The sequence below is a fragment of the Muntiacus reevesi genome, chromosome 2 (assembly GCF_963930625.1).
Source record: "Muntiacus reevesi chromosome 2, mMunRee1.1, whole genome shotgun sequence".
Classification (NCBI taxonomy): Eukaryota; Metazoa; Chordata; class Mammalia; order Artiodactyla; family Cervidae; genus Muntiacus; species Muntiacus reevesi.
Genome location: NC_089250.1, coordinates 28,345,189 through 28,489,367, shown reverse-complemented (window position 1 = coordinate 28,489,367; position 144,179 = coordinate 28,345,189).

The window sequence follows — 144,179 nt, the reverse complement described above, 5'->3', positions numbered from 1 at the left end:
AGAGATAAATAAGTAAAATGAATAGTGTCATAGATGATGATAAGTACTTTGGAGGAAGATATGCAGGGGGAGGTAAGGAATCCCAGTGGGAGGGGAATTCATGATGCCCTTTTAAGTAGAACGGTTAGGAAAGCCCACGGGAAGGGAAAGAGGTTATGCAGTTCTGGGGGGTGGGGTGGGAGGTGTTCCAGGTAGAAGGACCAGTAAGGGCAGATGCGGAAAGTGGGGTTCTGATGGTGAATGGGGACCAGCGTGGAGGCCGCGTGGCTGGAGTGGAGGAGGTGGGGAGAGAGGAGGGGATGGGGTTAGAGGCTGAAGGGTATCAGCTCAGGTACGGCCCTGTGCTCTGAAAGCACCAGATGTGGACACCATTGGTGCGGACACCATTGCAGACTTTTGAGCTGGGGAGCTACATGGTCACACACCGGAAAGTATTGCGTTGGGCACTGTGTTCAAGATAGACAAAAGTGTAAACTGTAGATCAGCTGGGAGGCTCTGGCTGTAACCCAAGTGAGATATGACAGTAGGGACCCTGGAAAGGGGGTAGGTCTGTGCAAGGGATGATTCAGGGACCCTGAAGACCGGAGCTATTTTCTCCATAACTTGGTGTATTGTAGATTTTGCTATAAATCTCCCTGGCATACACACTTGCTTCCAGAATCACTGATAAAACCACTGAAGAGGGCCTGTTGTCTCAGGCCCTGGAGCTTAGACCATGTGTCCCTCCCTCCACTCCCCAACCCCCCCACCCCCCGACACCACACATGCCATGGCCAAGCAGCACCTCATCACCTCCTGTACAAGCAGAACGGGTTGAAGGCTCGTTGATGAAAGGGCTGGAGGTACTAACTCTCCTTACCTTTTCCTCATCCTCGACACCTGCTCAGCTCTGGTCTCTGTGACCTTAGACATACTGCTAAATATATACATTCCCTGAAGACCAGCTTTTATGGGGAGGATGTTTGAACTGTGGTTTCTGTGCTTGTTCAGACCAGAGGCAGGAACCTAGTTCATGGAAGGGCATCTGTTGGACGGATGCAGATGGACGTGGCCGTGGCCCGACCCTTGCGCATTTGCTGAGGTCCAGAGGGGCAACTCCTGCCCCTCCCCACCTATGGACAGGAAACCACAGATGGCTGGGCAATTTCATGTTCTGTGATGTTTTCAAAGCTCCCTGTGTGGTGTGTGCAGCCACACTGCTTACTTCCAGGAAACTGCCTCCAGTGTGGGGAATTTGTCATTTGTATCCAGCTCCATTAAAAGCTTTGTAGTAGTACAAACCCCAGGCAGAAATGGCCTTTCTCTAAGTGCCAAGAAAATCACTGAGTTCAAATGTACTGTGTTTATAAAAAAAACTCAGGCGGAGTGATTTTTCACACCTAGTGCTTCCCCTGTTCACTGTGAACGTGACAAAACATTCTGGTGACAATGAGATCATTTGCCCTGACTATCTTCATGGTCTATTTCCTTAGAAAAGATTATTCTTTGTTGCTTTTTAAAAAATTTTATTATGAGTTATTTTGAAAAGATGATGTTTTTTCAAAGCACAAGAGATACCCTTCTTCAGATTTGGCTTTTTTGGGGGTTTAAGTTTAGGAATGCTATGCCTTAATATCTACAAGATGACAAATGCATTTGCCTTTTCATGCAGAATTTCCACTTTGGGGATTTATTTTGTAAGTTTGCGTCCCTGTATATGAAATAACATCTTAAGCATTGTTTGTAGTGACAAAGAGAAACTTGTTAAAAAAAAACCCACAATGCCACACCTTCATAGCGGGACCCTATGCCATGTAAAGAGGGATCAGGGTGTGCTCTTTTTACCAACATAGTACGATTTCTAGGATATGTGATTTAGTGAAAGAACGAAAGAAGACAAACAGTGCTAATTTTTGCATAAAATGGAGGAAAATAAGCATATATTTGTACTTGCTTGCATATCATAAAGAAACACTAGAAGGGAAAAGAAATGGATAAAAATTATTCCTTTGGGGACAAGAGAAATGGAATGGATGAAGATGTGATGCAGTGTATTTATTAAAGTTTTGGTGCTACAGTCATCATATATTTTATCCCCACAATTTTTTTACAAGACAGACACACCCAATCATATCCAGGCTCCAGTGGCTCATCACTTGGCTTCTGACAGTGGTGCAGGGAAGTGCAAAGAGCTTTGATACTTATGTAATTTTTAAACACCAGCCAGTGGAAGGCAGGGGTTGAGAGCAGGCTCTGGGGGAGAAAATAAGACCCAGGACCTACCTGAAGGCATTTGCAGCCTAGCAGAGGGGACAGGTAAGTAAACTGCTGGTGATAACACATTGCACTGAGAATCACGTGAGAGGAAAGTACAGGATGCTGTGGTGCTTGGAGAAGGACTGGAGAGGAACATGGAACTCCCATAGGGGATGGGGCTGGAGACAGAGGTGAGAAGGGAGGAGCTGGAAAGAGAAAGAATGGAGAGGCTCAACGGGGCAAGGAGAAGAGGACATAGTGTGGAGTTTGGTGTGCTTAGGGAAATGCAGGCAGTTCAACACAGCTGAAATGGAGTGGGTGAAATTGACAGGGGAATGATGGGACGTCAAAGACAGGAGAGAAGTGGCCCAATCATAAAGGTCCTTTTTTGTTATCCTATGACAGATGGCGCTTGAGCTACCAATACCCTTCCTCCCTTTATCCAATCTTCTATTTGTGGTTACCATATGGGTTCTTGGATTCAAGACAACATTACCCAGCCTCCTTTGCAAATGTGTACGGCCATGTGACTACATTCTGGCCAGTGGGATGTAAATGGAAGTGATGTGCACCTTCTAGAAAGTGCCTTCAAAGGATGGAATGTGCCTTTCCCCTCCTTTTTCCCTTTCTTCTGGCTGAAATGCAGATGTGATAACTAGAGTTAGAGCAGTCATTTTGGACTTAATGGAAGACACTTAAAGAGATGAGTAGAGCACTGAGACTTAAGGGCCTATATTTATGTAAGAGAGAAGTTATCTGTTCCTAGCAGTTAAATCTAATACTAATTAACCTGGGTTAATTAGTAGTTATTCCTCAGTAGTTTAGGATTATGTTTCCAATATATCCAACTTCACTTTAATAGCTTTATCTCAAGTTAGGAACCCTAAGTTTAACCTGTAAATACTTTTGGTCTGCACAATGTCTTTGAGTGAACATCTCTGTAATCTTTCTATCTGTTAAGTATGTGACTTTTGGATAATTGAAAACCCATCTCCTTCTACCTTGATATCATGTATTTTAATCAAGTATTGAAGAATGGCTAACAGGGTGGACTGTGACACCAAACTCCTAGCATTTGAATCCTGCCTGTGTCTCTTACCAGCTGTGTGACTTCAGATAAATTTTTTGTTCTCAATAAATCTCAGTTTCCCCCTCTTTAAAATGAGGAAACAGATAGTCCTTCCTTCATAGCCTTGTTGAGACAATCAAATGATAAAATTTAGGAAGAGCAATTAGCACAGTGCCTGATATTGTAACCACCTGATACATACTAACTTCTAATACTAGCTAGGGTCTCCCATCCTTGAGAATCTTTAGGTACATTTCAAATAGTCTCATCAACATACCCAAAACTCCCCTCCAAGAGTCATATGAGGCCCCCTTTCCAAGTTGGATAGCTCTTAGAAACTGCTAAATCTCTGCTTCATTTTCTGAGACTGGCATTCCCAGCCAGCTCTCTGCAGCATCCTGGTCTCTACACTAGCAGCCAGGTTATTGACTCCACCTAAAAAGAGAAAGCATGTCTGTCTCCTCATGGAGAAGTTCAGGGACCCATGTCCCCAAATCCCGGAGGCACCACTTTATTTTTTGATATGAATGCACTCCCTTAATTGTGCCTGTGCAACCATATGTGCCAGTGCTTAGGCCCCCAAGCAAAATCTCTCTCTGGTCAATGTGAAGGGTTTCCAACTCTACAGGGGAGCTAGGGCAATATACAGTCAAGAGGGAGGGGGAGAGTTTGAATGGCTACACATTCTCTCATGTTTCCAGAGGGGAGCCATCTCTGACTTATCTTCATTGCCTGTGAATCTGTGAACAAAGCAACTTGTGCCAGAGTATCTCAAGTAAGCTTCCTCCTAACTGTTTCTTGTGAGCATGCGTGCTAAGTTACTTCAGTCGTGTCCGATTCTTTGAGACCCTATGAATTGTGGCTCACCAGGCTCCTCTGTTCATGGGATTCTCCAGGCAAGGATACTGGAGTGGGTTGCTGTGTCCACCTCGAGGGGAATCTCTTGACCGCATCTCTTATGTCTCCTGCCTTGGCAGGCGGGTTCTTTACCCCTAGCGCCACCTGGGAAGCCCAGCTGTTTCTTAGCAGTTCACAAAATACAGTGTTATGTTAATGATACAAGTTAATAGCAAATGGAACACTCTCCAACACAAATCACAGCAGGACCCTCTATGACCCACCTCCCAGAATATTGTAAATAAAAGCAAAAATAAACAAATGGGACCTAATGACACTTAAAAGCTTTTGCATAACAAAGGAAACTATAAGCAAGGTGAAAAGACAGCCTTCAGAATGGGAGAAAATAATAGCAAATGAAAAAAACAGACAAAGGATTAATCTCATAAGTATACAAGCAACTCCTGCAGCTCAATTCCAGAAAAATAAATGACCCAATCAAAAAGTGGGCCAAAGATCTAAACAAACATTTCTCCAAAGAAGACATACAGGTGGCTAACAAACACATGAAAAGATGCTCAATATCACTCATTATCAGAGAAATGCAAATAAAAACCTCAATGAGGTACCATTATACGCCAGTCAGAATGGCTGCTATCCAAAAGGCTACAAGCAGTAAATGCTGGAGAGGGTGTGGAGAAAAGGGAACCCTCTTACATTGTTGATGGGAATGCAAACTAGTACAGCCGCTATGGAGAACAGTGTGGAGATTTCTTAAAAAACTGGAAATAGAATTGCCATATGACCCAGCAATCCCACTCCTGGGCATACACACCAAGGAAACCAGATCTGAAAGAGACACATATACCTCAATGTCTATCACAGCACTGTTTATAATAGCCAGGACATGGAAGCAACCTAGATGCCCATCAGCAGACAAATGGATAAGGAAGCTGTGGTACATCATGGAATATTACTCAGCCATTAAAAAGAATTCATTTGAATCAGTTCTAATGAGATGGATGAAACTGGAGCCCATTATACAGAGTGAAGTAAGCCAGAAAGATAAAGACCAATACAGTATACTAACGCATATAGATGGAATTTAGAAAGATGGTAACGATAACCCTATATGCAAAACAGAAAAAGAGACACAGATGTACAAAACAGACTTTTAGACTCTGTGGGAGAAGGTGAGGGTGGGATGTTCAGAGAGAAGAGCATTGAAACAGGTATACTATCAAGGGTGAAAGAGATCACCAGTCCAGGTTGGATGGATGAGACGGGTGCTCAGGACTGGTGCACTGGGAAGACCCAGAGGGATGGGATGGAGAGGGAGGCAGGAGGGGGCATCGGGATGGGGAACACATGTGAATCTATAGCTGATTCATTTCAATGTATGGCAAAAAGCACTACAATATTGTACAATGTTGTCAAGTAATTAGCCTCCAACGAATAAAAATAAATGGAAAAAAAATTTAAAAAATAGCCAATGGAAAGGGTAACTAGCATTTATATAAGACCTATTAAGTACCAGGCACTTTATATATATGTCATCTCATGTAATCCTCACACCAAAGCTGAGAATGGTTAGCCCAACTTCTGTAGAAGAAGAAACTGGAATTCAGAAAGGATAACTTGCCTGAGGTCATGCAGATGATATACAACAGGGCTGGGATTTGAATTCTGGTCTGCCTGGCACCAAAGCCCTTTCCCTCTGCTGAGCTACAGCAGAACCTGAGTAAGTAGCAAACATCTGTCCATAACACTCTCCCCCCAGTATTCCATTGACAGTCATCTGTTACCCACAGGGAACTGCAGTTGTCTACAGCAAACCTGGTCCAGATTAAGGGCCTCAGCAGGTGACAAGGCACTCTGAATAACATCATGAATGAGGAAATAGTGCAGCTTATTGCCTAGGCTGGAGGGCAGATCATTGACTGACTGCCAACTTTGGGGAAAATCGGCTGTTTACTAGAGATAAATCAAACAAGGAATATTTCAACATTAAGGTATATGAGTTTTGGCAGGGAAAGATTTGATGACTTAATGGTGAGCACTGGAGGCTAATTTGGAAATAGCAGATAACTCCGTCTCTACCTAAAATGGTAGGCTGAGTTATTAAAATGGAGTGATGACGAGCCTGGAGACAGTGTTATTTAAATTGGATGGGATAGAGGCCATTCAGTCCCAGATGATGGCTTTTTTTTTTTTTTTTTTTTTTTTAATTTTATTTTATTAGTTGGAGGCCAATTACTTCACAACATTTCAGTGGGTTTTGTCATACATTGACACGAATCAGCCATTGAGTTACACGTATTCCCCATCCCGATCCCCCCTCCCACCTCCCTCTCCACCCGACTCCTCTGGGTCCAGATGATGGCTTTTATGGCTGCTTAGGATTCCTGATGTGTTGGGCCTGTTCAGGTCAGTGGCCTGGCTGTGTGCATGGCACCTCCTAATGGATCGGTGGGCTGGAGGCAGCTATCAGCCTGCTGGATGGGTCCTCTGCCCTCAGAAGGGGACATTAGAGAAGCTTACAGATGAGTCCCCCATCTGCCTCTGGACTCTACACAGCCAATGCTCAGTTACCTGAATGGAGGACAAAAGCTTGGCCGATCTGCAGTAAACTGCATTTTGACCATCATGGCTGATGTACCTACCTGGGCATGTTACCAAGGTATGAAGGCCGAATAACATTTGCTTCTCCCAGCCCCACCTACAGTATGGTTGCAGGAGGAGGGTAACCAGGCAGCCTCAGTGTGACAAGCTAAGTGATTGGATGGTGCAAGCATGGGCAGCTATGGATGGGGTTATACCAGTCCAAATGGGTATCAACCTGTAAGGCATCCTGAGGAAGCTACAGTTCCCACATTGGACAGAAGAAGGCAGTTCTGAGAGGGTCTCTAGATGCCAGTGTGTGGCTACTTCCCTAGTGGCCATTGGGGCTCCTACCAGGAGGCAAAGGGGCGTTTGCTTACCAGGATGCCAGCATTGTCACCAGACTGGTCATCTCCCTTGCCATAGCTGCCCATGTTTGCACCATCCAGTTCAAGAAGAGAGAGAGAGAATGAATGAATGAATTTTCCCATCCTTCACTTTTTTTGCTCTATTTAGACCCTCAAGAGATTGGGTGATGCCCACCCAACCAGGCTGAGGAGGGTGGTTTGCTCAGTCCACTAATTCAAATGCTTATCTCTTCTTCCCTCAGTCTACTTATTCAAATGCTTCTTCTTCTGAAAACACCCTCACAGGCATAATGACGCAGAAATAATATTTTGACAGCTATCTGACTTTGCTCTTTTTGGCCTTTTGTATTTTCTTAATGAATTTTAGGATCAACTTGCCAATTTCTAAAAAAAGAAAAGAAGTAAAATTTTGGGAATTTGATTGGGGTTGCATTAAACTCATAGATAAATTAGGAGAATATTTGATATTTATAATACCATGTCCTACAGTCCATGTACATGTCATACATCTTGATTCATTTACTTTCTCTTTATTTTCTCTCAGTACTGTATTTTTAGTTTGCATTGTAGAGTTTTTGCATGCCATAGTGGCTATTGAAGGTCTGAGTTGTTTCAAAGGCAACAAAAGGATACATTGAGAAGCTAAACATTCTTTTGAATGAAAGTTGAAATGTTTTTCAATTAGCTCAGCAACCACCAAACTACACAGCCTTTATCACAGCAAGAATCTGGAGTGAACTTCAATCCTCCTTTCCAAACAAAAAAGTGGACTATTGTAGGTTGAATTGTGTTTTCCCCCCAAAAGGTATCTTGAAGCCCACACCCCCTTTTCTTGGATGCAAGATAGTCTGAGAAATATAGTTTTTGACATTTGAGTCTCTGTGATGCAAGAAGGCACACGAGCAGTGAAAGTGGTGTCGAGTGAGCCAGCTCGTAGCCCTGAATAAGAGGTTAGGATGTTTACTGCCTTGGTTTGTGTCTGGAAGAGAAAACTATCCAGATCAGCTCAGAGGGTCTTCCCCATCTCAGAACTTCTCCATTGTGCCTCCTTTTTGCATACTGTTTAGTTCTACCCATCTCTCACTCCCTGGTAGTCTTGGATTTTGAGATTTAACTCTTTCCTGCCCTTTCCTTTGTGAAGGTGACATTAGTACCTGGTTTCAAAAGCTCTGACAATTCGTAGTATCTATTTCCCAGTCCATAGAAACTGTTGGTCAGTCTGCCTTCCCAACATGTTCAAGGCAGAAGCCAATTCTTGAAACCTCTAAGAGCCTCCTCTCTTTGCTATCGCTTTTGTCCTCGGAGTTCTTTTCCTGGGACTGGCTGCAGTTCTGTCTAACAATAGCACCACATGGCATCCTGCCTCTCACTCTACTTCCATCAGCAATACATTCTTCTCTCCCCTGGTACAGCTGACTGCCGGGTGCTTTTGAAATAGGATCAACAACACATGCTGCTACTTGGCATCAGTACACACTCACACATATGTAATGTGTGTGGTCTAGCCACTCTCTTCCACTATGGCAACTGGGGCACAAGCCTTGTGAGATCACCCTGGCACAGTCCACAGCATCCAGTGATGTGTGCATGGACTCTGGAAATGGCACCCACATGATCCAGTGAAGAAGAGTGACATTGTCATGGTGCCCAAATCTGAGTGCCATCTTGCCCCTTCTTTTCAAGTGTGAGAAAGGCAGTTGAGCAGACTGCATTTGTATTGCTTTGGTAGGAGGTAAAAAAGGGCTGGGGAGTTTCATAAGCTTCTGTGACTGTTGGCCCCACATTCTCCTGAAGAGCGAGCTGTACTGAAAGCTGCTCTCTGATCTTTCCTAAGCTCTTTGACAGACATATATTTGCTGCTACAGCTGCTCAGATCATTTTTATTTTTGGGTGAAGGAGAGGCTGGCACTTGTACTTGACAACAGGATGTGATTGGTTGAATCAAGCTGGCTATCATGTCCTTGATTCCTCAACTTGAATTAGTTTTCTACTGTGTATGTCAGTCAGGGTCCAGGCAGGAAACAGATGGACTCCTCCAGTGAAATGATTGCACCGAGTTAATTAAGGCAATTTTTATAAAGTGGAGGGAGTAGTTTAGGGGTACCCGCAAGAGACTGTGAAGCATCCTTTGGTGGGCTGAAAGGGCCAGAGCAGGGAGCAAGTCTGAGAACTCTGGAGAGAAGGGTTGTAAGGAGATGGCTGCCTGCCTGTGGTCTTAGGCTCAGAGAAACAGCCACTCCATGGCATCCAGCAGGGAGGGGCTGGTGGAACACAGCCTCAGCTTCTTCCTGCCCTCCTGTCTCTTACCCCTCATTGAGCCAACCAGCCAGAAGCCAGAGGGCAAGGAGCTCCCCTGCAGCCTACAGAGATCAGCGGGTTCAATGACGGGTACAAAGTGGAAGTGGAGAAATAAGTAGAAAATCACCAACAACTTCACTGGAACATACTAGAATGAATTTCCCCCACTGTGCTTGGGCACAAGAAATGCCTCATTGCTTTAGTTTTCTAAATTGAGGTAAAACTGGCTCAAGATACCATTATTAAAACACCCCTGTATGACACTGGGTTTTAAACTTTCCTGGCTCTTATGTGACTGCGGGAAAAGCTGTAAGGGCCCTTTCTGTAGTAGACGCCTGTGTTTTTGCCAGTTTGTTCCTTTGTTTTAGCTCATAGCCTCTCATGTTCATACAGGAAATGACTTCCCCCTAGTTGTACATATACTGATTGTGGCGGATTATTAACCAAGTGCCCTGCCCTTCTTTGGCCAAGGGGTGGGCAACCAACCCACCAAACCAGTCACACTCAATTTTCTGAAAGTTTGAATTGGAGCTGAGTACTTGATACCTAGACTAGGTGGTGCTAGTGGCAAAAAACTTGCCTGACAATGCAGGAGACATAAGGATGCGGATTCCATCCCTGGGTCAGGAAGATCACCTGGAGGAGGACATGGCAACCCACTCCAGTATTCTTGCCGGAAGAATCCCATGGACAGAGGAGCCTAGCAGGCTATAGTCCATGAGGTTGCAAAGAGTTGAACACAACTGAAGCAACTTACACACTTGCATTTGATACCTGCACAGAAAATAGTCAGAGAAGGCAATGGCACCCCACTCCAGTATTCTTGCCGGAAGAATCCCATGGACAGAGGAGCCTAGCAGGCTATAGTCCATGAGGTTGCAAAGAGTTGAACACAACTGAAGCAACTTACACACTTGCATTTGATACCTGCACAGAAAATAGTCAGAGAAGGCAATGGCACCCCACTCCAGTACTCTTGCCTGGAAAATCCCATGGATGGAGGAGCCTGGTAGGCTGCAGTCTATGGGGTCGCTAGGAGTTGGACACGACTGAGCGACTTCATTTTCACTTTCACTTTCATGCATTGGAGAAGGAAATGGCAACCCACTCCAGTATTCTTCCCTGGAGAATCCCAGGGATGGGGGAGCCTGGTGGGCTGCTGTCTATGGGATCGCACAGAGTTGAACACAACTGAAGCGACTTAGCAGCAGCAGCAACAAGAGAAAATAGTGGAAACCGAAGCATCCCAATCAAGGAACCCTAAGGAGATGGTCATCTCTTATTACATCGATAACCTGAACTTTGCTGGTTTCTGTCCTTTTGGAGACCTGGGTTTTCAGTTTTCTCTCGGATTCTCTGAGATGACCTTTTTAATTACTAGCATTGTTCTTGTTGCTTACAACCCAAGCATCCTTATAGCTACACTATTGTTGGCATGTCAACGTCTGCTACATGGTAACTTTGCTTCCCCTGTTTCTGACCTCCCAGCAGCACTGGGAGAGCTGCAGGGAGCTCTTTGCCAAGGTCTTCCTCCAACCACAGGCTTTACCAGAAGGGACCTTTGTCACACTTATAAACTGCAGGCTTGGTGTCCAGCCTGTCATTAGGTGTCCAGGGAGCATCCTGGGGAAGAGGGAACATCCCCACCACTTGTGCAAAACCCATCCCTTTGTACCCCATGTTCCCATCCTTCACTTCAAGGAGTTAAGACTGGGTTGGGCCAGTTCTCTGGAATCCAAATCTTCAGTGCTCTCATCTTTTGGACTAGTGACCTCTCTTACCTTGGTAGCCCACATTAAAAATAATAAAACTTAACTCCTTGCAAACAAGATAACTCTTGATTTCTAGGGTTCAAAACCTTGGACTGTCTTCTTAAATGGTCAAGTGCTGGGAAAATCCATTATTCTGCTATGAGAAAACTTTAGTATAAGACCAAAACAAAACAATACACAAAAAGTTCGTTTCTCAAATGGTTAATACCGTAACATTACTCTCTATATTTTTGACAGAATGAATCTAAATCTACACTATGTATATCTGGGGTATCTTCTCACTTTCTCTTTCCTCAAATATAATTGTCATGAATATAATTTACTATTAAACTAGAAGGGATTTCTGTATATGCAAATAAATTATATTTATCCATAATTAAGTATATGTCATTATATATAAACAGTATCTCTTTTGAAACTGTTGGAAAAATGAATGAAATAATACGTACAACAAATGAATCTCTACTAATTCACTGACACTGGTCATTAATGACCTTAGTCAACATAACTGAGACAAAACTCATGGTTTTGTCTTTATTAAGACTTCCCTCACTGTACCCAGTTTTCATCACTCATGCGTCATGGCTACTGATCTCAGCACTGTTCCTCCCCAGTCTTTCTGGTAAACCTCCATGTCTAAACTATATCTCACCACCTGTAAGAAAATTTCCAAAATTGATTGATATTTTACCTATACGTAATATGAATGTATAATATAAATCCAAATACATGTTCACTTTCTAGCACTTGTATGTATTTATGTCTGTGTTATATCTATGTCTGTTATTCTAACTCCAGAAAGAATGAAGGGATGGAGCCAAAGCAAAAACAATACCCAGTTGTGGATGTAACTGGTGATAGAAGCAAGGTCCGATGCTGTAGAGAGCAATGGTGCATAGGAACCTTGAATGTTAGGTCCATGAATCAAGGCAAATTGGAAATAGTCAAACAGGAGATGGCAAGAGTGAACATCGACATTCTAGGAATCAATGAACTGAAATGGACTGGAATGGGTGAATTTAACTCAGATGACCATTATATCTACTACTGTGGGCAGGAATCCCTTAAAAGAAATGGAGTAGCCGTCATGGTCAACAAAAGAGTCTGAAATGCAGTACTTGGATGCAATCTCAAAAACAACAGAATGATCTCTGTTCGTTTCCAAGGCAAACCATTCAATATCATGGTAATCCAAGTCTATGCCCTAACCAGTAACGCTAAAAAAGCTGAACAGTTCTATGAAGACCTACAAGACCCTGTAGAACTAACACTCCCCAAAAAATGTCCTTTTCATTATAGGGGACTGGAATGCGAAAGTAGGAAGTCAAGAAACACTTGGAGTAACAGGCAAAATTGGCCTTGGAGTACAGAATGAAGCAGGGCAAAGGCTAATAGAGTTTTGCTAAGAGAACACACTGGTCATCGCAAACACCCTCTTCCAACAACACAAGAGAAGACTCTACACATGGACATCACCAGATGGCCAACACCGAAATCAGATTGATTACATTCTTTGTAGCCAAAGATGGAGAAGCTCTATACAGTCAGCAAAAACAAGACCAGGAGCTGACTGTGGCTCAGATCATTAACTCCTTATTGCCAAATTCAGACTTCAATTGAAGAAAGTAGGGAAAACCACTAGACCATTCAGGTATGACCTAAATCAAATCCCTTATGACTATACAGTGGAAGTGAGAAATAGATTTAAGGGACTAGATCTATAGACAGGGTGCCTGATGAACTATGGACGGAGGTTTGTGATATTGTACAGGAGACAGGTATCAAGACCATCCCCATGGAAAAGAAATGCATAAAAACAAAATGGCTTTCTGAGGAGGCCTTACAAATAGCTGTAAAATGAAGAGAAGATAAAAAAAAGGGGAAAAGGAAAGATATTCCTGTTTGAATGCAGAGTTCCAAAGAATAGCAAGCATAGATAAGAAAGCCTTCCTCAGCAATCAATGCAAAGAAATAGAGGAAAACAACAGATTGGGAAAGACTAGTGATCTCTTCAGAAAATTATGGATACTAAGGGAGAATTTCATGCAAAGATCGGTTCGATAAAGGACAGAAATGGTATGGACCTAACAGAAGCAGAAGATATTAAGAAGAGGTGGCAAGAATACACAGAAGAACTGTACAAAAAAGATCTTCACAACCCAGATAATCACGATGGTGTGATCACTCACCTAGAGCCAGACATCCAGGAATGTGAAGTCAAGTGGGTCTTAGAAAGCATCACTATGAACAAAGCTAGTGGAGGTGATGGAATTCTGGTGGAGACATTTCAAATCCTAAAAGATGATGTTGTGAAAGTGTTGCACTCAATATGCCAGCAAATTTGGAAAACTCAGCAGTGGCCACAGGACTGGAAAAGGTCAGTTTTCATTCCAATTCCAAAGAAAGGCAATGCCAAAGAATGCTCAAACTATTGCACAATTGCACTCATCTCCCATGCTAGTAAAGTAATGCTTAAAATTCTCCAGACCAGGCTTCAGCAACACGTGAACTGTGAACTTCCAGATGTTCAAGCTGGTTTTAGAAAAGGCAGAGGAACCAGAGGTCAAATTGCCAACATCCATTGGATCATCGAAAAAGCAAGAGAGTTCCAGAAAAACATCTATTTCTGCTTTATTGACTATGCCAAAGCCTTCGACTGTGTGGATCACAATAAACTGTGGACAATTCTGAAAGAGATGGGAATACTAGACAACCTGACCTGCCTCTTGAGAAACCTGTATGCAGGTTAGGAAGCAACAATTAGAACTGGACATGGAACAACAGACTGACTCCAAATTGGGAAAGGAATACTTGAAGGCTGTATATTGTCACCCTGCTTATTTAACTTATATGCAGAGTACATCATGAGAAACGCTGGTCTGGAAGAAGCACAAGCTGGAATCGAGATTGTTGGGAGAAAATATCAATAACCTCAGATAGGCAGATCACACCACCCTTATGGCTGAAAGTGAAGAGGAACTAAAAAGCCTCTTGATGCAAGTGAAAGAGGAGAGTGAAAAATTTGGCTTAAAGCTCAACATTCAGAAAACTAAGATCATGGCATCTGGTTCCCCATCTGATGGGGAAACAGTGGAAACAGTGTCAGACTTTATTTTTTGGGCTCCAAAATCACTGCAAATGATAATTGCAGCCATGAAATTAAAAGACATTTACTCCTTGGAAGGAAAGTTGTGACCAACCTAGATAGCATATTAAAAAACAGAAACATTACTTTGCCAACAGAGTTCCGTCTAGTCAAGGCTATGGTTTTTCCAGTGGTCAGGTATGGATGTGAGAGTTGGACTGTAAAGAAAGCTGAGCACCGAAGAAATAATGCTTTTGAACTGTGGTGTTGGGGAAGACTCTTGAGAATCCCTTGGACTGCAAGGAGATCCAACCAGTCCATCCTAAAGGAGATCAGTCCTGGGTGTTCATTGGAAGGACTGATGCTGAAGCTTAAACTCCAATACTTTGCCCACCTCATGCGAAGACTTGACTCATTGGAAAAAGACCCTGATGCAGGGAGGGATTGGGGGCAGGAGGAGACGGGGATGACAGAGTACGAGATGGCTGGATGGCATCACCGACTTGATGGACACGAGTTTGAGTAAACTCCGGGAGTTGGTGATGGACAGGGAGGCCTGGCGTGCTGCAATTCATGGGGTCACAGATTCAGACATGACTGAGCGACTGAACTGAACTGATGTTTGTCTATCTCTAATCTATTTCTCTATCTATCCATCATCCCTGTGTTTACATAAGCAGAGATTTTGCTCATGTGTTAAAACTTAATTACGAATAAGAACTTATATATAAACAGAAGAAACAGGTGGGAGAAAAACTATTCTTTGCCCTGAACATGCCAATTTATTGAACTTCAGACAAATAGAAATAATTCTCTTGTCTTGTTTTTGAAGAGAAGGAATTAAAACCATCTATCATAATTTAATGGTAACAGATTAGAACTCCATACTGACATGGGAATCATAAAAGTTATACAAAAGAGCACCATGCTATAGGCAAGCAAAGTTGATCTAGGGTGAACATATTGTCTTAAAAATGTTAACTGTCTAAGAATAAACAATTAGTGAAAATTTTGGTAGCCTGGAAGACTGAAAAATTTCTTTAATTACTGAAAATTCAAGTTAGTATTGGGAGAAGAGAAAGAATACTGTATTGTGATTTATGATTACGAATCATACAATGCCCAATTTCAGTGCAAAAGAGAATATTTGTTAGGTTTACATTTTATGTTCCAGGAAGCAGAATGATTTCAATTTCTTGGTGATTTATGTCCCTTAAATACCTTTCAAAGAATGCTTATAAATTCATGCATGTCTGCAGAAGTTGATGGGACCTACGGAAAAGACTTCTAGGCACAAAATTTTTTCTTTACTCAGGTGTCTTGCAAATTGGAATTCTATTAGAGACAATACTTTTGTATTATGTTTTATCCATATTTTCATGATTTATTAATGTTGCAAACATAAACCACCATCTTCAGGAAACTGCAGAACATAAAGATGCAGAGGTCTTAGCTCTGCCTAAGGCTTTATAGCTAATAGGGTTCCTTAGGCATGTTAAGTAAGCAACCATATATAGCAAAAAAAGAAAGTATGCTTCAAAAACATATAAATACAGTAGTGAAGGAGAGAGCCTGAGGTGTTACCTTGAAAAGAGGCCTACTGAGGTCCTGAAGCTGATGGTCCATAAGCCTGCATGGGGACTTGAAGAATGATGGATCCAAAATCAATAATGGAATTCAAACTTGTTAGGAACAAATGCCCTGACATTTGAAAGCTGGCCTTTGAGGTGGAATGTGTGGACTCACTGTATACTTTGAGCCTCTGAGTCCAGAAAGAAGGGTGTGAGCAGGGAGTTTGACTTGTTGAGTTGGTAGTGGTTTAGTTACTAAGTTATGTCCAACTCTCGTCACCCCATGGACTGTAGCCCACCAGGCTTCTCTGTCCATGGAATTCTCCAGGCAAGAATACTGGAGTGGGTAGCCATTTCCTTCTCCACGGGATCTTCCTGAGCCGGGGTTTGAACCCAGGTCTCCTGCATTGCAGGCAGGTTCTTTACTCACTGAGGTACGAGGGAAGTTGTTGAGTTGGAGTTTGCTCTAATGCCCCTCTCTGGCTCCAGGTCCCTGCTTCTTCCTTTCAGAACCATTAGAATTCAGTCTGAGAATACTTCTTGCCACCCTCCTCTACTTCATAGACTTGTCCCCATTCTAAAATGTCAATGCACTGACCACCTAAGGACCTGGGAGAGTTGAGCATTGATCCAGATCACTTTCATCTCGTCTCACTGGTCCCAACCCCATTATAGATATTTCAGTGATTTTCACTTTTTGCCCACTGTATATGTCCCTAGAATTTCCCTGTCCCCACATGAATCCATGACAGCAAAAAAGGATGAATCAGAAAGGAAAAATCAATTATATAACTTTTATAATAAGCTTGGTGCCCTAAGCCTCCCAGGTTATCAGTGCAGCTGGTCCTTTGGGCTCTAAACTTCAGGTCAGTGTTTTATATTTGTGTTAAGGAGTTGTATCTGGAATCAGACTAGGAAGGGATCCGAAGCACAGCACTGGTCACTGCAGCAACAAAAAGGATGCTGCCTGAGTTTCCACACTACCAGCCAGTATTGATGACTCAGCAGTACTGATGCCTGCCTTCCATTCAAGGTTGTAGTAATGAAGGATTTGTCCTGGGCAGGGAGCCAGTACACCGCCTGACTGGCAGACACCTTTGCCCAGAGTTCTTTCGTTCTCTCCCTACATAGAGGGGCCCGAGTGGTCCTGGGAAGAAGCAGTCCTATGACCCAGTATGTAAATGAACTTCTTGGAAGGGATTTTGGGGACTTGGCAGTGCTGCCTCTTTGCAGGTTCTAAAAAAGGGCCAATCTTCCATAGAAAACTCTTTTAGAAAGTGTGCCAGCCTGGGAATGGCCTTATAGGGTGCCAATGAGCAGATAATGAGGACATAAGGAGCCCCGTCTGATCACTTTGATGGAAAATGAGAGAGGTGGAGAGATATTACATATAATTAGTCTTTATCTTAATCACATTCTAGCTGCATCCTCAAACATAATCCCAACACTAGCTACATATGAAATGGACAAAACTCTAGTAATTAGGTAGAATTTCCAACATTTATATATTTATATATTTCTCATTATTTTTTCATTTCTAATTTCGACTCTCTTTTTTCCTTGATGAATCTGGCTAAGGGTTTGTCAATTTTGTTTATCTTCTCAAAGAAACAACTTTTAGTTTTATTCATCTTTACTATTGTTTCATTTCTTTTTCATTCATTTCTGCTTGGATCTTTATGATGTCTTTCCTTCTAATAATGTTCGGGTTTTTTTCCTTCTTATCTTTCCAGTCGCTTTAGGCATAAATTTAGGTTGTCTATTTGATGTTTTTCTTGTTTCTTGAGGTAGGATTGTATTGCTATAAACTTCCCTCTTAGAACCCATAGGTTTTGAGTTGTGTTTTCATTGTCATTTGTTTATAGAAATTTTTTTATTTCCCTTTTGATTTTTTCAGTAACCTATTGGTTATTTAGAAACATGTTGTTTAATCTCCATGTGTTTGTGTTTCTTACATTTTTTTTTTTCTTGTAGTTGATATCTAGTCTCATACTGTTGTGGTTGGAGAAGATGCTTGATACAATTTCAATTTTCTTAAATTTACTGAGGTTTGATTTGTGACCCAAGATGTGTTCTATCCTGGAGAATGTTCCATGTGCACTTGAGAAGAAGGTGCATTCTTCTGCATTTGGATGGAATGGCCTGAAGATATCAATGAGATCCATCTCATCTAATGTATCATTTAAGACTTGTGTTTCCATATTAATTTTCTGCTTTGATGATCTGTCCATTGGTGTGAGTGGGGTGTTAAAGTCTCCTACTATTACTGTGTTATGGTCAATTTCTCCTTTTATGTCTGTTAGTATTTGTCTTATGTATTGAGGTGCTCCTATGTTGGGTGCATAGATATTTATAGTTGTTACATCTTCCTCTTGGACTGATCCCTTGATCATTATGTAGTGTCCTTCCTTATCTCTTGTAACTTCTTTATTTTAAAGTCTATTTTGTCTGATACGAGGAATGCTACTCTAGCTTTCTTTTGCTTCCCATTTGCGTGGAATATATTTTTCTATTCTCTCACTTTCAGTCCATATATATCTTGAGGTCTGAAGTGGGTTTCTTGTAGACAGCATATATATGGGTCTTGCTTTTGTATCCATTCAGCCAGTCTGTGTCTTTTAATGGAGCATTCAATCCATTTACATTTAAAGTAATTACTGATATATGTGTTCCTATTGCCACTTTCTAATTGTTTGGGGTTGATTTTGTAGATCTTTTTCTTCTCTTGTATTTCTTGACTACATAAGTCCCTTTAACATTTGTTGTAAAGTTGGTTTGATGGTACTGAATTCTCTTAACTTTTGCTTGTCTGAAAAGCTTTTTATTTCTCCATGAATTTTGAATGAGATCCTTGCTGGGTACAGTAATCTTGGCTGTAGATTTTTTTCCCTTTCAGTATTTTAAATATATCCTGCCATTCCCTTCTGGCCTACAGAGTTTCTGCTGAAAGATCAGCTGTTAAGTGTATGGAGTTTCCCTTGTATGTTACTTGTTGCTTCTCCCTTGCTGCTTTTAATATTCTTTGTGTTTAGAGTTTGTTAGTTTGATTAATATGTGTCTTGGTGTCTTTCTCCTTGGGTTTATCCTGTATAGGACTCTGTGTGTCTTGGACGTGATTGACTATTTCCTTTTCCATGTTGGGGAAATTTTCAACTATAATGTCTTCAAAAATATTCTCATACCCTTTCTTTTTCTCTTCTTCTCCTGGGACCCCTATAATTCGAATGTTGGTGCATTTGATATGGTCCCACAGGTCTCTGAGACTGTCCTAAGTTCCTTTCTTTCTTTTTACTTTATTCTGCTCTTCAAAAGTTATTTTCACCATTTTATCTTCCAGCTCACTGATTCATTCTTCTGCTTCAGTATCCTGCTTTTGATTCCTCCTATAGTATTTTTAATTTCAGTAATTGTGTTGTTTGTCTCTGTATGCTTATTCTTTAATTCTTATAGGTCCTTGGTAATTGATTTCTGCATTTCCCCCATTTTGTTTTCAAGGTTTTTGATCATCTTTACTATCATTATTCTGAATTCTTTTTCAGGTAATTTTCCTATTTCCTTTTCATTTATTTGGATTTCTGTGTTTCTAGTTTGTTCCTTCATTTGTGCAGTATTTCTCTACCTTTTCATTTTTTGAAAAATTATTGTGTTTGAGGTCTTGTTTTCCCAAGCTTCAAGGAAAGTTGAATTCTTTCCTTGAAGAAGGTTGAATTCTTTCTTCCTTTTGGTTTCTGCCCTCCTAAACCATTCCATCCTAAAGGAGATCAGTCCTGGGTGTTCATTGCAAGGACTGATGCTGAAGCTGAAACTCCAATACTTTGGCCACTTCATGCGAAGACTTGACTCACTGGAAAAGACCCTGATGCTGGGAGGGATTGGGGGCAGGAGGAGAAGGGGACGACAGAGGATGAGGTGGCTGGACGGCATCTCCGACTCGATGGACATGAGTTTGAGTAAACTCTGGGAGTTGGTGATGGACAGGGAGGCCTGGAGTGCTGCGATTCATGGATTTGCAAAGAGTCGGACACGACTGAGTGACTGAACTGAGCTGAACTGAAGGTTGGTTCAGTGGTTTGTGTGAGCTTCACATAGGGTGAGATTTGTGCTGAGTTTTTTTGTTTGTTTGTTTTTCCCCTGATGGGCAAGGCTGAGTGAGGTGGTACTCCTGTTTGCTGATGATTGGGTTTGTATTTTCGTTTTGTTTGTTGTTTTGATTAGGCATCCTGCACAGGGTGCTACTGGTGGTTGGGTGATGCCGGGTCTTATATTCAAGTGGTTTTCTTTGTATGAGTTCTCACTATTTGATACTCCCTAGGGTTAATTTTCTGGTAGTCTAGGGTCTTCGAGTCAGTGCTCCCATTCTAAAGGTTCAGGGTTTGATCTCTGGTCAGGAACAAAGATTCCACAAGTGATTTGTTATGGCATTAAGGAAGAGTAAAAGAAATATCCAAAAATGAGAAACCAAAGCTGAACCCCAGACAAATGGCAGTTACAAAATCAGGCAAATAGTAATTAAAATAATGGAATATACACATGAGCAAAGTGAAAACAGTCCAACAAAAATAAAGTACAGTAGATTGATTTGGCAAACAAAGGAAATAAAAAAATTATATTTACCAGTTAAGAACAAAACTAACTTAAGCACAAACTGGAAAACAAAACTAAAGCAAGGTGCCAAGTGGGGAATAAAGTAATGAAAACAAAGCTAACAAATATGTTGAGAGGAAAGGAAAAAGAAAACAAAGAATAGATCTGCAAAGTTAAATAGAGGTAGATGAAAAAGATTTATATACATTAAAGATTAACTGCAAGGGGAAAAGAACAATAGGAAAGGCAAATGCAGGAATAAATGTAGAAAAAAATAATAAGTTTAAAAAATTTAAAATTAAAATTCTGAAAAAGAGAAAAGAGAACAAAATGGAAGAAGAAAGAAAAAGGCAGGGGGGGTGGGGGGGCGACGGGGCAGGGAGGAAAACTCCACAGACCTGCAAAAGCCCAATGTAGAGGCAGAGGTTTATAACAACAATTGAAAGTGTGACTGAATATACACATATATGTATACACCCATAAGCAGAATCAATACAGTTCAACAAAAATTAAGTGCAATAGATTGACCTGGTGAACAAAGGAAATAAAAAATTATATCTACCAGAACAAAATTAATTAAAGCACAAACTGGAAAACAAAAGTAAAGCAAGGTGCCAAGTGGGGAATAAAGCCATGAAAATAAAACTAACAAATATGTTGAGAGGAAAGGAGAGAAAGGAAAGAAAGAAAGAATAGATATGCAAAGTTAAATAGAGGTAGATAAAAAGAAGATTTATATACATTAAAGATTAACTACAAGGGGAAAAGAACAATAGGAAAAGAAAACAAAGGAATAAATGTAGAAAAAACAATAATAGGTTTAAAAAATTAAAATAAAAAAGAGAGAAGAAGAAAAAGAGGAAAACTCCCCCGAACTTCAGAAGCCCAATGTAGAGGCAAAGGTTTATGACAACAATAAAAAATGTGACTGAGGAAAAAGAAAAAAAAGACAACTCAAAAGCTTAATTGGATTTCTTAGTGCCAATAAAATCGACAACTACAACGGGGCGCGGGGGAGGAAAAAAATCCAAAAGAATCTGCAGAACATGTAAAAAAATAATAATAAATGTTTTTCTTGAATCACTGCTGTCGGAGTCCTTCCCCATGCTGGGAATCACACTCCAGTTTACCTACCTAGGATGCCCTCCAACACTGTACTGATTCTCTGTACTGCTGTGGGGGCTGCTCAGATTTTAGTCTGGTCCTACTCCTGTGTGTTCTTGCCTCCAATGTCCACAGCTATTAGAGCTAGTGCATTTTCTTTTGTGGGAGCTCTCAATGGCCTTTTATATATTCCATACACACAGAGTCTGCTTAGTTGATCATGTGAATTTAATCTACAGCTTTTACAGCTGGTGGGAAGGTTTTGAGTCTTCTTCCTTAGCCGCACTGCCGCTGGGTTTCAATTATGGTTTTATTTCCACCTCTACATGTGGGTCGTCCACTGGGGGTTTAGCTCCTGAGGCTGCCCTGGAGGGCTTGGGTTTGCTCCTGTGAGGGCCAGGTGTGGAGGTGGTGCAGGTGCTTCGGTCACAGGGGTTCTGGCAGCACCAGGTACTCAGAGGAGTTGGCAGGTAGGGTAGTAGGAAATACAGTGCTCTAGAAGGGTATGGCCACCAGTATTGGCCAATACGCTCCAGTATTCTTGCCTGGAGAACCCCCTCTCTGACAGAGAAGCCTGGCAGGCCACAGTCTACAGGGTCGCAAAGAGTTGAACAGGACTGAAGCAACGCTGTGCGCATAAACACAAGACTTCCGCCTCCCCCCCCCCCCCCCCCCCCCGCTGTGGCAGCTCTGCCCCAGTGAGAATTGATTGTGAAGGTGGTGCAGCTGCTTGGCTTGCAGGGACCCTGGCAGTGCCAAGTGTGCAGGGGACACAGACTGCCTCCACAGCAGGAGTTATGGCCCTATCAGAGTCCTTTTTTGAGCCTCTTGTAGCTGGCGATCAGAAGGCCTCCTTGGCCAGTCTTTCTCCTTAGCTCCGCCCATTCAGGAACTTAGAGGGCTCCCTTGCCTGGGGTCCTTCTCTGTTGTTTGAGAACACATGTGAATAGAAGCATTAATATTTAATATAACTACATAGTTAAGACCATTTCACAATAAATGACTGGAGGAGTCTGAAATTTACCATCTTATTGACCTTTTGGGCATTTGGTATTAATTATTTTATGTTGAATATTCTCTGTATTTTTTTTTTTCAGGAGCTAATTAGGTTGTATTTCATTTGGGAAACCTCACAAGGGGAGGGCTCTTACCTGTAGACATTTTGAAGTTAACTCTTATTCTAGCAAAAATAGGGAGTGAAGATATTCCCATTGTTTTCTCATTCTCTCCCCAGCTGTCCTTTGTTCTTGTGTTAGGCCCAGCTCAGGAACTCCTTGGTTCTTCTGACAGCAACCAAAAGAAAGAATGAGGAGTTGGCTGCCAACATCTGGTTTGATTCTCAAGTAGAAACAATATTTAAGTTCCATGTTAATGCTGGTCCTGCCCATACACAGCCCTGGGAGAAATCATTACTAAGACAATAGTTAATGTGATGAAATAACAGGGTACAAACATGGAAATAAAGCACTTAATAGCAACTATTTTGTTAAACAATGCAATAGTATTTAAGAGAGACATTCCATTTTCTCTCTTGGATTATTAATATTTTTAGGTTAGTTTCCTTCTGTTTTGTATATTGCATGACTTGAATAATTTTATATTTAGAAATATTTTGGAATGAAAAACTTTCCTATATTGCATATGGTGAAATTTAGCTTCCCTTTTAATATCTTTAGTTGTTTTTTTTTTTTAAGATTTCTTGTGTGGACCATTTTAAAAATCTTTATTAAATTTGTTACAATATTGCTTCTGCTTTATGTTTTGTTTTTTTGACCACAAGGTATCTGAGATCTTAGCTCCCCAATCAGGAATTGAACTTGTACCCCCTGTATTGGGAGGCAAAGTTTTAACCACTGAACTGCCTGGGAAGTCCCATCTTTAGTATTCTTAAACAGACTTCTTCTGGAGAATGCAAATAGAAATATTTAGTACATTCCTATGAAATGCCAATATTGTTCTCTTTTTTAAAAATTAGTAAATATTTATAATATATAAAAAACTCTTTCTTAAAAAAATAATGTGTTAGTGGTGAATTTGGTCATGGTCATAGAAGCTAGACCTTTGAGAATGATTACTGAGATTCATTTTAAAACACCTTTGTGTTCTCTCTTGTATTAAAACACATCACAAGGGAATGTTTAGTCTTCATTCTCCTGTGAGGGAGAAGTTGGAAGTCAACCCTGAAAGGTACATTCACAGAGGATTGCCATGATGGAATTTGTCTACTCAACTTCACAGCAATGCTGAGTTTATAAACTTCAAAGTTTCTTTGCTCCCAGCTCTTTGCTTGACTTTTCCATCTTGACATTTGCTCAAAGAGAGGAGTAAAGGATGATAACTTCAAGTTGTGAGTTCTATGTCTTCAACCTGTTGACCTGATAGGGCTCAATTCTGTTAGTTCCTGTGGGATGGTGATGAATTTGTCATTTCTTGTCTCCTTGCAGAAATTTCCCCTTCTGTCTCATGCTCTGATTTCCAGTGTACAATTAAGGCTAAAACTCTCTCATCTTTGTGGTTGTTGCTTGGCTGGCTGACACCAGTGTTCTTGGGTGATCTTTGGTTTGACACTACTGGATAGCATGGTTTGCTGTTTGCAGATGTATGCATTGCTTTAAGTAAATTTGGACACAAAAATCAAGATTTAGAAAGAGAAGAATCCACTGATAGCATAATTTACAAAGAGATGAGTCGTTTTGAAAAAGTATTCATCATAATACTCAGTTCTTAAATGACTCTTTGTTGTGGTGCGAGGGCTCTGCTGCCCTGCAGCGTGTGGGATCTTAATTTCTCTACCCACGATGAAAGCTGCATCACCTGTACTAGATGATGGATTCTTAACCACTGGACCACCAGGGAAGTCCCCACTGTGCTTGATTTTTAAAAAGTGGGATCTGTCCATCTCTGTTCTTTATCTACTTTATCAATTAGAAGCAGAGTCTCTATCTTATTTATTGGATTTTTGTAAAGATAAAGCTACTTTCACAAGTATAAGCAACAGGGCATATTAAGACAATAGTCTAGATAATCCAAGCCCAGATTACTTTGATATTGCCCAAAAATTGTAGGAAAAGTATACCTGAATCCATATTACCACCTACCTTGAGTTTTCACATATAGTTTTGGGAGTTTTTTCATCATCAATTATAAAAATAAATCACAATAATAAATATTTTTGGCCAGATTTCAGCCCTGTTCACAATTCTATTTTTTTAAATAAACTTGAAAAATTTTTAGAACAGAGTTAGATTTGTAGAAAAATTGAACAGAGTTCTCTTTATAGTCTACACACAGTTTCCTCTACTATTAATGTCTTTATTATAACATAGTGTATATGTATGGTATATTTGCCCAAATTAATGAATCAATATTGATATATAAATTATCATATCAATAATAAGATAAAGTCCATACCTCATTTAGACTTTCTTTGTTACAAAATGTCCCTTTTCTGCTTTAGGTTCCCATCCAGGATACCCCATTTTGCTTACGTGTTATGTCTCTATAGGGTCTCCTTGGCTGTGACAGTTTATATAGACTTTTCCTTGTTTTTGATGACTTGAACACTTTTAAGGTGCACTGGTCAGGTATCTTATAGAATGTCCCTCAACTAGGGTTGGTCTGGTGCTTTTCTCATGGAAGGACTGGAGTTAAGGATTCTGGAAAGAGAGAAATTAGTAGAAACAATCTGCCACTTTCAGGTGGCTCAGACAGTAAAGGATCTGCCTGCAATGCAGGAGACCTGGGTTTGATCCCTGGGTTGGGAAGAATACCTGGAGAAGTGAAAGGGTGGTCACAAAGAGTTGGACACAACTGAGTGACTTTCACTTTCACTTTTCATCACATTGCATCAAGGGTACATACTGTCAGTATAACTCATCACTGTTGATGTTGACCTTGATCACCTGGCCAAGGTATAGTGTATGTCAGTCAGGGACTCTTTCAATAGGCAAATCCCTACTGCATATTAAAAAGACAATAAAGAAATTTCTTTATGTGTCATCTGTTAGGACACAGTTTTACTTGAAAGAAACTGTACCTATAATGTTAATTTTGGGCAGTGAGAGATTGCATGAATATAGAATGAAACAAAACTACCTATAATTGACAAAACAATTGAATTTCTGATTAAGTTAAAGTTCTATTTGATTTTTAAACGTTTGCAAGTATGAAAAAAAACACAAAAATTTCATCTAATTGTTCTGAATCCTATATTGTAGCAAACACTAGACTTTTTACTACTAAAAGACAAATGCTAATGTAATTTATTCATTAAAATATTTGAACATGTTGCTGTGCTGGTGTCACAGAGATATATGTTAGAATTACAAACCAAGGTTTTACTTTTTCTTAACTGTGGGCCTGTTATTTGTAAGAAAAGTAGGGATTAGGGAAACTACCAGACATTGGGAGAAGAGTCAGGTCATTAACAATGTTAAAAGAAATGATAATTCATGGGCTGTGTAATATGACTATGAAACATTGTCTGCATAAAAGTTAGTTGTTGATAACTGGAACTTCCATCAACCAACCCAGATGCAGTCATTAATCAATGTTACATACACAAACAAAGAAGACTTATTCACAGGGGAAATTTGAAATATGTCAGCAAAGCATTTTCTCCCCATCTTGCTTCATTTCATGCTGGCCAAATATTTAGAATATCCTCTTCTTTGCTCTCTAGTGGATCAGCCATTGGCCTGTATCCATGAGAAGGCAATATGCCCAGTTGAACAGTATATCCAGTACTTTTAAGAATATCCCTGGAGATTAATTTCATTTGATCATTTACAGGAGAAATGTTTAGTGAAATAATATTAACACTCTGTAGGATGACATAATATACAAAATTACACTTGCCTGATGAGATGTTTAATAAAATTGAGCACCAGTTCCCAATCAGACCTATGAAAAGAGGGAATAAGAATATTTTTCTTCAAATGAAATAATATTTGTGGCAATGTGGATGGACCTAGAGATTATCATACTAAGTGAAGCAAGTCAGAAATAGGAAGACAAATACCATATGATATCACTTATATGTGGAATCTAAAGTATGGCACAAATAAATTTATCTACAAAACAAAAACAAACTCCCAGATATAGAGAACAGATTTGTGTTTGCCAAGGGGGAGGGGATTGGGGGAGGTGATTGGGGGAGGGATGTGTTGGGAGTTTGGGATTAGCAGATGCAAATTAGTATATATAGGGTGGATAAAAACAAGGTCCTACTGTATAACACAGGTAACTAATAATATTCAATATCCTATGATAAACCACAATGGAAGTGAAAGTCACTCAGTCATGTCCAACTTTTTGCGACCGCATGGACTATACTGTCCATGGAATTCTCCAGGCCAGAAATACAACTTCAAATGCAGTAAATCCATGGTGATAAAGTCTCCTTCATTTAGATCACCTAAATATATTCAAATATGAAGAAATAAGAATCTTTTACTTAGAAATAAGAAGAAATAAGACAGATTCTTTACCAGCTGAGCCACAAGGGAAGCCCAAACCATAATGGAAAAGAATATTAAAAAGTATATATATGTACAACTGAATCATTTTGCTGTACAGTTGGCATTAACACAATATTGTAAATCAACTATATTTCAATAAAATAAAAATTTAAACATTCTTTATATGATAAAACTGTCCATTTAATATCATAGGTAAAAATCATGTTGAACTTACGTATATTCCGAATTATTCACCCTTAACCTGATACAAAAATAATTCAGTACAATTCAGTTCTTTTATTCAATAAAATTATATATTTAGCAAATTTTTCCTAATGCTGAGGACACAGTAAAAAGCAAAATAGACAGAGCCTTGCTTTCTCAGAGCCTAACATATTTTAATCTCAGGTTGTATGGGAAGAAGGTAGAAAGATAAGAAACACATGCATAGATGCAATGTCACATGGTGAAAAGTGCAATGGAGAAAAGTAAAGCAGGAAAGGCTTAGGAAGCACAAGGAGAGGAAGTAATTTTAAATAGGGGAGTCAGAGAAAAAGCATCACTTAGAATCTAACATTTGAACAAACACGTGGAGGTGGTAAAGGGGTGAGCCATCCAAATACCAGGGAAGAGCTTTCCAGGCATCCATAGTAGCAAGTGCAAGGGCCTTGAGGCAGGAATATATCTGATATGTTCAAGTAATAATAGCATCTCCTGTAACTGGAAAGAATTTAATGAGTAATGAAGTCTTAGGTTGCACAGATGGAAGAGGCAGACCACCTAGGGCTTTGCAAAGAAGTATCAAGAATCTGTCTGCAATACAGGAAACATAGGTTTGATCCCTGGGGTTGGGAAGATCCCCTGGAAAAGGGAATGGCAACCCACCCCAGTATTCTTGCCTGGAGAATTCCATGGACAGAGGAGCCTGGTGGGCTACAGTCCATGAGGTCACAAAGAGTTGGACACAACTGAGTGACTAACACTTTCACTTTTCATCAGGATTTTGGAAGATTTTGAGCAGGAATGTGACAAAATCTGACCTAACATCTTGAAAGTCACTCTAATTGCCCTTTTGTACTGTGCTAAGGAGGCTGTTGCAATAATCCCTGTGAGAGGGCCTTGTGGCTGAGATAGAGTGGTGATGCTAGGAAGGACTGGGATTCTGGAAGTGTTTTGAAGGTACAGTCAGCAAGTTTTGCCTGCACATAAATGTGGATGTAAATTTCTTTTCAGCACGAGTAGCAGGATGGAGTGGCTTTCACAATGACTATTTTCCAGAAATTTCTATTTTCTTGTCCACATAATAACATATAAAAAAGAAATGAGCTTTGAAAGGAACTGCATTAGAAAACTATGGCTATATACTTAGAAGAGCTAAAATAATCAACCAAAGCTATTAGAGATAATAGAACAGTGAGAAAAACTGCTGGTCAAAAGACAGAATCATGTAGAGAAGTCCTATACTCTAATGCCTTTATTTTCCAGCTAAAAATATAATAATAAAAGACTTCCAATTTATGATAGCCACAAAATTGAATTATTTGTTGATTAAACTTGTGTGAGAGTATATAAAACATATTAAAAAAAAACTACAAAATTTTCATGCTGGACCAGAAGGCGTGAATGTGTAGAAAAATACATGCTTTTCAGAGAGGAAGGTTGAGTGAAGGTGGCAATTTGTTCTGTTTGTAGTTTTAATACACCTTCTGACTCAGACAGTAAAGGTTTTACCTGAAATGCGGGAGACCAGAGTTTGATCCCTAGGTCGGGAAAATTCCCTGGAGAAGGAAATGGCTACTCACTCCAGTATTCTTGCCTGGAAAATCCCATGGTTGGAGGAGCCTGGCAGGCTACAGTCCATGGGGTTGCAGAGTCAGACACGACTGAGTGACTTCATTTCCCTTCACTTCTTCAGTTGAAATACCAATGATGTCACTGGTGTTTTAAAGAGTTCAAAACTATGAATAAAGCATTATTATTAGTAAAAAAATAAATAAATAAAAATAAAGAGTTCAAAATAACTGATTCTATAGTATTCTTGGAAAGATAGACAAAAATATGAAAGTGTTAATGAAGAACTAATAATGATAAAATATATTTTTAAAAAATAACAATAATTGAGATGGTATTAGAAGGAAAAATACAGATCATTGAAATAGAATAGGGCATCTATAAATAATTTTTAGTACAAATGTAAAGATAATACATGGCAAATAAGTATAATAGAATTATATAGAACAAACATTCTATACATGCTTCTGGAGTAATTTTATTTCAGTGTGGCAAAAGGCAAATTTACCTCAAAAATTAAAATAGAAAACTAAGTCGTATGCAAAGAGATAGTTTATTTAACTAAAGACAGAAATAATTTTAGATTATTAGAGAAGTTATAAAGAAAAAAATGGGCAAAGGTTTTAAAATAAAATTCAAACTTCTGTACAATTAAAATAAAACAAAGATAAAATAGCAGCAAAATAAAGAAAAAAATTTTAAGTTCTTGCAGGAAGTCCAAGTGTCACATGCACAGTTATTGAATGTTTTTCAGGATTTCTGATGTTTTACAAATTTACCTTTACAACAGATAGAAATTTAATAGATAAAATATGTAAACAGCTTATAAAATCCCCCAAACCACCACCAAATCTCCAATAGACAAATATATATGTACATATATATATATATATATATATACACAAATGGAGAATAAACAAGTCTCACAAGAGAAAAATTGCTTAACCTCATTTATCAGAAAATAAATAGAAATCAAACTCATTCCAGAGTAAACTACACACCTACTAAATAAGTCAACATCAGAGGAAGTGCTGATGAATCTTGAAGCTGCCTCTTGCACTAGAGATGATGCTGGAAATTGATTTATTTCAACACGGCAATATTTTAGGCAACATGAAACTAATTTTAGCTTTATTCTAGTAATCTTAGTATGGAGAAGTGTGTGTATGAAAATAATTTAAAAGGAAAACAAATGTTATCTGTACAAAACTGAGTTACAGTGGTATTACCTTCAATATTTACAACAATAACTAGAGAGCAAAAAAAAACAAATGTTCATCACTTGATTATAATGATGAAGTAGCCTATAGTTCAACAATCTGATGTGAACTGTTTACTATGAGCCTAAGGTGAGGAATAAGAAAAGTAGTTATCAGATAAGGATTATAGCAGAAAATAGCAAAATACAAAATTTTGACTATGATTCAAATATCACAGAAGGTGATGTGATGTTATTAAGAGATGTTATTATGAAAGAGAGTTGAGTCTTGGTAAAGGAGTCTTGGTAAAGGACTTTGTGATGTAATTTGTGTAGAATTTTAAAAAATCAGCATTAAAGAATTAACAGGAACATCTGCATATACTAACGGATGAATTGGAGGTATTTGGGTGTTACAAGAAAAGTACTGATTTACCTGTTTCCTATGCTTTGTCTTCTTTACACAGTATTGCTCATTTCATTTTAGAACTGGGGTGGCAAAAATGTCAAGGCTGTTGACACCTGCATTCTATTAGCCCTTTGGGAGGGGAGTCCTGGCTGTAGGTGGACTGGTGGAGTAGGTGGGCTGGTGAAGCTGTCCAGGCCATGGTGCTGCATGGACAACATATGTCCTAGGGTTTGGGGACAGAGTTGGAGTCTTGTGGAATTAGAATGCTGGGCAGAGGACAAAGGCAAAACCAGCCGTGTGGATCCAGCCAGCCCAGCAAGGAAGTGGCATATGAAGGCATATGTATTGGCACAATACAGAATATCATGGACTCCTTTCTCTGGTTTAGAGCTAAGATGGACTGCATTTGCTGGTGAGTGGCATCTGAAACTCCCCTGGGTGGCCCAGGGAGGCCAGGAGTGGGGCTACCATCCACAGTTGTATTTCAGAGGAGTAGGCAGAGAATTTTGTTTGAGTCTGGATCTGAGCAACAGCAGGACAGGATGGGTTCTGGGCTCAGGTCCCTGAAAGACATTAGGGAGAGTGCCCAGGTAAGCTTGCCCTTATGTAGACCTTGTATGGAGTGGTCATCCACTCTGGAACCTTGTGCGTTCATGTTAGGCAACAGCTCCGACTGAGAGGCCTGGCATAGGGGAGGAGGGTGTAGGCATGAACCATCCCTCTGGGACCAGCATCTCCCAGAGCACATTGTCCTGGTTGAAGCAGAAGAAGAAAGAAAGCGAAAACATGGGAACTCTCTACTGAGATCAAGACCTTTGAACAAAGGTGCTTCAAGCCCTCCTTAGCAGATTAACATATCACTGTTTCTATGCCTCCTTCATGTTTTCTCAACATTTCTATGCATTTCCACCTTTCTTTTTATTTCATGGGAAGATACAGCCCTCTGCCCAATGACAGCCCCTCTGTCTGGGAATCCATTCTACTTCGATTCTTTTGGGCTTTGTATGTCCTTTGTTTTTTCATCTTGCTAGCTTCTTTAAAATATACCTGTGACTCTTCTGCTTTCAGCAGCAACAACCAACAAACAATGATGTCTTCTCCTAATCCTATGAGCTCCTCAATCTATACCTTTCTTCTTGTCCATGAGCTGATCATGCCCTCTTTGAACAATTACAATAAAACTTCTATCTTCCTCAAATTGGGACACATGGTTTCGAAGGTATTGGCCTTCTGTGGACTCCTTTGCCTGGCAAAGCAATACAACAATTCTTTTCTACTTCACTCCCCAAAAGACAACTTTATTGAGGTAAAATTGACATGCAATAACTTGCACTTTTTTGGTTGCACTGGGTCTTCATTGCAGCTCACAGGTTTTCTCTAGTTGTGGCAAACAGGCTCTCTAGTTCCAGTGCACGGGCTTATTTGCCCCATGGCATATGGGATCTTAGCTCCTTGAACAAGGATCAAACCCATGTCCTCTGCATTGGAAGGCAGATTCTTAACCATTGGGCCACCTGGGATGTCCCAACCTGCACATATTTGAAGAACACAATTTGAAAGTTCTTACACGTTTACACATCCTTAAGATCACCACCATCGTGAAGATAATGACATAGTCATCACCACCCACGTTTTCCTCATACCTTGTGTTAATCCCTCCCTTCCGTGAACCCTTTGCTATATGTTCACTCCTTCCTACACCAGTCCTATTCCCCAGCAAACAACTGACCTGCTATCATTATGCATTAGTTTAAACAATCCAGAATTTTATATCAATGGAATTACATAATATGTATTTTTTGGTCTAGTTTCTTTCATGCACTGTAATTATTTTGAGATTAATCCACATTGCCTGTATTGATAGTTCATTCCTTGTCTTTGTCAGGTTGAGAAAGTTCCTTTCTATTACTAGTTTGCAGAATTTAAAAAAAATTAGGAATAGATGCCAAAATTTGTCATTTGCTTTTTAAATACATCAATTGAGGTAATTTTATGTTTGTTTTCTTTTTTAGTTTGTTATTATGACAAATTACATAGGTTGCTTTCAGAATGTTAAACCAACTTTGTATTCTTTGGATAAGCTTTGCCTGGTCATGATATATTATCTTTTTATATATTGTTAAGTTCTAGTTTCTATAGTTTAGAATGTTTGGATCCTTGTTCATGAGGGTTACTTAATTTAAAATTTTCCTTTCTTATATTGTCTTTGTCTGATTTTGATATCAAGGTAATGCTGACTTTATAAAATGAGTTCAGAAATATTTCCTCCTCTTCCATGTTCTCAAATAACTTATAAAGAATTGTTATTTCTTCTTTAAATATTTGCTATAATCAGTGAAGCCATTTGGGCCTGATTTTGGAGGGGATAAAGGGTGGGAAGTTTTATTTATTTCAAATCTCTCTTCTTTCTATTCATTTTGTATTTCTGAAAAAGTCTTTATAGCTTTTGCTTTTGAAAGTCACTTTTGTTGGATTAAAGAATCCTAACAGTTTTCCTTTAAATTTATTAAAGGATGTTGCTCTGCTGATTTCTGATAAGAAATCTAATGTTACCTTTAGCTTTGTTCCTCTGTGTGTGACATAGGTTTGTTTCACTCTGGTTGCTTTCAAAATAGTTTCCTTGTCACTGATACTGTGCAATTTGATTACAATGTGACTTGGTGTAGTTTTCTTCATGTTTCTCATGCTTAGAGTTTGTTCATCTGTAATGTTTAATTTGGGGAAGTTTTAGCCATTATTTCTTCAAATATATTTTCTGTATTTGCCTTTCTTCAGGGATATAAATTACATGTACACTAGGCTGATAAAAGGGACCCTACAGTTCACAGATGCTCATTTTGTTTTATTTAGAAAAAAATTTTTTTATCTCTTTCAATTGGCATAGTATCTACATTTTCAAGTTCACTAATTTCTCTTTCTTTAATATATAATCTCCATTAATCAAACCAATTTTTTTTTCTATTTTTGACATTGTAGTTTCTAATCTCTGAAAGTTCAAATTGGTTCTATTTTGTATCTTTCATATCTCTACTTAATTTTTTTAACATATTAAATAAAATTATAATAACTCTTTTGATGTTCTTTTCTGATAACTTTAACAAGTGTGTTAGTTCTGGATGATTTTTATTGATTTGCCTGTTATTTAATGGTCATAGTTCCCTACTGCTTTCCTACCTGGCAATTTTTATTAGGTGTCAGGCATTGTAAATTTTGCCTTCTTGGGTGCTGGATATTTTTGAACTTACATAAATGTTCTTTAGCTTTGTTTTGGAACACAGTTAACTTACATGGAAGTAGTTTGATGCTTTCATGTCTTGCTATTCAGATTTGCTAGGCACTGATCAATCTATGGCGAATTATTCCTTCTTTCCCAGGTGGTGCAGTGGTAAAGAATCCACCTGCCAATGCAGGAGACACAGCTTTGATCCCTGGGTCAGGAAGATCCCCTGGAGGAGGAAATGGCAACCCACTGTTGTATTCTTACCTGGACAATCCCTTGGACAGAAGGACCTGGCAGACTACAGTCTATGGAATCGCGAAGAGTTGGACAAAACTGAGTGAGTGAGCATGAGCATCCCTTGCTACTGAGGCAAGAACTTTTTGAGCATCCTACCTAATGCACCATGAATTAGGCTTTCCTGACTGGATGTATGAACAGGTACAATTCCTGGGCCTGTGTGAGAACTCTGTCCATCTTGGTCCCCCCTGACTCTCAACTTTGTCTCCTAAATTTGGGGAATCTGATTTCACTTGGGATTCCCTCTCTGTTCTGGGGCCCAAAACACCTTTAGCCAATAATCTGAGACAGTTATAAGGCAAATTGTGGATCATTGTCCTTTGTTGCCCTGCTTTCAGTATCTTAAAAAATATTGATTCATATATTTTGTCTGTTTTTTTGTTTGTTTGTTTTCGGTGGGAGGGTAAATTTTGTCCCTGTTACTCCATCTTGGCTAGAAGCAGAAGTTCTTGGAAATATATTTAAATCCTCTTAAAATACAAATATTTACATGGCTGCAATTAGAGTATATGTATCATTTTATGGTCAAATCAACATTATGTCTCAGACAGACAGTTTCTATATTTCTAAATAGCTTTCATAATTGCCCTTTTAGTAGATGCAAAATATTCCACAGTGTGCCAAATTTATTTGAGAGCAATTTATACATTAAAGAATGATTGGTTCCAAAAAAGAATTTCAGATGGCTTACTGACAAAAAGGCCTACTAAATAAGAGTAATACACTATGAATTAAAAAGAAAAACAAGGTTGAGGAAAACCAAGAAAGTAATAATGCCAACTATGATAATATCTGCTCTAATTGAAAGTAAAATTAGGCTTCAAGTATTCTGGCAGCCAAAGGTGCCAACTGTGATGAGTTCTATTATTTTCATTTTATGGATGTAGAGGAGATTTAAGGGAACTGACTGTTATTTAAGGCCTACTGCGTTCTGCTTAACCAAAGGTATAATAACATTTGACTTGATTTTCACCTCATCCTCTTGGCACCTACCCTGTGTCACAGAGCAAATGACAGAGTAACTTTCTGATTTCCAAGAGGAAAACGTCATAGCAAGGATTCTGGGGCTAAAGCCACTGGTCATTCAGACTATCTCAGGAGGGACAGACATTTTCCTTGTACTAAATTCCAAGAGAAATTTGTTGCATGGGGCAATTTACACAGGCAGGAGTGAGTGACTCAAACATCAGAGTCTACCCAACAGCTTCACACTAAGTACAGAAGACGTTTTTATTGGCTTTTTTTTTTTTTTTTTTTTTTTTGCAGTAGATTTTGCTTGGGGTGACATTAAACTGTGCTTTAACTGACGTGCTTTTAGGAGGAGCTACACTGAAAGGAGGGCTTCCCAGGTGGCTCAGTGGTAAAGAATCTTCCTGCCAAGCAGGAGACATGGGTTGGGAAAATCCCCTTGAGAAGAAATGTCAACTCACCCTAGTATTCTTGCCTGGGAGATTCCATGGACAGAATTTTTCCTGGCGGGCTACAGTCCATGGGGTCACAAAGACTTGGATATACTGAGTGACTAAACAGCAGCAGCAACACTGAAAGGAATTACTAAGCAGCTTTCTTGAGATGTTACATTAGCCAAAGATGGAACTTAGTTACTTAGAGAAAAGGATTGCTGTTCTTCAAACTTTCTATTTTGCTGATTTTGATTGCTCTTGGTTAAGGTTTTACAAAGATCTATAGAGCTCATATCTTTGTTTCTTTCTTTGTTTGATAAGGGTTTGTTTTTTACTAATTGATTTTTCTTCTTCAGACTACTCCATTATTCTTCCCAGTTTAATCTCTATATCTGTAACTCTACTAAAAGCTCCAGGCATCTTTGTGGAGGAACCATTATGTTTGGAACTCTGAGGTTCTCTTTCTTCTCCTCTGTCAGACTGCTAGTTTTCTTCACAAAAGCCCCATGTTCTACCCACCCCTTCTAGTGTGCTGTCCTTGACCCTTTCTTCTTGTATTTGACATTTTAGCATCCTTATTGGTGGCCAGTGTAATATTATTGAGCTCCTACTGATCTGTGCTTGATGCTTGGAGCTATGGGATTTCACAGAGAGAAATGGTGCCTGATTCTGATGTCAGGTTGTTCATTCTCTAGTAGGAGGATAATAAAGGAAAGTGAACAATTGTTGCAAAGAAAACAGTGACTTAAACGTTGTACAAACAGCGGAGGCACTCATGGCACCACTGGGTCCAACCGCATTCACTCCACTCCATCTTCCCACCGCATTTGAACTTGGGTGGACACTGATATTAAGCTGCAAACTTTTTGTCTCTTTTCCAACTCTACCCCTTCGTTTCTACATGGTCATCTCCAGAGATCAAGTCCTGAGCCTTTGGAGTGGGAGCACTGACTCCAAGACCCTAGACTACCAGAGAACTAACCCTAGGGAGTATCAAATAGTGAGAACTCATACAAAGAAAACCACTTGAATATAAGACCCGGCATCACCCAACCACCAGTAGCACCCTGTGCAGGACACCTACTCTAAGCAACAAACAAAACAAAAATACAAACCCAATCATCAGCAGACAGAATTACCACCTCACTCAGCCTTGCCCATCGGGGGGAAAACAAACAAAAACTCAGAACAAATCTCACCCTATATGAAGCTTACACAAACTACTAAACCAAGCTTAGGAGGGCAAAAACCAAAGGCTTCAACCTTGAAGCCTGGGAAAAGGAGACTTCAAACACAGTAAGTTAAAAAAAATAATGAAAAGGCAGAGAAATATTACACAAATGGAGGAACAAACTAGAAACACGGAAGTCCAAATAAATGAAGAGGAAATGGTCAAACTACCTGAAACAGAATTCAGAATAATGATAGTAAAGATGATCAAAAACCTTGAAAACAAAGTGGAGAAAATGCAAGAATCAATTAACAAAGACCTAGAAGAGTTAAAGAGTAAACATACAGAGACAAACAACACAATTACTGAAATTAAAAAATAGTCTAGAAAAAAATCAATAGCAGAATATCTGAAGCAGAAGAATGAATCAGTGAGCTGGAAGATAAAAAGGTGGAAATAACTTATGAAGAGCAGAGTAAAGTAAAAAGAAAGAAAGGAACTTAGGACAGTTTCAGAGACTTCTGGGACCATACCAAATGCACCAACATTCAAATTATAGGGGTCCCAGAAGAAGAAGAGGAAAAGAAAGGGTATGAGAAAATTTTTGAAGACATTATAGTTGAAAATTTCCCCAACATGGAAAAGGAAATAGTCAATCATGTCCAAGATACACAAAGAGTCCTATACAGGATAAACCCAAGGAGAAAGACACCAAGACACATATTAATCAAACTAACAAACTCTAAACACAAAGAAAGAATATTAAAAGCAGCAAGGGAGAAGCAACAAGTAACATACAAGGGAAACTGCATACGCTTAACAGCTGATCTTTCAGCAGAAACTCTGTAGGCCAGAAGGGAATGGCAGGATATATTTAAAATACTGAAAGGGAAAAAAATCTACAGCCAAGATTACTGTACCCAGCAAGGATCTCATTCAAATTTATGGAGAAATAAAAAGCTTTTCAGACAAGCAAAAGTTAAGAGAATTCAGTACCATCAAACCAACTTTACAACAAATGTTAAAGGGACTTATGTAGTCAAGAAATACAAGAGAAGAAAAAGATCTACAAAATCAACCCCAAACAATTAGAAAGTGGCAATAGGAACACATATATCAGTAATTACTTTAAATGTAAATGGATTGAATGCTCCATTAAAAGACACAGACTGGCTGAATGGATACAAAAGCAAGACCCATATATATGCTGTCTACAAGAAACCCACTTCAGACCTCAAGATATATATGGACTGAAAGTGAGAGAATAGAAAAATATATTCCACGCAAATGGGAAGCAAAAGAAAGCTAGAGTAGCATTCCTCGTATCAGACAAAATAGACTTTAAAATAAAGAAGTTACAAGAGATAAGGAAGGACACTACATAATGATCAAGGGATCAGTCCAAGAGGAAGATGTAACAACTATAAATATCTATGCACCCAACATAGGAGCACCTCAATACATAAGACAAATACTAACAGACATAAAAGGAGAAATTGACCATAACACAGTAATAGTAGGAGACTTTAACACCCCACTCACACCAATGGACAGATCATCAAAGCAGAAAATTAATATGGAAACACAAGTCTTAAATGATACATTAGATGAGATGGATCTCATTGATATCTTCAGGCCATTCCATCCAAATGCAGAAGAATGCACCTTCTTCTCAAGTGCACATGGAACATTCTCCAGGATAGAACACATCTTGGGTCACAAATCAAACCTCAGTAAATTTAAGAAAATTGAAATTGTATCAAGCATCTTCTCCAACCACAACAGTATGAGACTAGATATCAACTACAAGAAAAAAAAAATGTAAGAAACACAAACACATGGAGATTAAACAACATGTTTCTAAATAACCAATAGGTTACTGAAAAAATCAAAAGGGAAATAAAAAAATTTCTATAAACAAATGACAATGAAAACACAACTCAAAACCTATGGGTTCTAAGAGGGAAGTTTATAGCAATACAATCCTACCTCAAGAAACAAGAAAAACATCAAATAGACAACCTAACTTTACACCTAAAACGACTGGAGAAAGAAGAACAAAAGAAACCCAAAATTATTAGAAGGAAAGAAATCAAAAAGATCCGAGCAGAAATAAATAAAAAAGAAATGAAAGAAACAATAGTAAAGATGAATAAAACTAAAGCTGGTTCTTTGAGAAGATAGACAAAATTGACAAACATTTAGCCAGACTCATAAAGAAAAGAAGAGAAAGAATCAATTCAACAAAATTAGAAATGGAAAAGGAGAGGTTACAACAGACAATGCAGAAACAAAGGGTTATCAGAGAGTATTATGAACAACTATATGGTAATAAAATGGAAAACCTGGAAGAAATGGACAGATTTTTAGAAAAGTTCAATTTTCTAAGACTGAACCAGGAAGAAATAGAAATTATGAACAACCCAATTACAAGCACTGAAATTGAAGCTGTGATCAAAAATCTCCCCAAAAACAAAAGCCCAGGACCAGATGGCTTCACAGTAGAATTCTATCATCCATTTCAGTTCAGTTCAGTTCAGTCGCTCAGTTGTGTCTGACTGTTCATCACCCCATGGACCACAACATGCCAGGCCTCACTGTCCATCACCAACACCCAGAGTCTAGTTAAACTCATCTCCACTGAGTTGGTGATGCCATCCAACCATCTCATCCTCTGTTGACCCCTTCTTCTCCTGCCTTCAATCTTTCCCAGCATCAGGGTCTTTTCAAATGAGTCAGCTCTTCACAATCAGGTGGCCAAAGTATTGGACTTTCAGCTTCAACATCAGTCCTTCCAATGAACACTCAGGTCTGATCTCTTTTATGATGGATTGGTTGGTCCTCCTTGCAGTCCAAGGGACTCTCAAGAGTCTTCTCCAACACCACAGTTCAAAAGCATCAATTCTTTGGCCCTCAGCTTTCTTTAAGGTTCAACTCTCACATCCATACATGACTACTGGAAAAATCATAGCCTTGACTAGACGAAACTTTATTGGCAAAGTAATGTCTCTGCTTTTTAATATGCTGTCTAGGTTGGTCAAAACTTCCCTCCAAGGAGCAAGCATCTTTTAATTTCATGGCTGCAGTCACCATCTGCAGTGATTTTGGAGCCCCCAAAAATAAAGTCAGTCACTGTTTCCACTGTTTCCCCATCTATTTGCCATGAAGTGATGGGACTGGATGCCATGATCAACCATTTAGAGAAGAGCTAATACCTGTCCTTCTGAAAGTGTTTCAAAAACTTGCAGAGGAAGGAACACTTCCAAGCTCATTCTCAGAGGCCACCATCACCCTGATACCAAAACCAGACAAAGACAACACAAAAAAAGAAAACTACAGGCCAATATCACTGATGAATATAGGTGCAAAAATCCTCAACAAAATTTTAGCAAACAGAAATCAGCAGCACATCAAAAAGCTCATACACTATGATCAAGTTGGGTTTATTCCAGGAATGCAAGGATTCTTCAATATACACAAATCAGTCAATGTGATACACTATATTAACAAATTGAATGATAAAAACCATATGATAATCTCAATAGATGCAGAAAAAGCCTTTGACAAAATCCAGCACCCATTTATGATTAAAACTCTTAAAAAAATGGGCATGAGAGGAACCTACATCAACATAGCAAAGGACTTATATGATAAGCCTACAGCAAACATTATTCTCAGTGATCAGAAACTGAAAGCATTCCCCCTAAGATCAGGAACAAGACAGGGTGTCCACTTTCACCACTATTATTCAATATAATTCTGGAAGTCTTAGATACAGCAATCAGAGAAGAAAAAGAAATAAAAGGAATCCAGATTGGAAAAGAAGAAGTAAAGCTCTCACTGTTTGCAGATGACATGATACTGTATATAGAAAACCCTAAAGATAGTATCAGAAAATTACTAGTGCTAATCAGTGAGTTTAGCAAAGCTGCAGGATACAAAATCAATACACAGAAGTCACTTGCATTTTTACATACTAACAATACAAAATCAGAAAGAGAAATTAAGGAATCAGTCCCATTCACTATTGCCACAAAAAGAATTAAATATTTGGGAATAAACTTACCTAAGGAGACAAATGAACTGTATGCAGAAAATTATAAGACACTAATGAAAGAAATAAAAGACAACATAAACAGATGGAGAGATATTCCATGTTCCTGGGTAGGAAGAATCAATATTGTGAAAATGACTGTACTACTAAATGCAGTCTACAGATTCAGTGCAATCCCTATCAAATTACAATGGCATTTTTGACAGAACTAGAACAAGAAACTTTACAATTCATATGGAAACACAAAAGACCCCAAAGAGCCAAAGCAGCCTTGAGAAAGCAGAATGGATCTGGAGGAATCAACCTTCCTGACTTCAGATTATGGTTGAATAGGACTTCCCTGGTGGCTCAGATGGTAAAGTGTCTGCCTACAAAGCAGCAAACCCAGGTTCGATCCTTGGGTTGGGAAGATCCCCTGGAGAAGGAAATGGCAACCAACCTCAGTACTCTTGCCTGGAAAATCCCATGAATGGAGGAGCCTGGTAGGCTACAGTCCATGGGGCCACAGAGTCGGACACGACTGAGTGACTTCACCTCACTTCACAAAGCTACAGTCATCAAGACAGTATGGTACTGGCACAAATACAAAAATATAGACCAATGGAGCAAGATAGAAAGCCTAGAGATAAACCTATGCACCTAAGGGTACCTTCTTTTTGACAAAGGAGGCAAGAATATACAATGGGGTAAAGACAGCCCTTCTCTAAATGATGCTGAGAAAACTGGATGGCTACATGTAAAAGAATGAAATTAGAACACTTCCTAACACCATACACAAAGATAAAATCAAAATGGATTAAAGACCTAAATGTAATTTCAGAAACAATAACTGTACAAAAAAGATCTTCATGACCCAGATAATCACGATGGTGTGATCACTCACACTCAGCTAGAGCCAGACATCCTGGTATGTGAAGTCAAGTGGGCCTTAGAAAACATCACTACGAACAAAGCTACTGGAGGTGATGTAATTCCGGTGGAGATATTTCAAATCCTGAAAGATGATGCTGTGAAAGTGCTGCACTCAATATGTCAACAAATTTGGAAAACTCAGCAGTGGCCACAGGACTGGAAAAGGTCAATTTTCATTCAAATCTCAAAGAAAGGCAATGCCAAAGAATGTTCAAACTACCGTACAATAGCACTCATATCACACACTAGGAAAGTAATGCTTAAAATTCTCCAAGCCAGGCTTCAGCAATACATGAACCGTAAACTTCCAGATATTCAAGCTGGTTTTAGAAAAGGAAGCGGAACCAGCGATCAAATTGCCAACATCCACTGGATAATTGAAAAAGCAAGAGAGTTCCAGAAAAACATCTATTTCTGCTTTATTGACTATGCCAAAGCCTTCAACTGTGTGGATCACAACAAACTGTGGAAAATTCTGAAAGAGATGGGAATACCAGACCCCCTGACCTGCCTCTTGAGGAACCTGTGTCCAGGTCAGGAAGCAACAATTAGAACTGGACATGGAACAACAGACTGGTTCCCAATAGGAAAAGGAGTATGTCAAGGCTGTATATTGTCACCCTGCTTATTTAACTTGTATGCAGAGTACATCATGAGAAATGCTGGGCTGGAGGAAGCACAAGCGGGAATCAAGATTGTTGGGAGAAATATCAATAACCTCAGATAGGCAGATCACACCACCCTTATGGCAGAAAGTGAAGAAGAACTAAAGAGCCTCTTGATGAAAGTGAAAGAGGAGAGTGAAAAAGTTGGCTTAAAGTTCAACATTCAGAAAACTAAGATCATGGCATCTGGTCCCATCACTTCATGGCGAATAGATGGGGAAACAGTGGCTGACTTTATTTTTTTGGGCTCCAAAATCACTGCAGATGATGATTGCAGCCATGAAATTAAAAGACGCTTGTTCCTTGGAAGGAAAGTTATGACCAACCTAGACAGCACATTAAAAAGCAGAGACATTACTTTGCCAACAAAGGTCCATCTAGTCAAGGCTATAGTTTTTCCAGTAGTCATGTATGAATGTGAGAGTTGAACCTTAAAGAAAGCTGAGGGCCAAAGAATTGATGCTTTTGAACTGTGGTGTTGGAGAAGACTCTTGAGTCCCTTGGACTGCAAGGAGAACCAACCAATCCATCATAAAAGAGATCAGACCTGAGTGTTCATTGGAAGGACTGATGTTGAAGTTGAAAGTCCAATACTTTGGCCACCTGATTGCGAAGAGCTGACTCATTTGAAAAGACCCTGATGCTGGGAAAGATTGAAGGCAGGAGAAGAAGGGGTCAACAGAAGATGAGATGGTTTGATGGCATTATCAACTAAATGGACATGAGTTTGAGTAAACTCTGGGAGTTGGTGACGGATAGGGAGGCCTGGCGTGCTGCAGTCCGTGGGGTCTCAAAGAGTTGGACATGACTGAGCGACTGAACTGTACTGAATACATATATACAGAATCTAGAAAAATTGTATTGAAGAATTTATTTACAGGGCATATATGGAGAAGCAGACATAGAGAATAGACTTATGGACATGGGGAGAGAGTAGGACAAGGGTGAGATATATGGAAAGAATAACATGGAAGCTTACATTACCATATATAAAATAGATAGCCAACAGAAATTTGCTGTATGACTCAGGAAACTCAAACAGTGGCTCTGTGTCAATGAAGAGGGATGGAATAGCACAGGAGATGGGAGGGAGTTTCAAATGGGAGGGGATATATGTGTATTTATGGCTGATTCATGTTGAGGTTCGACAGAAAACAACAACATTCTGTAAAGCAATTCTTCTTCAGGAAAAAATAAATTTTAAAAAGATGGTAAAGCAATTAAAATTGCTATTATTGCTCTATTCCAATTAAGTTTTTTTTAAAATAATAAAAAAAGTTGTATGAACAAAGCACATTTGAATGCTCAAATGGAAAAGACAGAAAATGTTGCATCAAGGTTATAATTCTTGGTATTGAAAGTTATGTAAACCTATATATTTTCACCAGAGCCAGTTTTTGCAGCTCCTGGACATGCTTGGCCCCTATCATGGCCTCTGGAATTTAGCTCTTTGCTTGGTGGGGAGCCCAGCTGCTGTCACTGTCATTTCAGTTCCTCGCGCAGCCAGCCATCCCAGCCTCCTCCAGAGTGTTGGCCAGACTTTGAGGCAGCTTCTGTCACATACACTGAGGAAGGACCCTTAGCAGCCCCGGTGCCTACAAAGGTGGGACTGACCCACAGAGGTGAAGGATGTCCTTCATTTCTGTGCTCGCATGTTATGACTTTATGTTATGTGGATGGCTACCTAAAGGTCAGCTAAAACTCTGAAATGTAAGGGAGTTCATGACCTGTAGAGCCCATTTAGCAAACAAAAGTCAGCTGATGGACAGGAGCAGGCTGGTAACCTCCTCACCCATTCTGATGGACCATCCCAGGGAATGAAGTCCTATGCCTGTCTGGTCTCCATTCCTCGCTACTGAGCATCTGTACTGTGACCAGCTGTAAAGGTACCGTGTGGTATCCACTCTCATCCCCTCCCATCTCCTTCACTCTTGCTGCCCTGAGATGACATATGCCAATAATGTCCTCACACTAGAGGCGTGTTGCTGGATGTGTTTTCTAGGTTCTTTCTATGGCAGGGATTCAGGGTGAGGCTTTCCAAGCAAAGTGCAGAGAGAGGGAGGCAGGTGTGCTGAGGTCTGGTGTCAGTGGCTGGCACGCAGCCTCTCGCCCGCAGGTGTCCTGGGCATCTCCATACAGGAACTCCTCCAGCTGGGCCCACTGTGGGATACACAGTTCCTCCGCCCTTGTCCACCAGCTGCAATAGCCACGTAGTTACTTTTTTCCTTATGCTTTCTATAATTTCCAAGATGTAATCCATATGGAATCATAAACCAGAAGTCATAAAAGAGAAGTTCTATGTATTCCCTTAAATTCCAACTCAAAAACAATGACGTTCTTGAAGCTAAAAGTAACCTCTCTCTGCTCTGTGATGCCTGAACTGTTTTTAGGTCACTTTATAGCATTTATCACAGACTGTCTTGTCTCATAAATGATTCTTGGGTATCATTGCATCTACCAGATGAAAAGCCACTTGAGGGGAGAGATTATAATTGAGTTTTGTACCTTCTGCAAAGCCTATCACAGAATACAGCATATAGTAGGTACTCAACATGGATGAGCTGAATACACTTAGCAACCTGTCCACAAGGTTAAGAGAACCCGCAAATATGTTCCTCAAGTCATTACTATTATTATGGTGAATTTAAAATTCTTTTATGGAACCCACCAACAAATCTAAAATGTTCGGCAGCTCAGTACAAAGCCACACTCAGATCATACTGTGAATTTTCAAGCACCTGACAGTGGGGATTGATTCTCAGACGTTCCCAAGGTCAAGGACATTAGAATCCAATCCAACAATATGGAAGAGAGTTTTGACCCATTGGATCACCATAAGAAACTTTTCATTCACTCCAGAAATATCAATGGAGTGAATGAAAAGTTTCTTATGTCCATAGGAACGTTTAAATGTTATTGATTTCTTTTCCCCAATTTTTATTTAGAAAATTGATTTCCATGTTCCTATACTTCATACTGTGTAGTTAATTCCAAAGAATTTTTGTAGTCATTACAGCAGGTGAATAAAGGGAGAAATCAGAAAAGGGCATGAGAAACTTGCCAGTATTAGTAATTGCTATTTTTAGTTGAAAAGGTGGACTCCACAAGAAGATATAAGCTTGGCAGTGCTCATAAAAAAGAAAAAAAAGATGACTTAATTTTCTTAAATCTTTGACTCTGGGAAGCCTTTGTATAATAAGTCTGGGCCGACTTCTTCTTTTTTTCCATTGACATCTTCCCAGGAAAATGCTGCACGATATGATTTTCAAGGCTAATTTGCTTTATTTTGTCTTAAGCACTGTCCCTGGCTACAAATTATCCTTCCAAGCCTCCGTCTTATAGAGAGTCTCCTTCAAAATTCCTAACAGGCAGCCTGGTGGAGAGATGGGAGGGAAAGAAGGGAGGGAGGCAGGGAGGGAGGGAGGGAGAGAGAGGTAGAGGGTGTCTGTCTGCCGTGTACATGTGGTGCAGGCAGGGAGATCAGAACGCTCACAGAACAGGCAGTGTAATTACATGGCCCTCGGAAGTATGCTAGCCCCACGGGGAACTCGGCTTGCCTGTCTACTTGGGGAGGAAAAGTAGATTTGGGGATGGTGGAAGGGGTCAGTTCATAACTGACTTCCTGCTTGGTTCTGGTGAGAGTATCTGCTCATCTCCAGTGACTGCCTGATGCTCGTGGTCAGGCTCTGCTCTCTCGCTCCCAGAGACTTGATTTTGCAAAAGGGAACACACCTTTCTGCAGGAAAGAAGACTCTGACCAGACTGCGAGCGGTAGGTTGACATCCAGCTTGTTTATGCAGCAGAATTGCTGAGAGATGCAGAGAAGGCGGGGAGGGGAGGTTTTTCAGGCTGCCTGATTTATCTGCAATAGGAAATGTTTTATTTTAATTGTCAGTTAAAAGAAGAGTTGCTGCCTAGGCTCAGGTGCCAGTGAAGCATCTCAGCTTTTATAATTGCGTTTGATGTGGTTTCTGTGCTTGCACGGCTTAGGGAAGCTAGGCAGGGCTCACCTTTAAAAAACCTGCAGCTTCCTAATTTTCCTCTTTTTCTCCTCCCTCTCCCTAAGCAGAATTCCCACCCCTTCTTGCCAACATCTCCTTGACCTCCCCTGCCACCCCATGTGAAATGTGGCCACTCAGTGTCTCGAGCCCTTTTGCACCTGAGTCTGGATTTTTTGCTGTTTTGCTGTAGGTTTCTGTGGATACTCTGCAGTTGCCCAGGGCCCAGACGGACTGAGTGTGCAGGAGGTTCGTGTATGGGAATCGGAGACCATGGCAGTGCAGCTGGTGCCAGACTCCGCGCTCAGCCTGCTGATGGTAAGTGCTCGGGAGGAGGTGGGGCCCGGGCAGCGCCCAGCTCCAGCCTCTCCGCATCACACACCACACACCATGGGCTGCTGCTCCTGCTGCTTCAGTAGCTGCAGACATGTTCAAAATCTCTGCTTTATCCCACACGCTGTTCTGAAATGATTTCTTAAGTAAAGAGTCTCAGCCATGACAAAGCACTTCCAGGGAAAAGAAGCCTTAGATGTGCCATTTTAGAAACTTGTTGCTTAATGCTATTTTGAGAGATGAGTTTGCAAACAGGTGCTGAGAGCCTCCGGAAATAGATTCCCACCAACGCCTCCCCCTGGATTTCAGCATCCTCTCCCTGCCCCCCAATGCGCCTTTTTTTTCCCCAATCTAAATCGAGGTAATCAGGTTTGTTTGTTTGTTTATTTACGTCTTCTCATGGCAACCGTGCAATTTTTTGCCCACGCCGTGATGGAACAGGCCTTTCATTCCAGGTGCCCGTGTGTCTACTCAGATTTCCCCATAAAATCAGCCCATGGGGTTGGCTTGTGGCCTTTTGTGGCAGTTGGGCTGCAGAGCTGGAGAAAGCTTATCTCCCAACCACAATTGAGGAGACGGTGGCAAGCTCTGTATGGATCACTGACCTACTTTCAGTTGCTCTGTGATTTCTGTTATGTTAAAAAGGCCTCTGCTCTTAGCATATTTAAACAAACAAGGTCAGTGGCATTGCCTTGTTTTTACTCAATTGACCTTTTGCTGGTCTCTGGGTTCAGGGTTTGCTTCTACTGTCCTGTGGCTCCGCCCTCCTCCTCACCATGTAGCCCACGTGCCCTGGGGATGCTGACGGAAGCAGCCTGCATTAAGCTGGGTATGTGAATGGGTGTCACAGTGACACGGGAGATTTTACGCACAAAGCATAAGTACTTCGGCTGTGTGCACTGGCCTCTCCTTTCCGATGGAGAAGGGGAGATGCTGTTTTTTGGAGACCTTGGGAGTTTATTAAGGTTGCTTGGAAGATGAACAGGCTGGGAGCCTATCTCCTGGTGGTGAGCCAGGTCAAGCTGGGAGACAGATCCCTTGGTTCTGCCTTATCCCAAATGTGGTTTAGGCCACAGAGGTACTTGAAATAATTGAGATCTCATGAGCCTCTGCTGGCTTCTGATGTCACTGGGGCAGAAGGATGGGAAAGAATGAAAGTTGTTTTCTGGAGAAATTACCCTTTGTACATTTTCCTTCCATCATAACTTCTATTGTTTGGTGATGCTTTAACCTCCATCATCTACCCATGGCCACAGAAGTGGATGGTGGGGATTTTGAATGTTTGTGACCGTGGCAGGCACTGAAGTGGCAGTAATTGTGAGGAGCAGGGGACTCCCAGGAAACTGAGAGTCTGGGTTATATGCCAGAAAAGTAGAGGTGTGCACGCTCACATGTAGGTAATACAGACAGAAATAAATTCTGCATTGTGCTAATGCAAAGCAGAAACTTGTTCTTGAGAAATGGCCTGCTTGCTTCCAGATTTCTGCTCTGAAATCTCTCTCGGGCTTCTGAGCACTGGGATATGTGTCTGTTTTCCTAAAAGCCCTAAGGTTGCATCTTTGGTACCCAAACAGCTCAACATCCTGGTCTAGCTGCTTCTGATACAGACACACACAGGTTCTCCTGTTCCCAGATATTCCTGGGGCTCCCAGATGTTACGGTCACCAACCCGGAAGTCTCTGCAGCTCAAACTTTATCCTTTCTTTGTCAGCGGCCTCTGCCCTCAGATCTCTCCCCAGAACTCACCTCCTGCCCAGATTAAAGGACTGTGTGCACTTCTCACTTGGAAGCAGGGGGAAATAGCTCTTGACACTGTGATGGACCTTTAGATTAGAAAACCCTGGAGCATTGTGTGTAATCGGAGTCAATGCATGTTTTCTGGTTCATGTGTTGTTCGTGGGAATTTTCCCCTACGGACTTCACTGCTTTTTTTCATCTTTAAGGGTAAAGCCTTCAAGCAATTATTTCCCTGACCAACTACATGATGAGTCTCAAAAATTATCAGCAAGTCCAGAAGGAAAAAAAGAAGGAAAAGAAGCCGTTTAGCAGAGTTGCTTTGGCTGTGAGTTGAGGAAGGAAGCTATAAACATTATTATTTATTAGCTAATCAATCAGCCAATCAGTTCCCAGTATTTATGGAGTGCTCAATGATTGAGGGAAGAAGCATAGTGTAAGATCGAGAGTGAGAGCCCCCCCACCCTCCCAAACACCCAGTCTGGGGGAAGGTCAATATCAGGATGCCTGATTGCAATTCTGGTTCTGTGCCTTGGAGTCACTGGGCTGCAGGGAATCCCAGGGGTGAGGGGAGGAAGGGGGAGCATAGGTCCACGCCCATTGCTTTTGGATAAGGAGTTGGCCAGAGGTTATATTCAGTGTAGCCTCTAAATGGTTCAGGGCAGATGTTTATTTGGCAGTGTAAATGGCAGCAGAGTCTAGAGGTGGAAAACCCTGTGTTCTGTTCCCGGCTCTACCATTCACTGGGTGATCCTGGGTATGTCGCTTCCCCTCTCTGTGCCTTAATCTGAAGGGGTCATGTTCATCACAAGGATTCTTTACAGCTCTGTTAGACATGATTTCAGACCCCTTGGAATAGTATTAAATATTTAGAAGAGGGCTCCTAATGCTTTATTCAGCATCGTGTCTTATTTGCAGCTTTAGCATGTGAACAATAGTGCTTTTGGAAATGTGTTCCCATCCATGTGGCTTTTACGCCAGGGCAAGTATGTTTCATACTATTTGCTGGAATGGGTGGGCATTAGGATTCATTCACATTCTGCTGTCAGGAGTCCTACCCCATGGAAGTCTGATTTATATTGTTGGACAAGAGCAGATGACTTTTGAGAAGTGCCTAGTTGCCTTTGTAATGTGGGGCTGGGTTTGGGCATCTGGGTGGGGTTCTGGGTTGTACTGTGTGGGTGATGAGATTCCACACAAGATGAAGGCCCTCAACAACCAATGAAGGGTGATCTTGGAGAGGATGGGTGCTAGTGGTGGGGACAGTCTCCCATGCTGTGGAAAAGCCCATCTTTCCAGAAAACTTGGGAAGCAAGAAAAGATATGTGTTTGTCACACTGTTAGGAGCTTTCAGCCTGATGTGAGTAATGGTAGAGCAGGAAGCTCATTTGCTGAAGTCATGTGAGTTTGGAACACACTAAAGCCGGAGATTCATTGATTATTTTGTAGTGACAGGATAGAGATACACAACCAAGGGGCTACCAAGATGACATTATGACATTTTAGCTTTGAGATTCTGAAAGTTCAGACACTGATTAAAATTATTTTTAATGTAAATTAGCCAGCTTGTCAATAATGCACATCATGTTTTTCTGCAAGCAAAGTGTCTTTATATATATTATCTCATATAATCCCTTCAATAATTTTATTTTTAAGACAAAATTGTTAATCAGAATTTGGGAACCTGTCAGTGGTCACACAGCAAAAATTGATGGTGCAAAGTCTCAAAATTGAGGTCCTCTGACTCTTAAGCCAGTGCTCTGATACCATTTTAAAGCTTGAGAAACTGGCCACCAGGATCTTCTGACACTTTGGATCAGGCCCTCAGGGGGGCCTCACCTTGGAGCCCTTTTGTATTTTCCATGTTTCTAGGTGGGTAATCCTGGCTTCCTGGTCATCATTATTCTTTTCCATGTAGACATGTAAAATCAAAAAGTGGCATACCACAAGTATGACTCAAGACATCTGGTTTGACACTAGCCAAATGAAGTATTTTTATATCTGTCAAAGACTTGCTGTGTTTTCAAGGTCCCATTCTCTCAGACTCTGTTTCTAAGAAATTTCTGTTCTAAGAGCCACATTTTACAATAGGAAAATTAAATATGTAAAAACTCTAATTCATAAGTCAGATGAATTAGCAGGTGGTTATTCTCAATGAATGAAGAGTGTGAATTTGATTATCCAGCAGGTTCTTTCCTTTATAAAAATGTGATTTTATATTTCTGAAATTCTATCTAATAGAGTCACTCCTTGGTTTGTTTTAAATAGATTCCAGTTGATAATCTACTGTCTTGTAGCTTTATTTTTCTCATTTCATTTCATTATAGACTCTTCTATCTTCAACCACTTTCTTCATTTGGATATTTTCTTTTTAATTAACCAAAAATTATTTGCTGAGTATATGCTCTGTCCAAAAAGAATAAAAACTGGTCACTGGCTTTAGTGGACTTATAATCTAATTGGAGAGACAAGATAGAGATATGTGGAGACTCTATTACGCATTCACAGGATGACTTCAGAGAATGACATAAAAACTGTAATAATACAGTGCATAACCATTACAAAGTGAGCTCTGGGGTATGCTGAGTTCAAAAGCCCTGGGGTGCCCTGATTGTCAGAATGGAGGAACTGATTAAGTTAGGTATAGTGTTGAGGAATGGATGTGTCAAGAGAGGAGATTTGAGGTGAGGAGAGTGATGGAATTACACTCAAATCTATATTGTGTTTGGGCAATGGAAATCAACTGGTTTGCATAGAGTGGCTATAAGTAACAAAGGGTTACATGATCAGGAGAATAGATTGGGGTGTGATTAAGGTCTAGTTCTGTTTGTTGTTGTTTAGTCACTAAGTTGTGTCTGATTCTTTGTGACCCCATGGGCTGCAGCATGCCAGACTTCCTTGTCCTTCACTATCTCCTGAAGTTTGCTCAGATCCATGTTCAGTGAGTTGGTGATATTATCTAACCATCTCATCCTCTGCTGCCCTCTTCTCCTTTTGCCTTCTGTCTTTCCCAGCATCATGGTCTTTTCCAATGAGTCAGCTCTTCACATCAGGTGGCCAAAGTATTGGAGCTTCAGCTTTAGCATCAGTCCTTCCAATGAATATTCAGGGTTGATTTCCTTTGGATTGACTGGTTTGATCTCCTTACAGTCCAAGGAACTCTCAAGAGTCTTCTCTAGCATCACAATTCGAAAGCATCAGTTCTTTGGTGCTGAGCCTTCTTTATGCTCCAACTCTCACATCTGTACATGACTACTAGAAAAACCATAGCTTTGACTATATAGGCCTAATTTTCACCTAAATTTGACCAGTGACAGGTGTCTATTCAGAATTTCCTATTAAAACCACAGATTTTCACCAGACCCCAGTTGGTAAATGGCATAGACTAAAATTGAACTCTCCCTTGAGGAATCTTGCTCTTGAGTTAACAATAATAATCTTTATGTTTTTCAAAGTGCTTTTGCATTTGTTGTCTTATCAGATGTTCTCTGCAATTCACGTGGGACAAGCACTCTATTGTTCTTTTATATGATGAAGCTGAGACTCAGAGAAGTTTAAATGACTTGCCCAACATGAAATTGAAATATTACCCAGGTTTCCATGATGGCTAACTCAGAAGTTTGAAAATGTGATATTGACAACCTTTGTGGAAATTCAAAGAATAATACAAAGATGGGGCCATCTAAGCACGGGGCCTGGGATGGGGACCCTGGATGTTGTAGTCTACAGGTATGACTGGTTCATTTATCTTTCTGGTTTAAAGTAGAATAATTATGCAAAGTCTCTGGGAAATGTCTTGTCATTGTTACAACTAAGGCAGTAACTAAAATCCTTCTTACACTTAATTGTCTAGTTTCTAAGGTGTGATTTCCTAATGGGTAAATCTGAAATCTTGATATCAATAATTTTTGTCATTAGTGTTTAATATATAAATTTATCTGTTCTCAGAAGATGAAATTTGAAATCAATGACAGACAAATCACTTCTCTCAGATCATTCTTTTTGAATATATTTTTTTCATTTTATATCAAATCTGTCTCTCTGGTTGTGACAGAGACCTACTCAAATTAGCATCACAAAGAGAGGAAGATATTGACCAATATAATTGGGAAGACCAATAAATGACACAGCTCCAGGAAAAGCTGGATCAAGGACTTTGGGTGATGGCCTCAGAACTGTTTTCTGCCTTTCCCTGTGTCTCAATTCTACTTTGCTCTCATTGACTTCAGGCTCTGGAAGATTCATCCTCCAGCAACTCTGGGATTATTTGTCCTTAGGAGTTAGTGAACCAAGCTAAATGAACAAGACTTTTTTTTTTTTTTTTTTAACAAGTTCATCTGTTACCATCTGTTTGGCCCTGTTGGATAATAGGTTTTTCCTAGAACAATCACGAAGAGTCCAGGAATGTGTTCTTTGATCAAGCAGGTTGGCTTCTGTCTCTAGACCTGAGGTGAGGAAGGAGGTGGGTCAACTGGCTGAAAAATCCACCTGAATCACATGAAACGGGAAGGGCAAGTTCCAAAAGGAAAAGAACTCTCTGTAAGAGGGGAAGGGATGTAGTAAAGCAAAAACCATAGAAGTCCATTACAATGGTCATTGCAATGAGTTTACCATTATGGGAAGCCTACAGAACTAGCCATGGAGGGAAAGCATTGGTGAACCCTAGATCATAGGTTCAGTTTCACTCAAAAAGATAAATGGGAAACCCCAATTGTCTAAATAGTTTATGCTGGGTTGAACAAGTCTCACCATCACTAAAGTGGGATAATGATAGCTACTATTAATACATAAGATTTAGAATAATTCAATGAGATGTGTATGCAGAGTACTTAGCACTGTTCCTGGACCAAAGTTAGTGCACAGTAAGTCCAGCTATCCCTAAGTATCCCTGGGAGGTTAGTTTCAGTACCCCAGTGGAAAGCAAGGTCCTCAAGTTCCCTGTATAAAATGATGTAGAATTTGAGTATAACCTACCCACTTTATCCCATGCACTTTAAATCATCCCTAGATTGCTTATAAGACCTCATACAATGTAAATGCTATGTCAGCAGTTGTTATGCTGTATTGTTTAGGGAATAATGACAAGAAAAGAAATCTGTGCATGTTCAGCACAGACATAAACATCATGGGTCTGACTATACAGAGCATGTCAGCAACAATGTAATATTATTAGGGATTGCTTTCACTCAATGATCTGAAAGAGAAATACATAGGATAAAACAGAATATTTAAAATACAAATAGAAAATATAATTATAAATATAGAAAATATAAATGTATTCTCTCTCTCTCTCTCTCATACCCACACATGAACCCAAACCCTAGCTCTTCTCTCTTTCTCTCTCTTTTTGGCTGCACAGTGCAGCATGTAGGATCTTAGTTCCCTGACTGGGAAGCAAATCTGTGTCCTCTGCATTGGAATTACAGATTCTTAACCACTGGACTACGAGGGAAGTCTCTGGTCCTTTTCTGTTGCTAACCCTCGTGATGATGATGGTGATGGTAATGTTTGCTATATGTTGCCTACAATGTGGATGCTGTGAGATGACAAGGTGTGGGCTGTAGGTGAGTGGTGAGACATCAGGCTAACTTGAACCTTCTCACAGAATGTCAGAAGGATCATCTGCACAGGAAGAACTGGGTTCTCCTGGTAGATGTTGACGCTGTGGAGGAGGTCAGGGGTATTGGCGTCAGGATCTGTGGAATTTGAGGGCTCAGGATCTTCAGGCATCAAAGGCTGAGGTTTCACATTTGCAGATGCTTTAGTTAGCAGTGTTGTTATTGGAAGCTGGGTTTCTTTCTTTTTTTTTTTCATTTCCTTTGCATCAGCAAATAAATCTAGTGGTGGTTGTAAGAGTGTTGTTATTCGTCTGGTGACACAGAAACTTTGTTACATCTAAAGACTGTGCTCAAGAATCATGTCCTTTAAAAACATTTGTGCCTGTTGAAAGTCTGCTTCAAATTTTTCAAGTGTCCAAATTGATGGCTCTGCCTCTTTTAAATTTTCTGCATCACCGCCACCATCTTCATCACCTGTGAGGATTTCAGCATGTCTTCAAGTTCCTTATTGGTAAGAGTTCCTCTATGTTCTTCTACATGTTCCTCAACATCACCCATGATGATGTCAGAGAATTCTTTCCCACCAATTTCCCTTGCAATGTTCAAGGTGTTCCTGACTTTTGCATCAAGAGCAGGGGAGCTCCTGAAATCTCTGCCTGCCTCACTCCATAATAGCTTCCAACACACATTGACTGGCTCCAGCTTTAGGGCACTGACAGACCTCTGTAACTGTGAAGCGCTTCCATAAATCAGTGATGCTGCTGTCTGGTTGACATCAAGGGTACAACAGATCCTCCTGAAAGTGAGGGAGGTACGTGTCACCTTCGTGCAGTTGATGATACCTTGATCAAGGGGCTGCAGTAGCGATGCAGTGTAGGAGGCAGAAACATCAGCTCCATATTCTCAGCAGGAGAAGCAGAGATTGGGGTGGCTGGGAGCCAATGTAATGTCAGTTGCAAGGAAGATTGTGAATGGCAGTGCCTTCTCTTCAAAGTGCTTCTTCCTTTTAGGAATGAAGCATTGATGGAATCATTCCAAGAGCAAGATGACCATTACTCAAGCCCTCTTGTGGTGCCAGAACAAGTGCAGGTAGTTTTCGGTTTGGTTCTTAAGGGCCTGGGGATTGTTTGCTCATTTGCTTTTGTGACCTGCTGTGTTGCCATGTGGCACCAGAGTGAGGTGATCTTTTAGACTTTGAGCCCCGGGGCTCTTTTGGCACTGGCACTCATGGATATAGGTGTGATTAGGGATCGTCCTCCAGAACAAGCCTGGATCATCACAACTGAAGGCTTGCTCTGGACGGTAGCCTTTCTCTTCTCTTCTGTGAGTCTCCTGAGCTCTTCTGGGAACCATGATGCTGCCTCGACATCAGGCCATGTGGGTTCTCCCGTGATCTTTAAGTTCTAGAGGCTGTAGCAATATGCATAGCTAGTCAGCCTTCCCTCACTAGCTTTAAAGTCCTTCGTCTTCTCAACCTCCTCAGAGTAGTTCTCGTACAGACTATGTGCTTTCTCACACATCATTTTGCCATCAACAGGGACATATTTCTGTGACACATCCTCAAGCCACCCACTTAATAGTTTCTCAGTCTTTGCAAGCACTTTGTCACCAACCAGAGAGATCTCGTTTGTCATTGTAGGGGCAGCACAAACACTGCCATGGATTTCAGCTGCTTTCTGGTTTACTGCTCAAATGTTGGATTTATACTTACTGACTCTACGGCCCACTTTGGCAAGTGGCAATCCACTTTCTAAAAGATCTAGGATTTTCAATTTCTCATCTAGAAATAGCCCTTTATGCTCTCTTAGACTTCAAGGGGTGACTTTGACCACTTACTTGCTTTGTAGGAGTCATTTTTTTCACAGAAAGAAAGGGTGCACAAAACATAGCAATGCATAAATAAGACATGAGGTTGAACGAGGCTCATTCAAGGAGTGCTGGGGAAAGACTGAGGACCTTAGAAGGTAGATGCTCCAGCAGGGAATACCTACCTACACATCACTTTATTCAAATGTGTTCACTGTGGTGCTCAGAATATGGCTAATTTAAGTTTTTCTTATAGAAACTTTCCGGAATTTTCTTCCCCAATATTTATGACCAATTTCTGGTTGAATTGTAGGGGGGTGCATAACCTGTGGATACAGAGGACCAATTATATTAACTGCTTGCTTTATCTTAAAATAATATGAAACAACCATCTACCCAAACTCATCTTATTGGATTCCTGCAGGAGACAGAATCAACCTAAAAGAAAAAGTCACCCAGTTCTCTCTTTCTGTAAACCCAGTCTCTGAACAATCAGTGACCACTTTTGGACAATCAGGCAATGGTTTAGAAAAACTGGTGCTCTGAGGGTCAGGTGAACCATTCCAGTCAAATTTAAATTTGCATTCCTGTCTTGAATAATTAACAATTTTTTCTTACTCTCTGAGGGGAGATGATTAAAATATGGACTGCAATATGTTCTCTCTGGCAAATGCAAAATGCCCACCATCCAGGCCTGGTACACATGACTGGGCAGCTATTAGTGCGTCTCTGCTAAAAATTAATTGTGTGGCTGCTTTGCAAAGTTTAATGGCGGTGTGGAGAGCATATGGTCCTGGTGCAGGTAGCAGTTTCTCATTGAATTCTCTGCCAAAATAGGAAATCTAATGGAACATATGGTATGTAGCCTGGTTGTAATCAAAGATCCTGGAAAGATGCTTGACTAAGATTGTGTGGTACATACCGAGTAGGACACAATTCCAGTGTCGGGGTAACAGTGCATCTCATGTTACATAGTGATGAGTGCTTTCTATAACCCTGGATGTTGACATTTTGGTCTTGCTGTTTAGACCTGGAGGAGCAATTTCCCTGAGGGGTAGAGGCACTTCCTTTTCCCAAGAAACATTAAGCACAACCATGATTTTAATTTTCGTTTTTCATTCTTGACTGTCTGGTAGTGTCTGTGGCTCAGGCTTGCCCCCAAGCTCCTGGTGATTACCAAACCAAATGCTTATTGATTTATCCTCCTGCATATCCTGCAGGTACCTCAGACTCAGATCACCCCAAAGAGGACTTACGCTCTACTCATAGTCTGCACGTCTTGGTGATAGCATCATTTACTCTGTCATCTCAGAATTCACCTGCTACTCGTTCTTCTCCAACATCCATCTTAACCCAGTTATCTCCAGTTCCTAGTACTTCTGCTTCCTTCTCTTTTCCCCTATCCGGCTCCTCCTTCCCCTCCTCCCCGACTCCCGCCACTGTTTAATAAGTCTATAATCTCATGTACCTGGGCTACCTGCAGAGCCACCTACCTGGTCTTCCTGCTTCTGTCAGACACAGAACACTCCTTGAATTTGTCCACTTTGCTCTTTTCTCATGATGCCTTTTCATCCCTCTGCACGTGTTCCAGAGTGATATTTACCAAAGAAAGGTATACTTTCTAGACATAATATCCTCTGATTGTACCCAATTACACACAGAATCAGGCTCAAGCTTTTCAGTATACCATGTTGGTCACTTCAGACTCTGGTCTCTGCTCACCTGCATGGCCTTATGTCCCACTGTTCCCTCCACCAACCTTCAAAATTCCTATGTTAGCAGTTGTATGATATGTTCTTTCCACTCTCTGGATTCTCATTCTTTTAGTTTCCCCTTTATTTCATTCACACACACACCAATTTTTTTCTATCATCTCATTTATTGGTATTGGTATTATTGCTATATGGTATTTGACTTCTGTATCTATTTTCCTTAATGGAGTGTGAGCCCATCAAAAATAGAGAATGCTTGTCATCTATTCAGTCAACAAATATTTACTGAATACCTACTAGTCTCTAGACACTGTTTTAATGTAAAGGATGCAGCAGAGAACAAGCTGAATGAGGCTTCTGCTGTCCTTGAGATCCCATTCTCTGGGGGGAGATTAAAAAATAAATATATTGCAAATAAACAGAAATATAAATGTTTAAGAGCCCTACTGGGAATGTAAAACAATCATGGGGAGACACTACTCTAGCTTTAGAGTAGATGATCGAGGAAACCTCCTCAGAGTAGGTGACTTTTAAGCTAAAGAGCAACTGGTAACAAGGAAACAATGGGTTATGGGCTAAACTTTTCATCCAAAGAAAAGGCTATAAGACCAGAAGGAGTTTAGCAAGCCCCAATGCCTGGCACTGAACTCAGTGAATTGAGTAGATTGATGTTAGGATTGAACACTTCCAAGCATTAGCACTGGGCCAGGATCTGGGAGGAATCTAAGGTAAGTAGAGCGCATAGTCCTTATCCAGGGCCTAAATCTCATTAGAGAAGCAGAATTACAGAAAACATCAAGGTACCACTGCATGAAAGGAAATGGCCCCAAATTAATGGATGTGGTACCAACAACATGTTGGAAGGCGTTCAGAGGCATGTGGCTGTGGTCAGGGGACAGGAGAGTGAAGCTTAGAGATCTAGCTAAGACAGAATCTGTGGAAGAAAAGGACATCAAGTCATATCAAAGGGTGCATTTCCATCCAGTTTTATTGCAGTATAATTGACATACAACATTGTATTAAGTTTAAAGTGTACGATATGTAGATTTGATACAGTTATATATTGGAGAGTGATTACTACCATAAACAATTTGTCCACCAAATGGACAAATTCATTAGCTAACACTTCCTTCTTGCCATATAATTACCAGTTCATTTTTGTGATAAGAACATCTACAATCTACCCTCTTAGCAACTTTCAAGTATGTAATACCTCACTAACTATAGTTACCAAGCTGTACACTAGATCTCCAGAATTTATTCACCTCCTAACTGGAAATTTGTACCCTTTGATCAACATCTCACCTTTTGCCTCATCACAGCTCCTGGTAACTCCATTCTACTCTCCGTTTCTGTGAGTTCAGCTTTTTTAGATTCCATGTATTAGTGAGATAACACAGTAATGTCTTGCTCTTTCTGGCTTGTCTCACTTAGCAAAATACCTTCAAGGTCCATCCATGTTGCTGCAAAGGCAGGATTTCCTTCTTTATATGACTGAACAATATTCCATTGCATACATATTCCATATCTTTTTTATCCAGTCATCTATTGATGGGTGCTTACACTGTTTCCCTGTCTTGACTAATGTATGTAGTGCTTCTGTAAACATGGGTGTTCTCACAGATGTCTCTCTGAGATCTTTGTTTCATTTCCTTTGGATAAATACCCAGGAGTGGAATTGGGGTGTATTTATTTTTGATGGAAGAGGGAAAAGAGAAGGTATCTTCCCTTCAACAAAATGAGGGAAATTCAGGAAGAAATGATTATAAATGGCCAAGCATGGAAAGGGGATGATGGCAGAGGTGGGATGTGAGGGAGGGGTTGGTCAGGAGCCAATGGTTTAAATGAGGAGGAAGAAAGCCAGTGAATCGAGTTGGGACCAGGTGAAGGAAGATGCTACAAATGCTTCAATGAGCACCTGGGGTGGAATCAGGGGCACTTAAGAGCCTGCCTTGGGTGGGGACTGACTTAATGATTGTGGGGGTGGAGAAGTTTAATCTGGAGGTAGCGTGCAGGGTGCACTGGGGAGATGGAAGGGAGAATTCAGGTTAGAGTCATTTTCATCAGTTCTGGTGGGGGATGAAGAGGCAGCATGAGAAAAGAGCAAAGTGGACAAATTCAAGAAGTGTTCTGAAGGCAGCTTCTCTAGGACTTTACGATGGATTGACAGTAGGGGACCACACACAGGGAGAAGTAGCCAAGTTGGCAGAGTATTGGCTGTTGACGCTGCAGGGAGTGGGGACAGATAGGAACAACTTCAGGGTGGGAAATTCAATATGAAGAACAGGCTGCAATTAACTTAGCAGTCTGAGTGGAAGGTGCTGAGGTAATAACAAGATTTCCCAGCAGATATGTGATGGGTAGTTGGAGATGCTGGTCCCTTTGGGTCTGGGATTAGATGTAAAGGGGCAGAACTGGAAGTGAGACCAGAAACTCAGGAATCCTGAAGAAAGATTGTAGGGAGGAAAAAACAGTAGATCAAACCTGTGAAAGGGGAATTCCAGCAGATGTGGTTAGAAAGAGTTCATATTACCTTGGTATATGAGGCCACCTTTGGGCCATATCAATGTTACCTTGGCTGTGGAATTAATTTTTCTTGTGTTAAATATACCACATGGCCTCATTGGAGCAGCCAAGAAACTTTTTTGCAAGACGCTGGTTAAATGCAGTTCCATTAGATACTGTATTTCGTCAGATTTCTGTAGTGCATGACTGAGCTGGGAATGGACGTAAGCAAACTATTACTAAACTTCACAAAGCAGCTGATGTGTCTGTCGTGTGTATGTGTGCACATGTATTCCAATTATGCTGCTGCATACAACTATCTCACACTGTGTGACTTAACGCAATCAGTTTACTGTGCTCACCAATTCTATGGGTCACAAGTTCCAACAGTTGATGATGGGAATGGCTTGTCTCTGCTCTAGTGTCTGGAGCCCTGGCTGGGAAGAGTCAAAGTCTGGGGTCACTGGACAGGTGGAATCTGGCATCTCCTGGAGGTGTCTCCACTTATATATGGTGGTGGTGATGTTGCTGTCAGCTGGACCACAGCTGGTTGTGTTGACCACAGTGATTGTCCAGGGCCTCTACCTATGGCTTGGGCTTCCTCACAACATGGCTACTTCCAAATAGTTGCACTGCTTACATGATGGCTCAGGACCCAGAACCAAGTGTCTGAGCTAACAAGGCAGAGCTGTGTGACCTTTGGGGACCTAGCCTCAGCGGGCACACAGACCAACTTCTGCTGGATTTCCTTGGTTGCCAGAAGTCACTAAGGCTAGACTTGGAGAGTCTAACCCTAAATGGAGAGGATGAGCCCCCACCTTTTGATGCAAACATGTCAGCATATTTTAGGATGTGTTTAAAAGTCATCACAGTGTGTGTTCCTTCTTTGTAACCTAATTACATGTTCCTTGAGGGTCTTTTACTTGTTGTATTAAGCACAACTTGTCTATGGAATTTTGCTCCATAAATATTTATTGATGGAATGCTAGATTGATATCTGAACATGCCAATTATTTATTTATTTATTGCCTATTAGCAAAGAGTTGCTTTTGACTTTTTAGGTTTTTATCCAAACTCTAAATATCTGAAGAGTCACAAGTGTTTCATGCTTCTATGTTGTACTTCAAAGACTGTCCAGAGAATGTATGAGTCGTGAAGAATGTCAGGATCCATGACCTCTACCCCAGGTTTTAGTTCCCACTGATGACTGGGAGCTAATAATGCAATAATGTTGCTTCCTTTACATGCTTGGTATTTGGACTCCTAATATGTTTTGTGTCTTTACTGCCATGTGTCAGAGTAAAAGAAGGGATGTAGCTTGGTGTTAGGATTGAAATGCCTTTTATTTTTCCCCTCTTGAAGAATGTGAGCATAATTGAGCCGTAATGAACACGGCTGAGGTCATTTCCCAGGGATTAATGACAGGGAGAATGTGTTCATGGCCTGAGGCTTAGTCTTCGGTCATTAACCTAGTTGGTCATTAATATTGTCCAGGAGTGCTTTATGTTAGGCCATTACAATCACTGCCATATGCTGCTACGATCGGGAACGTGAATATTACCTGTGTCAACAACTATTTGCTACCTCCCCATTCCCCATGATTACTGACCCAGGCAGTAATACACACTCCAAAACCACAAAGCACCAAGGGCAGGAAAATCTGAAGCTTCCCTTCCCCCCTCATCCCTTCTCCCTCCTCCCTTTCCCTCCCCGCTTCTTCCCTTCCCCTCTCTTTTAAAAATGTTTATGGAAAGTAGCACTTAGATAAAGCACTAGGATATAGGAATAGATTTGTAAATACCACCTTGTCCCTGCTCTCAAGAAGTTTAGAGTTTTGCTGGAAATGTCAATACACAAATAATTTCAACACAGCAAGTTAATGTTATGACAGAGAAATCGTCAATGTATTGTAGAACACAGGAGCACAAAGTAGGAACCTTTAAACGGTACTGATGTTTCAGGTGAGTTTTGAAGGATTAGAGATGGGAGGTGGATGGTGGTGTTGGGAGCTCCAGATATAGGGAACAGTGTACGCAGATGCAAATGAGAGAGCTGTATGTTTCAGCAACTATGTGGCATTTGGGTATGGGAATAGTAAGAGGGGATGGCAAAGATGAGATCAAGATCCTAGCTAGGCATGGACACAGGCTGCTTTCTGAGCAAATGGTAAGGAGTTTGAACTTGAAACTTACTAAGGGTCACTAATGCTTTTAAACATGGGGTGATGTGCTCAGAGTTGGGATGCAGGAATATCACTTAAAAAGTAGTACAAAGAATGGATAGAAAGAAGAAGTTACTTGAGGGGAGGGAACCTGGGTAAGAGGATATGGAATTCATCCTGTTGACAGTCCAGTTGGATGAATGCCGGGCCAGTGGGGATGGAGGGAAGGGATAGACTCATGGGCCACTGAAGTGCAAGGCAGAGATGGGTGCTTCATCATGACTCCCATTAATAAAATAAATACCTGCCTCAGCTGGTTTACAGTAGGAAATCCTTTAGTTCAGATAGCAAGTCCAAAGTTAAAGTCATTACCAGACTCTGTTCCCACCCCTACTTTCATCTCCCTGCTCTCTCTGCTCTGTCTGCAGTCTGACTTCCCTCACATGGTCACAAGGTGGCTGCCAGCAACACCTGTTCAAGCCTAGGTGGAGAGAGGAAATGTTTTTCCTCAAAATAGGAGCAATAAATTCTTCCTTTCATTTTGAGAGCGCCCACTTAGGTCATCTGCCCTCCCCAGGGGAAAGTCAAGCACCAGCTGGCTTAAGCCTGGGATTATGAACTGATCACTAGCCAAGAGGCATAGAGTGAGCCTGCTTGGCTTGGATACATCAGTATTTGTGCTGTGTCTGGGAATGGGGTCAACTTCACATAAGAGGAAGAGAAGAAGGTGGGTGTGGTTGCTGCAGAGACAACAGTATCTATGACTAGAGCACAGAAAAGGGCACTCAGCCCTCCCACCCTTCCTTGGGAGAACTGGAGAAAGAGAGAGGTCAGTGTGTGGATTGTAAGTTTTTTGAAAGAAGGACATATGTCTCATTCACCATTGTTTATTTAGCTCTTATCTCAGTGCCTGGCACATAGTAAGTGCTCAGTAAACATTTGTTGACTAAGTAAACTCATCTAGAAAGCAACAGTACCTGAGCTTGAAGGTACAGATCATGAGATGAAGTAGAGGAAGAATTTCAAGCAGAGTTAAAAGAATTTGCAACAGTGAAGAATCATACAATTGCATCATACATTTCAGTGAATTTAAGAAATTTAGAATCACAGGCACAAAAGCCCAAGGCAGGGAGAGGCTGAGGATGATGTTAGAGAGTTAAGGAATGACCATATTCTGCTGAGGAGCTTGGGTCATCTCTTACAGAGAATGGAAGACACCTGAAAAATTTTAGACAAGAGAATGAAGTAATCCCATGAGCATTTGTCTAGATCATTCTGCAAAGATGTGTAGAACATGATAAAGTGAAATCAGCAGTTGATTAGTTTTTGATGGGATGTGTAGGAGGAGTTGGACTGTGAAGAAAGCTGAGCACTGAAAAACTGATGCTTTTGAACTGTGGTGTTGGAGAAGACTCTTGAGAGTCCCTTGGACTGCAAGGAGATCCAACTAGTCCATCCTAAAGGAGATCAGTCCTGGGTGTTCATTGCAAGGACTGATGCTGAAGCTGAAGCTCCTATACTTTGGCCACCTCATGTGAAGAGTTGATTCATTGGAAAAGACCCTGATGCTGGGAGGGATTGGGGGCAGGAGGAGAAGGGGACGACAGAGGATGAGATGGCTGGATGGCATCACCGACTTGATGGGCATGAGTTTAAGTAAACTCTGGGAGTTGGTGATGGACAGGGAGACCTGGTGTGTTGCTATTCAAGGGGTCGCAAAGAATCGGACACAACTGAGTGACTGAACTGAACTGAACTGTAGGAGTCAAGGATGACCTTAGGTCATTATGTTGGGTGAGGAGGCAGGGGGAGGTCACAAGGAAGAATAGATTTTAAAGGATTAATGATACTTTGTTTTGGCTGGGTTCATGGGAGCCAGTGAAACATTATAGGGGAGGTGTCTAGCTGTAGTCAGGTGTTTGCGTGTGAAGCTGGGGAAGAGTTCTGGTTAGGACATGCATATTCAGATTTGCCAATATTCAGGTGCCAGTTTGAACAACGCAAGAGAATGAAACCACCTGGGGAGTGTAGACTAGGTGGAGTCGTGAGCCATGGGTGAGGCACTGAAAGGGTAGGGAGTGGGAAGAAAGCCCAAAGAAAGAGACAAAGAAAGTCAAGAAGGTGGAAGGAGGTCCAGGAGCATATGCTGTCTTGGATGACAAGTGAATGGAGTTTGAAGAAAGACCGAGGATTGATTATTGAGGCCATCAATTGAAGCAGAGAGATAAAGGGAAAAAAAAAAAAAAAAAAAACTGAAACGTGTTTATTTTATCTGCCAATCAGGATGGCAGTGGTGACCTTATGGTGTGATACTTCTTAGATGTGATAAAATCAGAAGCTAGGTTGCAAGTGAATGATGAGGGAATAGAAAGTAAGTAAATATACACAGAAATGATATAGGAGAAGGGGAGAAGAGATGGTAACCTGAGCAGTGGGAGGAAACAAGGGAGGCATTTCAGAGATGGGAAAATCATAAGCATTGCTATGGACTCAAGGAGAGAGGTTCAAAGAGACTGCAACATTAAAAGTGCAAGGGATTGGGGAGAGGATGTTGGCAATGACGTGATCTCACAGTTCCAAAATGGCTGCTGCAGCTCCAACCATCACATCCCTCACTTCTGTGTCCAAAAGCAGAAAGAGGAGAAACAGTCAAGAGAGCACTCTTTGTGTCTCTTAATTTCTATCAAGGAGGAAAATCTCTCTCCCTCCCACAACCCCTCCTAAATACCCTCCTAAACTATTGACGGGGAATCTAAAACATGCATTTCCCAACCTCCCTTGTAGATGAGGTTCTGCATGTGGTCTGGCTTCCATGAAGCAAGCTCTCTGGCACCAGACTTGGAGAAGTGAAGTCAATGAGTTGAAGTGACTGTTGTAAATTTTCTTGCAAGCAAGATGGCAGAGGGTTTGGTTCTTTGGGACCAACTGTCATGAAGGTGCCGGTGTCTAGTCTCTGGTGTCAGAGGTGGTGGTTGAGTGACGGTCTGGGGTCTGGAGGTATGCTTTGCCATTATGTTTGGCTCTGTGGTGAATGACTTTGGTCAACTGGTTTTCCCATATGTTCTTAAACTACCGTGTGTGTGTGTGTGTGTGTGTGTGTGTGTGTGTGTGTGTGTGTGTGTGTTTGCATGTGTGTCTGTGCATGCGGGCATGCACGCCTGTTCTCAGTCATGTCTGACTATTTGCGACTGCATGAACTGTAGCCTGCCAGGCTTCTTTGTCCATGGAATTTTCCAGGCAAGAATACTGGAGTGGGTTGCCATTTCCTACTCCAGGGGATCTAAATGCCCTAATACTCTGTAATAATGTCCTTCCTGCTTAAACTAATTAGAGTGGATTTTGTTGTTTGCAACAAAGAACCTGGGAGAACACACAAGACCTGCTCCAGCTGTAAGAGGGACCGGAAAAGAGAATCCCTGGCTTTTTTAGGTTCTTCTTGGAGAGCTGAAGGTTCAGGATAATGGCTGCTGTGTAGGGAACCAAAAGGATTTGCCAAAGATAAATGCGAACCTAAATAGGTTTTAAATAGAACAGACTGGTTAAGTGTTTTATTTGGTACAAGAGGTTTTTGGGGACCATCAAAATACTTAAAGTATAACCATCACTTTATGACAGTGCTTTATGTGAAATAGCCAATAGTACAAAAGCTAAACCTATTTCATTTCTGTTGTCTGCTGATAATAGCCTCTGAAACACCAGTTAGGTCACCATCTAGATTTGAGGGATGACAGTTCGAAAATAGAATTCAGAGAAGGGAAGGTAGGAAGGAAGCAGGATTGTCTTTTTTAATAAATATTATAATCTTAATTATGATTATGTAGACACACAGGCAAGGTGGGCATGGCAACCCACTCCGATATTCTTGCCTGGAGACTCCCCATGAACAGAGGAGCCTGGTGGGCTACAGTCCATGGGGTCGCAGAGTTGGCCACAACTGAGTGACTAAGTACACAGACACACAGGCAATATGGTTTTTGAAAATCTCGGTAGATACTTAGCCATTCGAATCTTGGATCCAAATTCTTTTGACTATTAATAACATTTTTTTGCAAATTAAGGTTATTTGGCTAGTTTTTAAAAATACAAATAACTTTACATGATATATGTAACTCATATGTATATATTTTTCACTCTCTGGGAAAAAATATATAACCTTCCACTCTAGTTCCTTAATCCTTTGGATTATCGTGTATCCTTCCAGAAATTGTCCATAGAGAGGCAAATCTTTACTTGTCAATCCCTATAGCATTACTTCATTCTTTTAAAAGAATATACAGTATTGTATGAATTATAGTTTATTTAATCAATCCCTTCTTAGGCTATTTTCAATATTCTATAATTACAAACTGTCCTGCAATGAAGGTTCATGTGCATCCATCTTTGTGCAGATGGCTTGAATATTATTTTTGTTCAGTCACTCAGTCATGTCTGACTGTTTGCAACCCCATGGACTGCAGCACACCAGGCTTCCCTGTCCTTCACTATCTCCCAGAGTTTGCTCAGACTTATGTCCATTGAGTCGATGATGCCATCCAACCATCTCATCCTCTGTTGCCTCTTTCTCCTTCCCTTAGTCTTTCTCAGCATCAGGGTCTTTTCCAATGAGTTGGCTTTTTGCATCAGGTGGCCCAACTCTTGGAGCTTCAGTGTCAGCATCAGTCTTTCAGATGAATGTTCAGGGTTGATTTTCTTTAGTATTGACTGCTTTGATCTCTTTGCTATCCAAGGGACTCTCAAGAGTCTTCTCTAGCACCACATTGATGTTCGAAAACATCAATCCTTTGGCACTCAGCTTTCTTTATGGTCTAACTCTCACATCCATACACAACTACTGGAAAAACCATAGCTTTGACTAGATGAACCGTTGTTGGCTAAGTGATGTCCCTGCTTTTTAATATGCTGTCTAGGTTTGTCATAGCTTTTCTTCCAGGGAGCAAGTGTCTTTTAATTTCATGGCTGCAGTCACCATCTACAGTAATTTTGGAGCCCAGGAAAATATAGTCTGTCACTGTTTCCATTTTTCCCCCATCTATTAGCCATGAAGTGATGGGACTGGATGCCATGATCTTATTTTTTTGAATGTTGAGTTTTAAGTCAGCTTTTTTACTCTCTCCTTTCACCTTCATTAAGAGGTTCTTTACTGTAGGTCAAATTCCTAGATGGAGAATGCTGAATCAAGGTATATCATTAAACATTTTTAATAGATATTGTCATATTATTCTCTTCAAAAAGGCACCATGCAAAAAGTTGTCTTTTAAAATTATACTTTCAAAGCTCTAGGTATATTAGAGCCCATTCCTATCTGCTGGTACTGCTGGTACTGAATATGGAGACTATAGAAAAAGTGAGCTCTTCTCCAAAGGGTATTTGGAATCTTACTGTACAAACAATTACTGCATTAAATGTCTGCAAAATTCAAGTGGCAAATGAGCATTGAATATCAATTACACATCTGTTCCATCTCAAAGGCAGATGGCCTTTTAATTTTATATCCCAAGAATTATACCCAAATTTCATCTCTTCCTCAGATTGCTCCCCTCTCTTCTTTTACTTCCACTGAGAAAATGGTTTATTGCACTTGTCACATATCAAATTAATTTTAACAGAAAGCACAATGAAACTCTCTTACTCATTTTAGTAAGTAGATATCTAGGACTATATTACTAAAGAAACATATATGGGGTCCCAGCAATTGTTTAAACACTGCAGAGTACTATCCAAGAAAAGTTAGAAGGTCCCTACCTTCTGTAATTTTACAATCTGGGTTGAGAAACTGACATAAAATGTAAATGGTTAAAGGCCAAATGCAAAGCAGAATCTAAATGCTATATGTATAATTTAGCTATTCGTACTTGTCAATGCAAAGAAGGAAGAGGTCGCTTTGTAGAGGAGCTGTCAGGGATTCTATGAAATAGATGGGTGTTGTTTTGGCTTTGTGGGATGGGAAGTGAAATGGAAAAGCTGTTCCCAAAGAAACGGGGAGAGGGGTGGGGTTGCTGTGAGCCAGCGAAACTGAGTGAGATAAGGGTTTGGGTGGATGAGATGGGACTACGTGACAAAAGGCCATGCTTGTTGGTAGAAATATACAGGAAATAATAGGAATTGAGTGTGATCTACTTGAAGGAGGCTTTGGGAGGAAGAAGAGATGTCATAGGTGCAGAATGAGGGCCGAGAACCAAAATGGTTTGTGGTCTGGTCTCTCACATTCAGCCATTTAAATCCAAAGTAGACCCATCTTAGTGTCCCACATATAAAATACCATCCTTCTTTGTTCTAGAGCTTTGTGAATTTATCTAAAATTTTCCAGCCGTTGTCCAGGACCTGAATACATGCTCAGCAATAGACTAAAGACTGGGGGCAGTGGTAGGAGAAGGAAATTAATGCATTTTCAATTTTTGTGAAAATGATTTGTCTGGTGTTTTCAATCCTGACCTGATTTTGTCAGTACTCTGTAATTACAGGGTGATGATCTTTAGCCTTTCTCCACTGGGAAGACGCCAGTCCATCAGGTACCTTTCCTAACAATGGTGGCAGTGGTGGTGAACAGGCATCCCATTAATGCTTGAACGTTTTCAAAGAGTGTGCTTGTCTTTCAACATGAAAACAGACTTAAAAGAGGTACACTACTCAGAGGTGAAAGATATTTGCAGGGAGATAAAAACCTTTGAATTTATAAGAGGTAGCTATTTCATATGAAAGCCAAGCTATATTTTTCTCTCAATCTGCTCCTGCATAATTTTATCTGACTTTTCTAATTATGGTAACAGAACAAGAAAAATCCAGACTGCCATTCACACTCTCACTCCTTTCCTCAAGGAAAAAAATAATAAATTGGTAGTATCTACACCAAAGAAAGGGAAACAAAGACAGCATGTAAATTTTCTTTGTGTGAGTTATCCTTGGCACGTTTTTTCTCTTCTCTTCCCAAAGTCATTTAAAAGAGTGTCACTCAAGGCCAATTAAAAGGATTTGGATGAGAAACTTCGAGTTTACAGTTGGTCCAATCAATAGTACAATTTGTCCATCAATAGACTTCGAAATGCTCTTCAGAAATGACTACGTTTAACTGTGGCTGAATGATTAGAAAATGCAATTTCATTGAGCAAGTCAAGCCCTTCTTTGTTTGAAAGACTGAGCTTCAGAGTGCTGAAGATCAGTTGTGTGTGTGTGTGTGTGTGTGTGTGTGTGTGTGTGTAGACTATCGATTGGGTACAGAGAAACTGATGTATCTTAGATACTTTCCAGCACAAAATTTTTGTCACTGACTTTTCCACACGTCTTGTGATGAAACCCATGGAGAAAGGAAGTAAAAAATTGGGAATCAGAACTAGAGTTAGTTCTAAAATAAGATCAAATATGCCTTTCTTACCCAGAGAGTGTGTTTAAACTTTAAACTTTGTTAAGACGAATTTCTTATCTTCTCTGGAGTCTGGAAAGGCAGATAAATGTTGCTAAACAAAAACTGTGGAATTATCCCACTATTTCCTCGTCTTTTCTGAAATAGCTTCAGTGGAATCTATGATTCCTGTCATACAAGTTATCGCTCTGGGCAGGGAACATTTATTTTCTTCCCTTTGGATTTTCTTCTGCAGTTACCTGAACAATGTAGCCAGTGAGAGAGGTTCTTCCTCACCCCCAACAGGAGGGGCAGTGGGTAAGTTCATAGTTCTGGCTCTGGAAGGTGTGAAATTAAAATAAGAAACAGAGGTTTAGCTTTTGCATCTCAAGATATCTTTTAAAAACACTGTGTAAATGTCACTACTGGCCACCTCAAGTCAGACCAAGTAGAACGTGTCATGTGATCAAGTTCTTTTTCATGATTCATTTTTGGGGAGAGTGATTTCTCACCTGGGGACATTCTCCTTGATTAGTGTATTAGTCAGTATATTGAGCTGTCTTAACAAAACCCACAGACTGAGTGGCTTAAAGAATATACATTTATTTCTCAGTTACAGAGGCTGGCATCCAGGATCAAGGTGCTGTCCAGTTGGGTTTCTGGTGTGAGCTGTCTTCTGAGCTTGCCATTGGGGTTAGTGAACCAAACTCCGGTCTGCTTGACCACATACAGTCAAGCCAATCTATTGACACTGGGTTGTGGAGGAAGAGAGTCCATCATTTATTGCAGGGCACCAAGCAAGGAGGATGCTCAAAAGATTGGAACTCCCTGAAGGCTTTCCAGGAGGGCGTTTTAAAGGCAGTGTGAGGCAGGAAGCTGTAGAGTACCTGATCTGCTCTTGCAAAATTCCCAGATTGTTGGCGTCAAGGTGAAATTTCAAGTAGTCTAGAGTCTCTGTTCTTGTGGTCAGAAGTTTTCATCTGCAGGGGGTCTGCTTCACACATTTTAGGAATGTGTGTCAAGACTTTATATTTTTCAGAGAACTAGGTGTTCAGTGATGCTGCTGTGTGGTAGATTTAGTCTAAATTGTTACCAGTTTCTCAGCTCAACAGTTATTCTGCTTTTCTGCAGCATCACATTTCCTGATCATTAACCCCCCTTTTTTGTAATTGGAGTATAATTTTTTACAATGTTGCATTAGTTTCTGCTGTACCCAGACAGTGACCCAGAAATCCCACTACATGTCATATAGGAGAAAACCATAATTTAATAAGACACATGTACCCCAATGTTCATTGTAGCACTATTTACAATAGCCAGGAATGGAACCAACCTGAGTGTCCGTAGACAGATGAATAAATAAAGGTGTGGTACACACGTACAATGGAATATTACTCAGCCATAAAAATAAATGAAATTGGGCCATTTAGAGATGTGGATGGATCTAGAGTCTGTCATACAGAGTGAAGTCAGAAACAAATATCATATATCAAATATCATATATATAATATATGATCATATATCATATATTAACATATGTATGTGGAATCTAGAAAAATGGTACAGATGAGCATAATCATTAACTCTTGATTCAGCCTTTCGAGACTCAAAGGAGGCCTGGGAGACTAAAGCAAAAGCCTTTTACTTCAGAGGACAGGTACACAGGGGCTTGCACATGGTTGGAATGGTAACCTTCTCACTGGATCCTCACACGACAAAGAGACCAAGAAAGTTCCTGATGTCTCCTCCTCTTATAGTACAGCAATCTTACCAGATTGGGGCCCCACCGTTACGACCTCATTTCACCTGGATTGCTTCCATAAAAGCCCTGTCTCCAAATGTTTGTTACATTGGGAGTTAGGGCTTCAGCATATAAAATTTGGGGAAACACAAGCATTCAGTCCTTAAGAACTGGTTAACATAGCTTCATGCAAAGCCCAGCCCTTTCTTGGGTGTTGTTTTTTCTTTCTAATTGTCTCTGATTCCATGCTTGGCTTTAAATTAATAGCTTTATTAATGTGGGTTTTGTTTCTAGTGACAAATGGATGCAAATGTGTTATCAAAAGAGAAGTATCAGAAGTTCAAAACTGAGAATAAAGATAATTGATAAACAGCTTTAATGGCTGATAAGTATGAATATATTCCTACTTTAGTCACAAGAGTAGATTCTTTTTGGAAGCTAAAAAAATTTTTTTAATAGGGTCTTGATTTTGCTAAATGTTTCCAGATATTCTCCCTGGTTCCCCTGTCCCTCCCCACAGACATATTGGGTTCAGTGTTTTAGATAAACTTATAAGGATAAAGGAGCCTGGTGGGCTATAGTCCATGGTATCGCAAAGAGTCGGACATGACTGAGCAACCAATACACACACACACACACACACACACACACACACACACACACACACACACACACACACACAAGTCATTTTGCGTTTTTCAAGACCTGGAGAAATTTAAAATAAAAACTTTAATCACTACACCTTAAACTGAGTCATTAGGTCTACATTTCTTATTTTTTGTGACATGCATTTCCCTCAGAGGGACATAGGATTCCTATTATGCGCCTACATCAAAATATCAAAACAGATATCCTTATTTCTTTTCCATGGAGAAAATGAGAAGATTCTGGTGGGGAGAGCCTCTGTCCCTTGCTATTCACATCCTAATACTCAGAATTTCTTGGGTGTTAGTGCTGCCTGCTCTTATAACATCCATAACCTTGAAACAGAACATTGGAGCTGTCTGATGGCATCTCAGTTTGCTCAGCTGTTCACTGTATTCTAGAATTAACTGGTTACTATTTTGGCTTAGAGGAGTTTCCTGGCTTCTCTTGGGTAAACGTTTACTTTCCCACCAGGATAGCACTGATAACCTCTCAGGGCTGGGAGAAGATATTTTTCAACTCTTTCCCCTCTTTTCCATTTTGAACTTGGCTCATTTTAATTTTCACTCTCCTATTTAAAATGTATGCAATTCCTCTGGGCTTCCCTGGTGGCTCAGACATAACAGAATATGCCTGCAAGACAGGAGACCTGGGTTTGATCCCTGGGTTGGGAAGGTCCTCTGGAGAAGGGGCATGGCAACCCACTCCAGTACTCTTGCCTGGAGAATCCCCGTGGACAGAGGAGACGCAGGCTACAGTGTGTGGGGTTGTAAAGAGTTGGGCATGACTGAGCAGGTAAGCGCAGCATAGCACATAATTCCTTCAGGAAAAACATGTTTCTCATATAACAACTGCTTTCTGTCGTTTCACTCTCAGTATAATGGTTATGAGTCAGATATTTATGAAGGAGCAACTAACCACCAAGGGGAGCCCAGTAGAGAAAACATCTGGTACACGAGCTTGCCATGATTATGAGCTGTATTATCTTATGACCAGCATTAAAATCTATGAAGATGTTCCCTTGGCTTCAGATGTATGTGGTTTCTAATACATGTTATATTGTACTGGAAACTCAAGTATTTGTATGGGAAAATATACAAACTGTATTACTTAAAATTCTTTCCAGCAATTTCTTATGTGCAGTATGCTACTTTGAAGTGTTTTGTAATTAGAGGTGGGTTTATGGGACATATGAATCTCCTTGAGGCACATGCATATCTGGGGGAAATGTAAATAATACAGCCTGGAAGAAAGGTTAAGGACAAGGCACAGACTCTCTCGAGTATTTTCAAAGACGTCAAAATCTTTCCCTAACTTTTTTCCACATTAACCATGAACAAGTACGGGCTGTTTGCAAGTATCGGTAGCAGAAAGAGGTGTAGCATTCTGTTTTGATTTGGGTTCCTCCCAGAAACAGACCCTGAGGCCAGGATTTGAGCACAGGTTGTGGTCGGAGGAAATGCTTATGGGGAGGTGGGGAAGTGAGGCAGAAAAGAAAAGGAAGTCAAAAAAGTAGGCATTGTTCAATTGATTTCCACTGCAGGCATGAGTTACTCAATCAGTAAACACTTGGAGAAGTGTAGAGACGCCTTAGATATCCCAGTGCAGGGGAGAGGCAACGAGGGTAGTTGTCCACCAGCCCTCCATCTACCACTTGCTGCAGGGTACCCAGGGTCCATTCATTCTCCATCCCTTCTGATTTGTCACTTTCCAGTGCTCTGTGATTAAACAGCATTCTCCCACTTCTAGGAAAAAAGCCCTCAGACAGAGTTGTGTTTTCTTTTTTTTAATATAAATTTACTTATTTTAATTGGAGGCTAATTACTTTACAATATTGTAGTGTTTTTTGCCATACATTGACATGAATCTGCCACGGGTGTACCTGTGTTCCCCATCCTGAACCCCCTTCCCACCTCCCTCCCCGTCCCATCCCTCTAGGTCATCCCAGTGCACCAACCCCTAGCACCCTGTATCATGCATTGAACCTGGACTGGCGATTCATTTCACATATGCTAATATACATGTTTCAATGCCTTTCTCCCATATCATCCCACCTTCGCTCTCTCCCACAGAGCCCAAAAGACTGTTCTATACATCTGTGTCAGACAGAGTTTTTAAGCAGTGATTGAGGATGAGGGGAGCTGGCAGGACATTGGGAGTGCCTACCCTAGTGTCCGTGCACAGAGGAGCCACTCTGGCTTCAACATGATTCAGGCAGTATTCCATTGAACTGTAAACTAGCACCATGAGTAGTAAATAATGATATGCTGCCTATAAATGTTCAGAGTGAGATTATCTAGTTTTATTAAATCTCTCAATATCACTAATCAATAGGAAAATGTGAATCAAAACCACAATGAATTATGGCCTAATATCCATTAGGATGGCTACTACCAAAGAAATAAAGAAAGAAAGAAGCCCAGAAAATAACAAGAGTTGGTGAGAATGTGGAGGAATTGGAACCCTTGTGCACTGTTAATGGGAGTACAAAATGGTGCAACTGCTGTGAAAAATAGTATGGAAGTTCCTCAAAAAGTTGAAAATGGAATAACCATTTGATCCAAGCAATTCTATTTCTAGATATACCCTAAAGAATTAAAAGTAAGATCTGAAGAGTTATTTGTTCACCTGTGTTCACAGCTGCTTATTTATAACAGTCAAAAAATGGAAGCAACTCAAGTGACCATAAGCAAAAGAACTATTGTTGTTAAGTCACTATGTCCGACTTTGGCAACCCCATGGACTTTAACCCACCAGGCTCTGTCCATGGGCTTTCACAGGCAAGGCAAGAATACTGGAGTAGGCTGTCATTTCATTCTCCAGGGGATCTTTCCAACCCAAGATCAAACCCACATCTCCTGCACTGACAGGTGGATTCTTTACCACCGAGCCATCTGTCAGAAGAATGGATAAGCAAAATGTGCTATATCTATGCAAGAGAATATTTCTCAGTCTTAAAAAGGAAGGAGACTAGGACACAAGCATTAAGGCCTTATGCTCAGTGAAAGAAGCTGGACACAAGAGGGTAGATACTGTATGATTCCACCTCGATGAGGTTTCGAGAGTAGCCAAATTCACAGAGAAAGAATGTAGAATGATGGCTCTCAGAGACTTCAGGAGAAAGAGTGAGGAAAAGATAAAAGTGCTGCAACTTCATTCATCTACCTCTTTTTACTTTCAAGTCTTTATCCCTTCTTTATGGCTACAAATGCTGCCTGTGTCAGCCCTTGTCTTTGCCCCCTCAACTGAATTCACTGACAACCTGTGTGTGCAACCTCACACCTGCCCCGAGAGTCCTGACCATCTCGTGAAGAACATGATGGATTTCAGTGCTTTATAAACTCCCTGCCCCGTAGGCATAGACAGAGGCACACTTCCCAACCCAAGGACCTATCAGCCAAGTTGCAACTTTTGAGCAGCCACTTGGGGCTTCTCTCCAAATATTGTGTGCTGCCAGGCCCTAGCATCCATAGTCCACTGACCAGCAGCATCGGCATCACCAGGGAACTTGTTAGAAATGCAGAATCTGGAATTTCACCTCGAGCTGTGGAATCACTCTTTGCATTTTGATGAGAACCTGCGGTTTCCTTTGTACATTAACATTGGAAAAGCAGTTGCATAAGTTTCAGGGCAATGGTTCTCAACCCTGGATGTATATTAAAATCATGGAGATGGGGGAAGCTTTTGGAAAACTGCTAGTACTCTGAAGTTCTGATTGTGTTGCCTTCAGGTAAGAGTACTGTGTTAAGCAATGTGTTAAGTTATGTGTTAAACACTGTTCTAAGAATATGTGTTAAATAATTTAAGCCTGTGAATGCATGCTCAGTCATGTCCAACTCTTTGAGACCCCATGGACTATAGCCCACCAGGCTCCTCTGTTCACGGAATTATCCAGGCAAGAATACTGGAGTGGGTTGCCATTTCCTACTCCACAGGATCTTCCCAAACCAGGGATTGAACCTGCATCTCTTGCATTAGCAAGCAGGTTCTTTATCACTGTGCCACCTGGGAAGCCCATGAAACCCCTGTAATGTGGGCCCTGTTATTATCTCCATTGTGCATTGAAAGCACAGAGAAGTTTGGTAACTTTCTCAAGTCACACAGCTGGTCCATGGCAGAGCTGGAATCCAGAGTCTGACTCCAAAGCTCATGTTCTTCATGTGATTTTTTCTTAAGTATCTTTAAAAAAAAATTATTTCTGTGGCTGTATTGAGTCTTAGTTGTGGTTGCTGTGGCTCGTGGGATCTTTGATCGTCATTGCAGCATGTGGGTTTTTTTTTTTTCAGTTGTGGTGTGCAGGATCTTTAGTTATGACACGCAAACTCTTAGTTGTGGCCTGTGGGATCTTGTTACTCGACCCAGGATGGAAGCCAGGCCCCTTGCAGTCTCAGCCACTGTGACCACCAGGGATGTCCCCCCATTATGCTATTTTTGAATAAAAGTCCCCTTAATACAAAGTGAGAAGGCTTCTGTGAATACATTCCATGCAGGGCAGACTTCACTATGAAGCTCCTTCGCTGAATTTAGTTTGATGCTGCATAACATATAAATTTGATTTTTAATGGTTTTCACTGGGCCCTCATCCACACCCCCAGGCCAGCCAGTTCAGCCTCTGGTGGTTAAACTTTGTTATTGGCCTGCAACTGACTTCAGGCATTGAAAGCATGGAGAAGGTTAGTAACTCACTCAAGATCACACAACTTGGGAAACTGTGGGAAGAGAAAAGAATTCTGGAGGGAAACCATGTATGTAAGAAGTGGATTGAAGGGTATGAGATGTCCAGGAAAGGACTTTGGAAGAAAGGTCATCTTCTGCAATATATACAAATCAAAGCTCTCCCACTTTAGTGAGATCTATTCCATAGCCACCTGAACTTGGTAGCCACTGATTCTCAGTTCTATTTCCAGCTGGAAAGCTCCTGGGTATTACTCTCCTCTCTCAAGCTTTACCCAACTGACTTCATGGGTCAGTTGATGCCCTGTTGTCATGACTCACTGAGTTCCTTCAACCTGTACCCAATCATTCAGGATTCTACCTGCTCCTTTTCCAGGTAATTTATCTTCGCCTTTTTAAAATCACTGGCTCAATTCTCCCTTCTTGAATCGTGTTATTAATTTCACTGCCTACAAATCCTTTCTGATTCATTGTAAATTTAGCCTTTCTAAAGCATACTGTTACATTGGAAAACATATTTTCTTATAGGAAAATAAGAATTATGTGTGGAGTGTAGTTGTATTCATAGGTCTTGAGATTGTAGAAAGAAGATAATGTTTGAAAAAAAATTCAACAGGATTCACTAGACACTGAGTATTTTTTATAACAGGCGATGTCATCAATGGAATGAGGCTTTATGGTTTATAGAAAAAAAACAAACAAACCAATTTTGCTATTAAGAACAAACTGGCCCAGTGCTGAAAGTAAAACATCCTGCCCTCTGCTCATGGGACATTTCCTCTTTCAGCATCTGAGATGTGGACAGTTCCCATGGGAGACCTTTCCACTCTGACACCTTTAGTTTAGATAATTCTCTAGACGGACTCACAGAACTCCCTGAAAGCTTTTATAGTTACAATTTATTACAGTATAAGGATTCAGGTTAAAACCAGCCAAAGTAAGAAGCACTAGGGCAGAGTCCAGGGACATTACTACATTGCCTTTTTTTCCCCCAGCTTTAATGAAATATAATAGACATATAACACTGTGTAAGTTCAAGGTGTACAATGTGCTGCTTTCATACATTTATATATGTTGTTGTTCAGTCGCTAAATCATGTCTGACTCTTTGGACCCCATGGACTGCAGCGTGCCAGGCTTCCTTGTTCTTTACCATCTTCCAGAGTTTGCTTAAACTCATGTCCATTATATATGTTGCAACATGATTATTACCATAACACTAGTTACCACTTCCATCCTGTTACTTTTTTTGTGGTGGTGGTGGCAAATTTAAGATTTACTCTCTTAGTAACATTCAAATATATACAGAAATACAATATTATTAGCTATAGTCACCATGCTGTACCTTAGAACCCCAGTACAAGGGGGATCTTGTTATTACTGGAAGCTTATTCTCTTTTACCATTATCTCCCCATTTCCACCTATCCCCAGACTCTTGTAACCACAAATCTCCTCTCTGTTTCTGTGAGGTCAGCATTTTTTTTGATTCCTCATATAAGTGATATGCTGTTTGTCTGACTTATTTCCATAGCATAATGCCCTCAAGATTCTCCCAAGTTGCACAATTGGTAGGATTTCCTTCTTTCTTGTGACTGAATAATATTCTATTGTTTATATACAAAGAGTTTATCACAAAGAGGCAGACAGGACTGAAGCGACTTAGCACACAATATGGGTATTTAGATATCTTGGTGAGAACCTGAGTTCAATTCCTTTGGATATACATTCGAAAGTGGGATTGTTGGATCATATTCCATTGTCCTTTCCATGGATGAGCGTTACTTTCCTGGTACTGATGTTTGGCAACATGCATATAGTACTGCCAACCAGGAAAGCTCACTCAAGCCTCTGTTGTCAAGAATTTTCACTGAGGTTCAATCATATATTTCTCACATGGCATCCACATGGAGTCTTAAGAGTCCCTTGGACTGCAAGGAGATCAAACCAGTCAATCCTAAAAGAAATCAACCCTAAATATTCATTGGAAGGACTGATGCTGAAGCTACAGCTCCAGTAATTGGCTACCTGATTGGAAAATGAGCCAACTCATTGGAAAAGACCCTGATGCTGGGAAAGATTGAGGGTAGGAGGAGAAGGGGGCAACAGAAGATGAGATAGTTGTATGGCATCATCAACTCATGCATCATCATGCACATGAGTTTGACCAAACTCAGGGAGATAGTGAAAAACAGGGAAACCTAGCGTGCTGCAGTCCATAGGGTTGCAAAGAGTTGGACATGACTGAGAGACTGAACAACAACAAAGGGCCTGGAATTAAAAAAACAAAACACCTTCGGAGACTGGCTAATGACTTATGTGGTCTTGGACGAGTGAAAAAAGGACTGACGTTTATACAGTGCTTGAAGCAGGGCCTGGTACAGTGGTACTTGGGTTAATCCTCCACATCTCCAAGCCCATTGCCTTTCGTGTAATTGAAAACGGACTCTGGGTAAAATTAAGCAGTTCAGTCTCACAAATAAGAGACCTGAGGAAGATCTGAAGGCTGGAGAGACATGGAAGGACCTTGAATTTATGCTTTGCTAAGGAAGTGCATTCCACTTAGAAAGTCAGACTTTACTACAATATTGTAAAGTAATTAGCCTCCAACTAATAAAAATAAATGAAAAAAAAAGTCAGTCTTTTGACACATTCACCAACCTTGTCAGGTAGATCTTTCTGGGTTATGTCACACAAGGTGGGTGTCTAGCTAGATTCTCCTCTGTATTCTGGGCCAAAAAATTGTTCCTTGGGACATCCTTCTAGAACCTTCCCTGTATGCTTCCACTTTCTTGCCTTCCTCTCTGCCTTGCTTCCTTGTGCGTTCCTGAGCAGAAAGCCCACCGATTCTATAGTGACTTCGCTTTCCTGTTCCTCCCTGCCCCCAGCCTACTTGTCCTTGGGTTTCAACTTAGCCAACCAACACATATTGAATTCTTCTAATCTTTCCTGATAGATCAATCCTTCTCAGCCCTTAATTATTCATGCAGCTCTCCTCTGAATTCCCTTCAGGCTGCTGGCTCTTTTCTGGCAGTTGAGAGTCTTGTCTGAAGCAACTCATGCAATTCCTGGGAGCTGTGCATTGGTACTTAAGGTGGGGAAGCCCCAAGGACAGACAAAGGGGTGACTGCAGTTGGGGAGGTGAGATGTGCTGCAGGAGTAGACGTTGGGTGACTCACCTGAAATTATGGCTCCTCCACTTGATAGCTGTGTGCCATTGGCTAAGGTAGTCAACCCCTTGCTGGAAAAATAGGGTGAAAATAATGTTTACATTGACTAGTGCTTATAAATATAAAATGAAGTTCTGGGTCAAAGTAAGCATCAATGCTTCTTCATGGGAGCATTTATTTTTATTAGCAGCAGCCAGCTTTCTCTCCCTCATTCAATCTTGCTATCCATTAGCTTCTCCACTGGCCAACCATATGCCTACATTCATGCCACTAAACTAGTGTAGTTCTTCAGGATAATAACTTTTGCTGATAAAAGATCACAGTTAGATGAATGTGGAACAAGACATAAACAGAGAAGAGGAGGCCATTCCTTTCCATGGAAACTTTGGCAGGAAGTTATCTATCTGAAGAAAATGGATTAAAGATTCCTTAGCTTAGGAGTCTTGTGACTACAGGAATAGGTCTGGACCAATCTCTTTGTCTCTACAAGACTGAAAATGTCTGGTTTTCCAGGATTATCCCAGTTTAAGCACTGAAAGTCCTATAACCCAGGAAACTCCTCTAGGGCAAATGGGAGCAGTAAGTCATCCTACAGTGAACGCCCCCCTATCCCCAATACCTTAGGTAATACCATCCTAAAATTGAGCTCAACATACCACTTTATCATCTGAATAACCCAGACTTTCCCTTGTTCAGTCTGGCAGTTGTAGTCTTTCCAAATATGGCCCCAACTTGCTTCCAAGCCTCATTTTAATGTCCTCACACCTCATACTTCGCTCCTACCAGCTCCTCCCTGTCCTCCCAGCATGCTTCTCCCCCTTTATGAGGTGCTTTTCTCTATAAAGGCTGCTAATAACACAAATACAGTCAATCAGAGAATAGTCAATACCAAGGTCACAAGTGGTTCCAGTGATTTTTCCTTAAACCTGGCATAGTTCACTGATTTATGTTGCTTGTCTGATTCATGTATGTATTTGAGGTTGGAAGTTATGATACAGAGCAGAAATTGGCCTCCCATTCCTAAACCCACATTCCCCTTTCCACTGCTACCTGCAGGCAAGAAAACACAAATGGCAACTAAACAAAATCAGGAAAAACAAAGCATGAAATAAAGTGAGAACTTTAGTGAAGAAGTAGAAACCATAAGAATGGACCAAATAGAAATATTATGTCCCACAGAGCCTAAAATAGACAGCGATTATTCTGTCTTGGTGGCATGACAGCAGTCTTAGGTAGCATGTGAATGAGTGACTGTATCTGTCATAATAAAACTTTGTTTTCAAAAGTGGGCATTGTGTTAAGTTTGACACTTGGCCCATATTAGTTCCTGATATAATTCATCTGCCTCATTTTACAGCTAAGGAAAACAGAGAGATAACATCAGTTACTGCTGCTGCTACTGCTAAGTCACTTCAGTCGTGTCTGACTCTGTGCAACCCCATAGACAGCAGCCCACCAGGCTCCTCATCCCTGGGATTCTCTAGGCAAGAACACTGGAGTGGGTTACCATTTCCTTCTCCAATGCGTGAAAGTGAAGTCGCTCAGTCATGTCCAACTCTAAGCAACCCCATGGACTGAAGCCTACCAGGCTCCTCCATCCATGGGATTTTCCAGACAAGAGTACTGGAGTGGGGTGCCATTGCCTTCTCCGAACATCAGTTACTAGTTTGTAGCAAAACTCATGCTAAGGTCTCAGCTTTTTAGACCTCAAAAGGCCAACATAAATACGTCTACTTCATGTCATCATTCATCTACTACTGGTCAGCTTCCCTCTTGAGCTTCAACTCCACCCTGCTGGACACAGCAATATGACTGAAGCTATAGAAATAAGGGCAGAAGGTACAGGTGATGGAACTTAGCCAAACTTATAATAAGTTGTCCTCTCCCCACTGCCAATAGTCTATAACAGCTTGACACTCATGTACCTAAAAATGGTACCTAGAAATCCTTCATTTTTGCTCTGAATATGATTTCTTAAAATGGAAGCCTGAATGATATTCACAATCTTCTTTATAAATATTCATAATCTTCTTTGTATCCTCTTTCCTAAGGAAAAAAATATATAGAAAAATATCTTCTGAAAAGAGCCTATGGAGACCCGGGTTTCTCCTTGTGGAGTTAAGGGGGAGATAGCAAATAGGTTTCATCTTTTAAGATACATTTGTTCACTTGTTCTAGGATGCCTGAAGCACTGTGGAATGCTCAGGTTCAGAGAGAGAGAGCTCTGTGATTGACCAGTGATGTCTGCCATGGCACAGAAATAAGGAAGGAGGCTTGTAGGCTACATATTTCCATCACTAATTTAGGACAAGAAGATAATTGGGAAGAAGAAGTTGCATTAACTTTCTTCTTCCTTGTTGTTCCTCTCTGGGGCAGTAATGAAGACAAAGCTACAAGAAAGGAGGTTCCTGTAATGAAGAGATGCCCTAAAGGGTACTGAATCAGGAAGGAGAGTGGTTGTAATTCATGGTGATGACTCTCGAGAAAGTAAATGAGAAGATAGGCAGAAATTCATGCATTAATCCCCCTTTGGCATTAAGAACTTGGCTTCTCTTCTTCTCCTGTAGTCTCCACGTTAACCTTTTGTACTAATAAGCAGTCAGAGCTATTAACCCTTTTTTCTGGTATGTTTGATCATTTGAATATTATAGATGATGTAGAAAGATGGATCGTACTGATTACTGAGGGCCGATGAAGGTTGATTACAAGGGCTTGGGGATCAGAAAAGTGGCTTCTGAATGAACAGAGCCATAAGACTGACAAGTCAAGGACAGGAAACCCTTTCTGAGAAGATGACAGGCAGGACGTGGGGAAGCAGAGAGCTCCTGTTGCAGGGTAAAGGACACGCTGCACCTCCATCTAGGAACTGGAGGTTAAGATCAGCTCTTTCTCTTGAGCATCAGCCTCTGTTTTTCAGTCTGCATGTTCCTATCTGTGAGTAGCCTTGTCAGGTCAGACCAGAATTTTATTGCTTTGGCCAAAGGCCTTTACAGGAAATATCTTTATCCAACAAATGTTTATGACTTTGTGTACATCACCTGGTCCCTCTTGGCTCTATTTTTCTTCTGGTGGGAGCAAGATGTGAGTTATGACTACAGTAGTTTCCCTGCCGTGCCAGATGATTCATTTTTGCATTTTATCTTATAAAGACACTTCTTGTTAAATAATTAAAAAGTTAGAAATAGTCATTGGAAAAATATTTTCTTAACAAAGCACTTAGACATAGAGAACTGTATCATGCCTTTCCCCCCAGTTCCAAAAGGATTGTTTGTTCCGTTTTGTTTATTTCAAACCAGTTTGGACTGCTGCATCCTGCTTTCTGGAATTATTTTTGAGATAATAGAACTTTTTGAAAGCTTATGCTATTGAGTTTATATAAGTTGATTTGCAAAAGCTTTTGCCATTAAGCAGTAAAATTTTATTCTTTAAAATGTGTGTTAAACTGAAGTTTCTGTATTTCCTTCCCACCTCCCTCTCCTGAACTTCTTGTAAGGGAAGACTGCCCATCCATAGCCCCTGCTGCAACCTTATTGTATATGGTTTTCCCTCTCCTCATTTCCTTTCATCCCAGCCCCACTAGATAAGGGGAAGCCCAGAATGGAGGCAGTACCTTTGACATATGGCCCTGACAGACCTCCCACAAAATGTGAGCTGGGTGCAGCAGATTCTTTGGTCTAGAATTAGGGAGCATGGAGAGACTGAGGCAGTAGTAACTGACATGGAAAGTTCAAGACATGAATAGGGTCAGAGAGCCTATTTTTTGCACCCAAAAAGAAAGCATTTTACTTTCTAGCAAATCAGAGGTTCCCAGTCAATCAGATCTTTAGTGGAAATTAGGTATGTCTACAGCTATGGTTTATCCTAGAGTAAGTTATCACACAAAGGGAAATGTGGCCTAAAACCATCCCACGGGGCTCAGCCCCCCAGTACTGGAAGAGTAACACCATATTGATAAGGGGCTCTCATCACCTCTTCTCCATATATACTTGTCCCAAAGCCTGAATTTCTAAAGGCTGATCCTCCTCGGAACCACTGTTTTAAGGAGGGAGAGATTGATCTCATTACAGATAGATCTTAGAGTTCAGTTTCAGATCACCACAATAAAGCAAATAAAGCAAGTTGCACATTTTTTTTGGTTTCCCAGTACATGTAAAAGTTATGTTTACACTATACTGTTGTCTATTAAGTGTGCAATAGCATTATGTCTAAAAAAAGTATGTACCTTAATTTAAAAATACTTTCTTGCTAAAAAATGCTAGCCATCATCTGAACCATCAGTGAGTTGTAACAGTAACTTCAAAGATCTTTGATGACAGATCACCATTACCAATATAATCATGAAGGAAAATCTTGAATTATTATGAGAATTACCATACTGTGATTCAAAGACATGAAGTGAACAAATGGTACCTGTAGACTTTCTCAGGGTTGTCAAAAATCTGGGGAAGTGTTGCCACAAATTTACACAATGTGTAAAAATTGCAGTATTTGCTAAGCGCAATAAAACAAAGTCTGTGTGTACTAAAAATGCTTTGTCTCTGTGTCTAAAAAGACTCCAGTTTTCTCATTTACAAAAAGCAAAGAGTGAGGTAAGTCAGAAAGGGAAAAACAAATATTGTGTATTAACTCATATATATGGAATTGAGAAAAATGGTACTGATGAACCTGTTTGCAGGCAGAAATAGAGATGAAGACAGAGAGAACAGAGCTTTGTGCTCTCTGATGACATAGAGGGATGGGATGTGGGGTGGTGGGAGGGAGGCCCACATATATATTTCTATTTATAGCTGATTCATGTTGTTGTAGAGCAGGAACTAACACAACATTGTAAAGCAATTATCCTCCAATTGGAAAAAAGCAGAAAGTCCCGGTTTACACCATCCCCATGTTGCCAGGGTAGATACAGGATTAATGGGAGACCCCGAAGGACACGTGCTGAGTGATGCAGAGGACAGATGCCATGCAAATGAGGGACAGAATAATAGCGGAGCTCAGCACACCTGAGCCCACTGTAACCTTTGGGCAGCCTTCTTGAAAATAATATGGGAGATGATATTTAATCAAGCTTATGTGTTTCAGAAGACTGTGGTGGGGAATCTTGCCAAGCAGATTTAGGCTTCAGTGACCTTTTCTGACATTACAAATAGTGTCAGCAGGTTAACACAATGCAGAATGTGCTCAGTGTAGTAGAGAAAAAAAACTTTTATGTCTTTATAATACTTTTTCTTTTTTAAGACTCTAAAGGCCTCCCTTTCACTGGTTTGTCCATTCGAATCTGCCTGAATTTGGGGCCAGTTTACATTATGGATGAAGAAGGCATAGTAATCATGCCTCTATCCAGGGTCAGTGAACTATGGATTGTAGTACTTGGCAGAGATATTGCATTTACTGCATGGCCACAGGCATGGCCTTATTATTTTTTCTGGAGGACACCTAATATATTTACTTGTCCCTTTTTTATTGGTCTGTGCTAGGTCATTTGGACTTCTGGTCTTCCAGGCCCTGACTTTTTGCATTGCTGATGAGTTAAAGCAGATATTGCCTATTTTTAAATTTAAAAGTAGGAGATCATACATATGAAAGAATGTATAAAATGTATGTCCATTCTAAAATAGAATAAAATAAGCATTGATGTGAATAGGAAACAGACTAGCAGCCTCTAGTCCTGGGTTCCCTCCCTGTCTGCACCCTCTCCCACCCCACCTGGAGGTACCAACCTGATTTCACATTAATCATTCCTTTGCTGTTCTTGGTAGTTGTGCTGAGTTGCTATGCCCTCACAATACATTTATTTTTGCCAGTTTTTGAATGTTTTAGAGATAAAATTATCCTGTATGCATTTCCCTCTGACTTTGTCTTTAACTTGATGGGATCGCTGAGGTTCCTTCACATGGCTGAGGTTCCTTCACATGGATATAATGTTCAATTATGAATATTCCATCATTTATTTATCCATTTAACTGTTGGTAAGCATCTGAATTGCTTCTAGATTGTTGCTAGAGTGACAATGCCACATGAATATTCCTGAATGTGTTTTCTGTAGCACAAGTTCAAGAGTTTCTCCAGGGTTTACACCAAGGAATGGAATTGTTGGGGCTTGGGGTAAATGCAACATGTATAATGTAAAATGTTTTCAACAAAGTTGCACAAATATAACCTTTAACCAGCTATGGACAAGGATTACCTGCTCTGTCTACAGTTTCATCAAAACTTAGGATTGCCAACCTAATAGTGTGAAATGATAATCTGATTGTGAAATGACTTTTGTTATTTCCCCATTTGTTTGTGAAACAGCACATTCTTGTTCATTGGACATTCGAGTTTCCTCTTCTGTAAAATTCCTGTTCTTCTCTTACACACATTTTTCAATCAATTGCTTGTTTTTTGTTATTAGCTTAGCAATTTGTTACAAGCTCATAATATTTATTCTTTTCAGTTGTAATTGTTGTATTATCTACATTTGGTTGCTTATATTTTCTCTCTCCTTAAGATAATAATTTTTAGTGAGCAGAAATTCTTGATTCTAATGTAGTCAAATTTATAAATCTTTTCTCTTTGAATTACACATTGGTGTGTTTAAGAAATTCTACCCAGAGGTCATAAAGATGAACTCCTCAGTTCAGTTCAGTTGCTCAGTCATGTCCAATTCTTTGCGACCCCACGGACTGCAGCACGCCAGGATTCCCTGCCCATCACCAACTCCCGGGGCTTACTCAAACTCATGTCCATTGCGTTGGGGCCATCCAACCATCTTATCCTCTGTTGTCCCCTTCTCCTCTGACCTTCAATCTTTCCCAGCATCAGGGTCTTTTCCAAAATATCAGTTCCTTGCATCAGGTGGCCAAAGTATTGGAGTTTCAGCTTCAGTCCTTCCAATTGAAATCAGTCCTTCTAATTGAAATCAGTTCTTCTGATGAATATTCAGGACTGATTCCCTTTAGGACAGACTGATTGGATCTCCTTGCAGTTCAAGGGACTCTCAAGAATCTTCTCCAACACTACAGTTCAAAAGCATCAATTCTTCAGCGCTCAGCTTTCTTCACAGTCCAACTCTCACATCCATACATGACTACTGGAAAAACCATAGCTTTCACTAGATAGACCTCTGTTCGCAAAGTAATATCTCTGCTTTTTAATATGCTGTCTAGGTTGGTCATAGCTTTCCTTCCAAGGAGCAAGCATCTTTTATTTTCATGACTTTAATCACCATCTGCAGTGATTTTGGAGCCCAAGAAAATAGTCTCTCACTGTTTTTATTGTTTCCCCATCTATTTGCCATGATCTTAGTTCTGAATGTTGAATTTTAAGGCAACTTTTTCACTCTCCTCTTTCACTTTCATCAAGAGGTTCTTTAGTTCTCCTTTGCTTTTTGCCATAAGGGTGGTGTCATTAGCATATCTGAGGTTATTGATATTTCTCCCTGCAATCTTGATTTCAGCTTGTGCTTCATCCAGCCTGGCATTTTGCATGATGTACTGTGCTTATAAGTTATAAGTTAAATAAGCAGAGACACAATATATAGCTTTGACATACTCCTTTCCCGATTTGGAACCAGTCTGTTGTTCCATGTCCAGTTCTAGCTGTTGCTTCTTGACCTGCATACAGATTTCTCAGGAGGCAGGTTAGGTGGTCTGGTATTCCCATCTCTTTCAGAATTTCCCAGAGTTTTCTGTGATCTGCACAGTCAAAGGCTTTGGCATAGTCATTAAAGCAGAAGTAGATGTTTCTGTGGAACTCTTGCTTTTTCGATAATCCAGCAGATGTTGGCAATTTGATCTCTGGTTCCTCTGCCTTTTCTAAATCCAGCTTGAACATTGGAAGTTCACAGTTCATATACTGTTGAAGTCTGGCTTGGAGAATTTTAAGCATTATTTTACTAGTGTGTGAGATGAGTGCAATTGTGCAGTAGTTTGAGCATTCTTTGGCCTTGCCTTTCTTTGGGCTTGGAATGAAAACTAACCTTTTCCAGTCCTGTGGCCACTGCTGAGTTTTCCAAATTTGCTGGCATATTGAGTGAAGCACTTTCACAGCATCATCTTTTAGGATTTGAAATAGCTCAACTGGACTTCCATCACCTCCATGAGCTTTGTATGTAGTGATGCTTCTTAAGGCCCATTTGACTTCTCATTCTAGGATGTCAGGCTCTAGGTGAGTGATCACACAATCATGGTTATATGGGTCATGAAGATCTTTATGGTACAGTTCTTCTGTGTATTCTTGCCACCTTTTCTTAATATCTTCTGCTTCTGTTAGGTCCATCCCATTTCTGTCCTTTATTGTGCCCATCTTTGCATGAAATGTTCCCTTGGTATCTCTAATTTTCTTGAAGAGATCTCTAGTCTTTCCCATTCTACTGTTATCCTCTATTTCTTTGCACTGATCACTGAGGAAGGCTTTCTTACCTCTCCTTGCTATTCTTTGGAACTTTGCATTCAAATGGATATATCTTTCCTTTTCTCTTTTGCCTTAAGCTTCTCTTCTTTTCTCAGCTATTTGTAAGGCCTCGTCAGACAACCATTTTCCGTTTTTGCATTTCTTTTCCATGGGGATGGTCTTGATCTCTGCCTCCTGAACATATGTCGCAAACTCCCATCCATAGATCTTCAAGGCAGTCTGTCTATCAGATCTAATCCCTTGAGTCTATTTGTCACTTCCTCTGTATTATCGTAAAGGTTTTGATTTAGGTCATAGCTAAATGGTTTAGTGGTTTTCCCTACTTTCTTTAATTTATGTCTGAATTTGGCAATAAGGAGTTCATGATCTGAGCCACAGTAAACTCCTGGTCTTGTTTTTGCTTACTATAGACCTTCTCCATCTTTGGCTGCAAAGAATATAATCAATCTGATTTCAGTATCAATCATCTGGTGATGTCCATGTGTACATCATTCTCTGTGTTGTTGGAAGAGGGTGTTTGTTATGACTAGTGCATTCTTTTGACAAAACTCTGTTAGCCTTTGTTCTGCTTCATTTTGTACTTCAAGGCCAAATTTGCTGTTACTCCAGGTGTTTCTTGACTTCCTACTTTTGCATTCCAGTCCCATTTAATGAAAAGGACATATTTTTGGGGGTATTAGTTCTAGAAATTCTTGCAGGTCTTCATAGAACCATTCAGCTTTAGCTTCTTCAGCATTACTGGTTGGGGCATGGACTTGGATTACTTTGATATTGAATGGTTTGCCTTGGAAATGAAAAGAAATCATCATTTTTGAGATTGCACCCAAGTGCTGCATTTTGGACTCTTTTGTTCACTATGTTGGCTACTCCATTTCTTATACAGGATTCTTGCCCACGGTAGTAAAAACACTGGTCATCTAATTTAAATTCACCAGTTCCAGTCCATTTTATTTCACTTATTCCTAAAATGTTGATATTCACTCATGCCATCTCCCCTTTGACCTCTTCCAATTGGCTTTGATTCATGGACCTAACATTCCAGGTTCCTATGCAATATTGATCTTTACAGCATCGGACTTTACTTCTGTCACCTGTTACATCCACAACTGGGTGTTGTTTTTGCTTTGGCTCCATCTCTTCATTCCTTCTGAAATTATTTTCCACTGATCTCCAGTAGTATATTGGGCACCTACTGACCTGGGGAGTTCACCTCTCAGTGTCCTATCTTTTTGCCTTTTCATAAAGGCAATCCCAAAGAATGCTCAAACTACCACACAATTGCACTCATCTCACACGCTAGTAAAGTAATGCTCAAAATTCTCCAAGCCAGGCTTCAGCAATACATGAACCATGAACTTCCAGATGTTCTAGCTGGTTTTCAAAAAGGCAGAGGAACCAGAGATCAAATTGCCAACATCCGCTGGATCATTGAAAAATCAAGTGAGTTCCAGAAAAGCATCTATTTCTGCTTTATTGACTATGACAAAGCCTTTGACCATGTGAATCACAAGAAACTGTGGAAAATTCTGAAAGAGATGGGAATACCAGACCACCTGACCTGCCTCTTGAGAAACCTATATGCAGGTCAGGAAGCAATAGTTAGGACTGGATATGGAACAGCAGACTGGTTCCAAATAAGAAAAGGAGTATGTCAAGGCTGTATATTGTCACCCTGCTTATTTGACTTATATGAAGAGTACATCATGAGAAACACTGGTCTGGAAGAAGCACAAGCTGGAATCAAGATTGCTTGGAGAAATATCAATAACCTCAGATATGCAGATAACATCACCCTTATGGCAGAAAGTGAAGAGAAACCAAAAAGCCTCTTGATGCAAGTGAAAGAGGAGAGTGAAAAAGTTGGCTTAAAGCTCAACATTCAGAAAGCTAAGATCATGACATCTGGTCCCATCACTTCATGGGAAATAGATGGGGAAACAGTGGAAACAGTGTCAGACTTTATTTTTTTGGGCTCCAAAATCACTGCAGATGGTGATTGCAGCCATGAAATTAAAAGACACTTACTTCTTGGAAGGAAAGTTATGACCAACCTAGACAGCATATTAAAAGGCAGAGACATTACTTTGCCAACAAAGGTCCGTCTAGTCAAGGCTATGGTTTTTCCAGTGGTCATGTGTGGATGTGAGAGTTGGACAGTAAAGAAAGCTGAGCACTGAAGAATTGATGCTTTTGAACTGTGGTGTTGGAGAAGACTCTTGAGAGTCCCTTGGACTGCAAGGAGATCCAACCAGTCCATCCTAAAGGAGATCAGTCCTGGGTGTTCATTGGAAGGACTGATGCTGAAGCTGAAACTCCAATACTTTGGCCACCTAATGCGACGAGTTGACTCATTGGAAAAGACCCTGATGCTGGGAGGGATTGGAGGCAGGAGGAGAAGGGGATGACAGAGGATGAGATGGCTGGATGGCATCACCGACCCAATGGACATGAGGGGGTTTGAGTAAACTCCGGGAGTTGGTGATGGACAGGGAGGCCTGCCGTACTGTGATTCATGGGATCACAATGAGTCAGACACGACTGAGCGACTGAACTTAACTGAACTGAACTGTTCATGGGGTTCTCAAGGCAAGAATACTGAAATGGTTTGCCATTCACTTCTCCAGTGAACCACATTTTGTCAGAACTCTCCACCATGACCTGTCCGTCTTGGGTGGCCCTACATGGCATGGCTCATAGTTTCATTGAGTTAGACAAGGTTGTGGTCCATGTGATCAGTTTGATTAGTTTTCTGTGATTGTGGTTTTCATTCTGTCTTCCCTCTGAAGGATAAGGATAAGAGGCTTATGGAAGCTTCCTGATGGGAGAGACTGACTGAGGGGGAAACTGTGTCTTGTTCTGATGAGTGGGGCCATGCTCAGTAAATCTTGAATCCAATTTTCTGTTAATGGGCAGGGCTGTGTTACCTCCCTGTTGTTTGACCTGAGACCAAACTATAGTGGAGGTAATGAAGATAAAGGCAACCTCCTTCAATGGTCCCATGTATGTATGCACTGTGGCACTCAGTGCCCCTGACCCTGCAGCAGGCCACCACGGACCCGTGCATCTGCTGGAAACTCCTGGACACTCATGGGCAAGTCTGGGTCAGTATCTTGTGGGGTCACTGCTCCTTTCTCCTGGGTCCTGGTGGGCACAAGGTTTTGTTTGTGCCCTCCAAGAGTCTGTTTCCCCACTCCTGTGTAAGTTCTAGTGGCTCTATGGTGGGGTTTAATGGCGACCTCCTCCAAGAGGGCTTATTCCATTCCGGGGTCTGCTGCACCCAGAATCCCTGCCCCTGTGGCAGGCTGCTACTGACCCACACCTCTGCAAGAGACACTCAAGCACTCAAAGGCATGTCTGGCTCAGTCTCTGTGGGGACTCCTGGTGTGCATAAGGTTTTGTTCGAGCCCTCTGAGCATCTCTGGCGGGTGTGGTATTTGATTCTAAATGTGATTTTGCCCCTCCTACCATCTTGCTGGGGCTTCTCCTTTGCCTTTGGACATGGGCAGGTTTTTGGTCGGATCCGAAATTCTCCTGGGTACAGTCGTTCAGTAGTGAGTTGTAAGTTTGGAGTTCTCACAGGAGAAGATGAGCACATGTCCTTCTACTCCACCATCTTGTAGATCCCTTGTGTAAAGATGAACTCCTACTTCTTCTAAAGTTTTATCATTTTCCCTATGGGCTTTAATAAAATCTACCAGGACTTACGTTTGTGTAGATAAGAGGAAATTTAACTTTTTTATAGAATTGTCTGTCCTCTCTCCACTCATCTGTGTTACTCTGAGATAGGTAAGATCTCCATATATGCATGGGCATATTTCTGAGCATTCTATTTTGTTCAGTTAGCCTGGTTCTCATACCCTGTGCCAGCATCAAGAAGAAGTGCTTGAGTATAAAATATTGCAGTCCAAATTTCCTCACTTTATTTCTCTTCCCAACTTGCTGTGAATAAACCCCGTGTTCCTAGAGGATCAGTTATTTACAGTGGAGTCCCAAACCAATTTCACTACTAATAAGAGATACCTGTTATTGAGTTCCTCTGTGCCAGGTATTGTGCTAGGCAGTTGGTGTATATTTTATACATTTTAGAACCCAAACCCTGTGAAGCAGCTATAATTATTCCCATTTCACAGATGAGGAAACTGAATTTAAAAGGAATTGAGTAAATCTTCCAAGATCCTACAATATGGAACCTGCAAGGCCATTTTCCCTCAATACCTCAGTGCTGTTTCCCTTGGTTTATTCAGATATTTGTATTTTTAATACATGGTGATGACTTACTTGGATGAGGAAAGTCTAAATTCCCAGCATGAAATTGCCCATATTCCCTCTTGTATAATAAATTTCAACTTAATTAGAACTATCCATTCTCCCTTCTCTCATCCCCTCAACTCTAGGCAAACTAGATTTCTGCAGCCCAAGAAGCCTGGAGGCTTAATTTAAAGTAAGATTTCACAGTTTCTCTTTGGGAGGAATGGAGCATCCTCCTGCTTCACTATCAGGAAGTTGGACTATGTGCTTTGTGATAAATGACCCCCACTTAACTACCTCTTTAAGTATTTTAGCCATACTCACATTTCTAAAAAACAATACTAATAATAATGGTGAAGATGAAGAGCCTGGTGAGGGCTGGGTTGGCATACATCTTTCTTCTCAGAGTTGGTGTCTTTTCATCTTCTTTTTTTCCCCGGAGAAAGTTGTTTCATTTAGAGCATCAATTTCATTTGAAAACAAAAGATAAGCACCTTTCTTCTCTGCAGGAGTCTAGGAAAGATTCTGTGGTTAGTTTGTAAGGCACTTTGAGCTTCTCAGGTAAGAGTCGTTTTGGAATTTCTGAGATTAAGGAATTATTGTCTTAACATCCTGTTTTTCTGAAACCTGATATTTACTGTTTTTTCCCTTTTTTTTTTTTTTTTTTTTTGGTCTTTGCAAAAGATACCTCAAAAGCTGGCAGAGAGGTAAACCTTAAGAAGGTTGAGAATGTGTCTTTAATAGGGGCAGTGCAGGAAAGGGATGTGGGCAAGGGTGAAGAGGGGCCTTGTTTCTCATTGGTAAAAAGACAAGCATCCTCATGATAGGAATGGTCTTATTTATAAGAGTTGGTGGTGGCTACCAACATGATTGGGTCTTAGAACGTGTTAGTGGGGTATCCCATCCCCAATGACTGACATCTTACTCCTTGGGTCCTAAAGATCTTCTGATCCTTTGTAATCTCTATTACAATGTTTATATGTCTGAGAGAGCTATACTGAAGGTGTTATCACTGCTATCTTTACCAACTTATTCAATTGTTTTAGAAATGTGTTTAATAACTACTAAGTGCCAAAACCAATGCTAAGGTCAAGGGATATAAAGAGAAAGGCAACAGAACCTTCTCCCTTTAGGACCTTGTAGGCTGGTACAATACACTTAAGAAAGCTGTAATTATAGTTGTGGGAAATGTGTCTACACACACACACACACACTTTCTGTAGAAACTCAGAAGAGGGGCACCTGATCGCCAGCCTACCCCACAGCAGGGATGACCTGATGGCCATGTGAGAGCATGAATGGGTCACAGAAGTGAGCACGTCAGAGAATAAGATGATGGCAAGAAAAGAATTAGAACATTAGTTGGTGAAGCTAGAAGATAAACTTTGTCTGCTTAGCAATTTTATTAAAGATTGACCATGAAAGAAAGAAAGTGTTAATCACTCAGTTGTTTCCGACTCTTTGCAACCCCATGGACTGTAGCCTGCCAGGCTCCTCCATCCATGGGATTCTCCAGGCAAGAATACTGGAGTGGGTTGCCATTTCCTTTTCCAGGGAATCTTCCTGACCCAGGGATAAAGACTGACCATAACAGTACAGAATCCCAAAAGCAACTCGAAACATACTTCTTGTGAGAATAGAAATGTGCTGTTTCTATTACTTCACTGGGGGCTGTGTAACCACTATACCCTTCAGAATCTTCCATTGGCTCCACTGTGCGGGCAACTACATTCCTGACCCCAAAAGTCCTTGGCAAACTTACGCACATGGATGTGGTCTCTTCCTACCCTCCATACCCATCTGACTTTCCAAAGGATTACTTTGTTAGGTTTCATTGGTGTAGAGCAGATCCAGGGCTCTCCATCATCCCCATGCTGGTGAGGAGATGGTGGCCTCCCTGTGCAACAGTGGAAGTGAATTCTGCCTCCGAGCCAGGCAGGCTGCTGGCCTTATGCTGTGAAACATAGCTGCTCGGCTCCTGGGGGTTGGTTGTTAGAGACTAGCTTCATAGGGAACAAAGAGGTGGGTTTCTCTTCATGCAGCTCTTTCCCCATCATAACAATTTCAGTTTTCCTGGCACAGTTTTCCTCAAGCCATTACTTAAGAGAGAGCAGCATGAATATGAATAATACGGTTTGAGCAGAAAACTTGCAAAAGCAAGAGGTTGAGATGCAAAGGCTCCTTCAGCCTGGAGACTTGACCACATGGCGGAGGAAGCCAGAAGTCCAGTCCTGCCTGCACTTTCATTTAAGAGACAATAAGGAGCTAGTTGGGTGAGAACAGACTACAAAGCTGTCATATCCTTTCTTTCTCTTTTTAACTGTTTCTTGATGAGCAAAGAAATTTCTAGTGAGCATTTGCAATTCCTTTTTTCAGACAGCCAAGTACAAATCCATTTGCTGAGTCCAAGAAGAACTGGGGCGTCACTAAGAATGCCAAAGCTTTACAAAGCAAAATCGGAAAGGGCAATTTCTGATCTTAAATTAGCACCATCAGGTGTGAGGAGAATTCTAATCGTCCACATGTGTTGCACAGCGATGATATTTTAGGAATTTTGAAGTTATTGCACAGATCCACCATTTTTTGTTTTTGAATAAAATAGGAAAGTAGTATTTCCCAGCCCAGACTGTTCAGATCAGAACGTGATCACCACCCTTTGATTCATTTACTGGCCCTTGACGGCAGTGGAGCTCCTGATCTGTTGCCTGCCGGTTGGTTGGCACTGATCCGTAATCTTAAACCTTGAGATGAGAGAGTCATTGCTTTCCAGGGAGTGCTGCTGTTGGGGAGGGGAGATGAGGGAGCAAATATGTGTCGTGCATACTCAGCACCACTGCCTACCGTGGGTGCTTCACAGGTAGCGCTTTGTATAATCCTCACAACAGCCTCAAGATATATTTCTATCCCATTTTACAGGTGATCAGATAAGTTGAGTAACTTGCTCATGGTCTCACAGACAGCTTATCTATAAGGGGACAGACCTGAGTCACTTGGAAGCTGTGCTTTTCTGACTATAGCAAGGCAGAGATGGGAGCCAGCAGTGTTAGCTAGGATTCTGTGTCCTGTGCACCACGGGGTGCGCACCGTCTCATCAGTAGAATTTTGCAGACTCCTAGTTAAAGAACCCATCTTAGAACCTCTCATGTTCCTTCCATTTGAACCTCATTGTTCAGACTAGTGTTTTCCACCCACATCTTTCCTCATGTCTAGAATATTGGCAGCTGCCGGGGTCTACAGCTTATAGCCCCACTGGGACTCTGACCCCTAGAGTGGGCTTTGTGATGACAAGAATTAGGCCCAGATCCAAGAATGTAAATATGAAAACTAAGCAGGAGAGCTGGGGGAGTCTTGCTGGAGGGATTCACTTTGGGGGTTTAGTATGCTTTGCTCATCACCCCAAGTCTGACCTTCACTATAACCTTACTGGGAAGTGTCATCACTTATTCTCAGATGTCTAGTGAATTTCAATACTTAAAACATATTAAACCCTGCTTTACAGTACCTCAGCTATTCAGATTAATAGGAATTTTAAATCAGCACATTCAAAGTGTTCTTTCATTAAATAAACAATTACTGTGTAGCTTCTATATATCAAGCCCAGGTTGAAAGTGAAGTGAAAGTGTTAGTTGTGTCTGACTCTTTGCGACCCAAGGGATCAAACCCGTGTCCTCCTGTGTTGGTAGATGGATTCTTTACCACTGAGCCCCCCTCCCAACCCACCCCCCCCTCCCCCAGAAACCATAAGCCCCAGGATGAACCTGGCTTTATCAAATGTTTCCCAAGTGTAGTGCCCACTCTTAAGAGCCATCTAGGGGAGTTCTGTAGTATAACAGAAAAGAGGACAGCTCCCTTCTGCTGTGGATTGAAGAGAAGGTTCCCAGAGGAAGACACTTTTGTGATGGACCTTGAAGGATGAATAGGAGTTTTCTAGGAAGAGAAGGCAAGAATGAAGACTATAGTTATATGACCACCACACAGGCATACAGAATAAGTACTGACGGATGAATGGATAAGGAAGCTGTGGTACATATACACCATGGAATATTACTCAGCCGTTAAAAAGAATTCATTTGAATCAGTTCTAATGAGATGGATGAAACTGGAGCCCATTATACAGAGTGAAGTAAGTCAGAAAGATAAAGAACATTACAGTATACTAACACATATGTACGGAATTTAGATAAATGGTGGCGATAACCCTATATGCAAAACAGAAAAAGAGACACAGAAATACAGAACAGACTTTTGAACTCTGGGGGAGAACGTGAGGGTGGGATGTTTTGAAAGAACAGCATGTATATTATCTATGGTGAAACGGACCACCAGCCCAGGTGGGATACATGAGTCAGGTGCTCGGGCCTGGTGGGCTGGGAGGACCCTGAGGAGTCGGGTGGGGAGGGAGGTGGGAGGGGGGATCGGGATGGGGAATACATGTAACTATATGGCTGATTCATGTCAATGTATGACAAAACCCACTGAAATGTTGTAAAGTGATTGGCCTCCAACTAATAAAATAATATTAAAAAAAAAAAAAAAAAAAAAAAAAAAGAATAAGTACTGACGAAGTGCATACAACACCACACAAGTTTTGCAGTCACCTTACATATTTTATTGCCAATGTGTTTAGCTCTCTAAAGAGTATTTTATAATTGTTCTTTTGTTGCTGTATATTTTAGTTACCATGATCACTATCAGAAAGTGTTATTTGGCATGCATACATTAAGTTCAAGTAAGTAGAGTTCATTCAATGGTGATATGCATGGTGACAATTTGGGGCATCTTAGGCAGATATGGACTTCCCTGGTGGCTCAGTGGTAAAGAATTGGCCTGCCAATGCAGGAGACACGGGTCTAATCCCTGGGTTGGGAAGATCTCTTGAAGAAGGAAATGGCAACCCACTCCAGTATTCTTGCCTGGGAAATCTCACGGACAAAGGAGACTGGCCGGCTACAGCCTGTGGGGTTGGACAGACTTAGTGACTAAACAACAACAACAAAGGAAGGTATATGATATTAGCAATGTTTACTGAGTTTACCTAATGTTTACTGAGTACCTACTTTATGTCAGCCTCTGAGGTATTGGTTACACATATAACCTTGTTTAAATTTGACAACAATCCTATGAGATGAGTATTTTTGCTCATTTTTAACAGTCAAGATAACTAAGACACAGAGAGGTAAAATAGTGTTTATAGACTGGTTGGGTTTAGATACTGCCTTACTTACTAGTTTTTGTTTGATCATAAACCAGTTACTTAAACCCTCCAACCAGCAAATTGGTTGTAATAATAGTAGACTTATCAAAAGGTTGTGGGGGAATCAGTGGAGATGATATGTATTCAACTCTTGGCCCATAAGTGCTCAATGAAGTATGACTGTTTTTAGTTATTATTACAGAGGTTGAGAAACTTACCCAGAATTAATCACTATTCTATTTGATTCCAAAACATGTACATGCCTGCTTTACAATTAGAGCTCAGATTCCATGACCTACAGGGATTATTTGCAAGATAAACAAAGTTGTTGAAACAACATATATTATAAATAAATAGTTAAAGGTCAACATTACACACAATCAAAGGAATTCTTGTTATTATGAGGCAGTGAGTAAATGGATATGAACCCAAGAGAAAACAAAAAGTTTTGAATGCCACTACATGGGTCCAGTCTGAAATCCAAAAATTTTCCTTTCTTGAATTTATTTCTTTGTCTCTTGGTTGGTGGAAGTTTTGTTTTCAGTCTTTTCATTTTTACCATGGCTATAGAAATATATAGGGTAAGGTAAAGCAACGTTAGGGGCCTTCCTTAGTGGCCTATTGGTAAAGAATCCACCTGCAATGCAGGAAATATGTGTTCAATCCCTGGGTCAGGAAAATCCCCTGGAGAAGGGAATGGCAATCCACTCCAGTATTTTTACCTGGAGAATCCCATGGACAGAGGAGCTTGTCAGGCTACAGTCCATAGGGTCGCAAAGGGTCAGACATGACTGAAGAGATTTAGTATGCACACACAAAGCAATGCTATAAGTCTGTAGTTAGGTGTTAAATATTTTATATCAAGCCTTATTTCTTTTCAAATACCAGCTTTTCAACCATTCCGTTTGAACTCTGCTGCTTTAGCAACTTCAAATTTTGGCAGAGGTCATTTTGATTTGAAGCCATTCAAACTCTGAAATCTTGCTAAGTTAAAGTCAGCACCTGCTAGGAATCTGAAACTGAAGATGAGAGATTTAGCTGAGAATTGTGGTTGGAGGAGAGCTTATAAATGACATTTAGCAAGCACTGTTTTCTGTGGACACTGCTGTGTGATAACCCCTTCATATTTGTGAGTTGAGCCTAAAACTCATCCCTGGAACTCACAAGAAACACTGATGTCCTTTGAGGACACAACTCAAGTGTCCAATAGTAATGTTATCTGGACTTTAGCCTTCACAGTCCTTTCTGGAGGGAGGTATTTTGGTGTCAGGGCAAACCACAAGAAACTACTTTTTCTGCTTGTAGTTAAGGTATTTCCTAGCTCAGCAATTCAAGGAAGGGAAGGGAAGGAGGACCTTCCAGCCTGTATAAAAAGATCCCTCTGAGAGCAATAGACAGAAGGGAGGAGGTTGTGTATGTGTACTTTAGCTTGGACGATCCTGATTTCAAATTCTTACAACAGGTAAAAGGATGATTAATTGATGAGCAAACGTGGATGTGTCTCTTTCCAGATGGGTTCTCATCAAACCTGTATCTTTCCAGTTGCAAAGTTCATTTATGACTTGGAGTCTGAGCCGTGTTGATTCTCAGTTTCTTTATATGGTTTATTTCTGCATTTTTGTTCTGAAAGCTTCCTGCATTTTTAGCTGCATTGAACTCCATTTAGCATTGGGGGTAACTAAAGAACATCTCTTTGGAAGCCCATGACAGGGCTGTGTTAGAATGTATGGGTTTCCCTTTCTCTCCTACCTTTGCTTAACCTGCTAGGCTATGACTCCTTCCTCATAACTAAAGCAAAGGTGGTTACTCATTTTATTAGAGAGCTTGTCTGGAGACTTCTGAGCCTTCTGGAAGGATTAATGAACCACAGTTGCTAGTTTATCTTGTCTGTAAGCAGGAGAGTTGGCTTAGCAAGCCATGAGCTCTTTGGGATCACAATCTAGGTTAAGCCTCTACTTTTAGAAAGGACACTTGCCCCTCATAAATACCTTCACACATATTTACTTTAATTTATTGACTAGTTTGGTCCTACATGTCCCTGTGTAAGTTTACTATATCTGGGCTGAAGTCAAGTGAGAAGGGGTTTTCGTGGCTCAGAACAGGCAGACAATTGGACTGCAAATGGTTAAGAGTAGGTTAGGATGGAGAGTTAGCATTTAATGGGTACAGAGTTTCCACTGGAGAAGATGAAAAAGTTCTGGAGATGGACGGTGGTGATGGTTGTATGTGAATGTCCTTAATGCCACTGACTTAAAAAGGATTTAAGTGGCAAATTTCATGTTATGTATATTTTACCACAGACTAGGTGGTACTTAAACAACAGAAATCCATGGTCTCATAGTTCTGGAGGTTAGAAACCTAAGATCAAGCAGAGGTAGTTTCTTCCAAGGCCTCTCTCCTTGACTTGTAGGTGACTATCTTACCCGCAAGTCTTCATATGGCCTTCCCCTCTCTGTGTCTGCGTCCTAATTTCCTCTTTTTAAAAGGACACCAGTCATATTGGAATAGGGCAGCTCCCAAGGACCTCATTTTAATTTAAGTCCTCACATTCTGATATCCTGGGGGTAAGGATTTCCGCATATGAAGTAAGCTTAATAACAATAGTATGAATCATTAAGTCAATCTTCAGGAAAACCAACCCTGAATACTCATTTACTAATAAGTACTGATGCTGAAGTTGAAGCTCCAGTATTTTGGTCTCCTGATGCTAACAGCTGACTTAATGGAAAAGTCACTGATGCTGGGAAAGATTTAAGGCAGAAGGAGAAGAGGGCATCAGAGGATGAGATGGCTGGATGGCATCACCGATGCAGTGAACATGAACTTGGGCAAATTTTGGGAGATGGTGAGGGACAGGGAGGCCTGGCATGCTGTAGTCCATGGGGTCGAAAGAGTCAGACACAACTGGGTGACTGAACAACAACAGCATATGAATTTGAGAGAACACAACTCAGCCCATAAGAAAAATACAGTTTTAGAAAGTAGGTTGGACTTGATTATCAGAAGGACTTCAAAACTTCCCATTTCTGACTTAGTGAATCTCAAGCGAAGTGTGAGAATAGCCTGCATATTCTCCAAAATTCATATGCCTTTCAGAATCTAGATATATGGGCTTAAGATCTTTTGAAATACCTCCCTGGGAGCAAAGTCTGTTAGGAAAGGAGGAGAGAATGGATATGGTCAATTATTTTTACAGCTTAAACTAAACCTGTTTGAAAAGGATACTTTTTTAAATTAAAAAATTGATCTGGGTATATTTAGATTATGTTGTTTATTGCTTAAAGTTAGATTATGTTGTTTATAATACATACAAAGCATTTACATGGTTGGCTTGACCTTGGTAGGTCTGAGATGTAAGCAGTTTCATAATGTGCATGGCCAAGGTCAGGGTGGAATAAAGCCAATGCATCATGAGGGGGTGATTATCAAGATGCTTTTCCACCAGGTTGGGCTGCAGGGACCTAGGCAGCTCCGTTGCTGTCCCTCTGCTTTGTCCCTCTCCCACATTGCCCTACCCAACACCAGGTAGCATTGTCCTTAGAAATTTAGTGACCATTTATGTGACCAGAGGGTCAAATTCTACTCAAGATAGGTAAAGAGCTCTCAGGAGCCTGGGGTGGTCTGCTCATTCCTTCACAATTAACATAGTGATATTGGACAATTCACCTCTCTAGGTCCCGTTTTCCACATCTATGAAGTGTGGGATGTGTACTAGATGGCAAGAATGTGTAGTGGTTATGAATGTAGGCTTGAGTCAGGCAGACCTGTGTTGGAAGACTGTGTCGTCTTAAAGAGGTGACTTCATTTTTTGACCCCAGTTTCTTCAAAATGGGGAAAATAATGGGGAGACACTTGTTATCTTATAAAGTTGTTGTGAGAATCACTGAGGTAAAGCATGTAACGCTAGCATCTAGTAGGCACCCATGACTGATCATCGTCACCTCCATTACCATCTAAGCTTCCATCTCAGATGCAGAATGATGGTTCTATGATGCTAAATCACAAAGAAGGGGATTCAACTTGACAAGATGGGCAACTGACTCATTTTTTTAATTGAGGTATAGTCAATTTATAATATCATGTTAGTTTCAGGTGTGTAATACAGTGATTCGTGTGTGTATGTGTGTGTGTGTGTATACACTTCAGCAGTTTCTCTTCCCCCACAGGACATCAGAAAACATAAGTTCCCTATGCTATACAGTTGATCCTTGTTGGTCATCTGTTTTATATAAGTAGTGTGTATATCTTAATCCCAACCACTTAATTTATTCCTACTTCCACCCTCTCTTTCCTCTTTGGTAACCTTAAGTTTGTGTTCTCTGTCTGTGAGTCTCTTTCTCTTTTGGAAATTTGTCTGTGAGTCTCTTTCTCTTTTGGAAATAAGCTCATTTGTATCTTTTTTTTTTTTTTTGATTCAACATATAAGTGATACATATTTTCTGTTTGGCTTACTTTACTTAGTATAATCTCTAGGTCCATCCATGTTGCTATGAATGGCATCTCATTCTTTTTAACGGCTGAGCAATATTCCATTACACACACACACACACACACATAAACTACATCTTCTTTATCCATTCTTCTGTCAATGGACATTTAGGTTGCTTGCATGTCTTGGCTATTGTATATAGCGGTACTATAAACATGGGGGTACATGTATCTTTTTGAATTATGGTTTTCTCCAGAAATATGCCCAGGAGTAGGATTGCTGGCTCATATGGTATCTCTTGTTTTTTAAGGAACCTTCACACTGTTCTCTACAAATGGCTGCACCAATTTACATTTCCTCCAACAGTATAGGCAGAGAAGACAATGGCACCCCACTCCAGTACTCTTGCCTGAAAAATCACATGGACGGAGGAGACTGATAGGCTGTAGTCCATGGGGTCGGTAAGAGTTGGACACGACTGAGCAACTTCACTTTCACTTTTCACTTTCATGCATTGGAAAAGGAAATGGCAACCCACTCCAGTGTTCTTGCCTAGAGAATCCCAGGGATGGGGGAGCCTGGTGGGCTGCTGCCTATGGGGTCGCACAGAGTCGGACACGACTGAAGCAACTTAGCAGCAGCAGCAGCAGCCAACAGTATAGGAGGGCTTCTTTTTCTCCACACCCTCTTCAGTGTTTATTGTTTGTAGATTTTTTGATGATGGCCATTCTGACCAGTGGGAGGTGATACCTCACTGCAGTTTTGATTTGCTTTTCTCTAATAATTAGCAATATTGAGCATCCTTTCCTGTGCCTTTTGGCCATCTGTATGTCTTCTTTGGAGAAATGTATTTAGATCTTCTGCCCATTTTTTAATTGAGTTGTTTTGGATTTTTTGATATTGAGTTGCATAAATTGTTTACATATTTTGAAAGAGGTATGAAAAAAGAATGTTATAAGCAGTAAATTCAGACTCTTGACATGAGTTTTATAAAAGCTGAAAAACCCCACTTATTGGAGGAAATAGTTTACTTTGATACTGGCTTTACATTGAAGGTATCTATGCTTTCTAAACACCTACAGATCAATACCAGCCGGTTGTTGAAGCCCAGGCCAGGTGCTCAGCACACCCTGAAGTGATTGGGACCTTGTGAGATTCCCATGGCTCCCCCAGCTGATGCACCAAATAGACCAAAGTACCAAAGAGAAAGAGGAGAATTCTAACAGCACAGCTGTGATAAACTAGAGAAAGGAAATTCATACATTTCATCCCGAAAACATAGAATCAAAGGCAAAAAAACAGAAAATAAAGATTCCCTTCTTGGTGTCCTTGCTGTGGGTCTCCTCTGTAACATTTGTCAGATGGGATGAGATTGATGGCTTCACCAGGCCAGGCACAGAGCTCTGTGAGCTGCAAAGACTGCAGAGTCGCATGGTTACCTTGAAGACACACGACCGCCTTCAAACCCCAGGCCCGGGGCCAGGCAGGATTCTTTCCCTCATCTCATTCGTTAAACCTCTCAACCTGTGTCACCTTTTTGTGCCTTTATTTACATTCTTAGAGAAATGGAGCCTGGCCCCAATTACTTATTTCAACAAAAGGTTATAAGGATAAATATGTTCAAAGTTGTTTGCTGGCTGAGATGTAGATCTCTATGAATGTGGGGAGATTGTTGAATTTTCATGTTGAATTATGGTGACCTTAGATAAGTGTTTTCCAGCTGATCCTTGAATATAGTGGGTTTAAACTGCATGGAGTCTCCTTTCACATGAATATTTTTCACATGAATATTTTTCATGAATATTTTTCAATAGTAGAGTGTTGTAGAATGACACGATCCCCAAATGGTTGAATCCACAGATGTGGTGGCACCATGGACATGGAGGGCTGACTATATATTTGGATTATCCCCTTGCATTGTCCAAGGATCAGCTGTACTGGAAAAAAATTACCAATTGATTTAAAGCCATATTCTGAGCTTTAACTTCATAGCCTGCTGAGGAAGATGGAGACCCACCTGGGCACTGGGGACAGTAGAGTGGGGAAGAAATTAAACCTTGATTTGGAAATTATTTGTAAGTTAGAGGAACAGAGTAAAGCAGAGAGGAAATCTAGAAATAAGCTAATGTAACCCTCATTGGTTAAGTCCCTACAAATGGAGTTTCAAGCAAGGATCATTTTTTTCATCTTTCTCCCTTAGACCCGAGAATAGGAACCCAAGAAGATGAATTTCTGCCCAGGGGATCCCCAATTTCAACTTCTAATTGATCTGAAATACAGAAAACATAATTGACATGATGACACAGGGGGTCCTGCTGCTGGGAGCTGAGTTGGAAACAGGTCAGGTGTTGGCTGAGGGACCTGGGCTGGTGGAATTGGGTGCCATTCAAAGTCTGGCACGTAATAATGTGTTTCCTCGGTGCTGAATTTAACCGTGGTGTTCATTGTGCAGAGCTCAAGCCACTGGATGTAAATGACTCTGAGAAGTCAGTAAATGCCTGGACTCCCCTCCCCCTGGGCCCTAATGGGCTGGAGCCCCTTCCCTGACTGGTGAAGATCTTATGGATCAGCTGAGAGCATCCTCAGTAAGCAACCTAGCATGGGGAAGGAGGGGCCAGAAAGGGTGACCAGGTGGAAAGTATAGTAACAGTGTGTGGGCTGGATGTCTTGAATGTTTATTGCCAAGCATGAAGTTGTATGTTCTAGGTTAACTCTTAATCATTACAACAACTGTAAAAGGTAGGTTCTATTTCTAACTTCATTTGATGGATGAGGAAACCTAGGCACAGAGAAGTTAAATAATTGTCCAGTTTCACAGGTGGTAAAGCCAGGTTTCAAACCCTGGCAGTCAGGCTTCACAAGCCATCCCCTTAACCATGTTCCAACCTCTTACTAAAACTGTAGATTCATAGGCTCCTTCACAGTCCAAGGGTATACATTTTATGTATTTATTTTTAATTAAATTTTTTTTTTTCTTGGAGTTCAGTTGCTTTAAAATGTTGTGTTAGTTCCAGGTGTACAACAAAGTGAATCAGTTATATGTGTGTATATGTATATCCTCTCCCTTTTGGATTCCCTTCCTATTTAGGTCACCCCAGAGCATCAAGTAGAGTTCCCTGAGCTGTACAGTAGGATCTCATTAGTTATCTATTTTATACATAGTATCAATAGTGTATATATGCCAATCCCAGTCTCCCAATTCATCCCCCTCTTAGTGTCCATACATTTGTGTTTCTTTTTCTACTTTGCAAATAAGATCATCTATGCCATTTTTCCAGATTCCACATATATGCATTGATATATGATATTTGTTTTACTCTTTCTGACTTACTTCATTCTGTGTGACAGTCTCTAGATGCATTTATGTGTCTACAAATGACCCAATTTCATTCCTTTTTATGGCTTAATAATATTCCATTTGCCTTCTTGTTTGCTGAGATTATTCTCTCATTTCTAAACATGATTCCTCCATCCTTCCTGGCCCTCATGCTCAGATTCAGACATTCCTCCCTGACAACAGTAAGGGCTTCTCCTGAGCATCTCATCTGGTTGGGGATGGTGGGACACTGGTCCTATGACACTCCCTCACCCCCTACAAATGTGAGAAATGTCGGCCGGGGAAGAAAGGAGGAGGCAGACACTCTGCTGATCACATTGGAAGGAAGGGTAAGGCTATGTTGATGTTTGGCAGAAACCAACACAATACTATAAAGCAATTATCCTTCAATTAAAAGTAAATAAATTTTATATAACAAAGAGAAACAGAAAGTAAACAGAAAGAAAACTGTCTCAAGCTCAGGGGGCTCCAGTGAGGTGAGGATTCTAGCCTTTTCCTACTGCCTGTGGGGGTTCATGATATGGGGCCAGCTTTCCTCACATGATTTTAGGCAATTCCAACTTCCCTGGGCAGGAATGGAAGCTAGAGGCAGAGCGCCAGAGTGGCAAGCTGAACCTGAAAATGGGAACACAGAGTTCCTGAGCAGAGAGGCCAGAAGCTGGGGCTTCTTAATGAGTAATTTTGGAGGAAGAGCTCTCCCTGAATGGGATTCCCGAGAGGTGGGGAGGAAAGCAATACAGGGAGGTGAGGTTTGCTCCAAGTGGCTTTTTGTGGGGGTCTTGAGCAGCCTCCTTAGAGGAAGTATTCAAGTTGAGTCACATTGGGTCAAATTGTGAAGCTGGACACATTGAACTTCCGCTTGGCTCTCAGAAGTACACAATGCGCTCACAGGGCAGTGTTTCATAGTCAGGACAATGAGGCATGAATTTTAGAGCCAGAAGGGTCCTTACACATTAACATAAAATACTGTTTTCTGTTGGAAAGAAAACAAAAAAGCATCCCCTAGAGCTCATTTGACTTGGTCAGTGTCAAACGCTGGCAGGCCAAGACCAAATTCTTGGTTTTGTGATGCACTCTGATGGTGTGTTTGTAAAGACTAGAGATGGATTCCTGATGGAAAAGACTTAAATTTCTACCTAAAGAGAGGTCTGCATTTAACCACCTTTATCATCTAATGGCAGTCTGGTTGTATATAACACAAAGCAAAAACTTCAGAGCACACTGAAACATCTTAAATATCATCCGAAAGTATAAATTGGCCTGATTCTCTTCTTTCAGACATTTTTCTTTGTTTGTTCTTTCTATATTCCCCTTCTTTGCATTGCCTGACATCTTTGCATAGGCTTAGCATATTCAAATGACCACAAAGCACGTGGCTGATGTTGGATATATAACTTGTATTTGCATATTTTGACTTAAAGGCAATATTGTTGTGTGCACTTCCTGGTATATTTTGTCCATCTATGCCTTTGTGCATTTTAAATACTCCCTATACAAAGCTTATGTGGGCTTTATTTTGTTTAATTCTATTAGGAGAGGTTGAGACTTTGGCAATCACCGTTGTGTTGTTTGGTTAGTCTAAGTACTACGAACGTAAGTCTGGGAGATTAGTGATGGACACAAGGTTTTCTCCATTTCCCCGGGAAGGGGCAGAGATCCTGACATTCAGGAAATCAGACCCTCCCTTTATGGAGACAAGGTGAAACTGCCTGGCACCATCCAGTAGCTGGAGTCAGAAGTTAGACTTTGAAGGGTTGACCAGAGCAGGATGTGTCCTTCCAGAGACTGTAGGAAACAGGAAAACTAAGTATAAATCTTGAGAGAGAGAAGGAGGTCAACCTGGAAACTGAAATTCCAATGCCAAGGCCAAGGTCAGGGGTAACCAATTTGTGATTCAGCTGCCAAACAGAAACTTGACAGCCAGAGATTTTAACCAAAGGATCCAAAGTCCCCTCCACACTCATCCAAAGGACATGGAGACCAGCTTCAAAAAAGAATCCAGAGTCCCAAGCTGGAGGTACATAGAGATTAGGTCCCACCAAGTCTCTTGCCACATCTATGTCTATTGTTTGGATGTGAAAGTTCTATGAAAAGTTTAGAATTCACTTCTACCTTGAATCTAAGCTCTGTTCTAATTTGAAAAGATTAGCAGGGATTATTGCTAATTTCATTCACTCAAAAAAAAAAAAAAATCGCCAGCTCTGTGAGCTGATGCATTTTATATTACCTATTTTAATATTTCATTTGCAAAATGAATTTTGTTGAATTGGGAAGCCAGTGTTATGACTAAGAGATGAAGATTGAATACTTGAATAGAGATCAACAGAATAAAAGGGAACCTTTAACCGGCATTTTGCCATCTGGCTATGTAATTTCAAATCACCATAGTTCTCTATGGTGGCAGAATTAGTTACCTCCTTGCCCCCAGGAGAGGTATGTTTAAAAAAAAAAAAAGAACAGGAAGGTGTTTCAGAGCCTGAGATAACTATTTGAGCAAAATATTTGCTAGTTAAATTGATTTAAATATTAACTTCAAATATAACTGAGACAGTGGCATTCAAGCCCCTTTGTAAAGGTATGAACTTTGAGTAAGTCAACATTATCGACCATCCTAAAGGTAAATCATTCACGGAAAGACAAATCAGGTGGCTTCAAAGTGTCAGTCACTGAAATTGCCATGACTTTAAGGGAAATTAGTTGTTTTAGGAAATCTTGAGAGACTCTTAGAGAAAATGAACCTGCCTTCAAAATACCAGAGTTGCAAAATGGCAGAACAATCATGGAGATGTTGGGATAGAAGATGGCTTGGATGGCTTAGCTACAGATCCCTTTTGTTTCTACTTCTGCTTGTTCAACTTTCACAATAGGAAGACAAAGAAGTCAGTGAAAAGAATGAAGGTGATGGAGTGGCAAAGACAATTAGCCGCAACTAAAAGTCCCATGCGCTCCCCTCAATTTCCCAGCATTCTTTGAAGGCAAGTTAGGGTTATGTGACTATTTCTGGCCAGTGGCCTGGAAGAAGAAGTGATACTTGTCACTTTTCAGGTGAGGCAACTGAGAGTCAATATGCCTTCTCCATCTCTCTCCTCCTGCCTACAGCAACCTTGACTGTAGGAAACCATGTTTTCCTGATGGCATAGCAACAAGATGGGGAAAAGTTACCTGAACTGCACTGGGCTTTGTGTGAGAAAAAAGTAAACATTTATTTTATCATATTTTTTGAGATATCAAGATTTGTTGGGAGCAGTTTCTCAGGATAATCTGCTTAAGTCCTCAAATTTGTCCACCGAATAAAACAACTCTCAAAAAAGGGGGGGAGGGGATTTGTTTGTTGCTATTCTTACCTGATCAATGTGATAGGTCCCTTTATGATTTTTCTGACAGGTGGTTGAGTAACAGATAAATGCATTGTTAATTAACATTAGTTTTTATGAATTACAAATGAATTTATTAAGTTAATTATTAAGTAACAGCCATAAGAGTTTCACTGAAAAGATTTTATTTTTTTAAATAAATTTATTTATTTTAATTGGAGGCTAATTACTTTACAATATTGTAGTGGTTTTGCCATACATTGACATGAATCCGCCACAGGTGTACATGTGTTCCCCATCCTGAACCCCCTTCCTACCTCCCTCCCCATCCCATCTCTCTGGGTCATCCCAGTGCACCAACCCTGAGCACCCTGTCTAGTACATCGAACCTGGACTGCAATCCATTTCATATATGAGAATATACATGTTTCAATGCCATTCTCCCAAATCATCCCACCCTCGCCCTCTCTGAAAAGATTTTCGAAATGCCATGATGGAGACTTCCCTGGTTGTCCAGTGGTTAAGACTCTGTGCTTCCATTGCAGGGGACCCAGATTCAATCCCTGGTTGGGAATCTAAGATCCTGCATGCCACATGGCAGGGCCAAAAGACCAATGCCCCCTCCCCAAACAAACAAGGAAAAAATGCCATGAATTTGGCTGCTATAATTTCCAGAGCAAGGTAGGTTAATTTTACTTCCAGCTAATGACTTTTAAAGTATGTTTGTAAAAATGCAGATCATGTTATAGAATATCAAGAAAATGCCTCATTCAAGTGTTCCCTGGTGGCCTAGTGGTTAGGATTCTGGGCTTTCACTGCCATGGCTCAGGTTCAAGCTGTGGTCAGGGAATTAAGATCCGGTAAGCTGAGATCAAAGAAAATGTCTCATTGCCCTCTCAGCTTAAAAATTTTACAGATGTTGATTATTAAATAAGAAAATAACTTAATGCAAAGATATCCCAAACCCTGTGTCATAGGATGTTCTTTAGAGTAGATAAGAATATTGTAATTGAGCACAGCTGTATTCTAACAGTTGTCATAATGGCATCTGCCAGAAGGATGTTTGCTATATAAATTAGCAATAATAATCATGGGTTCTCCCTAGTGACTCAGATGGTAAAGAACCTGCCTGCAGTGCAAGATACCCGAGTTCAAATCTTGGGTCAGGAAGATCCCCCTGGAGAAGGAAATGGCAATCCATTCTGGTATTCTTGCCTAGAGAATTCCATGGACAGAGGAGCCTGGAGGTAGGCTACGGTCCATGGGGTCCCAAAGAATCAGACACAACTGAGTTATGGGTCAAATTGTGTGAAAATTGCTTCTTCAGTGGGTAGGAGGGATTTCTCATTAAAGGGGATGAATGGGTAAAGGATTTGGGAATCTTCAGATCATGGACCATTTTGGTAGGCAGGTTAATAGTTCCCCAAAGATGTCCTAATCCTAATCCTCAGAACCTGTGAGTATGTTACCATACATGACAAAGCGGGGCTTAGCAAATGTGATAAAGTTAAAGACCTTGAGATGGGGAGACTCTTGGATCATCCAGGTGGACCCAGTCTAATCACATGAGTCCATAGAAACAGAGAACTTTCCTCAGTCGGAGTCAGAACGAGAGATGTGACAGTGGAATTAGGGGTCAGAAAGAGAGACAAGACAATGGAAGTAGGTCAGAGAGATGCTCCTTTGCTGCCTTTGAAGATGGAGGAAGGGGGCCATGAGCCAAGGCATGTGGGCAGCCTCTCAAAAGTCAAGGAGAGATTCTTCCCTAGAGACTTCAGAAAGGAGTGCATCCCTGCTGACACCTTGATTTAGTTCAGTGAGATTCATATCAGATTTCTAACCTACAAAGCAAAAAGGTAATGGATTTGCATTTTTTCAGGTGCTAAATTTGGGATAATTTGTTATAGCATCAATAGGATATAACCATGGCAGATATTAAGGCCACTCATAAAAGCTGTGGTGTGGTTACCATTTCAAGGCTTTTCTTTGTTGAGCTTATGACCAGTATGGCATTTAGTGAGAATACCCACCTGCGAGAGTCACCACCCCATCCCATGGCCTTGCCCAACCAGCGGCATCCACAGAGCTGCTGTAATATGACTTTATGGTTCAGGATGCAATTGTCTAAACACAGAGAGAAATAAAAATTTATTTCAGTTTCCCCTACATTTGCCCTGATTCCTATACCTAAACCTCAGATAGTTTTGTCACTGGCTTCTTGTCCTTGGATTTTATCCCAAGGAGTATACTTAGTGGACAACTCTTACCCGATGGTTTCTTCAAATGTGAGGCAATTTTTTAAAATGTAGTTGCTATTTAATTTGGATTAGACCCTGATGCTTTTCATTGAAAAGGACCCTGATCCTGGGAAAGATTAAGGGTCAAAGGAGAAGGGGGTAATGGAGGATGAGATGGCTAGATGACATCACTGACTCAATGGACATGAGTTTGAGCAAACTCTGGAAAATAGCAAAGGACAGGGAAGCCTGGTATGCTGCAGTCCATGGGATCCCAAAGAGTCGGACACAACTTAGTGACTGAACAACAGCACTTGATTTGGAGCATTTTCAAATTGAGGATAGGCCCAAAATATGTAGTAACTCTGAACAGTTAGCCTTGGCTCTCTTAATGGTTTGACTGGCTTCTACTGGCTCTTGGCTTAATTTGGGCAAAACCTTGCCTATGTCCTGAGCATGCATATGAATTGCAAATGAACAGCTACCAATCTTTGCATTTCCATAGGGATACCATGTCAGTTTCATAATTTGTCAGATATTTCAGACCTTAAGTGGCTTTCTCCAAGTATTAGTTAATCTTCAGTGGTTTGTTGGAGGCCCTGGCAAGTAGGTAGCACATGAAGAACTATAGCAATTTTGTTGCTACATTTTTTTTATGAAGATGAATGGAAAAGTAAATGATTTGAGGAAGTCTTACAGTATATTACATTTTCAGCGTTTAGACCTATTTGCGGAAAATAAATAGATCTAGGGTTGAAGCATTATGAATGGAGAGAGTGCAAGACATTCATTGATTAGATGAAGACATCTATACAAAGAATTCACATTCAATTATCTGTCATGTGTGTCATTGTAGGCAGTACAAGTGGCCTATAACGTTGGAAGAACTGCCTTTTACTGTATATTTGTTGAAAAATGTCACATTTCTTCTTTATAGCATTGCCATGATTTGACAGTTGTGTTTCGTACTTGAAGCAAAAAGTAAAACAAAACAAATATACATAAACATGCACAAACACATACCTACATACAGGTTATTCCACTAATAAATGATTAAATTTGAGCTATACATTTAAAATATGTGTCCTCTGTTTTAAATTCGATCACATTCTAATATTTGTGAATCAGTTATTTGGAATCTAGAATGCATTATATCCTATAAGATAATCCTACAGAGATTAGGTATCTAAGACCTCGGTCACAAACAACTATTTATGTTATAATAACACTAGGGATGTTTGTCAGGATGTACAGCTAGTAAATAGAAAAGTCAGGACTCAAATCTAAATTCTGAAAATTCTGTTAATTTATACTGACACAAAAATGATTTATAAACATTTAACTTAGAGTATTTGGAGCCTTAAAAGAGATTATTTGTTGACTCCATTGAATTCTTAACTGGCTGACTTGCATACACAAATAAAATGAAGAGAGTAGTCCATTTTGGAAATAAAAATAGATATTTTGCCCAGAGAGGCTGTATCGAGTGGCTTATGAATAAGAGGAGGGCCTTGAAATTTGGCAAAACCATATTGCCTGACATTGGGCAACTTACTTAATGGGCCTCTAGTTTCCTCATCTTTAACACAGGTTAATAACATGCACTTCCTAGGGATGTTGTAAGGATTAAATGAGATAGTAAGTGAAGATACAACTTTAAGCTATATATATGTATTTTTCCTTGCTTCTTCTCTTCCTTCTTTTAAACCTCCAGACATGTGTTCACAAGAACTACAATACACACAGACTTCATTTGTCTGAAAGAAACATGTGACACATAAAATAATAATTTAAAAAATCCCAAGGTCTTGATCTCTTACCTTTCTTAACCTCTCTTTATTTCTTCAGCCATGGAATTGATTTGTAGAACTGGAGCCAATTATGTTTTCTTTATGTGCCTTTGTTCTGACTCTATCAACTGCATCTATCCTCCTGCCCCAGGCATTGTGTCTCCTAAATAAAACGAGTTTTGTCAATACACAGTGCTAGCAACACTGAAACTTAAATGCTGCTTTGGAATTCTGAAGAAAAAAATAGTTCCGTTCTTGATTATTTCCATGACACAGTGTGGGGATTCATTATATCTAATGGTAGCTCGATGATACAAATTGTGTATTGACTACAACATGAACATTTATACCCATCTATTCACCCTAAAATTCTTAGTGTTCTCCAGAGAGCAGTAAAAGGATATAATTTATAATAGTATAATTAACTTTCAACTATATTTGCAAATTATATTTTTTGGAGTCTCTTCATAACAAAGAAAACAAAGGAAATTAAACTAATGTATATTCTCAAGTATGAAAATATGATTTTTCTCCTTTCCAATTTTTTTCTCTTTTATGAATGTATTCTCTTTATGTCAGCAACCTTTGAGGAAACATTTTCAAACATCATTTTCTGCTTTCTGCTTTACTGAATGTTTGTGTAAAATAGTCCTGCATAGCCTTACACACACACACACACACACACACATACACACACTGACACACACACACACACACACACACACACACACACACACACACACACTGAGAGTTAAAAGCATCCAATGAAACAGAATTGTGGTCATTTAATTCAGTGATTCAATGGTATTGTACCAGAAAATATATTAATAATCTAGAAATATGTTAGTCACTCAATTGTGTCCGACTCTTTGCAACCCCATGCTCCTCTGATCATGGAATTCTTCAGGCAAGAATACTAGAGTGGGTTGCCATTCCCTTCTCCAGGGGATCTTCACAATCCAGGGATTGAACCTGGGTCTTCTGTATTGCAAGTGGATTGTTTACTGTCTGAGCCACCATGGAAGCCCTAATAATCTAAAAGCCCCTCCCCAAACTTCATCTGACTTTGAGAGAAACCTTGAAGGATAAGCAGTAGTTTTCAGTCAGGGACTAGTTTATCCCTCCAAGACTCATCCCTAGGGCAGGGATCCCCAACCTCTGGGCTGTGGACTGGTGCCTCCTGTCAGATCACAAGATTAGAAATAAAGTGCACAATAAATGCAATGCATTTGAATCATCCTGAAACCATCGCCTCCCTACATGTCTGGTCTATAGAAAAGTTGTCTTCCATGAAATTGGTCCCTGGTGCCAAAAAGTTTGGGGACCGCTGTCCTAGAGGACATTTGGCCATGTCTGGAGAGGTTGTCACAGCTAGAGAGAAGGGGTGAACACATCTAGTCTATAGAGACCAGGTCTGTTAAACAGTCTGTGGTACACAAGACCGACCCCCAGTGCAAGCAATTAACCAGATCCAAATGTCAATAGTGTCAAGCTTAGGAAACCTGCTCAAAACTTACAGATTGTTCAGCTCACTGGTCCCTGTGATTCAGCACTTTTGATACTGGCCATCTTCAATACCAGACCATTTGACCTGTCTCCTGAGAAATCTGTATACTGGTCAAGAAGCAACAATTAAAACTGAACATGGAACAATAGACTGGTTCCAAATCAAGAAAGGAGTACGTCAAGGCTGTATGTTGTCACCCTGCTTATTTAACTTGTATGCAGAGTACATCATGCAAAATGCAGGACTGGATGAAGCACAAGCTGGAATCAAGGTTATGGGGAGAAATATCAATAACCTCAGATATGCAGATGACACCACCCTTATGGCAGAAAGCAAAGAAGAACTAAAGAGCCTCTTGATAAAAGTGAAAGAGGACAGTGAAAAAGTTGGCTTAATACTCAACATTCAGAAAACTAAGATCATGGCATTTGGTCCTATCACTTCCTGGTAAATAGATGTGGAAACAATGGAAACAGCGAGAGACTTTATTTCCTTGGACTCCCAAATCACCGCAGATGGTGACTGCAGCCATGAAATTAAAAGATGCTTGCTCCTTGGAAGAAAAGTTATGACCAACCTAGACAGCGTATTAAAAAGCAGAGACATTACTTGACCAACAAATGTCCATTTAGTCAAAGCTATGGTTTTTCTGGTAGTCATGTATGGATGTGAGATTTGGATTATAAAGAAAGCTAAGCACTGAAGAATTGATGCTTTTGAACTGTGGTGTTGGAGAATACTCTTGAGAGTCCCTTGGGCTGCAAGGAGATCCAACCAGTCCATCCTAAAGTCCTGGGTGTTCATTGGAAGGACTGATGCTGAAGCTGAAACTCCAATACTCTGGCCACCTCATGCAAAGAGCTGACTCATTGGAAAAGACCCTGATGCTGGGAGGGATTGGGGGCAGGAGGAGAGGGGTACGACAGAGGATGAAATGGTTGGATGTCATCATCGACATGATGGACATGAGTTTGAGTATGCTCCAGGAGTTGGTGATGGACAGGGAAGCCTGGCATGCTGCAATCCATGGGGTGGCAAAGTTGGACATGACTGAGTGACTGAACTGAACTGAATCTTCAGATTATTTTCTTTTTTCCCAAGTCTGAAGACTTGTGCTGAGGCAAGAGGGGACTTGGTAGCCAGTTACTGAGCTACTCTGAATGCTTCTTTATTTTCAAAGTACATCACAACCTCGTCTCCATATATCCCTCTAGCAAATGGTGGCTGTTATCCCATTTGACATCCAGATCACTCTTTCTCAATTAATTTACATTATAAGGTCCATTTTCCCATTATGTTCCCCTATTTTATTTTTAGATTGCATAAATAACTCCTGTTGAAATAATAGGAAGAGACATACATAGCATACTTAGACAATCCATTGTTGCAGTAGCTTTTGGGGCAGGTAGAGATAATATCATTACTCCAACATGAGTAGGGAGAGTGATGGGGCAGCACCAGGTGGGATTTATGATAAATGATTTTCTCTTTCTCCTTGGTTGCTCTGGCAACCAGTAGCAAACACACGTGAAGCCATAGTCCCAACCTATCTGGAGGGCACTGATTTGGGATGCTAATATGCAGATCTAAAATATCTCGACTTTTTAGAATTCCATAGCCAGATATTATTACTCAGAACCATTCCTAAATCCTTGTCATGTAGCTAGTGAGCCATTCCATTTTAATTCTAGTAGGATTATTAGAAATCACTATAGCAATAATCAGTTTTGCATTTTTACTCTCAGAAATGCCCTGTGTCTTTTAAAAGTATATTCTCATTATTTCTAGCTTGTATAATTTTATAAATATGAGTCCTTGTTCTAAAGTTTATATGATTTACTTAAAAGATTTTCATCTAAGAAGTGATGGATTTTTCTGAATTATAGCATAAATCACAAAACATCTTCCAAATCCCTATCGAAAAACTTTTAGGTTAAAAAGAAAAACCTATTTGAATGATCCTACAGATATAACCAAGGATAAAATACCATCTGCTCATTTTTATCAGGTATAACCTTAAACTAAGGGCACTGAAGAGATTTTTTAAAAGGACAATGATAATAACATTAACATACTTTGTTATAATTTTGTAGCACTTTAAAATTTAGAAATCATAATAGTTAACTTTTATTGGGGGAATATTATAGATCAGGCACACAAATATTTTGTGTGAATTATTCCATTTTATCCTCACCACTGTCCCATGAAACACTACAGCTCTTAATCTACTTCAGAAATGAAGAAACCAAGGACCTGAAGATATTTAAGTGTCACATTAAAGTAGTAAGTGGAGTCGGGATTGGAACCCAGATCTGTGTAATCATATTCTGGGTTCTTTCTTTAAAAAAAAAAAAAAAAAACAGTTAAAAAAAATTAATTAAAAAATTTTATTCTTTGGCTTCATTGGGCCTTTGTTACTGTGCTCAGGCTGTCTCTAGTTGTGGTGAGCGGGGACTACTCTCTAGTTGCAGTGCAAGGGCTTCACATTGTGGTGGCTTCTCTTGGTGCAGAGCACATTCTATAGCATGCAGGGCCAGTAATTGTGGCATGCTGGCTTAGTTGCCCTGAGGCATGTAGAATCTTCCCAGACTGGGGATGGAACACATATCCCCTACACTGGCAGGAGGATTCTTAGCCACTGGACCACCAGAGAAGTCCCAGATTTTGGGTTCTTAACTATGTGCTTTCACAAGCACCATCATGCTGATTAAAAAGGGTACAGTGTCAGGAACAGTCACTCCAACTTCCACAAAATGTGTATAGGTTAACTGCTTTCATGCATTCATCTCTCTGTTTTCTCCCTGACATATATCCATCCTATCTTAGCTACCCATTAACTTGACATCTATCATAGGGCAGTGGTAGCTATGATAGTTGGCTCCTTTGATCTGTAGACCTCTAACTCTAATGCCGAGTCCTTCTGATTCCTACTAGTGCTGACCGATTATTGCCCCCAAATTGGACAGAGGCATGATATGATGGTTTACACCCACAGCATCACTCCATCTGTATTCTCCCAGCATCTGATAGCAGTGAGCTAGCTGGAGGTGCAAAGACTGCAATGGCACCCCACTCCTGTACTCTTGCCTGGAAAATCCCATGGACAGAGAAGCCTGGTAGGCTGTGGTCCATGGGGTTACTTAGAGTCGGACATGACTGAGCGACTTCACTTTCGCTTTTCACTTTCATGCATTGGAGAAGGTAATGGCAGCTCACTCCAGTGTTCTTGCCTGGAGAATCCCAGGGATGGGGGAGCCTGGTGGGCTGATGTCTATGGGGTCGCACAGAGTTGGACATGGCTGAAGTGACTTAGCAGCAGCAGCAGCTGGAGGTGGGCTGTGAACTTGACATTTCTTTAGGTCTTGAGCTTGAACTTGACTCCATAATATGGTCTTTCTTGTTTTATTAGAAAATTAATATTTTAAGTTACTTACCAGGTGATTTATTTAACTTCTACTTCCTGAAACTTTGACAAAAGCGACCAGCCTGGAAAGTCTCACATGGTTCACCAGAGGTTTCCTACTGCCTGACACAAGGAATCATACCTCTTAAGAGTATCTGCTGTGCTTTGGAAACAAGGGAAGGATACCTCTTTGATCTAGAAGTAGCACAAGTGGCTATGGGAAAAGTTGAGAGCCAATAATGGGCAAAAGGGTTCTTTTTTCCCCAAAACTTGGAATAATGGTAATGGATTACAATATTAAGTGACTAGTTCATCCTTGTGTCAGTGGAATTTAGAGGAAGTAAAAGTTGAAGGCAGGGAAAATATAGACCAATAGGTTATTTTAATGAAATATTCCATAGGAATTCCTTATATTCAGGCTAAATAATATTACAACCAAATTGAGGGGGCGTTCACTTTATTTTTTTAATATAAACTTAAGTTAGCACTGAGCACAGGGCATAGTATAACATTTGAAATATGGAAGGGATTCAATAAATGTCTGTTGATAAAATTAATAATTCATTGATGGCTATGAATCGGTCATCAGTAACAGTCTAGCAATACCTTAGCTATGAAAGAGTAACTTTGAGGATAATGACTACTTCTAAAGGGAACTAGTTAGGCAGTGCACAACATGAAGAACCGGCCTGTATATTTTCTTTTTTATTTATTTGGCTGCCTCGGGTCTTAGTTGCATCCTGTGGGATCTGTCCTTGTGGTGCACAGACTCTCTAGTTGTGGCTCGGGCTCACTAGTTGCGGCACGTGAGCTTAGTTGCTCCGTGGCATGTGGGATCTTAGTTCTCCAACCAGGGATCAAACCTGTGTCCCCGGCACTGTAGGGTGGATTCTTAAGCACTAGATCACCAGGGAAGTCCCATCCAGCCTGTATATCTGTTATCCTCTTTCAGGATACTCATCTCAATGAAAGCTGGGGTAAAAGAAAAGACAGGAAAATCCTTGTTCAGACACTTGTGGTTTGCTTTATGGAAAGACAGTGGCTGCAGTGCATCCAGAGGCTCCAGGAAGTAGCTTTATCTCTGCTCAGTTACTCCATCTCTAAACTGGGCATAACCAGCTTCATGGGAGGGCCATGTGGATTAATGAGCTCATCTTGTGAAGTGCTTGGCAGATGGAAGGGTCTTGAGTGGTGCTCTGATTGTCTTCATTAGTTTTTGTAGACAGTCAAAGAGTGAATCTTTAGCAAGGAGATGTGTGATTAATGCCACAGCTCTTTATAGGTAGTGTGGGGATGTCCGTGCAGGGGAGAAGAGCCTGATGCTGCTCTACCCCATCTCTTCCCCTGGTCACCACTGACTGCTTATTCCCCAGCCCCAGTCTAAGCATCTTCTTTGGATTACCTCTTCTGGCAACTGAACTGTCTGCAGGAATGTCTTAATTAGGTTTGGGATTTGCTTCTTGTCTTAGTTGTTTCGGGTGGCTATAACAAAATACCAGAGGATGTGTTAGTCACTCAGTGTTGTCTGGTTCTTTGCAACTCCATGGACTATAGCCTGCCAGGCTCCTTTGTCCATGGAATTCTCCAGGCAAGATTGCTGGAGTGAGTAGCCATCCTCTTCTCCAGGGGATCTTCCCAACCCAGGGATCAGACCAGGGTCTCCTACGTTGCAGACAGATTCTTTACTGTCTGAGCCACCAGAAAGCACACCAGAGGATGGGTGGCTTATTTACATTTATTTCTCATGGCTCTGGAGGCTGGGAAGTCCAAGGTCAAAGTGCCGGCATATTTGTAGTCTGATGAGAGCCCGCTTCCTGGTTCACAGGTGGTTCCTTCTTGTTGTGTCCTCACAAGTCAGAAATGGCCAGGAAGTTCTCTGGGATCTCTTTTATAAGGGCACTAATTCCATTCTTGAAGGTTATACCCCTATTACCTAATCACCTCCCAGAGTCCTCACCTCCTACACCATCACACTGTAGGTTAAATTGCAACAAATGAATTTTGTGGGGACACAAACCTTCAGTCAATAGCCTTTATCGAGGGCAGGCCTGAGTCACAGTGGAAATTAAGTGTCTTCCAGTTCTTCTAATGACTCCAAGGGCTTCTTGAACATTGTCTCTGTTCTGCACACACTCCAACCCCAGAATACTAGGAGTTTAGGAGGTCTTGTCTGGGATCCGAAGATCCCATCATTGATACCACCACCTCTACCAATCCTTGTAGCATCTTCCTGGCGACAGCAGGTGGTGGTGTGTGGTACATGGACAGACTGAGGAAACTCAGAGCTGGCTGTGGACAGGGATGACTTTCTGGTGAAGGATATTTATGAGAAACAACCTCTATATTTTGAGGTTCCAAAGTATATGAAATGGATCTACTTATTAATATTTTTTTAAAAAGAAAGTTTATGAAACAAAGGAAGAAGATGGAAACTTTGGGTGATTCTTAGCAGCAAGCTTGTCCAGAGGCTTTACAAGTGATTTATGTGGCTAGCCCCACCTCCCTCTGGATTGGCTGAAGTCAAGGCCATGGGCTCATGAGTTTCTGTGCAGGTACCTCAGCTCTGCCTAGAAGATGCTTCACTTGGATGGGGCTGGTGGGGAGGGACCAGCTGGGCCATCTGGCTGTCCTGCCAGCTCCCAGGAGAGGGTATCACTGTCCTGCTTTCTCAAATTAAGTCTGTCCAAACTTCATGGCTCCGTCTCCTTAAACACTGCCATCAGAAAATAACACACGAGTCCATTCTTGGCTATTTGTCCTGAAAGGAAATTTCTGAGCTAGGATGGGACAGGAATTCAGGCCAGGGGTGTGCTGTGCTAGTTTATTTACCCCGTTTGCTGGATCTGACTGACAGAATGAGAACAGCACGGACTGGATTTGCTGTTTACTTCCTTTATGGCTTGCCCTCTGGTCTTCCTGATGAATTAGGGAGCTATTCAGTATGCTGACTTGTTTAATCTACTTGTAAAAGAAAATGTTCTTTAGGATGGGATGCTCTTCACCGAGATCTTAAGCCTGAGGCCGCAGGACCACCAACCTTGGGCTTGTGATGTGCTTTGTCTTTTTCTCCATCACTAGAGCATTATCTTTTGTCTCTCAACCCCTCTGGGAATGAGAAAGAGGCTCATTCTAAATTCCTTCTGCTGCTCACACCCAGAAGCCTTTTGTATGTTTGTAAATCATGAACTCTGGCAAGGGAGGGTCTCAGTTGGCAGGATGAGGTAAGAATGGTTCAGCTTTCTGAGCAAAAACACTCAAGCTCCAGCTCCTTTCTGCCTGCCCCACCATCATCATGCCAACAGCACCATTTATGCTCACATTCCAGAGCCTTCTGGATAAGCCTCATTACACAAAATATTATCACGAATATTTACGTATAATCATTACCCAGAATTTGCAAAGTGCCAGCAATGAGATTTTTAACATGCATGGCAACTTCATGCTGTAGTTATTTAAAGGTTGTTTTATAGAACCAGGTCTCAAAGGAGGAGGTAACTTGCCTAGAGCTACCTAGTTAGTATTAGGGAACCAGAGAGGAGATAACCAAGTGAGGGAGATGATGGGAAGCCATGTCTCAGCCCAGTTTTCATGTATTTGAAGAAAAGTGCAGACTGAAATACGGTATCTGCATTTTGTGGCTTTGTAGGAAGAAGACAGGTTTTCCTCCAGACTCTTTCCATTTATGAATCAAAGATTATTCTTGAAATTTTGGGAGCATATGGAAGTGGAAGAAGTATGTTGAGGAATGACACAAAGGTATGGAGAGAAGGACAGAGAAGTCGAGAGGGGGACAGAGGGAAATGAAGAGTATGTGTGTGTGTGTGCGGGTTTGTGTAAGACTGTGAATAGCTGCCTCCCACCAGCCTCTGGTTGGTTAACAACCTCCCTTGAGGCCAATACCTGGGTTGGAGTCTCTCAGTTACTTTTCTTTGGACACAAGTGGCCTCAAAAGAACGTAGTAGAGTAATTTTACAAGATCTTTTTTAACTACATTAATGCCAAGAAAAAAGATCCTTCCTGGCTCTCCCTTCAGGATACAGATTGAGAGAACTAAGGTGCAGAGAAATTAAACGATTTACCCAAGGTCACCAACTCACTAATGACCGAGCCGGGATGAGAGCCCAGGTCTTCTTTCCTCCTTGGGTGGCACAGCCATGGCTTCCTCTTTGGAAGGGAAAAGTGAATTTACAGTGAAAATCACTCAGTCGTGTCCAACTCTTTACAACTCCATGAACTATACAGTCCATGGAATTCTCCAGGCCAAAATACTGGAGTGGGTAGCCTTTTCCTTCTCCAACCCAGCAATTGAACCCAGGTCTCCAACAGATGGATTCTTTACCAACTGAACCACAAGGGAAGCCCTTTGGAAGGAAAAGTATTTGGAAAAGGCAGCTGTTCAAAAGCAGCAGCTTTGATTGGGGTTCTTGAAAGGAAAGAACTGGGCGTTTGGGCTGGTGGTGAGGCAGTAAACCTTTCAGTACAGGACTACCTGGATGGGGAGATAACAGGGACACATTCTGACAACCAGTTAGATATCAAAACTGTCTGTTAATAGGGTCTGGTATCATGCAGCATAAATAGCTGATTACATGAGGCAAAAGTCTTAGCCCCAGAACCCAGAATGGTCTTATCCAGCATCCTTAAAGACTCTCTCCATTGTTCAGTTCAGTTGCTCAGTTGTTTCCAAAATCTTTGAGACCCCAAGGACCGCAACATGCCAGGCTTCCCTGTCCATCATCAGTTCCCAGAGCTAGATCAAACTCATGTCCATTGTGTCAGTGATGCCATCCAACCATCTCATCCTCTGTCACCCCCTTCTCCTTCCATCTTCAATCTTTCCCAGCATGAGGGTCTTTTCCAATGAATCAGCTCTTCACATCAGGTAGCCAAAGTATTAGAACTTCAGCTTCAGCATCAGTCCTTCCAATGAACACTTAGGACTGATCTCCTTTAGGATGGACTGGTTGGATCTCCTTGCAGTCCGAGGGACTCTCAAGAGTCTTCTCCAATACCACAGTTCAAAAGCATCAATTCTTCAGCACTCAGCTTTTTTAATAGGTATCACTGTGTGCGTTTAATAATGCCATTGTCATGCCTACTGTGTAACTACTGTATATCTAATAGATATACTTGCTAAAGTTTTCTTCTACACTTTTTGATGTCTGTTCTCTCATTTATTGGTTTCTGCTGATGTCCAAGTAGATGAGAGCATATTTACATTTAAATATGGTCTGGAGAATTCTTCACATTTAGTTTGTTCATTTATTTATTCACTCATCAAATATGTATTTAGCCCACCATGCCTAAAGAATCCATAAACAAGAATATAAGCAAATGTAATGGGAATAATACTCCCAATATTTAGTCAGTATATTTTGATGCCCCTTTAAATCTAAACTCGATGTAGCCTCACGACTGATTCGTGAGGCATATTGCCCCAAGGAAGGAAAGATTGGACGCTGTCTGGAACAAAGGGACCAGGGATCATGTTGATGGCTGAAGGCCAGACTCCAGCTTCTCAAACTAATGTGTTCTTTGCCCAGGTACCATCTTGTATTAAAATTCTCCCCAAGAAGTTAGGCATAAAGCTCTTAGAGATTATCTATGTCAACGTTTTCCTTCTCCCAGTGAAAAACTGACTTTAAAAAGTGAGTGACATACTCAAAGAAGTTAGTGGCACACCCCAAAACTTGACCCAAATGCTCTTTTTGGAATCGAGCAATTCTGAACAGTATATCACTGTATCTTCTTTGTTATTAGGGGAAATGCTCAGATTTTCTCCTATATTCATGTTTTACTTTTAATTCATTTTTATGGTCAGGGAAATAGTTTGCCTTGACAAAACTCATGTTTCATCATTACTGGGAGAGTCTCTCTTAAGAACAAAGGTGGGGATTGTGAGCATGGCTGTGAATGCTCCTTGACTGTTTTGTGAGCTTGTCTGTGAATGCCCCTTGAGTCTGTTCTGCTCCTTGACAGGAAGTGGTCAATTTGAAGTGGTCAAGATCAGCATGTGCCTTGAATGGTGATCATTCTGGCTTCAGTTCTAATCTTCATAATGATTCAACACTGTCATTGAGGTGTCAGACCATAAAAGAAAACACTTTCCTTGTGACATAATGAGTATTTGGGACAACTGGTAACCCTCTGATTGGATCAGTGTGTGAAGCTTGAGCCCCAGACTTTTCATGTTTTCTCTGTGTTGTTGCGGCTGTTGTTGGCTTGACCCATCAACTCAGTCATTGTTTGGTGTCCATATCTGCAGACTGGACAGTTTCCCTCTGCTAGATTGTTTGACTTGTGGGGACTAACACTTTATTGTTTTACTTGAGGATAAACAGATCCCCACCTAGAACTTGGATTACTGTGAAAGCAAATGAGAGTCTGCATGGTATGGAAGGGAGAGAGGGCAGTGGTTGGAAGGTGGATCATGCTAAGCTGGAGTCTGGGTCTTTCCATGACCTGATGAGACTCTACTACAGGTCACTTCACTTTAATTCATTCCTCTCTGTTCCCTTTTCTGCATGATGTCAGTGATAGTCTGCCCCGGGAGTCTAGTTGAGCTGCCAACAAGATGAGACGTGGATTTTTTTTTCTCTCTGTATCTGGACATTATCTATGACATAGAGATTTTTTTCTTTCTTGCAATACTAGTATTAATTTCCTCTGAGTATTGTTAAGAGGAGGTAGAGGTATACATGAGAGAATAAGCTGGAACCACGTATGGATGGGAGATGCTAAATGGGACACTGTGGTCATCATGGCATGTATCCTATGAGCCATGTGGAAGCAGATCCCATGGTGACAATGTCAAGCTGCCCTCCCCCAGTGTGGGAAACCTGTAGTCAACAGGGAGGGAGACCTACAAGGTACATCCAACTCTGTGCTTGTACATTTTCAAAATGAGCTAATTCAAGCATTTTCCTTTTCCAAAATGTTTTATTTGGTGAAAAAATTTATGGTCGCTATTAAAAATGTGAAAAAGAAATTATGGAGGAGAAAATTAAGATGGTTTTGTATTGTGACACCTAGCGATATGAAGATTTTAATATTGGCAAATGTTTTCTCTGAAAAGTTTCTCCAAATGCATTACCATTGCTGGAATATGGATGCTCGCTTCACTGCATCAAAGCCAGCATTAATTATTAAAATTGAAAAAAGTGCCAGTTTTATTGATGAGAACTGGTGGGCAAAATATTGTTTTAAGTAATATTTTATTAATATAATTGTTGAAAAATTATATATTTTTTAGTTGTGAATTTTTGTTTACAGGTATGACTACTTTTAAAATTTGTTCATGTGTTCTTTTTTATTTTTGAGGCCACTTTGTATGTTTGGTACATTAAGCATTACATGTCATTGTTATAAATAAATATTTCCCCTTGTTGTTTGTCCCATACGTCTTATTTTTATTTATTTACACATTTGACTGTTCCAGATCTTAGTTGTGGCACTTGGGATCATTGATCTCTGTTGAGGCATTCAAACTCTTAGTTGCAGCATATGGAATCTAGTTCCCTGACCAGGGATCAAACACTGGGAACCTGTAGTCTTAACCTCTGGACCACCAGTGAAGTCCCTGGTTCATACTTTTTTAATTGTATGATTCCATTCTTTTTGTTACAGGATATGATTAGTATATAATGCATTGCACATATTTAAAATGTACATTCTTAATAAACTTTGACATATATATATATACGTATATATACAGTCATTAAACCATCACCACAATCAAGATAATGAACCAATACATCATTCCTAGAAGTTTCCTTGTGTCCCTTGTAATCCCTCTCCTAGCATGTTAAATTTGAACAATTCTACTGGGTATCTAATAGTATCTATCTGTGGTTTAATTGGCTTTTTCCAAATAACTAATGATACCGGACATATTTTCATATCATATTGCCATTCTTATATCTTCTTTAGTGAAGTGTCTGTTAAAATTATTTGTCCATTTTTAAATTTATCTTATTATTGAACTTTGAACATCAATATATAAATATTTTAGATAAAATCCCTTTGTCATATATATGTCTGCAAATATTTTCTCCCAGTCTGTGGCTTGCCTTTTATTTTGTAACATGTCTTTTAGGAATATAAATTTTAAATTTTGACGAAGTCAAATTTATTGATTTCTTTTTTTTCTAGTGTATGTTTTTGTGTCCTAGTTTAGAAATATTTTCCAAATTTTGGGTTACGGTCCATAGTGTTGCAAAAAGTGGGACACAGCTGAGCAAACACACACACACACTCACACACACATACAGACACACCCAAGGCTCTCCAATATTTCCAGCACCATTTGTTGAAAAGATTTCCTTTCCCCTCTGAATTTTGCATTGATGTCCTAGGGCTGACATAACAAATTACAATCTGGGTGACTTAAAACCCAGAAACTAACTTTCTTCTAGTTCTAGAAGATAGAAGGTCAAAATAAGGGGTGAATCCTTCTTTTTCTCTTCCTAGCTTCTCATGGTTGCTGGCATTCCTTAGCACTCCTTGGCTTACAGCCACTCTAGTGTCTGCTTCTGGCTCCATGTGACAGTCTTTCCTCTCTGTGTCTGTTTTCTCTTCTTATTAGGATACCAGTCATACTGATTATAAGGGCCACCATGCTCCTTATGAACTCGTCTAAACCGGTTACATCTGCAACGACCCTATCCCCAGTTAAGTTCACATTCTGAGACTCTGGGTGGACATGCATTTAACCCAGTATAAATTACTTGGACACTTTTGCTAGAAATAAGTTAACCATGTATGTGACTTATATACTCTTTGATTTGGTTCATTGCTTTTATACTTCAAAAGTCATTTATCATCCTGAGGTCAAATATTAACCTCTGTTTTATTCCAACTTATTAAATGCTTTGGCTTTTAAAAATTGGGGTATATTTTGGAGTATTTTATATAGTTACATGGTAAGCTTATTTTTTTCTTCCAAACAACCAATTTCTTTTTTTCCTACCTAGTACCTAGTATTTATTTTAGGTTTTAATTTTTGAAGATATACACATGATAATTTATATAAATATCTGTATATGATTACATATACCTTTTTAAATTTTATTTTCTGTTTGTTTATTTTTGGCTTTGCTGGTTCTTTCTTGCTGCATGGGCTTTCTCTAGCTGCAGCAAGCAGGGGCTACTCTCTAGTTATGGTGAAAGGGCTTCTCTCATTGTGACATATGGTCTCTAGAGGGCACAGGCTTCAGTAGTTGGATTGTAAGGGCTTAGCTGCCCTGTGGCATGTGAGATCTTCCCAGACCAGGGATGGAATACGTGTCCCTCCACTGATAGGCAAATTCTTAACCAATGGACCACTCCAGAAGTCCCTACATATGCTTTTGTTCTTTTTTTTTTAAATAGAGTCATCATCCATTTCAGGGGTAATTCATCTCTTGCCCTTTCTGTTTCTTCCTTTAAGTTCTTATTAGCATATACAGTAAGACCAATTAATGACCATTTTGTTCTAATACTATTTTTGAGATTTTTACCAGTATCTCTCTCTAATAATCGTTGTAACTTTATAATTGACTTTAACAATTATCAGGGAAAAATTTCCTATAACTTTCATACTTTCATTTTTTTCTTCTTATTTGTCAAAATAAACTTTAAAATAATTTAGTCAAAATTGTTCAAGTCCACTGTAATTTCTACTCAACTAGCATTGTACTGATGCACAATTTTGTAGAGGACTGCCATTTTTTTCAATTTTAGTTACACCACAGAGAAACCTGTTTATGCTTTCTTTTAATGTGATTTTTTAAATATCTTTCATTAAAGCTTTATCATTTTCATGGTATGGGTTTCTATTATGCATTTCTTATTAGCATCATTCCTAAATATTTCTACTTATTGATTTCCATTATAAACAGAGTCTTTCTTTTCTCTATTACATTTTTTTAACCAGTTTTTTAATCAGGAACCTGAATGTTTTTGGTATATTTATATTTTATCTGGTGACTTACTTAAACTACGTTTATCAATTCAATGATTTTCAAAATTGCTCTTATCTCCTTTTGACATCCAAGCTTGAAACTTCATTTATTTAGGGTCCCTTTCATGATTGTTTTCTCCTGTATGGACTAATTACCTTTTCAGATCTGCAATTTGAGGCATGTTTGCTCATAACTGGATTCCCAGTGTCCAGCAAGTGCTATTCTACTAGTCTGATTTTCTCATGCCTTTGCTTCTTTGTTCTCTGAAATTCTAAGCATCATGGTGCATTAAAATGTATAATTTCCAGTTAGTAGTACCACCAGTGCTTTTCTTGGGTCCCCATCTACATTTCCTCTTGGAGACCATGCTTTGGCACAATGTCCCCTACCATTTCCTGTCTGGTGGCATACCCTACTTCTTTTCCTGAGAATTGCTCTGACCGGTTGGGTGGAGGAGATCTGGAGTGGGTAGTACTGTGTTGCAATTCTTTGCCAAACTGCTGTTGAAATATTAGGATAGTTTTCTTAAATCTTAGAAGAGATGCTCACTATTTATCTTGAATGTTTCATGCTGTCATGTTCTGCAGAAATGATTAATGATGATGCCAACTCAGTTACTTAGTCTTCAGTGGAATTAACCTTGACCAGAGCATAGATGAAGATACCAAAAATTTCTTAACATGAGCAAAGTCTCTGTTCCAGCAAGAGATCATATACCCATGTCCTTTAGAGATGAATGTATATATATATTCTTGGTCCTTAAATGTTATTAAAGTAATCTATTTGATTCAGAGCTATTCAGATTTATCTTTGTCTTTATTATAAATTATGGAGAGCAAAAGATAATAATCTGTTGAAAAAAGTAAGAATTCATGAGTCTACAGTGATGTGAATGAGTGAATAAATTAATGGGGAAGAAAGGACAGCTCTTCCTTAAAGTAGAATGTCAACTAATGCATGCAAAATAAATTATGGAATTAAAAACACACCGTTTGCCAACCAGCATAGTAATAATTGGCTTAGCATAGTGGATCAAAATTTGAGGAATAAAAGGATATTTACATGGTCTCCAAGTATATTCCCCACAAGCTACTTTTTGTTACAAAGAGAAAAATAGTAACTTTACAGTACAGATCATGACAGACATCTCCTGAACCAATGATCAAAGGTAATGTTGCCAAAAATGGCACAAATGGACAGCAAGTGGCACCTGACACCATGCTGTGAGAACTCGGCATCACTTGTGGAGTATTCCTGCCAAAAGGCGTAACTGAGCTCTAATTATGAGGAAACATTGGACAAACCCAAAGTGAGGGATACTCTCCAAAATAACTAGCCTAAATTCTTCCTAAATATCAGTATCGTAAAATACAGACAAATAAAAGAGTCAAGAATTGTAGATTTGACATGATGTGTCATCTAAATGCAGCACATGATATTGAATTCTTTTGCTATAAAGGAAATTATTGGGACAAATGACAAAAAATATCTCAGTAAGATTTGTAGATTAGATGATAATAATTGTTCAATGTTGGTTTCTTAATTTTGATGATTTCCTGTGGTTATGTGACAAAATAGTTTGGTTTTCAGAAAGACATGGTAGAGTATTTAGGGACGCATTTTTCTTTAAATCTGAGAAAAATATGAAAGAGAAAGAAAAGGCCAAAACAAGTGGAATAAAATGTTAACTTTTGAGAAATCTAGAAGAGTGTCTGGTCATATGTAAATCTGAATTCTTATCAAAATGAAATATAAGCAAATACAAGTCTTAAAAGTAAAAAGTATGTTAGTGAGATGTCATTTTGTACCATGTTTTACTTGTCATAGTATTAAGCACTTACATAGCACTTGCTCTTTGGTCCTGTATTTTACTCATTTAGTTTTTATCCTGTGAGCAAAGTGGTGTTGTTTTCCCCATTTTCAGACCCAGATTGAGGGACAGTAAGGTTAATCAATTGGCCTGTATTTATATGCTAGTAGAGGGAGGACATGAGATATGAACTCATAAAACTCTGGATCCAGAATCCTTGTAAGGGCTGAGTAAATCACAATAGACTTCTTATTTCAAAATTCATTCATAATACCTGGAACTGCTTTTCGGAAGTTTCTGTTTAGAGTCTGTATTAATTGTCTGCTTAGCAATAGCAGTAGCAGTCTGTTTAACATGTTACCCCAAAACTTATGACTTGAAATAACAGACATTTAATACTCACAGTGTCTGTTGGTCAGGAATCTGGGTGCAACTCAGGTGGGTGTCTCTGTTTCAAGATTTCTCAAAAGGTTGTAATTGTAGTTGAAGCTGTTGGCTGGGGCTATGCTCTCATCTGAAGGCTCGCCTGGGAGATATTTGCATCCAAACCCACTCCGTTGGTTGTCAGGAGTTCTGGGTTCTGTACCATGTGGCTCTCCCACAAAGATGCCTTGTGATGTGGCAGCTGGACTCCTCCAGTTCAAGCAAAGAGAAAGAGAGAGAGAGAGAATGCCTAAGATAGAAGCCACAGTCTTCTTATAATTGGACCTCAGAAGTGACATCCTGTGTTTTCTACTTACGAGAAACAGTAAGATTGTCTCACCTGGGAAGAGAAGGGAATTTCACATCTCACTAGGGAGTAAATACCAGGAGATGGGGGTCATTGGTGGCTGTCTTAGAGGCCACTTGTCACAGAGTTTATGTATTAGTTGTGTATATGTTTTCACATTTATTCTTGTTGGGTATAAAGATTGCTGTCTTTAAAATTTTTGTTTTATTTATTTATGGTTGTGCTAGGTCTTTGTTGCTGTGCAGAGGCTTCTCTAGTTATGGTGAGCAGGGGCTACTCTCTAGCTTCAGTGAGCGGGCTTCTCATTGCAGGGGCTTCTCTTGTTGTGGAGCATGGTCTCTGGGGTTCGAGGGCTTCAGTAGTGGTGGGTGCAGGGCCTAGAGTGCACGGCCTTCAGTAGTTGTGGCACACAGTCTTAGTGGAATGCGGCATGTGGATTCTGAGGCATGTGGAATCTTTCTGGACCAGGGATTGAACCTGTGTCCCCGGCATTGGCAAGTGGATTCTTAACCACTGGGCTACCAGGGAAGTCCAATGATCTCTTGAAAGAGGCCAGTTTTTGAATGCAGCTAGAAACATGTGACAGAAGAATGGAATGGCAACTATCTAAGAGATGGTTTGCCCTGGCAAGGAGTACAATTGGCTTCCTATTCCCTTTTCCCATTTAGTACCATTAGCCCTCTAGGTACTGGACATCCCTCCCAGGTACCACCAAGTGACCAGCTGTAACTTTGGGCCCTCTCCCTGAGACTGCCCATTTCCTTACTGTTAATTGGGTCCATGTCTTCATCCGCCTGGCTGAACTGGATTAGTGGACTCCCTGAGGGTAGGAAATGTGTCATTTTTGCCAAAACAGTTACTTCCCACCTAGCACAAACCCTGGGCCAGGAACTGGGTTAAAAGAGCATTGGCTTCTTCCCTAGGAGAGTTTGATTGATTTTTGGCCATAGCAGAGGGCCTGACATATGCCAAGTGCTTTGCACACTTGGTTGGTTCTATAAGACAGGCTATTATATCTGTGCAGTTGTAATGGGGAGACCAAACAGATTTTGGACTTGATACCTTCTCAGGATTACAGCCTTAATCTTTTCTCCTTAATTGGAAAATCCTTTTGCAGGGCAACACCTCTGTGAAAGTAGTTCAGGCAACAGTTTATAAAACAAGACATCATTTCCACCCAGCTCTGTCTCCTGCCATTCCATGCGGCCTGCTTTCTCTTTCTTGACCCCCTGAAATTCTCACTGTTGGAGTTATGCTTTTGGAATAGGCATGACTTTTTTTTGAAGCGAGAAAAAGAAAAATATAAATTGGAAAAGAACACCTTATTTAATTCCATTACCCAGAGATTAGCTAAGTTAACTTGTTGTTGTGCTTTTTCCTCATATTATTTGATGTATGCATACTTTTATTTTTTAAAAATGATAAAGTTAGGGAATTCCATGGTGGTCCAGTGGTTAGGACTCCACGCTATCACTGTTGTGGGCTTGAGTTCAATCCCTGGTCAGGAAACTAAGATCCCAGAAGCTGCAAGGTCAAAACAATAATAATAAAGTTAGAATCACATTACACAACCTCTCATTTTTTCCACTTAACACTTCATGAATGTTAAATATGGCTGCTTACCATTCCGTTGTGAGCATGTAGGTAATTTAGCACATCTCTCATTGTGGATTCTTAGTCTTTTTCCAAGGTTTTGTCCTTAAAAATAATGCTATCATGAATATCCTTGGGCTAAATAATCATGTGAATTTCTGATGGTCTCCCTCTGATAAATTCCTGTATGTGAAATTACTGAGTCAGAGAAAAGAATGATGATTGCCGTGGATTCTGAGACCAGCAGGAAGCCGTGGAAAGGCAATTGGCTGAAGAAAGTGAACACGAGGTCAGGGGCCACATGAGGGGAGTACAGGCAGTGGTGTTAGTGGTTCAGAATGTGACCCCCTGGCCTGCAGTCAAACACTAGTTCTTTGATCTTAGCAAAGTTACTTCAACTTCTGAACCTCAGTTTCATTATCTGTAAAATGGGATAAATGATCTCAAGTGAATCAGAGTATAGGTCCAAAAGGCTTTTACCAAAAGCATCCCTTATTAAAGAAGCCATGTCTAAAAACTGGGATCCTTACAAAGTGTCTGAAAATTTGAAATCCTTTAACTAAAAATGGTGGCAGTGATAAAAGAATCCTTCTCCCAATGCAGGAGATGTAAGAGATATGGCTTTCACAGTCATCAAGACAGTATGGTACTGGCACAAAGACAGAAATATAGATCAATGGAACAGAATAGAAAGCCCAGAGATAAATCCACGAACCTATAGACACCTTATCTTTGACAAAGGAGGCAAGGATATACAATGGAAAAAAGACAACCTCTTTAACACGTGGTGCTGGGAAAACTGGTCAACCACTTGTAAAAGAATGAAACTAGAACACTTTCTAACACCATACACAAAAATAAACTCAAAATGGATTAAAGATCTAAATGTAAGACCAGAAACTATAAAACTCCTAGAGGAGAACATAGGCAAAACACTCTACGACATAAATCACAGCAAGATCCTCTATGATCCACCTCCCAGAATATTGGAAATAAAAACAAAACTAAACAAATGGGACCTAATGAAACTTAAAAGCTTTTGCACTACAAAGGAAACTATAAGCAAGGTGAAAAGACAGCCCTCAGATTGGGAGAAAATAATAGCAAATGAAGCAACAGACAAAGGATTAATCTCAAAAATATACAAGCAACTCCTGCAGCTCAATTCCAGAAAAATAAATGACCCAATCAAAAAATGGGCCAAAGAACTAAACAGACATTTCTCCAAAGAAGACATACAGATGGCTAACAAACACATGAAAAGATGCTCAACATCACTCATTATCAGAGAAATGCAAATCAAAACCACAATGAGGTACCATTACATACCAGTCAGGATGGCTGCTATCCAAAAGGCTACAAGCAATAAATGCTGGAAAGGGTGTGGAGAATGCACACTGTTGGTGGGAATGCAAACTAGTACAGCCACTATGGAAAACAGTGTGGAGATTTCTTAAAAAACTGGAAATAGAACTGCCATATGACCCAGCAATACCACTTCTGGGCATACACACTGAGGAATCCAGATCTGAAAAAGACACGTGCACCCCAATGTTCATTGCAGCACTGTTTATAGTAGCCAGGACATAGGAAGCAACCTAGATGAATCGATAAGGAAGCTGTGGTACATATACACCATGGAATATTATTCAGCCGTTAAAAAGAATTCATTTGAATCAGTTCTAATGAGATGGATGAAACTGGAGCCCATTATACAGAGTGAAGTAAGTCAGAAAGATAAAGACCATTACAGCATACTAACACATATATATGGAATTTAGAAAGATGGTAACGATAACCCTATATGCAAAACAGAAAGAGACACAGAAGTACAGAACAGACTTTTGAACTCTGTGGGAGAAGGTGAGGGTGGGATGTTTTGAAGGAACAGCATGTATATTATCTATGGTGAAACAGATCACCAGCCCAGGTGGGATGCATGAGACAAGTGCTCGGGCCTGGTGCACTGGGAAGACCCAGAGGAATCGGCTGGAGAGGGAGGTGGGAGGGGGGATCGGGATGGGGAATACGTGTAACTCTATGGCTGATTCATATCAATGTATGACAAAACCCACTGAAATGTTGTGAAGTAATTGGCCTCCAACTAATAAAAAAATAAATAAATAAAATTTAAAAAAAAGAGAGATATGGCTTTGATCCCTGGTCAGAAAGATCCCCTGGAGGAGTGTTCTTGCCTGGAAAATTTTCTGGACAGAGGAGCCTGGTGAGCTGCAGTCCACGGAGTTACAAGGAGTCGGACACAACTGAGCACAACACAGAGAACAAAATATTGTTTAAAGAAAACACATTGGCATAAAAAGACTTGCATCCCTGAAATGTAAACATCCCAGACATCCCAACATTTGCTTGGGATGCTTACAGGGGTTTCTTGACAGAATACAGAATGTGTCAACAGAAAGGAGGCAAATGAATTGAACACAGATTTAGCAATTATTTCCGAGAATCTGACCTCATGAATTGAGAATACTGGATGCCATTGTAAACAGAGCTTCTGAAGATTTCCTTCAAAGGCAATAATTGGTTACATTGTGCTGCTCATAAATACACACCTATAGTTTGAATACATAAAACAGCTGTCCTAATGTTATATTAATGCATATTCATGGCTTGGGATAAACTTTCTAGTGACAGAGTACTATATCTCAAACAACTCAGACGGAAATGAAGATGACATGTTCTGGAAAAAAATGAATTGAATGACTCAAAAATTGGCTCTAGAGATAATGAACATGCAATGAATAAAATTATGTAATGATATGTCAGACTGGAAAGAGGCAATATTTCTCCATTAATACATAATTTAAATAGTTTGTGGTTTTAAATATGCATGTGCAACCAAATTAATATTAATAAATTAAATTTTGTAAGTCATATTTACTTTAGCTACAGCCCTAAGAGTTTATATAAGTGACTGGATAAAAACTGGTTTTGGGAAGATCTTCTCATTAAGATGGGTCTGCTTATATTTGGGTATAGATGTATTAGTTATTTAACTCCTGGTGTTGTGTGAGAATAAAGATGTGATGTTTATTGATGCTCAGGCCTCTTCCTGGCACATAGCAAGTGCTCCAGTCTGCTGGCTTGTACCATGGGGGTGTCAGATGGCAGGCATCAACTCCGGTTGAATACCCATTGGGGGGCTAGGAGTGGGGGAGGGAGGGGGTTTAGGACATAGAAGCATAAGGCACACTTACTTCTCCTATCATATGGCATAGGATAGGATTTGACCATCTATAGTGACTTGTTTCCAAAAGCGATTTTTTTTTAACTCTTAGAAATAATGTTTTGTGTAAGGCCCCATTAGAGCTTTCTGGCTCTTGTACTGTGTGTGGAAGCACTTTACAAATTATCCCCCAAGCTTCTCTATGTCCTCACGACACATGGAAGCATGGAGTGGAGCTGAGCTTTACTTCATGGTTGAGACTTCATCGTGTGAGTCCTATGCCCCCTGTGGCATCCACTCCCTCTCCTTATCATCTGTGCCTCCCTCAATGGGGCTCATTTCCATTTGTCATTTAAAAGGAAGATAATAGATGTGTCTTTCATACCAGCTTCCTCTGCCAGATTGTGACATATGGATCCTTGGGCTGCTGTTTAGAACACTGGCTAGAGAGAGAGACAGGCAGAGAGAAGGTGAGACAAAGACAGAAAGTGAAACAGAGACAGAGAGACAGAGAGAGATGCAGAGAGAGAGGGAGACAGAAACAGAGAGAGATACAGAGGTACATATATAGAGAGAGGGAAACAGAGAGAGAGACAAAGAAACAGAGATATAGAGGGTTATAGAGATAGAGACACAAAGACAGAGAGAGAGGTAGAGAGAGACAGAGAAGCAGAGAGAGGCAGAGAGGGCTGTCTGCATGGTAAGCTAGCTAGTTTAGCAAAAGAAGAAAGTGGCAAGAAATTTAATGTGATCTTATTCCTCTCAACAGGGGCTCTGAGCTGCGTTTTCCATTATCGGGTTTGGGGGACTGTGTAATGTCTTTATCCCTGGGCCTGAGGCCTGAACCTAGGTCTTCAGTAGCAAGTGCTCAGCAGTGGGACCATTGGAAAGATAAATAACTGTCCTTCTGAGGCTCTCTGTGGCCACCTAGGTAGCATACTCAGTTTCCACCACAATGAAAGCAGGATTCCCCCAAAGATGCCATCTGGTCTCCTACTGGCCTCTTGGGGTCCCTAGGCCCCCTGTGTGACCAGCAGTGTGTACATATGGATACCAGAGGAGACCTGCTGTTTCTATCCCACCCCACCTCGTGTTGGTTTACATACTGAAGAAGCTGCTCACATAGCCAAGTGGAGAACTGCCAGCATCCTTTGATTATTTGGAAAAGTCTGCTTTGAAGAAAAATGGTCCAGGGCTTCACATACATGTAAAGGCTGCCGGGTCTCTGCAGTGAGCCTGTGGCTGGCATCTGTGGCCCCCTCCCCTTCCACGTCCCTGAAGTGCATGCTCTCAGACCCCTCTGCTACTGGACATACCAGCTCTCCTCTCCTACATGTCTTCAATCCCTCTGTGTCTCCATGTATTCTCCCTTCTCTGTTTTCCTTGAAAAGGGTATTTACCTCCCTCTCTACCTTGTTGGCACCGTACCTTCCTTTGGGAATGGTGCTACACATTTCTGCCTAGGGGACTTGGTGTTTTGTCAAAACAACTTAATTTCTTTCAGCCCATTCAGTCTCTGTGTGTGTGTGCTTTCTTAGTTTTTTCTGAATCAGGACTCCTTAGTGCATTTGAAAAAGTACTTTCCTGATATGAGTAACATTAGATCTCGTGTTTGGTTGTGATATAAAATTTTTTCTTGATAAACTGACATTGCCTCCATTTCTCTGTAATACTCCTGAATCAAAGACCTAAATCTTTATTTAAACCTGAGAAAACTTTGGTGGTTAAACAAGAAACTAAGCATCGACCAACAGATTCTCTGGAAGGTTCCTACTGAGCCTAGGACTCGATTTTTCCTTGGTGGGGGGCAGGGTAGAGAGTTGATCTGGGGGAGCCCCTTGCAGGGGTAAGGTCAGCAGCCCACAAAGACTCCCTTTGGGTCACTTCCAGGATGATTACAGCCCAGGCCTATGAGAGAGAGGGGTTCTTTGTGGCCAGTGTGCTGCTATGTTCTCATGGCAAAGCCAGCTTTAATTTTCTAGCATCAGTAGCTAAGGAGTATGGCAACCAGGGGAGACTAGAGCTACTGAACAAAGAACCACAGACTCAGAGGCTTACACAATAGGAGTTTTGCAGTTCTGGAGGCTGGAAGTCCAAGACAGAGGTGTCAGCAGTGTTGGTTTCTTCTGAGGCCTCTCTCTTTGACTGGTAGATGTCCACCTTCTTCCAGTGTCTTCACATTGCCTCCCCCTCCATGAGTGTTTGCGTCCAAATTTCCTCTTAATGTAAGGACTCCAGTGATATAGGATTGCTGCCCACCCTGAGGGCCTTATTTAACTTAATTTAATTACCTCTGTAAAGACCCAATGTCCAAAAGAGAGTCACATTCTAAGATACTAGAGATTATGGTTTCAACATAAGAATTTAAGGGGAATGCCATTCAGCTGTAACAGGACTCAAGCATCTACTGGAAAGCACTTTGCTCTTTTCTAATGTCATAAATACTGTATATGTTCCTCTTCAACTTACCCTCTGGGTGATTTATAAGTAGGAACTCACTTTCTCCATACTTCAATCCCTTGGGTAGGTATTAATTTTGTCACCATTCACAAGGAAAGAGTAAAGGAGGATAACCTACTGATACCTCATAGCTGGTCACCGGCCCATGGACCAGAGGCCAGACTCCGGCCCCACACTCTCTTCCCTGTGTAGATCCACCCCTGTTTTTCGGCCCTCCCCCCACCCCAACACCAGCACTGTTCATCCTGATCTGAGAGCCTAAGAAAGACTCCAGACTAAATTCAGTCCTCAGGACCCAAGGTAAACTGTGCTGTGCAGTGTCTGTGAGCAAATGTGTCAGAAGAATGAACCATTAGGGTTTTATCTCTCATTTTACAGCTGGGTTCATAGGATGTTGAGCCTTTGTGGAAGAAATTCAAGGGATCCAACAGCACTGGAGGGCTCTGCTTTCCAAAGAAGACTATTCTTCCAGAAAGGCGGTGCTTATTTAGACATGAATCAAGTGGGGCAGATAAATCATTATTTTATCTCAAGGATAAACAACATAGCCCTTTAGAGATGACAGTGACTCATAATGGTTGGTGGTGGTGGTTTAGTTGCTAAGTCATGTCCGACTCTTGTGATCCCATGGACTGTAGCCTGCCAGGTTTCTCTGTCCATGGGATTCTCCAGGTAAGAATACTGGATTGGGTTGTCATTTCCTTCTCCAAGGGATCTTCCTGACCCAGGAATCAAACCTGGGTCTCCTGCATTGCAGGCAGATGATTTACCAACTGAGCTATCATAATGGGTCTTAATGGTTAAATCAGACATGAATGTTAAAGAACTTTAACATTAGAACTTTACATTACAGTGGAAAGTGAACAGGTCCTAGAGTTTTAGCTGTTAGTACTAATTTAGTGGGTGTGATGTTTTGCCCCAACTGCTTCATCTGGAAAATGGGTACGTAATATCTCATTGCAGAGTTGCTGATGGTTTACAGATTATAGGCAGACATTATTTTATTGCACTTTACTGTGCTAAACAAATACTGTTTTGTTTTTGTGCTTCTTTTTTTTTTTTTTACAAATTGAAGGTTTGTGACAACCTCTTGTTGAGCAAGTCTATCAGCGCCATTTTTCCAACAGCCTCTGCTTGCTCCATGTCTCTGTGTCACATTTACAGTGATTTTCACAGTATTTCATTTTCATTCTGATTATATTTGTCATGGTGATCAGTGATCGCTGACCTTTGATGTTACTACTACAACTTTCTGAAGGCTCAGATGATGGTTAGCGTTTTTTAAAAAATATATATGTCCCCTCTTGAGCCTCCCTCCCATCCCACCCCTGTCCCACACCCTAGGTTGTCACAGAGCATCGAGCTGAGGTCCCTCTGCTATACACCAGCTTCTCACTAGCTATCTAGTTTACACATAGTAGTGTATATATGTCAATACTAGCATTTTTTAGCTACAAAGTGTTTTTCAGTTAAGGGATGTGCTTTTTTAATGTTAAAAAAAGCACTCTTATTAGACTACACTATAGTTAAACAAAGTTTTCTAAGTGCTAGGAAAACAAAACTATGTGATGTACTTTATTGTGATATTCACCTTATTGAGGTGACCTGAAACGGAAACTGCAGTATCTCTGAGGTCTGTTTGTATATATGTTAGGGTACCCAGTTCAGTATCTCAGTTTTTTGGTTTTTTTTTTTTTTTTTTGGTTCTGTCACAAAATATAGGCTAGGCTAAATAAACTGCAGTAACAAATTACCCACAGTCTTTGTGGTTTATCCCTACAAATATTAAAGTCTAGTGTAGTATGTCTCCCCCTGACTCCTCACTCTGATAGAAAAGCCACCATCTCAAGCATTGCTGGTCACCAGCCCTCTCTCGAGAATCTTGCACCATCAATGAATGCTTCTGTTTGTGAGTGACAAATGTTGCTACTCAGCACTCACTAGCTGAACCCAGCCATGTGGCTCCACAGAAGTACAAGCGGGCCCTGCATGCAAACTTTCCAGTACCTGCCAGGAGGAGTAGGTGAAGAGCAATAAGGACACTTCACTCTATAGTGAGGTACTGAGTGCATGGTACCAATATTCTTGGGGCTTCCCAGGTGGCTCAGTGGTAAAGAATTTGCCTGCCAATGCAGGAGATGTAGGTTTGATCTCTGGGTCAGAAAGATCCCCTAGAGAAGGAAATGGCAACCCACTCCAGTAATTTTACCTGGGAAATCCCATGGACAGAGGATTCTGCAGGCTACAGTCCATGGGGTCACAAAAGAGTAAGACAACCAACATTCTTATAACCAGGTCTGCCTTTACTGAAAACTACTGTACTTGGTTTCACTTGCTCTCTTTCCAGAAGGGCTTAATGAATCCTAATCAAGTGGACTAATTGCTTGAGGTGCATATCCTCTTGCCCCCTCACCCTTGGGGAAAATTATCTATGAATATCCCAAAGTCAGCTGTTATTTTCTGAGTTGTCATGGTAGAGCTGTGTAGACTCATCTATAAAAAGAAAGCATTTTTGACCATGCATTGAAAAGGATATTTTAGGACTGTGTCAGTTACATCATATATTTGTGTGTCTTAGGCAGAGATTGAAAGTCAGAGTTGATCATTTTTATCTGACTCATCCAGCTGAGGTCCACTCTGCTTTTTAGCACTGCTCTGGATGTGGTTACATTCCAGCCCCGTACTGACTGCTTCCCTTAACTTTTTAAAAAATTGCAGTAAAATCTATGTAATATAAAATTTACCATCTTAAGCACTTAAAAAATTATTTTGTATTGGGATACAGCTGAATAACAACATTGCGATAGTTTCCAGGTGCACAGCAAAGGGACTCGGCCATGTACATACATGTGTATACTCTCCCCCAAACTCTGCTTCCATTTGAGCTGTCCCATAACGTTGAGTAGAGTCCCCTGCACTAAATAGGAGGTCCTTGTTGGTTATCCACTTTAAATATAGCATAGTGTACATGTCCATCCCAAACTCCCTAACTATCCAGTCCTCCCATCCTTACCCCTGGCAACCATAAGGTCATCCTCTAAGTCTGTGAATCTCTTTCTGTTTTGTAAGTAAGTTCATTTTTAACCATTCTTAAATATTTAGTGTTATTCATCAGTTCAGTTCAGTTCAATCTCTCAGTTGTGTCAGACTCTGCGACACCATGGGCTACAGCCCGCCAGGCCTCCCTGTCCAGCACCAACTCCTGGAGTTTACCCAAACTCATCTCCATTGAGTCGGTGATGCCATCCAATCATCCTCTGTTGACCCCTTCTCCTCCTGCCCTCAATCTTTCCCAGCATCAGGGTCTTTTACAATGAGTCAGTTCTTCGCATCAGGTGGCCAAAGTATTGGAGTTTCAGTTTCAACATTATTCCTTCCAATGAATATTCAGGAACATTCTCCTTTAGGATGGACTGGTTGGATCTCCTTGCAGTCCAAGGGACTCTCAAGAGTCTTCTCCAACACCACATTTCAAAAGCATCAATTCTCCGGTGCTCAGTTTTCTTAATAGTCTAACACTCACGTGCATACATGACTACTGGGAAAACCTTAGCTTTGACCAGACAGACTTTTGTTGGCAAAGAAATGTCTCTGCTTTTTAATATGCTGTCTAGGTTGGTCATAGCTTTTCTTCCAAGGAGCACGCGTCTTTTAATTTCATGGCTGCAGTTACCATCTGCAGTGATTTTGGAGTCTAAAAGAGTAAGTCTGCCACTGTTTCCACTGTTTCTTCATCTATTTGCCATGAAGTGATGGGACTGGATGCCATGATCTTAGTTTTCTGAATGTTGAGTTTTAAGCCAACTTTTCTCTCTCCTCTTTCACTTTCTTTCTTTTTTTTTTTTTTTGAATTTTTTTTCATTTAATTTTTATTAGTTGGAGGCTAATTACTTTACAATATTGTAGTGGGTTTTGTCATACATTGACATGAATTGGCCATGGATTTACATGTATTCCCCATCTCAATCACCCCTCCCACCTCCCTCTCTACCCGATCCCTCTGGGTCTTCCCAGTGCACCAGGCCTGAGCACTTGTCTCATGCATCCAACCTGGGCTGGTGATCTGTTTCACCATAGATAACACACATGTTTCGATGCTGTTCTCTTGAAACATCCCACCCTCGCTTTCTACCACAGAGTCCAAAAGTCTGTTCTGTACATCTGTGTCTCTTTTTCTGTTTTGCATATAGGGTTATCGTTACCATCTTTCTAAATTCCATATATATGTGTTAGTATGCTGTAATGGTCTTTATCTTTCTGGCTAACTTCACTCTGTATAATGGGCTCCAGTTTCATCCATCTCATTAGAACTGATTCAAATGAATTCTTTTTAATGGCTGAGTAATATTCCATGGTGTATATGTACCACAGCTTCCTTATCCATTCGTCTGCTGATGGGCATCTAGGTTGCTTCCATGTCCTGGCTATTATAAACAGTGCTGTGATGAGCATTGGGGTGCATGTGTCTCTTTCAGATCTGGTTTCCTCGGTGTGTATGCCCAGAAGTGGAATTGCTGGGTCATATGGCAGTTCTATTTCCAGTTTTTTAAGAAATCTCCACACTGTTCTCCAAAGCGGCTGTACTAGTTTGCATTCCCACCAACAGTGTAAGAGGGTTCCCTTTTCTCCACACCCTCTCCAGCATTTATTGCTTGTAGCCTTTTGGATAGCAGCCATCCTGACTGGTATGTAATGGTACCTCATTGTGGTTTTGATTTGCATTTCTCTGATAATGAGTGATGTTGAGCATCTTTTCATGTGTTTGTTAGCCATCTGTATGTCTTCTTTGAAGAAATGTCTGTTTAGTTCTTTGGCCCATTTTTTGATTGGGTCATTTATTTTTCTGGAATTGAGCTGCAGGAGTTGCTTGTATATTTTTGAGATTAATCCTTTGTTGCTTCGTTTGCTATTATTTTCTCCCAATCTGAGGGCTGTCTTTTCACCTTGCTTATAGTTTCCTTTGTAGTGCAAAAGCTTTTAAGTTTCATTAGGTCCCATTTGTTTAGTTTTTGCTTTTATTTCCAATATTCTGGGAGGTGGATCATAGAGGATCTTGCTGTGATTTATGTCGGAGAGTGTTTTGCCTATGTTCTCCTCTAGGAGTTTTATAGTCTCTGGTCTTACATTTAGATCTTTAATCCATTTTGAGTTTATTTTTGTGTATGGTGTTAGAAAGTGTTCTAGTTTCATTCTTTTACAAGTGGTTGACCAGTTTTCCCAGCACCACGTGTTAAAGAGGTTGTCTTTTTTCCATTGTATATCCTTGCCTCCTTTGTCAAAGGTAAGGTGTCCACAGGTTCATGAATTTATCTCTGGGCTTTCTATTCTGTTCCATTGATCTATATTTCTGTCTTTGTGCCCATACCATATTGTCTTGATGACTGTGGCTTTGTAGTATAGTCTGAAGTTCAGGCAGGTTGATTCCTCCAGTTCCATTCTTCTTTCTCAAGATTACTTTGGCTATTCGAGTTTTTTTGTATTTCCATACAAATTGTGAAATTATTTGTTCTAGTTCTGTGAAAAATACCGTTGGTAGCTTAATAGGGGTTGCATTGAATCTATAGATTGCTTTGGGTACTATAGCCATTTTGACAATATTGGTTCTTCCAGTCCATGAACACGGTATGTTTCTCCATCTGTTTGTGTCCTCTTTGATTTCTTTCATCAGTGTTTTATAGTTTTCTATGTATAGGTCTTTTGTTTCTTTAGGTAGATATACTCCTAAGTATTTTATTCTTTTTATTGCAGTGGTGAATGGTGTTGTTTCCTTAATTTCTCTTCCTGTTTTCTCATTGTTAGTGTATAGGAATGCAAGGGATTTCTGTGTGTTAATTTTATATCCTGCAACTTTACTATATTCGTTGATTAGCTCTAGTAATTTTCTGGTAGAGTCTTATGGTTTTCTATGTAGAGGATCATGTCATCTGCAAACAGCGAGAGTTTTACTTCTTCTTTTCCTATCTGGATTCCTTTTGCTTCTTTTTCTGCTCTGATTGCTGTGGCCAAAACGTCCAAAACTATGTTGAATAGTAGTGGTGAGAGTGGGCACCCTTGTCTTGTTCCTGATTTTAGGGGAAATGCTTTCAGTTTTTCACCATTGAGGGTAATGCTTGCTGTGGGTTTGTCATATATAGCTTTTATTATGTTGAGGTATGTTTCTTCTATTCCTGCTTTCTGAAGAGTTTTAATCATAAATGGGTGTTGAATTTTGTCAAAGACTTTCTCTACATCTATTGAGATAATCATATGGTTTTTATCTTTCAATCCTCTTTCACTTTCATCAAGAGGTTCTTTAGTTCTTCTTAGCTTTCTGCCATAAGGGTGGTGTCATCTGCATATCTGAGGTTATTGATATTTCTCCCAGCAATCTTGATTCCAGCTTGTGCTTCATCCACCCCATAATTTCTCATGATGTACTCTGCATATAAGTGAAATAAGCAGGGTGACAATATACAGCTTTGATGTATTTCTTTTCCTATTTGGAACCAGTCTGTTGATCCATGTCCAGTTCTAACTGTTGCTTCCTGACCTGCATATAGGTTTCTCAAGAGGCAGGTTAGGTCTCTGGTATTCCCAACTCTTTCAGAATTTTTCACAGTTTGTTGTGATCCACACATCAAAGGCTTTGGTGTAATCAATAAAGCAGAAATAGATGTTTTTCTGGAACTCTCTTGCTTTTTTGATAATCCAGTGGATGTTGGCAATTTGATCTCTGATTCCTCTGCCTTTTCTAAATCCAGCTTGAACATCTGAAAGTTCAAGGTTCAAGTACTATTGAAGCCTGCCTTGGAGAATTTTGAGCATTACTTATACTAGCATGTGAGATGATTGCAATTGTGCGGTAGTTTGAGCATTCTTTGGTATTGCCTTTTCTTTGGGATTGAAATGAAAACTGACCTTTTCCAGTCCTGTGACAACTGCTGAGTTTTCCAAATTTGCTGGCATATTGAGTGAATCACTTTCACAGCATCATCTTTTAGGAGTTGAAATAGCTCAACTGGAGTTCTATCACCCCCACTAGCTTTGTTCATAGTGATGCTTCCTAAGGCCCACTTGACTTCACATTCCAGAATGTCTGGCTTTAGGTGAGTGATCACACCATTGTGATTATCTGGGTCGTGAAGATCTTTTTTGT